This window comes from Oryctolagus cuniculus, chromosome 9 (assembly GCF_051225735.1).
Source record: "Oryctolagus cuniculus isolate XC-2025 breed Fujian yellow rabbit chromosome 9, ASM5122573v1, whole genome shotgun sequence".
Lineage (NCBI taxonomy): Eukaryota > Metazoa > Chordata > Mammalia > Lagomorpha > Leporidae > Oryctolagus > Oryctolagus cuniculus.
The window spans coordinates 17616327-17736558 of record NC_142875.1 but is presented as its reverse complement, the minus strand read 5'-3'; the positions used below and the strand labels follow the sequence as shown (position 1 = coordinate 17736558).

The following is a 120232-nucleotide window of genomic DNA, read 5'->3' as shown; positions in this document are numbered from 1 at the left end:
AATGAATTTATTGAATTTCTCTTTTACATGTGTATACAGCAGTGTGTTCATATGTATATATGTAGACACATGTATACGTACACCATACACAGATTTTAAAATATTTTTGCACCAACATAAAGTTACCTTTAATTCCTTTTTTTTTTTTTTTTTTGATGAACTTCTCAAAGTCCCCTTGAAAATACAGATAAGATAAAGGATGAGTATAGAGAGAGCTAGGCCTGTGTATTAATTCACATATTTTTGTATCTGAGTTTATCTTAGTGAACTACATGGTCATTGATCTTTCAAAGTTCAAGAATCACTCTCAGGACTGGTGCTGTGGCATAGCTGGTGAAGCCAGTGCCTGAGACACTGGCATCCCAGATGGGTGCTGGTTCATATTCCAGCTGCTGCACTTCCAATCCAGCTCCTGCTAATGGCCTGCAAAAATCTTGGGCACTTGCCATCCATGTGGAAGACCCAGAAGAAGCTCCTGGCTATCTAGAACCAGTGGATGGAGGAACTCTCTCTCTTCTCACATGTGCTCTCTCTCTCTCACTCTCTCTAACTCTGACTTTGCTATAAATAAATCTTTAATAAAAATCTTCATCAATTAGACAAGTTATTTAAATCTCCGTGTCTTCTTTGAAGAGAAAAGCGAGAAGAGCCCATTTAGGAAGGCATCATCTAACCCTAGACTGGCATTTAATTCCAACTTCCCCTGACCTGCTAAGTACAACTGATAATTGAGTTTCTTTTACTGATGAGGCATTGAATGTCCAAGCCTACTTTTTATATGATGACGCCATTGTAGGAGATGCTTAAAATGCAAGACTAGATAATCACTACTGATTTAGTATCGCATGTTTCCCGTGGACAAAACAGGTGGCATGTACAAACAGAGAATATATCTGACGATTTGAGTATGGGAAAGACGAAAAGTCATTTTTGGACTTCAGACCCCAAATTGGAAAATATTAATATTATCGACATAATATATCACCAGCATTGCTAGAAGAGAATTTGAATGTCCCAGTAATGTTTTGAACTAGTTAGAAGTAAAATATTGCAATTTAAATTTTTTCTTTAGGAAAAGAATATCTTTAAGATCATTTTCTTTGAGCAAGTTTAATTAAAATGGTAAGAACAACTGAAATATTACTGGTAATTAAAATGCATCGATGATCCATTATGAAATGTAGGTTTTTAAAATCTATTGATGCTTTGAGAACCATCATTCTCAATGCAGAAGTCTAATGTAAGATAGATGAGGTTAAATAAAAACACATAACTTTGACTTATATTAGAAGTTTCAACTTTGCAGTGGTTTGTCCTTAAATGTATGTGTTCCTAGCTCTGTCCACTGTGAAAACCAAGGAACAACCGTGTGCTCACACTAGTGAGCATCTCTAGCACCCACAATGGCAGTTCCACCTGTCAGTTCTCACTCAAAGGAGCTAGGACTCCTTGAAGAAATGGCTGATTACAGGTTTAGGGCAGAGAATATATAAAATGATGCTAGAGCATCTTGTCGGACAATAAAGAAGGCAGTCTAAGGTTACTACCATAGGTCTAATAGAGTTAGGAGCTAATTTGAACAGGTTCCAGTAGTGAAAGCAGCAGCAACTGGAGCACCTGTAAGAATAGTAACTGCAATGCATTGAAAGGCATCAAACACTGTTCTATACATTTCGTTCAGAATAATGTCCCCAAACCGATCACCTTTGAAAGAAATTAAATCATGATTTTGAAAATTAATAAAGGGACAAAGATCAAATATTTACTCTGCCTTTTCTGTATAAATTATACCAGTAAATGAAAGGTGATTTCTCTAGGCAACTATTCCAGTTAATTAAAGAAGACAGGATGGGATCACAGACTATCAGTGTTTTTGCAACTCTAAGTAACAGGTGAATCTAGGTACTGAGCACCAATGTCTACTAAAATTAAAAAAATAAAGAAAGAAAAATAACCAAGGATTGTTTGCCCCCTGATAGGACCACCTACAAAGTGTGCTTCTTGAAGAATTGAGGAATACAACCTGAATTTGATCACGCCTCTAGATCAATGAACAATTTACCAGAAAAACAGATAACAGAGGAACAAGATTAACTTACCCTGGAATACAATCAGTAAAAGGTAGGATTTGAGAAATTCTACAGTAGAAAATAAGCTAGTTTTGGCAGCAACAGTAAAAATATTGCAGAGGGAAGAAGAGATAGAAGAACATAGAAAACCAAAGTGAATCAACATCAGAGACTTAACAGATACAGCAACCAGGCAAAAAGAAATGGTCTTTGTTTGAATCCTGCTTTTTCAGTTTATAAAAACAACTTTTGAAATAAAGGAGGTTAATGGAAATTTGAATTCTTAATAAAATATAAAAGATTTATTTTGGCTTTTAAAATGTGCTTTTAAAATGACTTAAGAGTCATTTTTAGAGGTCTATATTGAAATATTTATAGATGATATTATTATAAATATCTTTATGTCAGTCATATCAATATCATAATGAATACCATTATGAAAAGGTAATCATGATGGATATTTGCTTCAACTTGATAAAAGAGGGTAAGGGCAGTAGATGGGAGTGTGGATGGTAGAGGTTAATCATTGGTAATGGTTGTTAAGGCTGAGCGATGGGTACCTGGGAGTTTACTGTACTATTCTATGCTGTATATTCAAAATTCTCCACAATCACCTTTTAAAAAATTTTAAATAGCCAGCGCCACGGCTCACTAGGCTAATCCTCTGCCTGCGGCACCGGCACACCGGGTTCTAGTTCCAGTCGGGGCGCCGGATTCTGTCCCGGTTGCCCCTCTTCCAGGCCAGCTCTCTGCTGTGGCCAGGGAGTGCAGTGGAGGATGGCCCAGGTGCTTGGGCCCTGCACCCCATGGGAGACCAGGATAAGTACCTGGCTCCTGCCATCGGATCAGCGCGGTGCGCTGGCCGCAGCGCGCCGGCCACAGCGGCCATTGGAGGGTGAACCAACGGCACAAGGAAGACCTTTCTCTCTGTCTCTCTCTCTCACTGTCCACTCTGCCTGTCAAAAAAAAAATTTAAATAGAGCTGATACTGTGGGACAACAGGTTAAGTTACCATCTGCAATGTCCACATCCCATATACGAGCAGTGACTTGAGTCCTGGCTGCTCCATTTCTGATCAAGTTCCCTGTTAATGTGCACCCTAGGAGGCAGCAGGTGATGGCCCCAGAGCCTCGGGCTCTTGGCACCCATGTGGGAGCCCAGGATGGAATTCAGCCTGGTCCAGCCCTGGTCACTGCAGCCATTTGGGGAATGAGCCAGCAGGTGAAAGATCTCTTTCTCTATCTACTATTCTGCCTTCCAAATAAATAAAATAAAACTTTAAAATATATATTAAATTAATAATAATTAATATTATTTAATATTAAATAAATTAAATAAATAAATTAAATATTATTTAATATTAAATAATATTAATTATTATTTAATATTAAATAATATTAATTATTATTTAATATTAAATAATATTAATTATTATTTAATATTAACCAACAGAAAGTAGTCTTTCAGAGACAATAATCCATAAACAGGTTTTTTTCAGGAGGAACAAAGAAATATGAGTTTATGTATATTTGTTTCATTTTCATCTTTTTGATTCCTGAAGTTATGACTAAAAGCACTTAAAACCTGTTATTAAATAATTTTATATATACTAAATAATGCCCCTACATGACATTGTTTGGTTTTCCATGGTTTTGAGCAAATGCTGCCATGTTGGATATGACTTTTTCCTGAATGGTTTTTTAACCCTGTCCAGCTATTGCTTATAAAGTCTGTGGCTCGTCACTGATGCACAGTATTTCCCTGTGTGGCTGTATTACAACACATTTAACCAGCTTCTGTCGATGGACGTCACATATTCTTAAGACACACAGTGAGGGGCAGGACAGCTGTGTCACAGACACACATGCCCGATTTCACAAATGGTCCCAAACTATTTTCTACAGTGGTCCAACCAAATTAGACTCCAACCAGCACTTTATAATGATTTCTGTTGCTTCACCATTATTGTTCATATTTTTCTAAAGCAGAAATAGAAATGGCATAAGACAAGGACCCTTTATATAAGTGGTTTTGCAGATGTGTTTTAAGTCATCTCTGATTTGCACAGATGAGTGCACCATTGTTCGTCAGGCAATGATATTTACATCTCTCCTCATTATTTCATTTTTCAAGTGTTCATTTTATCCTTCCCAACTACACTGGAAGATATTATCAGGGCCTGGAAGTAGGTATGATCTTTCTTACTTACCCAGTACCTGCTCTCCATTCTTTTGGTAATAGCGCCTCCAGTTCCCTCAAGGGCATTATCTCCTAGTGTTTTCTAAATTATGGCAGTATCAGTGGGGTTGGCTCCACTCATCTCCCTAGAGGTGCACAGGGCACAACCTTGGCCATTTGGGCACAGATTTGGAGGGGCACGTGACTCAGGTTCTGCCTTAATTTAACCCAATTTCAATGACTTCTACTGACTCAATTCAATGACTTCAATGACTCAATTTCATGACTTCTACTAAAAGCTTTTTTTTTTCTCTTTTCTTCTGGGGCATCTGAACTAATAGGATGTATGTTTAGAGGTTCAAGAGGTCATCACATGACCACATGAGTGAAATCTACCTGGGTGTGTGTGGGGAGCAACTGGGAGCAACTCGGACTAGACTGTTACTGGAATTAAGACTTATTCTATACATCTGCTCTCCCACAATATGGCGCTGGGAGAGGAGGAAACAGCTTCTACACAGCTGCCTCCAGTTCAACCAATAAACAGCAGGACCTGCTCCTGATTGGAGGAGAGCAGCGTACTCGGCGTGTGGGTAGCAGAGTTGGGATTGGTGGAAGAGGACTATAAAGGAGGAGAGAGACAACATGCACTGGGAACACCTGAGGAACATCTGAGCAGCCCCCGAGAGAGCCGGCCGGCGGTGTGCCGCTCCCCCGCGGAAGTGGGGAAAGTGGCAGGGGGAACCGCCCTTCCACGGAGGTGGAAGGGACGGTAGCCAACCCGGGAAGAACCAGCAGCAAACCCGGGGAGGGCCGAGCAGATGAAAGAACAACGCAGGGTCTTGTGTCGTTCCTCCACAAAGATGGGGAGTGACATAATGGTGCCGTGACTCGGATATGAAGCCTAGGCAGGGTTCAGTGTTGCTCCTCCACGAAGACGGGGAGCGACAGGTGTGAGTCCAACATGGAAGAAAGTAGAACCCAAATAGGGAAGAGTAACTTTCTTCTCTCCCACCCTAATCCCTACTTATATATAATTTTCAAGGAATATTTATACCCACCTATGTGAGGGTTAAAAACCCAGCTATGCCCATGCTATGTGAATACTTGGCTGTTTTGATTTTTATTCGAATGATCTTGATATAGGGAAATTATAGATTTAACCTCTAATCATTTTTAATATAGATACTAAGAAGTAAATGAATAATTTTCAAACTTCCTCAGAAGAAGTTGGTAAAAGTGTTTGGTAATTTACAAATATTAAATTAATGCTTTTATATTCTGTTACTCGGGATTCTTATAGAATATAGTGAGTGTAGATGTTCACACCTCGGTGAAATGATAAAGGAGAAAGGCTGGAGTAGGTTCTAATTTTGTAGGGCTTGAAGCTTATTCAATGTGGAGCATCCTCCTTAAGAAAACAAATGCAGCCGGCGCCGCGGCTCACTAGGCTAATCCTCCGCCTTGCAGCGCTGGCACACCGGGTTCTAGTGCCGGTCGGGGCGCTGGATTCTGTCCTGGTTGCCCCTCTTCCAGGCCAGCTCTCTGCTGTGGCCAGGGAGTGCGGTGGAGGATGGCCCAAGTCCTTGGGCCCTGCACCCCATGGGAGACCAGGAGAAGCACCTGGCTCCTGCCATTGGATCAGCAAGGTGCGCCAGCTGCGGCGGCCATTGGAGGGTGAACCAACGGCAAAGGAACACCTTTCTCTCTGTCTCTCTCTCTCACTGTCCACTCTGCCTGTCAAAAAAAAAAAAAAAAAGAAAAAGAAAAAAAGAAAAAGAAAAAAAGAAAGAAAGGATGCCATTATGTGACTGGCTCAAAAAAATAAATAAAAAAGAAAACAAATGCATAATCAAGTATACGGTCTTAGAAATGAGTGGTGCAAGCAAGGACTCTGAAACCTAAGATCCTGAGCTTCATGGTGAATCCGCCTCTGCAGGAGATGCACCTGTGTGTGTGAAAAAAGTTTTGGTTCAAGGAAGAGCATACAGGTTTAACCAACTTTGGAGAGAAATGAAAGCTGGCAAATAGAGGAAGGTGACAACTGCGTTACTAAATGGTTAATTGAAAGGCCAGTCCTTTTAGGAGCTAAAAGCTAAGAAGATTAAGCTTCATGACGATGTAGTTGGGAACTAAAGCAGATTTCTAAGAAGGAAAGTTGCATGGCTAGGTAAATATTTCTTGCCACTGGGTTTAAGATGACTTAACAGATAAATTTTTTAAAAAGGCGATGGGGCTTCTACAGATATTTCTAGCAAGAAATTATGATTTCGTGGACCAGAGTGGAGATTGCAGAAACTATAAGGAGAGAAATAAAGCCAAGTCCAAGTGATTTTAAAAGGAATAGCCTAAATGTTTGGGAAAAAATTGGACTTGAAAGTCTGCAAACTTTCAAGACTGGAGAGCAAAAGATTGGCAATGGATTCATGTTTATATGTTTCTTTCTTTATCATTGTAGTGCGTTGGAGTTTAGGGTTTTGGAATTACTTTGTGCGGTCTTTTCATTGATGCACATTTAGTAACTAGCTAACATTCTTCTTCTCTGTGTTGCAGGATTTTAAGAAATCTTGAGATTGTCCCCAGATGAACTATTAAGGGAGCAAAGCTGTGTGGTCTCCTCCATGATAAACATTAGATCCCATTTCTATAGACTTCAGAAGAGGGATGGGACTGGAAACACAGTCAAGGGAAACGAAGCCAGCTTCTAGGTGAACAGGAGCTCTCGTAGTTTCCATGTTCCCAAAAGGAAATAATGGGGTGGCTTCAGCTCCCTTACAGTCCTCTTGGTGGGGAGATTTGGCCCCAGAAGGAAGCAGAGGGAATTTTGGACAGTTCATCTCATCTACAAACCTGGATGGAAACAGGATTTCCCATCCTTTCTGAGCAGGTTTAAACACTGGAATGGCATCAATGACCAGGCATTTTCTCTTTTTTTGACAGGCAGAGTGGACAGTGAGAGAGAGAGACAGAGAGAGAAAGGTGTTCCTTTGCCGTTGGTTCACCCTCCAATGGCCGCCGCGGCCAGCGCGCTGCGGCCGGCACACCGCGCTGATCTGAAGGCAGGAGCCAGGTGCTTTTCCTGGTCTCCCATGGGGTGCAGGGCCCAAGCACCTGGGCCATCCTCCACTGTACTCCCTGGCCACAGCAGAGAGCTGGCCTGGAAGAGGGGCAACCAGGACAGAATCCGGCACCCCGACCGGGACTAGAACCCGGTGTGCCGGCGCCGCAAGGCGGAGGATTAGCCTAGTGAGCCTCTGCGCCGGCCCCAGGCATTTTCTTAGTAGTGACACTTGGAAAAGATGCAGAATTTTCCAATCATTTAAAAGTAATTCTATTCTAAAGGATTGAAGTAATCCAATTTTAGGGTCAAACTTTCCAGGGGAAAAAAAGGGCACAAACATTTTAAAATGTTATTTATTTATTTCTTTTTATCTGAAAGGTAGAGTCCAAGAGATAGAGGAGGACAGAGTGATCTCCCATCTGAGGGTTCAGGCTCAAAATGCCTGCAACAGCCATGCAGCCAGGAACCTGGAACTACATCTGGGTCTCCCACATGGTGGCAGGGCCCCGAGTGCTTGCGCTATCACCTACTGCCTCCCAGGTCCACATTAGAAGGAAAGTGGAACAAAAGTGGGAGAACTGAACTTAGACACTCTGCTAGGGGACGCGGGCGCTGTGAGCCTCAGCTCAGCTGCTGCACCCCAATGCCTGCCCCAGGCATAGAGATGTCTACGATCTACTCTTTTTCCATTCGGAAACCCAAACCAATGCTGGAAATATTGGCGAGATGGAGCATGTCACACCCCGCATCTACTCAAATGCCTTCAGTGGGGAGAGTGCCAACGCTAGAATCCTGAGTTCATTCGTCAGTTAAAGAAAACCCTGAGATATGAGCTGTTTCTATGGTAGGTTTTCGTCCCATCACTTCACGAGCAATAGCTGCTGACTAAGAGCAGGCAAGGAGGAATTCAGTGAAAGCCCAGCCCAATTCCTAATGGCCTGACTTTTGCTTTGCAACTAACCGAAAACAAACGAAGCAGGCAGCTTGGGAGAGGAGCGCTCATAAACCACAGTAACAGGAATCAGACCACTAGGGGGGATTGTTAAGCCATTTTGTGCAAAAAGAATGGCTCTTAACTTTTGAAAATGACTGCGGTTTCATTATTTTAAATTGCCATTAGTCAACTTGAAGTAGGCGCAGCGCAGCAGAACAGGAATTCAATCTTTGTAAGCAAACTCCTATCTCCACCTAAAGCGATCAAATGCCTGTAAACATCCCTTTCTTGTTTTAATTGCGAAAGGATTAATGCGGGCTTTGAAGTCGCGGCTGTTCCCACTACCTGCTTCCAGAAGCAGCTGTTCCCACAGCATCCCGGCAGGTGCAGCCCAGAAGCCCGGCCCTGCCCTTGTCGTGGAACGGGCGGTGTATTTGCAGAGTCCAGCGTGTGTTCAGTCTTGAATTAGTCAACTTGTTATCTAAGTGCTCCTAAACCCAAAGTCTAACAAGAAAATGGCAAAGAGGAATTCCCTTGCCATGATTAGAGAGGGGCCGTGAGAGGCCTCGCTAAATGAAGTCTTTTTTGCAGACAAAGAAATAAAACTCTAGATTAAAAAGAGAGAGAGAGAGAGACAGGGCTGAAATACACATGTGGGGGAATTGTGTGAGCACAACACCAGTATCCCTACAACTGCTTCTCCAGAGGACAAGACATCTTGCTTGTAGCATGTTAATGATCATTTTCAAATCAGTGACTAGAAACCGGCTCCCTGGGCAGCCCGGCCAAGGCTTGCTGTCAACGCGTCCCCATGTAGAAGGCAGAGGAAGAAGAGACTGTGTTTGGAAAAGGGGAGAGAAGGGTCCCCAGGGTGGGGTGGGAGTGGGGGGCTGGAGAGGGCCTGTCCAAGAGGCTCACGATTGTTTCAGTCATTAAACATTGATATTTAATTTAAGCTTTGTAATCCCAGGCACTATTATTTGGGCCCAAGCAAAAAGGAAAGGAAAAAAAAAAAAGAAAATTAAATAAGTGTAATAAAAGAGCGAGGAGGGGCCGGCTGCTTTGGGCAGGGAAAGGTAATAAAAGGAGTCTTGATAACTGGCGGGCGGTGGAAGAGGCTCCCCCCAACCCCTGCCAAGGAGAATGTCACATTCTGTCCCCCATTTTCTCCCTCTTAAAGCATACTAAAAGGAAAATTCTTCACAGAATCTTAAAGAACTTTTTTGACACAACAGCTGCAAAATCTATTTTCTAAACAAAGATTTATACATATTTATATGAGCTTAATCCAGATTTTTTTTAATAAATCATCCTCAGAACTGCAGAGGTAAACTATATGTAAATACCTCAAGTAATAGGCTTGTAGTGCAAATCACATCATTTTATCTTCAATTTTGCATTCGTTTTTCTGGCTTAAAGGTGCATCAGAGATATGCATTTTAGCATATTCAGAACACGGGGCGTGAAATTAAATGTTTGACAGAGTGAGAAAAATATACAGACTTTGGAGATGCCTTAAAAATAGTAATTTATGCAGATCTGGAGGAGTGAAATCATTTGCAATGGAGTGACCCTCTCTCCAGGAATTTTGTGCTCAGTGTTCTTCCCTAATCTGCTGCTGTATCTCCATTTTTCATTGAACTGGCCGGTTTTCTGCGAAGCCGTCTTGTAGATAAGGGGAGTGCTAAAGAAGAAGAAAGAGAGCGCTCGGTGGGTCCGTTTCCACTGCACTTTTACCCAAGGCAATGGGCAGAATTTAACGGATTCCTTCCAACATATGTTTTTGCCAGATAAGTAAACAGTGTGTGTCGGAAATGAAAAAGCATTTGCAATTTAATGACATTACAGCTCTTGGCTTAGGCTGGCGTGCTGCGAGGCGAAAAGCAGAAAAAGAGAGGAGAGTAGAAAGAGAAAAAGAACAAAGTTCATCTTCCCTTTTGTGCATTTTTATCAAGGAAAATATTACTTCTTTCCCCCTCTTGTTCTCTTTTTCTTTTTCGTCTTTTGGATTTTTTGTCTCACTCATTTACATTTTTTTTCTTTTCTGCCTTTCTGTCCTCTGTTCACTTTTGCCTTTTTCTTGCATTGCCACTGACTCATTTCTTTTTTCTCTCCATTGTGCCTCCTTATTCATCTATTTTGGCCATTCAGTTTCACCTTAGAAGAAGCTGTTTATCCCACAATGTATCTTTTTTTCTGTGTTGTACTCCTAGCGCTGTAGCTTCCAGACAACAGGATTGTCGGAGGGATTAGAATGTTTCATTTCAAAGCACTACAAATCTGCTCTCTTGCCTTCAGTTCCTGCTCCTGCGTCCTCTGATACTTGTCATTTTATTTCACGTGCATCCTGGTCTTTAGTTTCACCCCGGGCAGCATAGCACCTTGATGTCTAACCGCTGGTTCTAACTGTCATTGCAGAGAGAGCCTGTTGGTACTGTGAGTTCTGGAGACTTACCTTGAAGGACAGAACCAGTCTCTGACACCCTTAGTCAGGGCTGGACCAGTATGGACGGTGAACATAGTCCTGGGTCTGAATCGGGTCTCCCGCTGCCGGGAAGGGTGCCACCTAGGTGATGTTCATCACCAGCCACCTGCCGGTGGAGAGGAGCTCCATACACGGTTACCACGTTTGCTGCTCTTTGCCTGTTAAATAGCGTGAGAGGGTGGTTAGTGAACTGTGTGCGTCTTTGAGTTTTAGGAGTGTGGCCTTGAGTGTGTACGCATGTGTTTGTGTGTGTGTGGACTTGACTGTGATCAGTGGATATAGCTGTGTGGAGTTACTCAAAGCAGTGTTGGTGGGTGAACACAGACATGTGGAAAGAGATGACTATCTTCCAGCTTTGGTTCGTCCTGAAATTCCAGAAGTAAAAACTGACTGGAAGAAGCAATATTTTCTCCCCACTTGTGTCCATCTCAATTTTATTTCTAGAATCGGTGCCTGCCACTTTCACAGGCAGGAATATGCTTTTTCTCCAGGCTTTCCCAGTTGTTAGATAACTACCCTTGATCTTAGCCAAAAGGCCGAGAAGCCAGCCCAGTTAGCTAACTAACTGAGCCACCCCTCTTTGGAACAAGGAATGTCCCTGAGACCTTTTTATTTTTTCTGCCTTGAGTTGTCAATCTGTCAATCCAATCAGTGCCCAGAGAAACAACTTCCATCGTGAAGATTAGGAGTCACCATTGCCTTTTCATTCTGTTGTAAAACAAGTTAACGTATTTTCAACATTGGTATGATGAACATTTGATTATTAGCACTCTAGATTTTTAACATAAATTCTGTTCTAAGAGCACACTTGAAAGCCACTGGTTAGATCCTAGGGTTAACCTGCAGGTTGAGCATAATTGAAAGGACCTGCTATCAAATTGCAAGTCCTATCACAGCAGTGCTGTACAGACTTTAAAAAGATGCTTAAATAAAATGCTCTTGTCTAAAGACATGTGCATGTTTTTACCATAAAATTACATCTTCCACATCTTCCAGATCCGGCACTTGGTAAGTAAAAAGAAAATCTATTTGGACATAAGGATGTGAAGTAGCTGGAGGTGGTAATTTAATCAACCAAGGATATATTTCAATGTTTTTCTGGTCTTCTAGGCATTAGCACTTTAAATTCATTATGTCTGTTTGACAGATATATGCAGCCTTAAGGATCTAAAAATGAAATCCTAGAAGTATAGCCTGCTAGAGGATATATATTGAACTTAAGAGATTAAAATGGTATAACCATTGCAACAGAATGGAACATATCGTGCTTCTCATTTTTTCCCCACTAAGCATGAGTATTTTGCAGATGTAAAATACAGCCTTGTCTAATTATAAAACCCGGCTCAAGAGCCAGAGCTTTCTAACTTTTATTACTGATGAAGTGGATATTAGAAAGAAAACGTTGGCTTCATGTAGAGGCTGAAGATGAAGAAGTCTTCCATTTGGGATTTTCTATATCAATAATTTATGAAGGAAAATAGTGCAAGTAGCTACATGATGCCTGCTCTGAGAGGCAAGCATCGTGCGTGCTCTTCCTATTGAAGGCAAATAACAAAAGAGTCAAATTATAAAGCAGGTCTTAACGTAGCTGGGACGTTAAATCTACTGTATCATTATGCCAATTTAGGAACGTTAATGATCTGTAATATTAATTCATCATCCTGAAAAATGGAAAGAGTTGCCATAATTAACTATATTAAGGCACAATTAGAAAGTCATCCACGCCGTTGTAAAGATTCTGGTGATGATAAGGGTGTTTGTTGTATCACAAACCTCTCTGACCATGTACATTTTGTATGTAAGCCTTGGTTACAAACAACCCCTCACTCCGAATTCAGATATGTCAAAAGAGCAGCCACCCACGGAGGCGGTGGCACCGGCTAGACGCCTTATCAGCCATTTCCATCACCGACTGCGGTTTAACACTTTCTCACAGGGAGAATCGGCTTTGAAAGAGGTACAACCTTTTAGCATATCTACTTTAATTCCTCACAGGGAAGCAAAAACAGGCTGTCTGCTGAAATTCACTATCTACTCCCCTAAGATTAGGGTCATCTTTGGAAGTCACGTTTCAAACTGCACAAAATGAATGTTTTGATGTTGTAAAATGGAGATCCTGTAACGTGGCTGCCTAAGCCCGAGTTGCCATCACCAGATGTCTGATAAGCCCTTAATTCTCCTCCCAACCTATTTGAAGTCTCCATTGTGGATGGGAGCCTGTAGGTCACAGACAATGTCAGGAGAAAGATAAAGGGGACCCTCCAAGGGTTGAGGCACAGCCAAAAAAATAACAACCCATTTGACTTTCTAGCCCAAAGGACTCCCTTTGTCTTTGACTGCATAGACCATAAAGGGGCATGATAAACCCCAAATTTCTTTATATCCACTGTTATACCTGATCTGTTGGACACATTTTTCCCCCTGCAAAGCAACACCTAATGTACCAAGGTCTCTATGCATGAAACATCCCATGGTGCACCTGTAATCAGAGACTGTCTTTACTGTACAAAGCTGTATTGCTGAGATAGGTGGGGACTGGCATACACTTGGATCTGAAATGAGTCTATGAGGAGAGGGAAAAAAAAGCTCATCACCACCTTGTTCTGGAGATTGATATTTGTAGAGATTTCTAAAGGACTCCTCTGTATATTGATATGTTCCAGTTTGGGTCATTAATCTTAAAACCCCATTGCAAATCCAAAAGCACACACAACACAGCATTCCTGAGCACTTGATAAAAATTTTCAAGGAGGAAGAAACTGCAATGTGTACCCTCTGCAGCTCTTGTCCCCACACAATACTCTGGCATAGCCCTCTATAGCAATACATGTATGCTAAACACTTTGATTTCTGCAATGTGCCACATGCCAGAAAAGACATGGCATGATAGGAGACATTTGACAATATCAGTCCCTCTGATTTGAGCAATGACATGAGGTGGAACACTGCAACCTTCCTATTCAACTTGTCAACAAGCTGTCAATTCAACAAGCTGTCAACTTGTGCTCAGAGGAAAATCTTTGTTCATGTTTGGACCCAAGAGAGCAGAGAAGAACCACGTCCTCCCAGGGAATGCTGGAAGCTTAATGACCATTGTGGAAGAAGAAGCCCCTCCAAGGGTGGTGCTGGATAGAGAAATGGCAACAACCACCTCTCCGATGGGAGGGCCCCAAAGGACCTTTTCTTCCAATTGACTTTGCCAGAAGGAGAGAAGACCTTACACAACTTCTTGCATATGCAAATAAGTTGGCCAAACCCAACTCACCTTCTCTCCCACTCCTCTGGAGCAGTTATCATCAGAAGCCTGATGGACCCTTCCTCACGGTGGTGGAAAGACAGTTTTCTCAAGCAGTTTACAGCAACCCCAGCCCTGGCCTGCAAAGGACACCCTCTTGGCAAGTCTTCACCTGTAGGTGTCCAAGGGTCCAGCTGGATCCTGTCTATTTTGAGGTTACATCTAACGATTCAAAATGGAGACAGATGTGAGATACGTTTCTGATGTTCTTGAGACACTTTCCGTTCTCTATTTATTAGCTGGAATCTTTATGAAAACATGTTGAAGAAGTAGTTCGACTGCCCTTTATGTATTCACATTCACAAGAAAACACACATGTGGTGATCATTGTGGTAAAGTGGATTATGTCACAGCTTGGGATACCTGCATCCAACATGGTAGTGCTGGTTTGAGTCTCGGCTGCTTTACTACTAATGCTGCTGGGAAAGCAACAGAAGACAGCCCAAGTATTTGGGCTCCTGGCACCCACGTGGGAGATCAGGATGCAGTTCCAGGCTTCTGACTTGGGTCTGGCCCACCTCAGGCTGTTGCGGCCATTTGAGGAGTGAACCAGTGGATAGAAGATCTCTCTCCCTCTCTGTCACCCTGCCTTTCAAGCAAATAAATATTTTTTAAAAGCGACAACAAAAACATGTATGTTTTGTGAAACTCTTGGTAGGATCTTTGCTTTGAAAAGACAGAAGTAGGGGCTGGTATTGTGATGCAGTGGGTTAGGCTGTCATTTGCAAGGCTGGCATCCTATATGGAAGTACCAGCTAAGTCCTAGCTGCTCCACTTCAAATTCAACTCCCTATTAATGCACCTGGGAAAGCAGCAAAAAATGGCCCAAGTACTCAGTTCCCCGACACCTCGCAGAGGACTATGATGGAGTTCTTGCATCTGTCTTCAGCCTGGCTCAGACCTGGCTGTTGGAGGCATTTGAGGAGTGAAGCAGCAGATGGATGAGCTCTCTGTTTCTCGCCTCTTTGATGTTCCACCTTTCAAGTAAATAAATGAATCCTTTTTTTAAAAACAATACACAGCCAATTAATTAAAAAAAAAGAAAGAGAAGAAAAGACAAAAGTCAGTCTCTTAACCTAGCCATTCAGCATTTTGGAATTATCTTGGTAAAATTGGCTGGTGTACTCAAGCCTGGTGACTCTATTTGGAGCGGCTCTTCCTCTGTACTTAGGTGGATATTTCTCAATGCATTCAGCTATTGTGTAGTTCACATACGTCTTTGGTGAATCGTCTGATTGGCCAATGAATTCCTCAAAGGCAAAGGCCTTAGATCCTAATTCCCTTGTTGCACTGTGCACAGTGACTCCCTAGATTTTGAGTGAGTGGAGAGGAAGTTATTCAGAGAAAAGGGGTGTACAAGATGTGCTGCCTAGTCTGGACTGCTCTTACTTCTTCCGTTTCTTGTTGGTGTATTGATATCTCCACAACCTTACAGAATCACTGAGACAAAGTCATATTTCTTGGCTGGTACTTCGCACACACAGTGTGCAGGTGTGTGCATTTGGGCCTGAAGAACTTCCTGGGAATATTAGAAAGAGCTGTTTCTTCCCCTTTCTTGGGAATGCATGGGCATATCACAGCATGTCTTGCAATGTTCACTGGCAACTGACGCATAGGTCTGGGAAGGAATGTAGGGATCATTGTCCAACTCCCTCATGAGAATACCAAGACTAAGAAAAGCCAATTAATCCTCTCTCTCTGTCTCTACCTCTCTCTGTAAATCTGTATTTCAAGTAAATAAATCTTTTTTAAAAAATCCAATTATCTGAAAATGAATCTTGATGTGAATGGAAGGGGAGAGGGAGCGGGAAAGGGGAGGGTTGCGGGTGGGAGGGAAGTTATGGGGGGGGACCATTGTAATCCATAAGCTGTACTTTGGAAATTTATATTCATTAAATAAAAGTTAAAAAAAAAGATGAATATGGAAAAAAATCCAATTATCTACCCAAAGTCATCATCTATCTGGGAAAAACATGACTGGAAGCCACAGCCTGTGTCCTACAATCTCATGCCTTCTTTCACAGTTTGTCTTTATAAAGAATTTTGATTTGTCACAATCAGAGTTTACTAGTAGTTTTTGTTTCTTTCTTTGCAATATTGAAAGATACAGAGAGAGACTAAGAGTGAGACAGACATATAGACCTCCTATCTACTGGTTCTCTCTTCAAAGGCCCTCAGCAGTTCAGGCTGGGCCAAGCAAAACCAGGAACCAGGAACTCAATCTTCCATGTGGGTGGCAAGGACTCAAGTACTTGAAGCATCCTGTGCTGCATCCCATGGTGTGCATTAGTAGGAAGCCACAATCAGGAGAGGAGCCAGGACTGGAATCCAGACATTCTGACATTGGATATGGGTATCTCAAGTAGCATTTAACCACTGTGTTATGTGCTTGCTCTCTCTCCTTTATTTTTTGAGAGGTACACAAACACACGCACAGGAAGAGAGAGAGAGAGAGACCTACAGACAGACAGGAGCTCCCATCTGCTAGTTCACTCCTCAAATGCCTGCAATGGCCAGGACTGGGCTGGGAACTGGGAACTCAATCTAGGTCTTTTACCTGGGTGGCAGGAACTCAGCTACTTGAACCATTACCACTGTCTCCCAAGGTCTGCACTGAATTGTGGCCCCCAACAGATGTGGAAATCCTAACTCCTAGTACCCATGAATGTGATCTTGTTTGGAAATATGGTCATTGCAGATGATGGAGTCAATATGAAGTCATAAAAATGGGATCTGGTTCTCTATGACTGCACCCAAAAGAAAATGGGGGGAAGGGGACATTTGGTCCCCGAAGCATGCAAACAACCAAGAGTGTGCAAAGGGGCACAGGCAGAACCCCATGTGAAGGTGGAGATTGGAAGAGCAGAGACTCCCAGGAGAAGCTGGGCAAGAGTCATGAATGGATTCCTTCTCGCAGCACACAGAAGGCACAGCCTCTGCTGACTGCTGAATTTCAGACTCGCAGCCTCCCAAGCTACCTGATGACACGTTGCCATGATAAGCCACTCGGTGTGGTGTGTGGTGCTCTGCTTCCGAGTTTCTAGGAAAGGAACACACAGCTGCCCAACAGCATATGGAGTGTGCATTTTCTTCTGCGAGCTACTTTGTGTGCTTCTGTTGCTGTTTGGTTGGTGCTGGTTGAGAGTAGTTTTGAGATCACCAGCCTAAATGTACTTGGAGAGAGGCACTTGATGATCCTAAGCAGAAATGAAATTTGTTAGCCTTGGTTTGCAATGATTCCAAGTCCACTCTCCAGGAATTCTTTGAATTTTCAGTTTCATTTCATCTTTGTTCCTAAATGTAATTTAGTCAGTACCCCCTAGAATGTGTCCCTATACTGGACTTATAACTTACAGACTCTCTGTGTGTGAGTTACTCGGTACATCTGGTGATCTCTACATGGTTTTTTGTTTGAAAGCGCTAGAAAAGTCTTCGTGTGCACATAGTAGGAGCGTTGTAAATATTGAACGAATGGTTAATGCAGGATACATGCATGCAGACAACAAGTGAAGAGGCTTTGTGGCAGCTTTGAGCTCCTTCTATTCTGTTAGGGTGTAGCAGAAAATAGTTTCGTTTTTTTCCTGTTGTTTCCTAGATTGTTCTGGGATTAGAGTGAAAGTTATTATTTAACTGTGTTAAACAGAAAGCTTATCAGCTAAATATCATGAAAAAACGTTGACACTTACATGTGTTTTGGGAAGTAAAGGGTGAGATAGAAAGCGTATATAATTCTATACTTTCTAACACCAAGTAGAAAATTATCAAAGAGAAGCTACTATGTTTACTGGATTCAAAGATCTAAAAAGGCTAAATTACATGTGCTACTCAGAGAGGTTTACGTGAGACTGCCTGAGGCTGCTGGGGTGGACACCCTTCCAACAGGCGAGACTTGAGTCGGTGCCTGTGCAAGGTGGTTCGCCCTGCCAGAACAATTGCCTTCCAGGGACAGTGTCTGTCTCAGTCTATCAGGGCTTCAATAATGGAATATCACTGACTGTGAGGCTCAAACAGCACAAATGTGTTTCTCATGGCTCTGCAGGTGGAGAAGTCTGAGACCAAGGGGCTGGCCCTGTGATATGTGGGGATCTGGTGCCTGGGGAGTGCGTGTTTCCTGGGCCACAGGTGGCCATCTTGCAATAGCCTCACGTGGAGGGGAGAGAGACTGTCTGTCTTGGGTGTCTGCCTGCTGCAAATACAATAACCGTGAGGAATTATGTTTACCATATGAATTTTTGAGGGGACACAAAAATTCAATCCATAGCAGCATTTTTCGGGACTTCATATACTGTAACCCAGTATGACAATTCAACATCAACTAGCCAAGTGGAAAGACGAAACTGCATGTAGACATACAAATGTTGGAACCACTAACGCCTTACTTACTTGTCTTTCAAGAAAATTAGCACATCTTGCTGGAGTTTACAGTTCCTATACTTGCTTAGAACATTTCTCAGGGTTTTATTTAATTGAAAGGTATCCTATTAAATTGAAATTAGCCTCTGACCAGTGTGCTGCAAAACTTCGCTCTAGGCCAAATCCAAAAAGCATGAGCAAATGACACAGACAAGCCCTGCAGGAGTCTCGGGCTCCTGGCCTGCAAACTCCCCTCCCCACGTCCTTCATCTATCATGCACCCCTCCCACGTGCTGGGCTCCAGCCCACCTCAGGGCCTTCCCAGATGTTCTGGCGCAGGTGCCCACCTGGGATTGCCAGATAAAATACTGTATGTCCAGTTAAATTTGAATTTCAGAGAAACAACAAGTACCTTTTTTTTTTCAGCAGAAATGTGAGGATATTTCAAGAAGTTCATGGAAAATAGAATTGGGCCGGCGCTGTGGCTCAATAGGCTAATCCTCCACCTTGCGGCGCCGGCACACCGGGTTCTAGTCCCGGTCGGGGCGCCGGATTCTGTCCCGGTTGCCCCTCTTCCAGGCCAGCTCTCTGCTATGGCCCAGGAGTGCAGTGGAGGATGGCCCAGGTGCTTGGGCCCTGCACCCCATGGGAGACCAGGAAAAGCACCTGGATCCTGGCTCCTGCCATCGGATCAGCGCGGTGCGCCGGCTGCAGCGGCGGCCATTGGAGGGTGAACCAACGGCAAAGGAAGACCTTTCTCTCTGTCTCTCTCTCTCACTGTCCACTCTGCCTGTCAAAAAAAAAAAAAAAGAAAAAAAAAAGAAAATAGAATTGAAATGCAAGTTTATTTGGATGTAAAAAAGTTTAAAAACCCATACAGCGTTTTTTCATAATATACATTTTCTATGAATTTTTTGAAGACCACTTGTAAGTCCCAATATTGCAAACTTATATTAAAAAAATTCATTGTGTATCTACCCCCACCTCATTCATCCCCTAACTGCATCAGGTTCATTCTTTTTCTTTTTTTATTTTAACTAGTTTATTATTTTTATTTGGAAGGCAGAGAAATAGGATGAGAGAGAGAGAGAGAGAGAGAGAGAGAGAGAGAGATAACTGAAACAGAAGGAGATCTTCCATCCACTGATTCCCTGCCCAGTTGCCAGCAATAGCCAGGACTGAGCCTGGCTGAAACCAGGAACAAGGAACACATCCTGAGTTTCCAACAGGGTAGCAGAAAGCCAACCACCTGAGCCAATCCCACTGCCTCCTGGAGTGTGCGTTGGCAGGTAGCTGACGCTGGAAGTAGAGTCAGGACTGCAAAAGAGAATGCAGGCATCTAAACCTGAACTAAAAGCCAGCTCCTCAGGTTTACTGTCTACAAGGTTTAAATGTCACTTCCTCAAATAGGTCTCTCTGAAGGCCAACCTAAAATAGATTATTCTGTTACTCTTCAGGGCACCGTGTTGGTCTCTTCCTTCATCTCACCCATATCAAAGTGTAACCGTGTTTTCATTTTTGTGTTTGTTTAATTCAAGTCTGTCTTCCCTGAGAAAGCAAGCATCCTCTTTGGTTTGCTGTGCTAATACCTAGGGTCTAACACTTATTAGATACTCAATATGTATTTGTTCATTAAATGGAGGAAGGAAGGAAGGAAGGAAGGAAGGAAGGAAGGAAGGAAGGAAGGAAGGAAGGAAGGAAGGAAGGAAGAGAAAACCTTGTGAGAAAAGTTTCTTTTCTTATTTTATTTCTGGTTAATTTATTTGGAGAATACCTAATTAATTAAACAGACTTACAAAGAAAAATCCTCAGGAAGTTAATGGATTCCTCACAGAATATGTTGAGGGAGTGTTGAAGTTCCTAGGTTCATGCAGCCTGTGATCATGTGTCACAAAGTGGCTGTTCAAAGAATTAAATATTTTCCATAGCTTTGTCTAATTTAAATAATTTTGTCATAGATCTGATACTTGGTTCTAAAGTAGAATTCTAAAGTTTTATTAGCTACAATGCAGTTGTTAAAAATAGTCAAATTGAAGCAAACAGAATTCTTATCCATTAATTGGAGAATGAGCTGCAAATAATTCATTCATTTGGACTTATAAACCTATCTAGCACATGACAAAATGTCACAGCAGTATTAAAAAAGAAATGCTTGTAATATTGTATGGGCTTCTCTGCAATTGTTAAGAACTTAAAGTGGTTTATATTTTCAGAGAAAATAATAACTTCAGGTTTATACATAACAAAAACACAGAAGAGTTTTTTGAACTGCTTATAGCTCCAGCAATATGAACATTTTCTTTTATATTTTTAATTTTTTAAAATTAACAGCAAAGAGAGAGAGGAAGATTTGTCATTATGTTTTTTTTTAAATATCTATCTTTTTTTTTTTTTTTTTTTTGACAGGCAGAGTGGACAGTGAGAGAGAGAGACAGAGAGAAAGGTCTTCCTTTGCTGTTGGTTCACCCTCCAATGGCCGCCGCGGCCGGCGCACCGCGCTGATCCGATGGCAGGAGCCAGGAGCCAGGTGCTTTTCCTGGTCTCCCATGGGGTGCAGGGCCCAAGCACCTGGGCCATCCTCCACTGCACTCCCGGGCCACAGCAGAGAGCTGGCCTGGAAGAGGGGCAACCGGGACAGAATCCGGCACCCCGACCGGGACTAGAACCCGGTGTGCCGGCGCCGCAAGGCGGAGGATTAGCCTAGTGAGCCGCGGTGCCGGCCCTGTCATTATGTTTTTAAAAAAATTTATTTATTTGAAAGAGTTACAGAAAGAAAGAGAGGTCTTGCCTCCACTGGTTCACTCCCCAAATGACCACAGCAGCTGGAGATGAGCTGATGTGAAGCCAGGAGCCAGGAACTTCCTCCAGGTTGTCCATGTGGGTGCAGGGGCCCAAGCACTTGGGCCATCTTCTTGGGCCTGCTTTCCCAGAGAGCTGGATCAGAAGTGGAACAGCTGGGACTTGAACCAGCGCCTATATGGGATGCCAGCACTTCAGGCCATGGCTTTAACCTGCTGCGTCACAGCGCCGGCCCCTGTTTTGTTTTCCAAATGCCTGCAGCAACGAGGGCAGGGGCAGGTTGAAACCAGGAGCCAAAAATCAACCCCTGTGAGTGGTAAGAATCCAGCTACCTGAGCCATAACCAGCTGTATGCAGGTTATGCGGTAGCAGGAAACTACATATGAAGCAGATCTGGGACTTGAACCCAGGTACTCTGATATGGGAAGCAGGTGTTCCAAGCAATAGCTTAACTACTACACCAAAGCCCATCCTGCAATATGAATATTTCCCAACGGAGACCCCAGGATTCAATCCTGACTTATGTGTAGGTTTTTTTCCCCCTACTGAAGTGATCCATTACTAAATGTCAGATTCCTGTTATTCCTCCAAGAACTATTCCAGAATAGACCAGCTAGGATTGGATCAGCCCAAATGAGAGGAAGAGAATGGCTGGACAACAGCTTAGACAAGATATTGGCATGAGTTTAATGGCTCAGCTTTACTTCTTTTTAGCTTTGTAGCAATGTGACTAGAGTTATAAACCACTTATTCTTCAAATGTTGTAATTCTACACATCCCCCCCCTTTTAAAGATTAATTTTATTTAAAAGACAGAGTTACAGAGAGCGATAGAGGGGGAGAGAGAGATAGAGAGAGAGAGGGAGAGAGTCTTCCATCTGCTGGTTCACTCTCCAAATGGCTGGAACAGCTGGAGCTCAGCTGATCAAAGTTGGGAGCCAGGAGCTTCTTTTGGGTCTCCCACACATGTGCAGGGGCCCAAGGACTTGGGCCATCTTCCACTGCTTTCCCAGGCCGTAGCAGAGAGCTGGATCAGAAGTGGAGCAGCCAGGAATCCAACTGGTGCCCCTATGGGATACCGGCACTGCAGAACAAGGCTTTAACATGCTGTGCCACAGCACCAGCACTGCCCCCCCCTTTTTAAAATGCTAAAGCCAACTGTCACATAAACAATAATCCCCCACCTTGGTCCATTTTCACAGGAAAATTACCCTGTCATTAATTATACCTATTTTATAGTGTTTAAAATCACAAATCTACAATGAATGATGGAAATACTTATATCTAAAATCTCCGAACACCTTCACTCCAACTTTCTGACTTGGCTGTCAATGTAACACTTTGAGGGAATTTAAAAAGGAAAAATTGTAAAGGCGTGTCATATATTAATGGCTAAAGTTAGTTACACACTCTTTTTTCTATACTTATTTAATAGAAAACAGTACTTACAGGGCAGGAGACACAGCAACACAGGCTATTAAGGTTAGCTTGTGGGCTGGCGCCTAGACTCAATAGGCTAACCCTCCACCTGCGGCGCCGGCACACCGGGTTCGAGTCCCAGTCGGGGCGCCGGATTCTGTCCCAGTTGCCCCTCCTCCAGGCTAGCTCTCTGCTGTGGCCAGGGAGTGCAGTGGAGGATGGCCCAAGTGCTTGGGCCCTGCACCCCATGGGAGACCAGGAGAAGCACCTGGCTCCTGCCTGCAGATCAGCGCAGTGCGCTGGCCACAGCGTGCTGGCCGCGGCGGCCATTGGAGGGTGAACCAACAGCAAAGGAAGACCTTTCTCTCTGTCTCTCTCTCTCACTGTCCACTCTGCCTGTCAAAAAAAAAAAAATAAATAAATAAAAAAAAGGTTAGCTTGTGTTCAGAACACAGTCTGTAGTCCATATGTAAAATCCCAAACCTGTACTTTTATCTGCTATTCTTCTGTCTTAGATATGGCAGAATGTGAGATTTTTCCAAATATTCATCCAAAATGCACATCACAGTAAAAGGTGGTAGTGGTGCAGGTTTTATTCCCTGAATATCTGGTTCAAAATTCCAACAAATTGAAGTAATTGCATCCACTTCCTCAGCCAAAGCTATCTGGTTTGCTTGTGTATTGCCTTGTTTCCCCTTCCAGAAATGATTTTCAGAGTCTCCAGGGTTTTATAACTGATCATTTATGGTTTGTAGACCAAAAAAGAAACTCAACCATGAATAGAGGCAAAAAAACAATCTTTCTGACTATATTTTTCACAATTTAACCCCGTTTGGCCTTTTATAAAATAACTGCCTACTTTGTGAGGTGTTCTGGAAGGCTTATGCCTTCCACAGTGGCTCCAGACTCCTGAAAACACGGACTGGGGCCTGCTTCCCACTGGAATGCTGACACCGCCCAGCCTGCTGGTGTCTGGGTTCCTGTCTTTGTCATGACAACAAGCTGCTCTAGGCCCAAGTTTCCATGTGTTTTTTCTCTTTGCAGAAGACAAATGGAAGTTTTCTTTCAGATGGTAGCACCATGAAAGACACATCCTTGGAGCTTAGCTTTGTAACTTTTTATTTATCCAGCTTCCTGCTAACTGCACCTGGGAAAGCAGTGAATGATGGCCTAAGCACTTGGCTTCCTGCCACCCACATGGGAGACCTAGACAGAGTTCCCAGCTCTTGTCTTCTGTCTGGCCCAGCCCGGCTGTTGTGGGTGTTTGGGGGAGTGAATCAGCGGATGAAAGATCTCCCACTCTCTCTCTCTTCCTCCCTGCTCTGTGTCACTCTGCTTCTTGAATAAATAAATGAATAAATATTTTTAAATCAATTTTCTTTTTATTTCTTTTATTTCTGGGTTGGTTCACCGAAGGATCAAATTAGATGAAGACTTTGGTAGACTTAAATGTGATTTACAAAAAATCAGTAGCTGCGGTGCTTCCCATATAAGAAACTCAAGAAGGGCTGTGTGTGACAGTGGGGGTGGAGATGAGCTTTCTATCCATGAACTTTCTATCCATACCGGGCTGCATTTAGCAGACACAAACTTGCTTGGAGAAAAGCCTTTAATCTCTTGGGGAGGAGGCCTTGTTTTTCTTTGCAAATTAGCAAATGGATGTCATGTGACTGGTGGTATTATTATTATTTTTTTTTTTTTGCTGAAATTAAACGGTTGCTTGCAACATGAATATGTGCTAATGTCTGTGTTTTAAATTCATTTCATTAAAGGTACATTCATAGGGTTCAAAACAGACAGACAATGTATGGCATGCAATGCGAGGTCCCGTTCCTGCCCTCTCCCCTCTTTCCCCAAACTCTTGCCTATGTTTCTCCTATTTTATTCCAGATCTTTGAAGAATTTGTTTTATACTTGAAAAGTAATGTCAGCCCCTTTCAAAATACACACAGGTGAAAAGAAATCAGAACCAAACTGTAAGTAATAGAAACTGTTGGTCAGATCTTTGAGTTTCCTGATTCTCAGTTCCTTTGCCTAGCTCTAATATTTCAGACTCTGAAGTTGAAATTCTTCGTTAAAGTATTTAAAATTATCGGCACAGCTATGTGAACGTCGAGTCATTCATTTGCAAGGAGAAGTGAACCGAGTAAAGTTGACTTTTTGTTTGGAAAGGTTTGAAGTGGGCTTTCCTCACTAGGTGGTGCTCATGGGCCTCGAGGCCCAGGAGCCCGTTGCCCGACCATTGCCATCTGCAGGTGTGCAGTTCATCAGTTAGGATGCAGTTGCTATGGAAACCTCCAAGATCACACAGAGAGCGAGGCCTCCATATTATCTCTCCTTAAAAGGAGGATTGCTCTACTCGTGTGTGTGCTGCGCACTATATAGGACCTTCCAAGTGGAGTAGATGTTGTGATTTCCTCTTTAGCCTGGGAGGTGTGTTATGTAAGATTTGTGACCAGGCGAGATGGGTCATGGCAAATGTACTTTGACCTGGGGGAAAAAATCCTGGGAAAATTGATTAAAAAATATTTATTCATTTATTTATTCAAGAAGCAGAGTGACACAGAGGGGGGAGAAGGGAGAGAGAGAGAGAGAGAGAGAGAGATCTTTCATCCACTGATTCACTCCCCCAAATACCCACAACAGCCGGGCTGGGCCAGACAGAAGACAAGAGCTGGGAACTCCATGTGGGTGGCAGGGAGCCAAGTGCTTAGGCCACCATTCACTGCTTTCCCAGGTGCAGCTGGCAGGAAGCTGGATCAGAAGCAGAGCAGCCAGGACTGAAACCAACACTCTAGTGGAATGTGGGCATCCCGGGCAGTGGCTGAACCCACTGCACTGGGTTGTAGTGACTGCCCCTGGAAAACTGCTTTGTTTTATAAAAAAGTTACCTATGGCACATGAATGGTTTGGAAGATGCCCTTGCCCTCTCTTGTGGACCTTCATGTCATTCCAATACCAAAAAGCTTTTAAATATCTCCCCCAGGCATCAGCATGGGCTCTGTGCTGCAAAGGGGTCTACGTGCTTTATCCACGCTCATCCTTGGACCCTGCACGTGAGGAATAGATCATTACAGGCATGATGAGATTATGACCTAGACATTTCCAGTTCCCCACTCAACGCTATCAGAAAGTCAAGATGTCCAACAGGCAATAGGGGAGGACACAGTTCAAGCCAGGAAAGAGGAAATATGGCGGTTAATTTTTTGAGGTAGACTCGATCTTGAAAACCTTAATTGTTCATGCTCTAATTCACCAGGCAGTTATTGCTCTCCTACTATTCGCCTTGCACTGTGCTGGTTGCTGTGGATGCCAAGATGGATTGGACTAAGTCTATGTGTCAAACCTGATGGGAAAATGAACTTCCATCCAGAATCCTCATCTCAGTTCATCTCCCACCTCCTCACAGAAACTCCTGGAGCTCCACTCCGCGTGTCTCTATGCACCACCTTCCTTGATGTTCCTCATCTGTAGCAAACCCGTTCTCAAGGTTGCTACTTGGAGAGTAACTTCTTACTCAAGCGATTGTCTTGAGTCACCTCCTCCTTTGTATTTGTAACTTGTGATCAGGTTTACTGGGGACAACTTCAAGTCCATGTCCACTTGAGGTCACTTGATCAGAATGATTTCCAGCTCTTAAAAATGATGAGTCCTGGGCCTTTTTTTTTTTTTTTTTTTTGACAGGTAAAGTTATAGACAGAGACAGAGAAAAAGGTCTTCCTTCTGTTGGTTCACTCCCCAAATGGCTGCTACGGCCGGCGCTGCACCAATCCGAAGCCAGGAGCCAGGTGCTTCCTCCTGGTCTCCCATGCGGGTGCAGGGCCCAAGTACCTGGGCCATCCTCCACTGCACTCCCGGACCACAGCAGAGAGCTGGACTGGAAGAGGAGCAACCAGGACTAGAACCCGGTGCCCATATGGGATGCTGGTGCCACGGTGCCAGCCCTGAGTCCTGGGCCTCTTGCACACCCAGGGTGGCCTCAAGTTGCCTTGATGGAAAGACTGTTTTTACCTGGCAAAGCAAAGCTTGTCACAGAAGACCCTTTGGGAGTCGTGATGCAAGCAGATTGGGGGGGTGTACTCGCCAGCTTTTCGTTTCCATAACAAGAGAGCTGAGGCAGGCTACCTTGTTTAGAGTCTGGGGACATGGCACCTGCCTCTGCTCAGTCCTGGGGAAGACATTTTTGCAATTATGGTGGGTGGCAGTGGTAGGGGCATTTGTCGGGACAGAGGATTGCATCTCAAATCTGGGGTGAGAGAGGTTGGGTGGAGCCAACCCAGGCTTTTGTAACAACTCTCTCACAAGAACTACCAAGGAGTCTCGGAGATCTACCTGCCAAGGGCACACCCGCAGTGACCTAAGGGCTTCTTCTTAGGCGCCACCTGCCAGAGATTCTACCACCTCTCAACAGCACCACCCTGTGGACCAACGCTTCAATCACAGTGGATGCTTGGGAGACAAGCAAATCACTGGGGGAAGTGGGCGTTTAACCTAGTGGTTAGGCTCAGCTCTGGCTCCTGACTCCAGATTCCTGCCACTGCAGATGCTGGGAGGCAACGGTGATGGCTTAAGTACTTGGGTTGCTGTCAATCACTTGGGAGACCTGGATCGTGTGTCTGGCTCCTGGCTTTGGCTCCAGCCCAGCCCCAGCTGCTCTTGCTGTCCTACTCTCACAGATAAATAATCAAACAATTTAAAACCTACCCGAACCATAGCAGAGGGCATTGGCTAGTGCTCGGGGGCTCTCGGATGACAGGTATCCAGGGGGAAAATGCTAATAGGGGAAAGCCCCCAACTGTGCCCACTCATGGCCACTATAGAGGTGATGGCTTGCACCTCTGATTTCTAGAAATGATGCTGACACACACAGGGCTCAGAATACTGTTCGCTAGTGGAAAATAATTGTTTAAGAAAGAAAGAAAAAAGAAAGCCCAACATCTTCAACCTCCTGGTGTTGCCTTGCTTATGAAGTTTTGTGTCTTTTTTGGGTGTGTGTGTGTGTGTGTGTGTGTCTCCGTAGTTCTTCCCAGGCAAGTGGGAGGAGAGTGAGGAAAGGCAGGGAGGAAGCGTTCTCTGCTCAAATGGCTCCAAGCAAGATTCTCACCCATGTTCATGGTATGTGAGGTTACCTATGCCCGATCCTGAAACTCCACGGGCATAAGGAGAGCACTTACCTTCTGCAGGGCCTCTGAGCTGCAGGGACACAGAGGAGGGAAGACACTAGCAGCTTTGATATTGTATTTAAGCCAAGAAAGCCTCTTTAAGACTAGATACTCACATTCTGATGAGAACTAAAACACAAAAGGAAATCAGGAAAGTTCCCTGAAGCTTCTTCCCAAGCCTGGTGTATACCACACCCCACTCCAGTGTGGGTCAGCCTAAATACGAAGGGGGCAGGGCCACACAGTTCTAAACAGGCACATGGCAATGATAACTTAGGTAATAATGCACGTGTGCCCGCACTCGCTTCAGCTCCCTCTACTGCTCTACAGCTGGGTCCCCTAGCTGTGCTCCAGAGTCCTTGTGCGTGTTGAATAGAACACTCTCTCCCTTCACATGATTTTCCCCAGCATTTCTCCTTCTTTAATGATCCTTCTTTGGGATTTGCTCAGTTTGGGCACCCGTTCACACCAGGTAAATCCCCTTTATAATCTAGCACTCCGGTTACCCACATGGGTTATCGCAAGTAAAGTGGATCACATGGCTACCTTACAGCAGTTATTACCTTTGGTCACCAAACTCCAAATGGTATCATAATTAGTATTTATGGAGGCTGGCAAGTCAGGTGTAGTGGTGATAATTATAGTGACAGGGAGATGCAAGAGGGATCTGGAACAATTCCTGACCCTAGGGATCTGGAACAATTCCTGTACCCAGGAAGCGTACAACTACAGAGGGAGAAAACACCAGCATTTTAAGAACAGAAGCAGGAGCAGTCTCAGGCTGTGACAGAGGACACTGGAAGTCCCAGGAGCTCTGAGGAAGACACAGTCATCCAGGAAGATGCCAGCAAAGGCAGGAAGACTTGACCTGGGCATCAAAGACAGACACAAACCTCGGAAGGACTGGAGGAACCGCTCCAGGTGGATGAATGCTGTGGCTGGACTGGCTTTTCGTGGAGTCTGCTGCAACTGTGGGGAAGAATGGGTGATAAGCTGGAAATGTGAACCGAGGCCAGCGCGTGGAAGGAAACTAAGGCGCTTGGACTTTATCCTGGTGGTAATGAAGAGATAATGAAGATTTCTAATTAAGGGTTTGGCATGATTAGATGGTGTTTTGGAGAGATTACTGTGGCAGCAGTGAATTTGAGAGGAAGAAACAAGTAGGCGATTAGTTAGGATGCTGTTCTAATCAGCCAGGCTTGAAGCAGCAGCAGTCCAGCGCAATGAGCATAGAAAGGAAGAGTGGGGTGTGGGGGGTGGTGCAGGGGACGCTGCAGAGAGCCTCGTGGGACGTGGGCATGCGAGACAGAAGAGAAGTGACTGTTAGGACCACCAGCCGAGAGGGGCATCAGGAGCAGGTGCCTCTGGGTGGTAAAGGGGAGATTAGGGTATTGGGCTTTCTGGGCTTCCCAGTGACTCCAAAGCATCCAAGTGCAATGCCCATCAGGCAGATGGAGAGGCAAGACTGAGGTTTTGAAGGGCAGCAAGGCGAGGGTCTTAGACCTCCCTGTCTTTCACAAGCCAATCTGACTTGTTTCCAGTGAAAGAACTGAAACGCAGTGCCTAAGCAATTATGGTAGAATGTGTGTATTTTTGGATATGTCCCTACATATCAACAGGAAGGAAGAATCCAGGTCACTCTTTGAATATTTTAAACTTCTGGAAAAATGACTTATTAATAAATCACCTAAACATTTCAAATGAATATTTTTAAATCCGAATTTCCCAGATAACATTCCCAAATGTTTAAATTTCTTCCTTCAGGGAGGCTCAGCCTTAGTGTCTAATAGAGTTCAATTACAGAGTCATTTCCATGTAGAGTATGGCGAAGATTTTGCTATCTACACGAAGCTCTGTAACTCTGCAGGACTCCAGATGAATAGGACAAGAGCCCTCAAAATCCTTGTAGGCCCTTTGCCTAATTCTCTCATGCAAATTAGAGGGAAGAGAGGTTTCCAGATCTCATTTATCAGAAAAGTGCATCCTGCTAGCAAACGGAAGCAGCAAGAAGAGGGGTGCATGTCCTTTACAGCGTGCTGGACACTTGGTGGCACATGGCCACTTGCAGTTCCACCAGACTGAATGCCAACTGACACTTCGCTTCAAAGAGCGGAACTCTGTGCATCAGAATGGGGACAGGATAGCAGTAAAATAGCTGTGGACTTCATCATTGCACAGACTCAACTCTGCTACCAAAAACCTCCCCACGTGAGCCAGATCTGCGTGGACACTGAGGTTTGCAATAAAATTCGAAAAAACAAATGAGCTGGTCAAATGAGTTATCTGAAAATCAAGGGGCAAACCTTTTTTTCACCTGAAAACCATAAATTGGTAAAATATTTGCCTCGAGATCAAGAAGAAAGAGTCTTCTTAGTCATGTATAGTCCCTGGAATTTTGAACATGGAGGTCTGGAGGGCAGGAGCTGTGGCTGTCACGGGTATTATAGCTACCATGTCTGGTTGTCATTTGGCTTTAAGGATCTCACAGATCAATCCACGGTCATTGATTACGTTGGCAAAGCCACTTGCCTTCATCTAGAGGCAGGCAATGCTGGCAGCTCCAGGAGCCTGTGTCAGCACCTCAAACCGTTTCCAACGGTGGTGATGGGAGTTTCTCTCCTACAGAAGATCTACCTGAAGCCCAAGCCCAACCCTCCAGGAACCTGGAAGGGGAAACAGAATTCTTTGGTATCGCCAGCAGGATCTGCTCATTTTCTTGCTCCCAACCCCTCCTTACTCAATATTCAAATTTCTCAATTCTATCCCTTATATTGAAACCATTAACAAAGAATCCACTGACAAAAAAATCTGCTTTATTTGTGATCAGAACTTGTTAAACATGAAGAAGTTAACGAAACCAGCCAGCCAGACTGCCTCCGCTGGATCCACTGGGGAGCAGCTCCTTCCTCCTGTGCCCTCCAGAGATAATAGTTTATCAGTTTTGAATGCAAAATGGTGTGATTAGGTGACACTTAAGATTCCTCCTAGGCCGGCGCCACGGCTCACTAGGCTAATCCTCTGACTAGCGGCGCCCACACACCAGGTTCTAGTCCCGGTCAGGGCGCCGGATTCTGTCCCGGTTGCCCCTCTTCCAGGCCAGCTCTCTGCTGTGGCCCGGGAGTGCAGTGGAGAATGGCCCAGGTGCTTGGGCCCTGCACCCCATGGGAGACCAGGAAAAGCACCTGGCTCCTGGCTCCTGCCATCGGATCAGCGCGGTGCGCCGGCCGCAGCGCGCCAGCCGCGGCGGCCATTGGAGAGTGAACCAATGGCAAAGGAAGACCTTTCTCTCTGTCTCTTTCTCTCTCTCACTGTCCACTCTGCCTGTCAAAAAAAAAAAAAAAAAAAAGATTCCTCCTAACTCTGAGATCCTAAATGTCAATATACTCTTTTTTTTAAGATTTATTTATTTATTTGAAAGTCAGAGTTACATGCAGAGAGAAGGAAAGGCATAGAGAGAGAGAGAGAGAGGTCTTCCATCTGCTGGTTCACTCCCCAATTGGCCTCAATGGCCAGAGCTATACTGATCTGAAGCCAGGAGCCAGGAGCTTCTTCCAGGTCTCCCACATGAGTGCAGGGGCCCAAGGACTTGGGCCATCTTCTACTGCTTTCCCAGGCCATAGCAGAGAGTTGGATCAGAAATGGAGCAGCCAGGACTCGAACTGGCACCCATATGGGATGCTGGCACTGCAGGAGGTGGCTTTACCTGCTATGCCACAGCGTGGGCCCCTCAGTATATTCTTGCACTCAGCCTCATTCCACGGATCTGCCACTCAGCTGCCTCAGGCCCCAGGAACAACCTCAGTCCTTGATTTGGGGATGTCCCTTGTAGTAAAGGGCTGCTGGTTGCTTTAAGGCTTGAAAGAGAAGGAAACACATTTCATTAAATTTTTACTGAGTTAGCCCTACATTTTCTATTTTAAGTTATTTCCTTGAGAAGGATAGAGAGAGAGAGAGAGGGAGGGAGAGAGAGAGAGGGAGAGAGAGAGAGAGACAAAGAGAGAGTGCTCCATCTTCTGATTCCCTGTCCAAATGCTCACATTGGCTGGGGCTTGTCTGGCCTGAAGCTGGGAGCTGGGGACACAACCTAGGACTTTCTCTAATTCAATCATTTGATCCATTACCTGCTATCTCCTAGGGTCTGCATTAGCAGGAAGCTGGAGTCAGGAGTCGGAATCTGTAATGAACCAGATACTCCAAAAGGGACCCAGATGTCTTAACCAGCATGTTAGCTACCAGGCTAAACACCCTCCCTAATTCCACATTTTCTGGTGTACCTAAGTTTTAACTTTCTCCATATCTAAATAATAACTTTTTGATTTTGAAATCAAGGTTCTTGTGCCTGTATATGTTGTTGGTGGTTAATTCCTAATCAACATACAAGAAGATATTGTGTAAAGGCATCTTGTCTTAGCTAACTCACTGTTACCAAAGTTGAGAGTTTGGTCTGAGTTTCCGTTCATCCAAAAAAAAAAAAAAATACAAAGGTCAAAAAATAATCTTTTTTCAGCCATTCTCAGTTGCAAGTAAATTCAGAATTTCTCTTATTAATATGTTGCCCTTTATTATGTGTCAGAAATAGCAATGGTGGAGGGCCAGTATGTGATCTTGATGTATGGCTTTACTGCTCTTTCTACTAACTGCTGAATTATTATCATCTCACAAGAATTACACCTGAAAGGGAGGAATGCGTTTTTAAATCGCATGGTTCCCAATGAATAACCTTTGCTAAAGTGATTAGTAATTTCTGCAAGTGTCGAGCTTGAAAATGCTCAATTCCAAGGATCCATAACCTTTCATTCTGCCTCTGCCATCAACACACACTACACGGGAAACACAAGGAAAATGTCTCCAATGCATGGAAAGCTTCCCATTTTATCAGATTTCAGGGAAAAAGAAAAAAAATCCTGGGGGTGGGGGGAGAGGGGAACTGGGGGTGGAGTGGGAGGAGACACTGTTGAACACTGAAATTAACAAAACTTATTTCTCTAGTGGTGCCTTTATATGTTAACTGCATGATTGCCGCTCGGGCAAATTTAACTTCAGGAAGTGACTTAGGCTTTGGGAAGAATAGGCCACACTATTTCATCAAATGCAGCAAAAACAAATTACCTCAGACTCAGGAACCCTGAGACCACTTTTGTAAAGCGTGCTCTGCTTGAAGGGGAAGGAAATTACTTTCTCAGGAACCGTGATGGCAGAGAGGGGCGGGCAGCCTCTTCACCCCGGCTACGTGGCCCTTGTGTGGGGACCTTATCGGTGCCAGTTGGCAGTGCCTGGGCACACCCTACTTGTACCTGACTTCATCCTAGGGCTATGAAGTAGACGCTTTTTTGTCTTGTTTCTGGTGAAGACAAGGCTGGCTTTAACATCTGTTCTTATGTGCCCAGGAAGAACCAGGTTTTGTCAAAATCAGCTCTAGGCCTGAGTTGAAGATGGGTTCTGAGATGACACAGTGGATATCACTGGTTCTGGGAGTCCACTCTCATTCCACCTTCGAATGATTAGAATAGCCCACGCTGGGCTGTTTTGTCTCCCTGCTTTCCAGCTGGCACCTCCCTTGGCTCGGAGACACAGGAGCCGCCCTGCACCCTCCTGTCTCTTGCTCTTCTGGTCTTTAGTTGGAAACATGCCTGAGCCCAATGGGCAGGGCAAGGGCAGAATGCTATGACTGGCTCTCTGGATCCAAACCCCAGTTCCGACACCTATAGATGTGTCTAGGGACTTTATTCTCTGTGCCTAGGTTTTCCCATCTGTAAATGCGACTCAGTCATTCATTGCTACAAATGTGCATTGAGTCCTGTAGAAACAGAGGTGAACAAAACATAGACAATCTGCTATCTTGGAGTTTCCACCATAGTAGACAGAAAGGCAGTAGGGAGACAAATTTAGCATGTGTTAGACATAATGAGTGCAATGAAGAAAATTAAATAGAGCGACGAGAGGACAGCTTAGTGGGTGCACAGCGAAGGCCTCTCTGAGGAAGCAACAGGATGACCAGCAGCCACCACTGTCCATCTGAGAAGAGCGCTCCATGCAGAGGGAGCAGCATGTGTTCAAGTTTGAAGAGGCCAGCACAGTTGGAGCATCTGCATTCCCAGGCAAGCAGGAGAGTGGACACAGTCAGGCCAGGGAGGACTTGGTGGGCCAGGATATGTTGTTCTAAATATAATGGAGGTTCCTGAAATATTCTCAGTGAGGGAATGATGTGACCTGATGGACATCGACTATGCTTTGTGGAGAATGAATTGAGGCAGGGCAAGAATAAAAGGTAGGGGTGTGTGGAGGGGAAAGCATTTGGTCTTGCAGTTAAGATGCTTATGTCCTGTATTGAATGTCCAAGTTCAAGTCCCAGCTTCGGCTCCCAGGGCCACTTTCCTGCCAGTGCAGAACCTGGGAGGCAGCAGGAGAAAGCTCTAGCTGTTGGGCACCTGCCTGCCAACAATGTGGGCGCCTTAGACTGAGTTCCCAGATCCTGTCTTCAGCCCACCTGGCCACTGTGGGGAGAGAAAACCAGCAGGTAGAATCTCTCTCTCTCTCTCTCTCTCTCTCTCTCTCTCCTATGAATTTTTAAAACATGGGAGCAGAGGGACTCTGTCACAGGCTGACACTGTGACCCAGGTAAGAGGAGAGAGGAGCTGGGAGAAGTGGAGAGATGCTGGGTGTGTTTGGAGGGAACAGCCAAGGGTAATTGTTAATGGATTGGATTTGGGATGAAAAGAATGGATGACATCTAGCACTTGGACTTGAACAACCATATATGAGGGTGATAGCCTCATGGACAGAGATGAGAGGGACTGGAGAAAGAGCAGGTCCAAGTCAAGGTAGGGGCCAAAGTCTAGTTAACAGAATCGAAGGCTCTGTTTTGGCCACGAAGCTGGAGATGTGCACACCAAGAGAGATGGCAGGCAGAGCGTTAGATGAGGGAGATGAGTACTGGGGAAATGCCAGGGCTAGTGATTGGAACTACAGGGATATGTGTGGCATTTAGAGCCGTGAGACTACATGGGATCTGCTGGACAGGGACCACAGGAGGAGAAGATAAGAAAACGCAGTGCAGGTTCAAGGGAGGAGGAGAGGCAGCCACAGAGACTGAGAAGGGCAAATAGAGAGACAGGAAAAACACCAGAAGGGTGTGGTGCCCGAGAAGAGTCTCAAGGAGGGAGAGTGCAGTGTGCAAAGCATGGCAGAGGGCTGAAGAATCCCAGGGCTGGTGCGAGTCAGCTGGTAATCCTGAGAGGAGCCGCTGAGGAGTGGTGAGGACAAGGCTGGTCTGCAGCAGGCTCAAGCAGCGGCTGAGTCAGGTTTTGTGGGACCTGAAGTCTCTACAGCTAAATGACTCTCTTCAAGAAAACTACTGTGGGGGCAGGTGTTTAGCCAAGTGAGTAAGATACTGGCTAAGATGCCTGATTCCACATCGGAGTGCCTCGGTTCCATACCCAGTTCTGGCTCCTGGCTCCTGGCTCCAGCTTCCCGCTAATGCACATCCTGCTGGCTCAAGTGGTTGGGTCTTTGCTGCCCACAGGAACTGAATTCCTTGCTCCTGGCTTCAGCCTGGCCCAGCCCTTGCCATTGCTAGCATTTGGGGAGTGAACAGCAGTTGGGAACTCCCTGTGGGTCACTCTCTCTCTCCCTCTCTCTCTCTGCCTCTCAAATAAATCAATAAATGTTTAAAACAAAGGATGCAGAACTAATACAAAATTAAGTGTAATTTGAATATCTATATAGAATGAGAAAAGAAATGGCAAAATAAATAAAATTTTAAACTCTGGCACATGCACAACAAAATATAGAAAAGCAATATTTTTATTAACTAACTTCAGATGCAGCTTTACAATATTTTTCCTAATTTTTGTCTGTATACTTTTTGGTCAATTCTTGTTTTTAAGATTTGTTTTTTTTTGAAAGGCAGAGAGATAAAAAGTGAGAGATAGAAAGACACAGAGAGAAATCTTCCATCTGCTGGTTCACTCTGCAAATAGCCACAACAGCTGGGGTTGGGCCAGGCCAAAGCAAGGAGCCAAGAGCTTCTTCTGGGTCTCCCACGTGGGTACAGAGACCCAAGGACTTGGGCCATCTTCCTCTGTTTTCTTGGGCACATCAGCAGGGAGCTGGATCAGAAGTGGGGCAGCCAGGGCTCAAAGCAGAGCCCACATGGGATGTCAGTGTTGCAAGTGGCGACTTAACCCACTATGCCACAATGCCAGCACCAGTCAATTCTTTATATGACAATACTTTTACAATATTTTGAACAAAAAGAATAAAAATAATTTTGTCTTTCCTCTAGCACAGGTGTGAAAATATTGTGTTTTTCTTGTTGACAGTTCAGAAAAATTTGTTTTAGCTTTGGTAATGTCATGTAAATATGGAAGATGAATTTGGGAAACCCTCTGCCAAGTTTCTTTCACATAAGAGCTCTAAGAATGCAGGATATTTCAAATTTTCTTGAATAGTGACTAGCCTTAAATCCTCTTTGAATTGGTCACACTGATTAAGTAGTTATTAATGTTTTCATTGTAGCACTGTATTATAAGTTAGGATTGTATTATAAGTTAGAATGTATAAAACATGTGATTTCATGTATAGTAATATCTGCCATTTGCAGAACACATTAATGCCCCACAAATTCCGAAATTCTGATAAATTCCATTTTTATTCAGTTTCTATCAAAAACAATGGTACATTTAAAATCAGTATGTTATGTTATCAAGCCAAGAACTTATATTTCAGCAATGTGACAACAAGAACTGACTTTTATTCACTAACAACTTTATATCTAACATAAAATACAGCATGTCTGTCTAGCTTCTGGCTTTACATATATAGGCCTATTTCACACTATTGTGACAGGACCCCTATTTTTATATAATGACTCGTCAGTCAGAAATGTGATGATTCTTGTGATCCCTGTTAAACATAAGAGTGGGAATAAGAGAGGGAAGAGATGTATAATTTGGGGCATGCTCGGGCTGACTTGCCCCAATTGGTAGAGTTGGAAACATACCAGGGGATTCCAATTCAATCCCATCAAGGTGGCATGTGCCAATGCCATCTCACTATTCCAAGTGATCAATTTCAGTTCACAATTGATCATAATGAAAGGACTAAGAGTCAAAGGGAGCACATAAACAAGTCTAGTATCTGCTAACACCAACCGATAGAATAAATAAAGGGGAGAGTGATCCAACATGGGAAGTGAGATACTCAGCAGACTCATAGAATGGCAGATGTCCTAAATAGCACTCTGGCCTCAGAATCAGCCCTAAAGGCACTCGGATCTGGCTGAAAAGCCCATGAGAGTATTTCAGGCATGGAAAGCCAAGACACTCTGGCAAAAAGATCTCTGTGAGCGAGATCCCAGTGGAAAGAACAGGTCTTCAAAGAGGGAGGTGCCTTTCTCTGAAGGGAGGAGAGAACCTCCACTTTGACTATGACCGTGTCTAAACAAGATAAGAGTCGGAGAACTCAAGGGGCTTCCATAGCCTTGGAAACTCATGACTGGTGCATAGGGAGATTACTGATGCCATAGACAGGAGTGTCAATTGGTAAAGTCAACAACAGGAGTCACTGTGCACTTACTCCTCATGTAGGATCTCTGTCCTTAACGTGCTGTACACTGAGGCTTAATGCTATAACGAGTACTCAAACAGTATATTTCACTTTGTGTTTCTATGGGGGTGCAAACTGTTGAAATCTTTACTTAATGTACACTAAACTGATCTTCTGTAAAAAAAAAAAAAAAAAAAGTAATTATCAATTCCCAATTTGACTCTCACTGGGATTAAACATGACAATAGGTCTGATCTGATTTCATCATCATTTTAAAAAAATCATCTATTATTTTTCACTTTATGTTTCTGTGTGGGAGCAAACTGTTGAAATACTTACTTAAGGTATACTAAGCTGATCTTCTGTATATTAAGATAATCGAAAATGAATCTTGATGTGAATGGAAGGGGAGAGGGAGTGGGAAAGGGGAGGGTTGTGGGTGGGAGGGACGGTATGGGGGGGAAGCCATTGTAACACATGAGTCGTACTTTGGAAATTTATATTCATTAAATAAAAGATAAAAAAAAAAAAGAAATGTGATGATTCTTGGAAGCCATTATCATTCATATAGGTAGCATTAATTTTATACTCAAGTGACTCTAAACCATATAAATGCATTCCACTAAAAGCTGACAGAATATATCATCAAACTTTCTGTGGCCAGATCCCCAAAATGTCCTTAGTCACCTCAATGCCATATGATGCAATGAAGTATGACAGAAGGGAAGAGATAGTAGTCTTAACCAATTGTGGTTAAAATTTCTTACTTTTACCTGTTTTGTAAAAATATGAGTCTGTGAGCCCATTGCTAAGCCCCTATCCCTTCTCTGCTATGGCACTGGCAGAGTTCTGTGTTTGAGAGGAGCCCTAAAGTTCTTTGGCTCACATGAAATCTGTCTCTGTTTTTTTTTCTTTCATTTTTAAAAATTAATTAGTTAATTTTTTGTTTATATAAGGTGAACAAATTTCATATATACAGATTTAGGAGCACAGTGATACTTCTCATCCTGCCCTCCCTCCCAACCACACTCCCACCCATCCTACTCCTTCTTTTCTTATTCTCTCTTTTAATTTTTATTCTGACATACTTTCAGTTTATTTTATGATCATGATTTTAACCCTCCACTAACTAAAGAATTCAACAAATAGTAGGACGAAAAAAACACTGTTCCTCAACAGTAAAGACAAGAGCTACAAACAATAATCAATTCTCAAAATGTCAATTTCACTCATATACACTACATTTTTTGGTACTCTATTAGTTATCACAGATCACTTAAAATATATGGTATTTGTCTTTGGGGACTGGCTTATTTCACTAAGTATAAAGATTTTTAGTTGAATACATTTTGTTGCAAAAGACAGGATTTCATTCTTTTTATGGCTGAGTAAAATTCCATAGTTTATATATACCACATTTTCTTTATACAATCATCAATTGATGGACATCTGGGTTGATTTCCTATCTTAGATATTGTGAATTGAACTGCAATAAACATGGAGATACAGAAAACTCTTTCATATGTTGATTTCATTTCATTTGGGTAAATTCCTAGGAGTGGGATTGGTGGGTCATATGTAGATCTATTTTAAGCTTTGGCCATTTGAATTTCATTTTTTGAAAAATGTCTGTTCAAGTGCATTGCTCATTTTTTGACTGAATCATTTGTTTTGTTGTTGTTGAGTTTCTTGAGCTCTTTATATTAATCCTTTATCAGTTGCATAATTTGCAAACATTTTCTCCCATTCTGTTGGTTGCCTCTTCACTTGGTTGAGTGTTTCCTTTGCAGTACAGAAGCATACCAACTTGATGGAACCCCATTTGTCTATTTTTGCTTTGCTTGCCTCTGTTTCTGAGGTCTTTTCCAAGAAGTCTTTGCCTATGCCGGTGTCTTACAGAGTTTCTTCAATGTTCTCCTCTAGTAATTTGATGGTATCAGGTCATAAATTTAGATCCCTGACCTATTTTAAGTTGATTTTTGTATAAGGTGTAAGGTAGGAGTCTTGTTTCATACTCCTACATGTGGAGATCCAATTTTCCCAGCACCACTTGTTGAAAAGACTGTCCTTTCTCCAGGAATTGATTTTAGCTCCTTTGTCAAAAAAATTTATTGGTTGTACATGCGTGGATTGATTTCTGGGATTTCTATTCTGTTCCATTGGTCTACATGTCTTTTTTTGTGCCAGTACTGGGCTGTTTTGATAACTAACCTGTAGTATGTCTTGAAATCTGGTATTATGATGCCTTTGGCTTTGATTTTGTTGTTTAAAATGGCTTTAGCTATTCAGAGTCTCTTGTGATTCCATATGAATTTTAGCATCATTTTTCCTAGACCTAAGAAGAATGCAGTTAGTATGCCCCTGAGTTTAACAGAAAGTAGGAATTGAGAAAGTAAAGGTAACAAATGTAATTAACTCTTTAGAAGCACTCCAAGTTTGGTTGTATATGCCACAAACCGAATAGCTCCTGGAGGTACTATCTATAATATACATTACTGCCCAGTCACTTGTGGCAGCTGTGGCATTGGCAAGAGGATGGTTAAAGGCAAGTTTTTTACAGGAATGATATTAAAAATATTTGACAGCCTGGATCAATCTGAACACTCACTCAAAAGAATGGACACTGAGTGTTAGGCCACATTGATAAGTTCTGGTTGACTCCTAAACCTTGTTTCAGGGAAGTAAGAGAGTAGAGGTAGTGGTAATACATTTGGAAATGAAACAAGAATAAGAAATTGATGAAAATAGTCAGGAGGGGCTATTGTTGAGTCACACTCCTTGAAGACATGAAGAATGGGTGGCTGGCACTGTGGCATAGTGGGTAAGGCCACCGCCTGCAGTGCTGGCATCCCATATAGGCTCTGGTTTGAGTTCTGGCTGCTCCCCTTCTGATCCAGCTCTCTGCTATGGCCTGGGAAAGCAGTAGAAGATGGCTCAAGTGTTTGGGCCCTTGCACCTGTGTGGGAGACTGGAAGAAGCTACTGGCTCCTGGCTTTGGATTGGCACAGCTCCAGCCATTGCAGCCATTTGGGGAGTGAACCGGTGGGTGGAAGACCTCTCTCTCTCTCTGTAACTATGCCTTTCAAATAAATTTATAAATCTTTAAAAACTAAAAGAAGAAGAAGGAATGGAACTCAGAGGTAAGTGAAGGGGTATGCCTTGAATGATCTCAAGGTAATTCCCCCTTTGCTACAGAAACAAATGGGAGACAGGTGCATGGTGTGTCCAGGATAAGATCTGATTCACATGGGTAGCCCACCTGTGATTATTCTAAGAGGAAACCACTGGGGCTGTTATGTGTAGGCTCCTTGTCTTCATATCTGGTTATTTGATCAAACACTAGTACCTGTGTTGTGAAAGTGTTTGGTAGAGGTTGTAACTTTAAAGGCAATTCCCCCCCCCCCCCACCCATAATGTGGTTGGGCCTCATTCAAACATTTGCAAGTCTGAAGGGCCAACACTGAGATTTCCTAGAAAGGAAATTCTGCTCCAAGACCAAAGCATCAACTGCTGCGTGAACCTCCAGCCTGCCTGCTGATGCTACAAATTTTAGACTTGTCACCCCCACACCATGCAAGCCACTTCCTTTACATAAATTAATTACATAAATTGTGTGTGTACATATACATATATTTATTCATATGGAAATATTTGCATATATATATATATATATATATATATGCATGTTCCATATGGCTAGAGTTCATTGCCTTCACAGGTATAATCCAGCATACAACTTAATAGGAATGTAGAAACCTGCACTACTCCCCGCTACCACCAGGGGGCTTGACTAGCGAGTCAGAACCAATCTATTTCAACCAAAGCCTGTGAAACCGCTGACAAAGTTAGGAAAGTCGGCTTTGATATCCTGTGGGACCAGACACTTGTGGTCTTGTCACACACTTGAGTTTGGTTTCTCGTCATTTTTCATTGTGAACTGTCTTACACACTGCAACATGTTTAGCAACCTCCCTGTCCTCCAGCCATCACCAAATGTTCCCTGTGGGGCAGAACTGTCTGAGAACCACTGTGCTACATACACTATGTGCCTGCTGTCCTTGGGTTGTCTTTTGCCCACTGTGAATTGTGGTCCACGATGTTTTGCTCTTCTTCTTCTTCTTCTTCTTCTTCTTCTTCTTCTTCTTCTTCTTCTTCTTCTTCTTCTTCTTCTTCTTCTTCTTCTTCTTCTTTTGTTTTTGTTTTTTTTTGTTTTTTGTTTTTTTTTGGTTTTTCCTCTTTGAGGCTTGGCTTTTATCTCTGCTGGAAGTTATGCAACTGTACAGGAATCATGGTATCCCTCACCCTCTTTATAACCCAGTTCTGATGCAGGTCCTCGCCCTGCAGCCAGAGACCTCAGCACGTGCTAGAATACTCCACTCCTGGAGAATGGACCCTGAAAAGAGCTAGTGTGGAGGCTGGCACTGCGGCTCAGAGGGTTAATGCCCTGGCCTGAAGCACCGGTTTCCCATATGGGCACCGGTTCGAGACCTGGCTACTCCACTTCTGATCCAGCTCTCTGCTATGGCCTGGGAAAGCAGTAGAAGATGGCCCAAGTCCTTGGGCCCGTGCACCCATGTGGGAGACCTGAAAGAAGTTCCTGGCTCCTGGCTTCAGATCGGCACAGCTCCGGCTGTTGCAGCCAACTGGGGAGTGAGCCATTGGATGGAAGACCTCGCTCTCTCTCTCTCTGTGTGTGTGTGTGTGTGTGTCTCTGCCTCTCCTCTCTGTGTAACTCTGACTTTCAAATAAATAAAATAAATCTTAAAAAAAAGAGCCAGTGTGCCCACAGAACCCTAAGGAGTGAGGAGGAGTTAAGTGTAAAGCCCTCAACTAGTGGATTATTAGAACTAAAGAGTAAAAAGTTGTTGAAACTTGAAATCATGTCTTTAACTCAAATGATGAAAGCAAGTTTTTAAAGATATATTTGTGTATTGGAAGGCAGAGTAACAGAGAGTGAGAGAGAAAGAGAGGGAGAGGGAGGGAGATAGAGATCTCCAATCTCCATCCACCGATTCATTCCCTAAATGTCTGCAACAGCCAGGGCTTGACAAATTCAAAGCTAGGAGCCAGGAACAACTCCTGGTCTCTCACGTGGGTGGTAGGGACCCAAGCACTTGGGCCATCTTCCACAGCTTTCCCAGGTGCATTAGCAGGAAATGGAATGGAATCAGAGCAGCTATGACTTGGACCAGCCGATGTATATGGGATGCCTTTGTTACAAGCGGGGCTTAATTCACTTCACTGCTATACCAGCCTCTAAGCAGAGTGCATGTGTAATAAACTGATCACTCCCAGGAGTGGTGTAGCTTGAGAACAAAATTTAAGAAGCATGTAACAGAAGAATGGTTAAAATGAAGACAAAGAAGGATAGCAATGTCTGGGGGCAGCGTGTCGGAACCTCTAGAAGTATAAGAGGCCATCAGGTGCAAATCAAATAATAAAGTGAGATACCATCTCACACTCACCAGAACAGCCAAAGTAACATGTCGGTGAGCATGTGGAGAAGTTGAAGCCTTCACACACTGCTGGTGGAAATGTAACATGATGCAGCCACTGTGGAAAATGGTTCAGTCATTCTTCAGATGGTTAAACATGGCATTGCTTTATGACCCAGCAATGGCACTTCTAGGTATATACTCAAGACTATTGCAACTATATGTCCACACAAGAACTTGTACATACATATTCACGGAAATACTATTTACAGCTGTCACAGCATGGAGACAACCCCAGTATCCATCAACCAATGAATGGAAAAACAAAATGTGGTCTATGCGCACAAAGGAATATTGTTCGGCTGTTAAAAAGGAGTAGCATCTCCAGCATGGCTGAACCTAAAAGGCAGTAGGCTAATTGAAAGAAACCACCACAAAGGCCCCAGTTCCTATGATTCCATTTCTAGAAAATGTGCAGGCAAATCCATAGAAACAGACATAGAGCAGTTGCCAGGGACTGAGGGAGGAGGGGGTTGAAATTGATGGCTAAGAAGCATGGAATTTCATTTTGAGGTTTCAGAAATGTGGAATCAAAGGTGATTGTTGCACAACTTTGTCAATATTCTATAAACAAATTTTTTGTAGTTCACTTTAGTGAACTGTATGTACACTTTTAAATGATTTTCATGTTCTGTGAATTATATGTCAGCTTTGTAAAAAGAGAAGCAGCAACAGCACCGTAGAATTGGAAGTGTTCCTGGGAATCACGTGACCCAAACTTTAAGTTTTATAGTTGAGAAGCGTTAAGAGTATTTTCCAAGAAATTATAAACAAGTTTGCAGTGGATTTCTATTTTCTTAGAACTCAAAGAGTTTTGAGCAGGATAGCTGGCATGCAAAACAGTATGGTCCCCGGAACAGGGGGAGACAGACTGCATCTGTAGAGTCATCATTTGAATCAACAAGTGTTTGTTGAGGACCTACTATGTGCCAGGTCCTTTTGCAGGAGCTGAGGGTACACCAAGAACTACACAGACCCCAAAGAGCCCTGCCTCCATGAGTGCTTCCTAGACAGCAGCTTCGGAAAGCTGTGTTGTCGACCCGCTGCACATTTAGAAATCACCACCAGCTTTTATAAGGAATGCTTGAATGAACTGAGCATTTTCCCCTTTAGAAAGAGCAGATTGAGGGAGAACATGATAACTGCCTTCAAAGGCTGTTTGGAAGGGAGAGTTGTTTCATTCTTCACTGCTCCCAAGAGCAGAGCTCGCATTTAAGGGTAAACGTTACAGAGAGGTGGATTTGAGCTCCGTGAACGGACAGAAGAAAATTCGCACCCTTGCATACTGTCTCAGTAGCAGGCATTCTGCTGGGTATTTTCGCTGATCTTATCCCAGTCAATCCTCACAATATCCCTACGAGGTGCCATGATTAGCCCTATTTCTCCAGAAGAGGAAATGGAGGCTTAGCAAGGTGATGGAACTACCTCAAGTTCACGCAGCTGCACACCAGGCCATAGTGAACGTCCGAGCTTGCCCTGGCTGGCTCCAGGCTCCCGCTGCAGCGCTGAGCTGTCCTCTCTACCTTAACGTTTCCCACAGTGTGCTCTTTTGGAGAAGGGAAACTTGTATGGGATGTATAAGTGGGGCCAGCAAGCCAAACCATCTTTCTAGAAAGACACGATTTGACCTGACACACTGTAACACCTACTTGGGCTCTCCAGCAACTTTCTAAAGAGCATTAAAGAGGTAAAATGAAATTCATAATAATCTGCAAGGTATGCGACCCAGGTGAGCTGTGGGATGTACGGAATCCAGGACAGTCCCCTCGACTGTGCTGTCGACCAGGTGCACAGCCTGATGGTTTGATGGGTGCACAGCCTGGGGGTCTTCATGCAGCTTAAGACCCAATCCGTAACCCCTACCCCAAAACCCACATTTCCTCTATGCAAGGAAAGCTCTGCTCCCTCGTTTATACTGCACATTTTATGTGCTCAGTCATCCAACAGAAATGTATTGGGTTCCTTCTGTGTGCCAGGCAATGCTCTAGGCATTAGAGATAAAGCAGTGAACACGGTGAACAAAAATCCCTACTGTATGTGCTTGCTTTGCTGATTGCATTGAACAAATAGAGACAAAATATACGTTATTTTTGAAAGTGAGAAGAGCTTGGAGAAAAATAAAAGGGGACCACAGAATCCTGGGGAATCTGGAGGTTGCGATTTTCAATAGGTCATCACTGTGAAGGTGGTGTCTCAGCATCAATTTCGAGGAAGTGAGGTCACGAGTCCCACAGAGCTGGGGAAAGAGAAATTGAGTGAGAGAAGACAAGGACAAATGCCCAGAACGGGCAGTGTGCTTGGTGGGCGTTCAGTAGTGGGGAGACGAAGGCAGGAAGCTGCGGGACAATTCTGATTACATAGGGCTTGTGGAGCATTGTAAAGATGTGATTCTACTCTGAGTAATACGGGAAGTCATTTCAGGTCAGCCTCTGTGCTGTGATGAGAACAGGCAGAAAGGAGCAAGTGTACCTACAGGGAGGCCACCCTGGGAAGCTCTGATGGGCAGGATGGTGCCCCTAAGATGTCCACACTCTAATTCTGCAAATCTGTGCACAGGTGCGTGCCATGAGGGAAGAGGCTTATTGGGGAGTCGGCCCTTAGCCTAGCACTTCAGATGCCTGCGTCTCTTAAGGAATACCTGGTTTGGATTTCTGGCTCTGGCTCTGGCTCTGGCTCCTGACTGCAGCTTCCTGTTAATGCAGATCCTGATGGCTCAAGGAAGTGGGTTCCTCTATCATGTGGGAGACCTGGATTATGTTCTGGGTTCTTGGCTTCAGCCTCAGGTCAGTTCTAGGTGATGCAAGCCTTGGGGAGTAAACCAAAAAATGGAGCGCCTCTCTCTCTCTCTCTCTCTTTCTGTCTCTCTGTGTGTGTGTCTACCTCCTTCTATTTCCATCTCTCTGACTCTTAAATAAATAAATATGTGTTTACAAAAGAAAAAGAGGGTTTGAGGAGATACCAAATGTTGTGGACTTCAACCTGGGGACGTTGTCCTGAGTTGTCATTGAAAGCAGAGCGTTTTCTGTCACTGGAGTCAAAGGGAGACGGCAGAAGAAGTCCAGGAGCTGAAACGTGTAAGAGGGACTTGATTCTCTCATGTTTGCTGGAACTGGATTTTACCAGAAATCTGAGGAAAAGTGTAAGTGGACTCTCCCCCACACCCCTCCCCCCAGAGCCTGCAGAGAGTTGACAGCTTGATTTCCATTTGTGATACCCTATGCAGGTGTCCTAGTTAAATTCCCGTGACTGCTGACCTACAGAACTGTGAGATAATGCTAGGCTGTGATTATATTTGGCTCCCAAACTCTACAGGATTTTAACTCTCGAAGTCTAAAGTTAATGGTACTAAGGGGGTGAAAACTTAAGCCAATTATAGTGTCTAGCAAGTAGGTCCAGTGGGAAGTACTTTGGTCTGTAAAGGCATACCCCTAGAAGGCAGCTCTTACAAGGGGCTGGTTGTGAAAGCCTGAGTTGGACCCAGCTGTTATCTCTGCTTCCTGGTTCACCATGTGACCCTTCCTCCCCACACATTCTGCCCTTCCCATCCTCCAAACACCTCAGGCAACCAAGCACTAGGACTGCCTGATCTTGGACCTGAAGCTCAAGACTATGAGCCTAAATAAACCTCTTTTCTTTTTTTTTTTAACTTTTATTTAGTAAATATAAATTTCCAAAGTACAGTTTATGGATTACAATGGCTTCCCTCCCATCTCCCGCTTCATTTCCCATTCCATTCACATCAAGATTCATTTTCTATCTTTATATATAGAAGATCGATTTAGTATATATTAAGTAAAGCTTTCCTCAGTTTGCACCCACGCAGAACATAAAGTGTAAAATACTGTTTCAGTACTAGTTATAGCATTAATTCACATTGGACAACACATTAAGGACAGAGATCCTACATGAGGAGTAAGTACACAGTGACTCCTGTTGTTGACTTAACAATTTGACACTCTTCATGGTGTCAGTAATCTCCTTAGGCTCTAGTCATGAGTTGCCAATACTATGGAAGCCTTTTGAGTTCACTGACTTCAATCTTATTTAGACAAGGTCATAGTCAAAGTGGAAGTTCTCCCTCCCTTCAGAGAAAGGTACCTCCTTCTTTGATGGCCCATTCTTTCTACTGGGATTTCACTCCCAGAGATCTTTCATTTAGGTCCTTTTTTTTTTTTTTTTTGGCCAAAGTGTCTTGGCTTTCCATGCCTAAAATACTCTCATACTTCAGCCAGATCCAAATGCCTTAAGGGCTGATTCTGAGGCCAGAGTTCTGTTTAGGACATCTGCCATTCTATGAGTCTGCTGTGTATCCCACTTCCCATGATGGATCATTCTCTCCATTTTTTATTCTATCAGCTAGTATTCACAGACACTAGTCTTGTTTATGTGATCCCTTTGACTCTTAGACCTATCAATATGACCAATTGTGAACTGAAATTGATCACTTGGACTAGTGAGATGGCATTGGTACATGCCACCTTGATGGGATTGTATTGGAATCCCCTGGCACATTTCTAACTCCACCATTTGGGGCAAGTCCGATTGAGCATGTCCCAAATTGTACAACTCCTCCCTCTCTTATTCCCACTCTTATATTTAACAGGGATCCCTTTTCAGTTACAATTTAAACACCTAAAATTAATTGTGTGTTAATTACAGAGTTCAACCAATAGTATTAACTAGAACAAAAAAAATACTAAAAGGGATAAAGTATTAAATTGTACACTAACAGTTGGGACAAGGGCTGGTCAAGTCACGGTTTCTCATAGTGTCCCTTTCACTTCAACAGGTTTCCTTTTTTTTTTTTTTTTTTTTTTTTTGACAGGCAGAGTGGATAGTGAGAGAGAGAGACAAGAGACAGAGAGAAAGGTCTTCCTTTGCCATTGGTTCACCCTCCAATGGCCGTCGCGGCTGGCACACCATGCTGATCCAAAGGCAGGAGCCAGGTGCTTCTCCTGGTCTCCCACACGGGTGCAGGGCCCAAGGGCTTGGGCCATTCTCTACTGCACTCCCAGGCCTTAGCAGAGAACTGGCCTGGAAGAAGGGCAACTGGGACAGAATCCAGTGCCCCAACCGGGATTAGAACTTGGTGTGCGGGTGTGCTGGTGCTGTAAGCGGAGGATTAGCCTATTGAGCCACAGCGCTGGCCAGGTTTCCTTTTTTGTGCTTAGTTAGTTGTCGCTGATCAGGGAGAACATATGATATTTGTCCCTTTGGGACTGGCTTAGTTCACTCAGCATGATGTTTTCCAGATTCCTCCATTTTGTTGCAAATGACTGGGTTTCATTGTTTTTGACTGCTGTATAGTATTCTATAGAGTACATGTCCCATAATTTCTTTATCCAGTCTACTGTTGATGGGCATTTATGTTGATTCCAGGTCTTAGCTATTGTGAATTGAGCTGCAATAAACATTAAGGTGCAGACAGCTTTTTTGTTTGCCAATCTAATGTCCTTTGGGTAAATTCCAAGGAATGGGATGGCTGGGTTGTATGGTAGGGTTATATTCAGGTTTCTGAGGAATCTCTTTTCTTCATAAATAGCTTCTATTGATCTTCTCATTATAGTAACAAGAATGTAATACCAATAATAAAAAAGAGGTTGTTTTAATTTGTTCACAATATGTGCTGGTTTGTTAGGGCAGCAATAGAAAATAGAGAGGGGGCTGTGCTGTGGCACAGAGGGTTAAGCCATGGCCTGCAGTGCCAGCATCCCATATGGGCACTGGTTCAAGTCCTGGCTGCTCCACTTCTGATCCAGCTCCTTGCTAATGTGGCTGGGAAAGCAGAAGAAATTGGCCCAAGTGCTTGGGCTCTGAATCTATGTGGGAGTCCCAGAAAAAGCTCCTGGCTCCTGGTTTCAGCCTGGCCCAGCCTTGGATGCTGTGACCATTTGGGGAATGAATCAACAGATGGAAGATTTCTCTCCTCTCCTCTCCTCTCCTCTCCTCTCCTCTCCTCTCCTCTCCTCTCCTCTCCTCTCCTCTTCCTCTGTAACTACTTTTCAAATCAATCAATCAGTCTTTGAAAAAAAACTGAATAGAGAGGTTTAATAATTCAGGTAAAAGATGATAATGCCTTGGACTCTGGATATAATTTGAAATTAGATTCTAGGGGATTTCCTGGTGGGTAAAATGTGGGGTCTTAGGGAAAGAGATGTGTCAAAGATGACCTCAAATTTTTTTGCTCTAAAAAACTGGAAAGAGCAGAGTTGTCATTTACTGTGTTGAGAAAGCTCATGGGAGAAGTAAGTCTGGCTGGGAATATGGGGAGTTTAGCTGCCTATAATGCATCCAATAGAAATGTCTAAGAGGTGGTTTGATACATAAGTGTAGCTGTCAGAAAAGAGATGGAGACTACAGAAATCAACTTGAGAATACCACCATGTAGATGGTTGTGGTAAGCAGAATTCTAACCTTACTCCCAACAGTATTGGCCCTTTTCAAATTTCTTGCATAAAACCATGAGACCTACAGGCAAATATGATGATTTTACTCCTTTCACTATGGTACAGTGCATGGTAAAAGGCATTTTGCAGGTGTAATTAAGGCTATTATTTTAGTTAGCTTGGGTCAGTATAACAAAAATCACATAGACTGGGTGGCTTAAACAAGAGAAATTTATTTTCTCACACTTCTGAAAACTGGGTGTCTAAGTTCTGGGTTGCAATGTGGTCAGATTCTGCTAAGGGCTGTCTTCCTGGCATGCAAATGGTCACATTCTCAGTGTGTCCTCACATGGCAGAGAGAAAGGGAGAAAGAGATTGCACACCAACATCCTGGCTTCTCTTCTTGTAACATCCTTAACCCAACACAAAGATCCACATAACATTAATTTCTTCTCAAAGGTCCCATCTCCAAATACCATTATATTGTGACTTCAACACATGAAACATTCAGAACAAAGTTACTATCAGTTGGCTTTGAGTAAATCAAAGGAGGTAATTCAAGTGAACCTGACCTAATCCCACAAGTCCTTTAAATCTAGCTCTATGGGACAGAGACAAAGAAAAGAGAAATTTGAAGCAAAAGAATGCTCTCCATTGCTAGCACTGAAGTTGGAGGAGGGAGACCATAGCAGAGGCCTTGTAGCAAGGAATATGGGCAGCCTGTAGGAGCTGAGAGGCGCTCCCAGAGGCCAGCTAGCAGGAAAACAGAGATCTCGTTCCTATAACCACAAGGAGCTCCAACATTCCTATAACAGAGATTGACTGAAGACAGTGGTTCCAGGAGGAGCAAGTGACGTCTACGGCAAAGATGGCTGCTAGGTCAGGTCACACGCTAGCATCTACAAAAAAAAAACAAAACCTCCAAGAAGGCAAGTGATTTATCCAAGGCAACCTAAATGGAAATTTTCAAAACTGATCTTTTTGGTATCTGGTATTTTTTTAACAATTTATCAGACTCAAAATCAAGGTATTTTAGCTTTATTTATTTGTCAAGATAAACACATAAAAGTTGGTTACAGCATGAAAATACTACAATGATCTGACCAGACGCTACTTTCACAGGCCCAAATAATTGCTGTCAATCTGGGTGTGTCCCAGAGTCATCAAGAGAATATTCTGGAATACAGTTACCTTAGCACTGGTCTTAGGAGACTAAATCAGAAGGTAGTCAGAGAGGTGCGAGTGTCTTCAATTGTTAAGAAGCCATTGTGATCCTGATGTTTTTCAGGGCTGAAAAAATCATCCCCAAACCTTTCTTATCTTCTGGGTTCAGAGAGAGAATAGCAATTTTGGATAGGGGAGGCTCCCTACATAGTTCTTAGGCTTTTACGGAGAATGAATGAATCCTAGATTTCCTGGGAAACAAAGAGGAGTAGGAATTAATGCTGTTTTAGAGGAATTCTCTGTACCCCTTTGTGCCTCTCTGTTTACCAAAGTGCTGGAGAAGTGTCTTCATACTATCAAGCAAATAAGTGACTTCTTATACTTCAGGAAGAAATAGACTTGATGCTCACCAATCCTCTTTTCTTTCTCTTGGCACACAAGTAAATTATATTTCCTGGCATTCCTTGTAATTAAACTGGCATGTTGGCCGGAGGAACATAGGCTAAACTACAAAACCTACCATTTCCAGGCCTGGTCATAAAACACCCTGTCAGCAGCATGGGCTATCATCGCTGTCAATCAACTGAAAGGCGAGAATCCAGAAGGCCCCCGGTGATGGCCTAGCAGCAACATGGAAGAAGTCTAGATTCCGAGTCACTGCTTAGAGGGGAGTCACGCTTTGCCTTAGACTGTACATGCATGAGAAATAAATTCTAGTGTGTTGAGCCACTGAGATTTGGAGGTTGTTCATCATAGCAGTTCACATTAATTACCCCAACTAAAACAGGTTCCTCTTGTAGCATGTTTTCAATGACCTATTTCCTTCCCCTCCTTATATGCCCAACAGGATATGGACAAGAAAGACAAGATATGACTCCAGAGGATTTATGAGTTAATCAGGTATTTAAGAGCTAGGATTTAGGCTTCTTTGAAGTAGATCTTGCATTCAGATTAGAAGTGACGGAAAAATGTGTTGGGAGTGTGTAGTTAGATCAGAAGAGAAGAGAAAGCTTGGTGTGATTAAAGTTATAAGTATTTCCAGTTGTTAGTAGGCCCAAAAGGTGTCAGAGGACACTCCAAACGAGGATGGAGGAAATTATTATAGATAGTGATTGAGGGCCCAAGTCTGAGTTAGCGTTTGAGGAAAGAGAGGAGGCTGTACTGATGCACAGACAAATAAATCATCTTTGTCTCTCACACAATTTTGCTGTCATAGACAAATACAGAATGACTATTTTTTTCTGTTTTAAGAAAGTTTTTATTTCTTTATTTGAGAGGTAGACAGAACTTCCATCTGCTGGTTCACTCCTCAAATACCCACAATGGCTCTGGGCTGAGGGCTGAAACCAGGAGCTGGGAGCTCAATTCATTTCTCCCACTTGGGTGGCAGGAACCCAATCACTTGAGCCATGATCACTGCCTCCCAGGATCTGCATTAGCAGGCGGTTGGAATCCCAGGGTGTTAGGTCACATTGATGGGATTTTGTTGACTCTCAGACCTAGTTTTAGGGAAGTAAAAGAGTAAAGAGTAGAGGTAGTTATATTACACTTGGAAATGGAACAATAAAGAAGGAGAAATCAATGATGATAGTCAAGAGGGACTATTGTTGAGTTACACTCCTTGAAGACAAGAAGGAATGGGGGGCTGGCCCTGTGGCATAGTGGGTAAGGCCACTGCCTGCAGTGCCGGCATCCCATATGGGCACTGGTTCTAGTCCCTGCTGCTCCTCTTCCAGTCCAGCTCTCTGCTATGGCCTGGGAAAGTAGTAGAAGATGGCCCAAGCACTTGGGCCCCTGTACCCACATTGGGGACTTGGAGGAAGCTTCTGGATCCTGGCTTTGGATCAACCTAGCTCCAGCCATTGCAGTCATTTGGGGAGTGAACCAGCCGGTGGAAGACCTTTCTCTCTGTCTCTCATTCTCATTGTCTGTAACTTTACCTCTCAAAGAAATAAATAAAATCTTAAAAAAAAAAAAAGAGCCAGTGGATGCCTGTGATGTCTACTAAGGCTGACAGAGAAACATATGTCAAGCTGGAATCTCCATCAGCCTGGATGAACACAGTCCATGCTAACCCATGTTACAGTGATGTGTTGAGTTACAGGACCTTGGGCTCTTAGGTTTTCTTGCAGCTTCTGCTTGCTCATAATGTCTGCTAAATCTATATTGCCAGTTACAAAGACACATGATTGGCAGTAACATGGGTAATCTGAAACTTTACAGTAATATCGGGAGATAATTGCAGCGTGGTGGTTGAAATTGGAGAAGACTGAATGAACTCCTGTCTTTCTTGATCAAACTTGACAAGAGGTTGGAGAAAGAGGACCTAGGAAAGGCGAATGCAGAGGATCCAGTGAATCATGGAAAAACAGAGTGAGTGTGGTGCCCTGGCAAACAGGTCGTGTTTCCAGGAGGACAGAGTGCTCAGGCGTGGTCAGGGTAGATGGGAGTTACCATTGGACTTAGCGGTGGTCACTAGGAACTTGGCCTTGAGCAGGTTTGCTGGGGTGGTGCTGAGGAAGGAGGGTACATCCTCACGGGAGAGGGGTGAGGAGAGAAGCAAATGGAGAATTAGAGACAGAGAACACACACATCTTTTCTTTTTAAAGGTATTCGTTATGAAGGAGGTCTGAGCAGCAGAATCATACCTGCAGTAGGGGAAATGGAGTCAGAGAGCTATTTTTTCTCTGTTTCAAAGAGGGAACAGCATGTTGTGTTGAAAAGAACCATTCAGTAGTAGGGAGGGGCAACTGTAGGAGAAACGTGAGAAATTTTTCTGGAGCCATGTCCTTGAGTTTGTCACATGCAAGTATGTACATACAAGTCACCCTGAAGACTCCCAGCTTTGAACAACAAACACTGATGATGTCTTGGCTCTGTGGGCCTGGAGCCCAGGGCGCCTTGATATTAGCGCCTCCAAACTCAGGGTCTCCCCCACAGCTGCAGTCAAGGTGTCAGTGACCCACTTCCATGCCACTCACTCTGAGTTGGCGGCCTTGGGTCCTTGTTGGCTCCTGCCCAGACATAGCAGTTTGCTGCCACGTGGGCCTCTCCCTAGAGGGTCTCACAAAACAGCAGCTGGCTTCCATCAGAGCCCCGATCAAGACAAAGGGAGTGGGGAGGCAGAGGTCACTGTTTGCAAAACTTCACGTGGGAAATGACAGCACTTTGTCATATTCTGTCACAAATGGGCCGCTAGGTCTAGCCCACACCTATGGGAGGGATTTTTCAAAAAGGCATGAATAGCAGGAGTTGGGCTCATGGGAAGTCATCCCAGAGACGGCCAGAGAAGGGGTAGGGTCTAGGGCACAGCAGAGAAGCTGATGCTGGGAGCAGGGATTGCATCTCTGCCGTCACGGGAAAGAAGGCAGCATTGTGGGTACGGAGAGGACAGGAGGTGGATGGCTGTGTGAAAGTGGAGGTATTGGCCTATTAGCACCAAGTGCCTTGGAGAATGGCCAGATTCAATGCTAGGAACCAGGGCTCATTTTGCTTTGTTCCTCTATTGCAGCCTTCAAGATAGCCAGAAGGATCCTAAATTCAGCACAAGTCTTTAACCAGGAGGTGTCTGAGGCATCACACCAGGGTTAACTAACACTTTTACTGATCTGGGCTAGCAAAGGGGCCAGGAGGGGGAGATGCAGAGGGAAGGGAGGGGAGGCTGTCTTCATTAGCTGGGCTTTCATGCCTGGGGTCTCCCACTTTTCCAAAGTCAAACTAAGCCCGAAGACTTGGACTTTGAACATTGATGGCTGAAGGGAAAAGACGTTTCCATGGTTTGTTTTGTTCAAGCAGACAACTAAGACAAACTCTCCCCCGACCCCAGAGTGTCCCAGACTCATCTGGCTGCAGATGCATTGGATTGGATGGATTTTCAGCTCCTGGACACAGCCAGGCGTCGTAAAGCTCCCATTTGGATTTTCGAGGATGTCAGGGAAAATCTGATGGGTAAATTGCTCTCCATTGCTGGCATTGAAGTTGGAGGAGGGAGACTCCCCCCCCCCCCCCATTGCAAGTATTTGTCTGGAAGATGGAAAGCAAACCTGGGAAATGGCTTCCAGGAGGCGCCATTCACACAGAATACAGTGCGAGGATGCTTCCTGGTGCAAAATGAGAGTTCTGGCAGCTCAGTTTTTAGGAGCTCAACCCCATATGCAAGAGACTTGGGGTTCTCTGCCTCATAGCCAGGAAGTTTCTCCCCAGTTCTTCCCCTCCAACTCTGCCTCCCATCTTTTTAAAGATTTATTTATTTGAAAGACAGAGTTAGAGGGAGAGGTAGAGACAGAGAGAGGTCTTCCAACTACTGGTTCACTCCCCAGATGGCTGCAACAGCTGGAGCTGTGCTAATCCGAAGCCAGGAGCCAAGAGCTTCAAGTTCTCCCATGCAGGTGTAGGGGCCCAAGCACTTGGGCCATCTTCTACTGCTTTCCCAGGCCATAGCAGAGAGCTGGATCGGAAGTGGAGCAACTGGTACTCAAACCGATGTTCATACGGGATGCTGGCACTGAAGGTGGAGGCTTTACCTGCTACATCACAGCGCCGACCCCAGCCTCTCATTTTATACTGCAGGACCTCAGGTATCTTCTTGCCCATTCCTGGCCATCTCAAGAGGGCATTTCCCCAGCGCAGGGCTCACCTTTAGCCAACAGGACCACCCAGAATTCTCCAGACTTCCTCCCAGACTTGTCCTGGAGCTGCCAGCCCTGGTTCTTGGTGGTTCTTAATGGTTCTTAGTGCAGAGGGAAGAGTTCCCAGTCACAGACAGGAGGGGTCTTTATAGTCCAATAAGACTGGCCATTTGGCCCACAGGGCTTGAGTTTCCACTTGGGACGCCCACATCCCATGTCTGAATTCCTGCTTCAAGTCCTAGCGTTGCTTCCCCTACAGTTTCCTGCTAAAGCAAACCCTTGGCGTCAGCAGCTGATGGCTCAAGTGTTGAGTCCCTGCCGCCCATGTCGGTGACCTGCTTCTGGCTTTGGCCTGGCCCACCCCTGGCGGTTGCAGGCATTTGGGGTGTAAACCTGATGATGGAAGCACCAGAGCTCTCTCCCCTCCGTCTTCCATAAAAATGGAAATGTTTTAAAAATTATATTCTAAAAAGTAATTCTAAGTCATGGGGAAGGCCAGCCAAGACCTAGGCTAGGATCAGCGAGTAAACACCTTCAGGTTCCCAGGGAACACTTTTCGAGAAAAGTCTTGGGCCACGTGATCAGAAACGGAACTTGGGCTCAACGTTGCCCCCCAGATTGTAGCAGGAAGACAAACCCCTGCTCGTTATCCCCAGGGCAGCGTTTCAGTGGCCTTGGCCAAACACTAGGGGAAAGAAAAGAAAGCTCTCCAGGCTCTCGGTCTGGGCGCAGCTCTGTAGTCTGCGAAGCGCTTCCCGCATAGCCAGCGCGGCTCTGCGTCCCGCTGGGATATTGTCCCGGGAGCCCCGCACTCAAAGCGCTGGGGAGCTGACTTTACTGCAGCGCAGACTCGGGGGGACGGGGAGCGAAGGTCGCAACCGTGGGTAGGAGAGGGGCACTGGCATTTTCGCAGCAGCGAGGGTCCGAGGGCTGCAGAAGAGGCGTTAAGAACCCAGGAACTCTGGATTCGGGGTCGTCCCGGAGGCCCTGGGCCACAGGCACGCCATGCCTCCGCCTCCTGGCTGAGACTCCTGGCTGCGCTGGGGCTGTGAGCACCTGACACAGTCCTGGCCCAGGCCGATCCCCTGGTGCGTGTTCCAGAGGAGAGAGATGGACCCGGAGGCCATGCACGGGTAGGGCAGTTAGTTGATGCTGAGGGGCCTACAGAACGCTTAGCGTTGCCGCTTCCAAAAGACGCTGTGTTTGGGGGAAACAGCGGCGACTATTCCGAGCGCACGGCGAGGGCTTTGGAAGTGCAGTGGGAGGGTGATTATTCCCCTGCGGCCTGCCAGCGCGGTCTCCTCCCCGGCATCCGAGGCTTGATGTTCCTTTTCCCGCAGGTGGGTCACGACCTCCGCCGCTGCGCACGGAAGACACACCCAGGGGTGCTTAGTTTTGTGCAGCGACTGCGTCGGTGTCCCAGCCTTGGGGAGTGGAGAGAACACCCACGACCCCAGCCCGGGCTCCAGATTTCCAAAGTCTGCCTCTGCATCTCTCTCTAGAGAGAAGGGACTTGCCCAAAAACCCGGGGAAGTGACTGTGCGCGGACCTGTGCCACCCGCGGCGCGCTCCGGCACCCACGCAGGGTGCGTGCACCCGGCTGGGGGCGCACAGAGACAGCGAGGGAAGGGGCGGGGATCCTCAATCCCGCCAGTATCGCTCTGCAGCTCCAGTCCCCCGTGCTCCAGGAGAGGTTAAGGGCGCGGGCGGGCGCAGCAGCCTGCGGCTCATGTTTATTCACGCGGCTTTCCACCGCCGGGTTCCGACACATGCTAATCAGCTGCTCTAACTACCGACTCCAGTCTAGGCGTGTAGGAGAAAACCTAGTCTCCGAAAAGCAAGTACAGAAATTCTGGAGAGGGGAGAGCAAAGAAGCCTTGGTCTGGGGGCAAAGTAGTTGGCGTCTTTGTCCCTCCAGCTCTCTGCGCGGTTTTGTGCAGCCCGGGTGCTGCCCAGGAGGGCTGGGGGGCCCTTACGAAGAGGGTTGCTTTATGCCCCCAATCTCGCCACTGGAGCTGGGGCAAAGCTCCCTGGAGCTGTGCTAAGAATCTACCAGGGTGCATATTACCGTTCCCGGAAGGAAAGATTCTCTCGCTGGCTAGCACAGCTAGCAGGAAGATTTATCCAAACGGGGATTTATTTCCTAGATAGGCCCCCATTTATATCTATTCTTAAATAGATAAGTTTCGGCCTGCACAAAATTCGTTTTCCACTGTGGGCGTGCAAGGGTTAAATTCGTGGGGGAGAGCCTGGCCCGGATTTCTGAGACTCCTCGCTCTAACCTGGCTCAGCCCCAGAGGGGGTGGTCGCCGGGACTCGCCCAAGGTGGGGAGGCCCGCAGGACGCTCCCTGGCTTCCGGCTCCCTGCTTTCCACGAGGATCCCAAGCCCGAGTGCTCCAGAGCGTCTCTGGTTCCCTAGTCCCCACTCCCTTCGCGCCCCCGCCTTCCCAGCCGCGCCAGCCTCCCCTCCAGGGCTGAAGGGGGAGGGGTTCTGCCCAGAGGTCAGGGTTGGGCTGGGCATTGGGGCAGTCTGAACCGCCAGTGGCCCCGCTCGCCGGCGCCTTGGCCAGGTGAATGTGGAGCGTCGCTACGGCTGAGTTCCAGTCTCTTTCTCTTTCTCCGTGGGCGTCGTCCTCTTTCTCGATCCACTCCCGCCCCACGCTTCCTCCTGTTGGGCTCCGCACCCACTTTTCCTAGGCTACCCCGAAGCCGCCTCCTGTCCCAGGCTCCACGTGCGCACTCTCGCTGCTCCTCGCTCCGCAGTCTCTGCGGGCAGAGAGACGCCACCTGGGCGCCCACTCGGATCGTCCAACCAAAATTTCAGCTGCGTGGGAGGCGCGAGGGAGAGAGCTGGCGCTAGTGTGTGTGGTGTAGCAGTCCCAAGCGCACACCACTGCCCTGGCTCCTGATGAGAGCCCGCTTGGCGACGACTTCCAAATCCGGGTTTTACCGCACGAGCGATCAATAAACCGGGGTCCCCCCCTCCAAACCTGGTGCATGCGTGCGTGTGGTGCTGCGTGCGTCCGCGAGGGAGCCTCGGATACGAAATGCACGCGGGGCAAACGGAGAAGATGCTGGGAGGCGGCCCTGAACTCCGTGGCCGACCTGTGGGATGGGAGTGCGGGGTGGGGGCGGAACGGACTGGGGTAGCACGCGCACGGACGAGGGGGTGACACTGCACAAAGTCTGACCCTTGCCTCCCGAGTTCCAGAGAGCCGGAGTGAACAGCCTCTCCTCTGCAGAGGATTTCTTCTAGCTCCCGGACCTGACGCAGAGGTGACGCGGCCAAGTCCAGGCCAGCCGAGAGAAAAGCCTCGCCGGGTCTGAGTGATCCCCGGGGGTGCGGCTGCTTCCGGGACCTCACGCTTCCTGCGAACCACCAACCACCCAGGAGGCACCCCGGTAGGGTGTATGTCGGCACAATGGTAGGGGTAGTGTGGTGGAGCGAGGAGGACAGCGCTCGAGTGAAATTGACAAACCGCCGATCTCATTCCTTGAAGAGAGTGTGAAGACATCCCCGTAATTTCCCTTAAGAAATCTGGTTTTACTGGTCGATCTCAATAGAATTCTTTGCCTAGGGGCTCGAAATGAGTAATAGGCCGTGCGCCTCCAAGTCTTCGGCTAATATGATAATAAATACGTTCAAAGAGAGCAACGGGGTGTTTACAATTAGTACCTAAACTTCCTCTGTTCATCAAAAAGTCCCTAAATAACCCAGCCCCCAATCAAGCGAGGAGCCCAGAGGAGGTGGGAATCTGGTGGGGACGACTTCTAAATGTATCAAACAGCCAAAGCCGCTTTTATTTCCTGCAGTCGAGTGCAAAGGATGGGGCGCGCGCGGCGAGGCCCATGAAGTCCACCTGACTCCGCGTGCCTTGCGGGGCTGGGGGCGGGGGGCCGACCGCAGCGCAGGCAGCCGGGCTCGTAGCCTTGCGGGTGCCGCTTCCCGGCTCTGCTCCGAGGCGGTGGCCGAAGGCCCTGCGGCCGCCCTGACCCTGAAAACCCAACCCGAAGAGTCCCTGCGTCCCCACACACACTCATCGCCCTGACTCGCCGTGAGTTTTATCTCCTCCAGGAACCTCTGCGAGGCTGCACCCGCGTAGAGCTCTCCGCAAGTTTTCGAAATTTGTCCATTTCGAGGAATTTGCATTTTCCAAGTGCAGCCGAAACCGCGCAGGCTCGGATTACGCTTGAAAATATGCAGGGCTTCCTCGCGGCCATGGTCACTGCTGCTTTTAAAGGGGGAAGAAGGGGAGGGAGAGCGCGGCTCTGGCAGTCTGGGGGTCCCCCCTTGTGGTCACAGTCCAGAAGCCTGCTCTTCGCCAGCCGTCGGGGCTGTACTGGGCGGTTGCTGACCCGCGTTCCCCCGGAGCCTTTGCGCGTTCTCGGGGACGCGCCAGCTGGGCCGTCGATAATTCGTATTATTCCTTCGAGTCAGGGGCAGGCTGTCAACCCCTGGGAAGTTCGACGGCCGGGTGGCCCGGGCAGGCCTGGCGGTCAACCATGGAAAATAAAACAACAGATGTTGCTGGCGGCGAAGGCCCCTGTGGACGCCCTCAGAGCGGGGCAGGGCCGCCCCTGACGCGCGCTGGTTCGCGCCCTGCCTCTGCTTGCAGTTCAGCCCGGAGGTTCCCGCTCCCTCGGGGTTCAGTTCAGGATTTTCAGGAAGCGGCATGGGAGCTGGCGGGGGGTGGGGGGAGTAAAGGGCAGGCGTTCGAGGGGACACGCGGAGGGGTGACTGTGTTCTCAAGAACGGGATGTGTACGTCGTTTCGACGCAGCCGGTGGGGAGGGGGCTCCCTCCGTCTCTCCATCCTGGCCTTTGTAGTGGATTTAGCCGTGAGGAGCGGGATGGATTGGGGGGGGGGAGGCAAGCGGGGCGCCCCGAGTTGCTCGGGGCTTGTTGGGTCTACTCGTCTTTCCTAGCAGTTCAGGTAGGCTGAAGGCAAACCCCAAAGCAAGGTGGCTGCGAGCATCCGTCAGCACCTGCACCCCCAGATAAGGGAGGTGGGAACGAAAGGCGACAACTGCCTGGGGGCAGTCCCTGGGAGTCCCTCCTCCAAGCGGGAGGCGTGGGTTCCCCCATTACATTGCATTTATTCATTCATTCCACAACTACTGCTGGGCACCTACCATGTGCCAGACTTGGTATTAGACTCTCAAAAACGCAGGATACACGGAGCCTCAGGATTGGCTCCTTGGAAAGCTTCAAGGTCAGAGAGGAACAGCCAGACTGGGTGCTGCTCGAATGCCAGCGCTGGGCAAGTGGACACAGGGAGCGTAACTTCTGCATAACTTTGACTTCTCCTTGCCTTTTTTCCCCCTTTTTGCAAGCAGCAAAGGACTATTAATTAGAAGAATAATTACTGCTACCCCATATTATCCTGACCTGTTCAATTTCTATCTTCTGCAGACAATGCTAATAATGGCAATTATTGCTTCTATAAACACGCGAGGCAGCACTCTTCCCCTGCTAGTGTGTGTGTGTGTTTAAAGAATATATATAAAAAGTTCGCCCACTCATTTGCATAGCTTCATCTTTACCTTTTCCCATTCAGCCCTTGCAAAAAGCATATCTATTCAAAGCCCTTGCAAAAGCATATCTATTCAAAGGGCATTTAGTCCATTTCTTTCTTGGCCGGTAAACCTATTCATCAATTGTTCTGCCTTGTAGATCGCATTCTAATGCTAATCTAGCGTGTTAAATATCTTTTTGTTCCGCTTTCACCGTTTTGTCATTCAGTTTATCCAGTTTTGGTCACCCATTTTATTTATTTATGCGCCTGCTCCTATTCAGGGGCTCATGTATTTTTTATTATGTTGTTTCACTGTCACGCAGTGTCAACTTAGTCTATTCAATGCGGGCTACTTGAAGACCGGAGGGACAAAGCGTGTACACATTGCACCGCTATTCATTCCGGCCAGCTGGATGGGCTGAAAAAAAAACCTTGTGAAAAGAAACGCCTCACAACGGACACAGAAGAAGTGCACAATGCTAACAGTTTTCCAAATACCGCTGATTGGTTTCCTCACAATGAGGAGAAAGCCGCCGCTTTTTCTTAGCTGCACTTCAACAAACAACACTCTCACAAAACCTCCCAACCCTGCGTTTTGTTCGCGGACAAAACCTCCTCGACTGTCTAAACGCTCCCACTGAAGGACAAAAAAGAGAGAGAGAGAGAGAGAATAAAAAAAGCTCTTTTCACTACCCCCCTCCTTTCCCCCCCCTTTTTTTTTCCTGCAAGAGAGAAAAAAAGAAGAGAGGAGGGGGATTGTCAGTGAATTAATAATATCAGTCTTTTAAAAGAAGAGGGCTGACCTTTGAGATGCACTGGGCTGAGGGAGAAAGGACGGGGGAGAGATTAATAAAGTTTGGCCGGCGCGCTCTGTGGCTGCGCCGGACCGTGGGCGCGGACACTCCGGGCGGGCCACTCGCGGGCCACTGCGCTCCCCGCGCCGAGCTGCGTTCTGATTGGCTGGCGCGCCGGGCCTCGCTCGGCCGGGGGAGCCCGGGAGCTCCCCGTGCGCCCTAGCTCTGCGCCCTGTGCGCCGACAGCCGCGAGCTTGGGGGTGGGAGGGGGCGTCCCGCCGAGCTGTCCCAGTTTCTCAGGGGGTTAGGGGGGCGGGGGCGGGGGTGGGGGGAGACTGAGCAAATCGTCCCCAACGAGGCGGCGGCCGGCTCTCCCGCTGCCCCCTCGCGCGGCGGCATCGCGCGCCTCCCTTGCCCGACCAACTTCCACCTGTTTGCGCGCAGCCTCGCTCCTGGCCCGGGAGGCTTTTAGGCAATCGCTACTACCCCAGCACTGAGTGGCTTTTTGTAAACCTTAGAACACAGAAAAGACAATGGAAGACAAAAATGAGGAAGGGAAAGGAGGAAGGAGAGAGAGAGAGGGAGAGAGGGAGGCGAGGGGGAGAGACGGCCGGCCGGCCAGCAGCGGCTCTTTGCTTGTTCCCAGCGCTGCAGTTTGTGGGTCACTTGCGCACTTATCCCCGGCCCCTTCCCCACGCCCTCTCGCCCCGACCCCAGGCCAGACTGCTGCACAAGCCCAACTTGGCGGGAGACCCTCTCCGGGTGCAAAGCCCACCTACTCGTGCGCAAGGCCGCGGGCATCCCCCGGCCGCACAGCCTGCGGGCGACGTGACCCCGGCGCCCACCGCCTCCCGGGCCCATCTTTCCAGTCCTCGGCCCCTTCCTCCACCCTCCGCCGCGCCTCTCGCGAAGAACGCGGGTCTTTGGTGGGGGGGAGGTGGGGGCGGCGAACGGGGGCGGGGACCAGAGAGGCTAGAAGGCCCAAGGAGGGAAGTGCAGATTTAGGGCTGGGGTGATTTGCAGCGAGCCGCAGGAAGTTCCGTGTAGAGAAGTGATGGGCGGCTACAAAAGGAAAGACAAGCCCTGAAAGGATTTAATTAACCGTGTCAGGGATAATTACCCCTGGACAGTCCAAATTAGTTTTGCATAATCGCTCAGAACCATATGAATTAACTTATAATATTGCAAAGAGCTCGGGGAATAACAGGAGAGGGATCGTTTTAATTAGTGAATCAGGGTCAAGCCAGCAGAGCCTATTTCTCACATTTCCAAAACTTTTCATGGTTTTTAAAATATGATTCCGTAGGGGGAAAACAATCAGTTTAAAGACTCGGGTAGCTCCTAAAGACGCGCAGCTCTGAGATCGCCTCTGCCTCCGAGGAAAGCAGTGTTAAGATGGGCACTTTTATCTTCAGCGTTTCCATCTCATTGGTGGGGGCCAGGCAATCTCCCTACAGCGTGTGTGTGTGTATTTTTTTTTTTTTTTCTGATTTCTTCCTCGGTGCCCTGTTGTTTCTTGTCTAGCACTAAAATCTTTTATGATGTGCAACTCTCCTCTTTGGAAACTTGTCTGGCCCCGGAAATGCAACCGTCTATAACAAGAGTGCGTTACACTGTATTTTCCTGTTATTAGCATGAAGAAGAAAGCCTTGGAGAGGTCAGAAGTTGTACATGGCTGGTAGCAGTGATCGCCTTCCCCCAATAAAACCATAAGGTGCAAACAAGGAATACCCCGAAGATACCTGAACAAATTACACCAATTTAAGTGGCCAGGCTCTCCTGCTAACAAGATAAAGTGGTCAGGCAACTTTCTCCTCCGAAAATGTTACTGGAAACTGGTCAAATGCTTTGAACCGTCTGGATGTTTTCAATGGGCTCTGTTCTGGTTCATGAATGCCTTTTTTTTTTTTTTTTTAAAGATAATACAAGTACTTGGGTTTTTTTTTTTTTTTATCTTCTTTCCTATTCACGATTAAAAATGTGATAAATCAGCCTTTTGGCTCTGAATAACAATGGCTTGATTTAGATTTCCTAGTAAATCTATTCAAAAGTGAAACAAAGGCTGTCTTTGGAGGATACCTTACACTTCACCTGGACCAGGCACATAAGGGCAATTCAGATAAAAATCTTGTTAGGAACTCAACAAGAAATAGAGGATTTTTTCTCTTTTCCCTGGTTCAGGCTTTATTTAAACTCTTTGTTCAAAAAAAATGAACGGAGTGATAGTCGGATTCTAATTTACAGATGGAGTTCAGACGTCTACTATTAAATTAGAAGATCACACAAGAAAAGCATTTATACATAAAGGTTAAAACCAATATTTAAACTTTTTAAAACTTTATATTACATGAAGCCAAAATGAAACTAAATACATGTTAGCCAACTTCATTCACAAACATTAGTCAAAATATATACATTTAAAAAGAAACGAAAAGCTATAATTGAGGAAGTTTTTTTTCCCTAAAGATGCGTTTTTATCATAATTTGCAAATGAATTGCAGGTGAGCTAAAAAAAAAATCAGGGAGGGAACTCCAAAACACATTAAAACAGTTCAAGTGGGGGAAGAAATGCTAGCTGAAAATGAGAGATCTGTCAAAAACAATCCAGTTTTGCTAAATAATAAATATATAATTACCACTCAGACAAAAAAGTCTGATTTAATCTTAGATAAAATTGCGACTCCGAAATCGTTCCGCAATCTTTAAAAGTTAACTCTTAACATCTGCTCAAAATGCTTTTGAGTCTAAAACCGACTCAAATCTAGGGCAACGAAAATAACACATTTGCCAAGACTCAATGGTTTCACCGACATATACACATTTACAACCCGAAGGTGGACTCAGCCGAAAGGGCGGAAAAAGGAGTGGAGCCTTTTCCCCTGTTGGTAAATCCGAGCCCGTGGACTCTGGGCGAATTTTCTATTAGTTTTTTCTTTAAAGGGAGAAAATCCAATGGACAACTTTGATCTCACTTGGTATCTGGTCGGCGTTTCTCGCTCGCGGGGAAGAGCGTTCGCTCCGATTTGCATACGGCCTGATAAACAAAAGCACCCGCGGTCCGCTCCCGTACCAAAGGCCAGACTGGAGCGGGCCACCGGTCACGGACGGACCCGGTCTGGGGGCCCTGCTCCAGGGAGCAGAGCTCTGCAAAGTTCACGCGGCGCAACGAGGGAGCGAGTGCTCCGAGGCATCCCTGGCGCGCACGCCAGCCATTTCCGACTCCGCGCTCGGGAGCGAGGGCAGGACACACACCGCGGGCCGGGGAGCCAGAGTGAGAAACACGCACGAAATCGACCAGGCAACTCCCAGCACACCAAACGGGCAAGCCCAGCATGTCAGAGAAGTCACTCCTGCACCCCCGTGGGTCCAAAACGCAACAGGTTCCGAAGTGCAAAGCCAACACCAGCTGCAGCCAGGCCCAACAGCCCTGTCTCCGGGGGGCTGCGGGAAGCGCGGGTCTGCCACGATCCCGGTACCCACACGCGCCCTCGCCCGCGCACTCGCGCGCCGACCGGCCCTCGGCCTCCGCCTGGCACCTGTCCACCCACACCCGCCCCGCCGCCCGGGGCGCGGGGCCGCCGGCTCGTACCTATACATATGTACACGCGGGCACAGCGGTCCTGCGAGGCGGCCCGCGGGGTCATAGAGCGGCGGCGTAGGCCGCGGGGTAAGGGTCCAGCTGGGGCTTGCCCATGCCCGGCAGCAGGATGTAGGCGAGCGGCGGCTGCAGCCCGGGGCTGGGCCACGCGCTGCAGTTGCACGGGATCATGTAGCCCGGGTTGCCCGGGCTGGGGTGCGAGTGCGTGTGCCCCCCGGCGGCCGCGGCCGCCGCTGCAGCAGCCGCCGCCGCCCCGTGGAAGGCTCCGGCGCCCGCGGTCGGGTAGCCCAGCGACGACGCGTACGGGAGGCCGGACGACGACGACGAGATCTCTGCCATCTTGGAGCCCAGGTCGAGCAGCGAGTAGGGGCTGCCCGCGGCGGCGGCGGCGGCGGCAGCGGCGGCCGCGGCGGCCGACTGCGGGAAGAAGACGCGCGCGGCAGCGGCGGCGGCGGCGGCGGCCGCCTTCTCGGGGTTGGCGAGCAGCGACTCCGGCACCAGGCCGCCGCCCGCGCCCGCGTGCAGCCCGGCGCCCGCCTTGAGCGCCGGGTGCTCGGCGTCGGCCACGCCGCCCAGGCCGTAGGGCACAGGGAAGGCGAACTTGTCCTTTTTGAGCAGCGTCTTGGGCTTGCGCCGCGGCCGGTACTTGTAGTCGGGGTGCTCTTTCATGTGCATGGCGCGCAGGCGCTTGGCCTCGTCGATGAACGGCCGCTTCTCCGCCTCGGTGAGCAGCTTCCACTCGGCGCCCAGCCGCTTGCTGATCTCCGAGTTGTGCATCTTGGGGTTCTCCTGGGCCATCTTGCGCCGCTGGGCCCGCGACCACACCATGAAAGCGTTCATGGGCCGCTTGACGTGGTCCACCGGCTTGGACATGCTCTCGCCGTGCCGCGGCTGCACCGCGCCGCCGCCGCCCGGGCCCTCGCCCCCGGCCCGCAGGAAATCAATGTTGGCCGCGCGCGGGACGCCGCTCCCGCCCGGGAGGAGGGGGCCGGGGCCCCGGCCTGGGGCCGCGTCGCGCAGCCGGCTTCCCTGAGGTCTCCGGCCGGGACACTGTTGTAAGTTCTCCGGGGCGCCCCCGGCCCGCGGGGGCAGTTGGCCTCTTGCTCCCTTTCCGTCCTTCCTCTCCGGCGACGTCGGCTCGCGAGGTGCCCGCAGGGAGCCGCTGCCTCCCCTCTCTCAAGTGCAAAGCGGCCGCGAAAGTTGCGTCGAAGGGACTGCACCCAGTGGAGCCGAGGAGCCCGCCGCCGCGTGCAGCCAAGTGCCAAAGGGGGCTCTCGGCGGCTGGAGTGTTTGGGTTCTCCTCGGTGACTTTCTCATTTGACAGAAGCTGATGGGGGTGGGGGGAGGAGGGGAGGTGGCCCCAGAGGAGGAAGAGGAGGGGGAGGCGGAGGAGGGTCCGGGCGCGCCACGGGAACGCACAGCGCAGCAATGGATATAAATACAAATACAGCCGCACGAGCGGGTCTTCTCCGACCCGGGCATGCAGGGCGCGCTGATGGGAATCGCCCCCCACCCCGAGCAGCTGGGGTTTTGGGAGTGGGGGGTTGCAGAGGAGTTGTCCCTCCTCCCCGCCAGCGCCTGCCTCGCGAGTCTTCCTCTCCGGCCACTGGACAGGAGAGGTGAGGAAAGGAGGCTGGATGAGGCCGGAGCTAGCCCAGGGTCACCCGGCCTCAGAGGAAACTCTCCCGGCTCTCCGAGGCGCCGCGTCTTCCCGTCCGCGGGGCCATGCTGGCTCCGCGCGCTGCAGGCCGACTCGGGCTCCGGGATGAGGCCGGCGTGGAAGGCGGCGCGCCGGGCCCGGCCTGGGCCGCGTCCCCTCCTCCCTTGCTCTCGGTCGCCGCCGGGCACTTGCAACTAAGTTCGCTCAAGTTTCCTGCGCCGGCGCCGCCGCGCCCCTCTGTCGGCGCGCTCGTCTCGGAGCGTGCGCCCGCCGGTGCGCCGCGCCCGGGGCCCCTCTCTCTCTCTTCGTTCTCCGGCCGCAGCCCAGCAGGCCGAGGTGCTGGAGGAGAGGATTTAAGCAAAACGCGCCATCACCTCAGTTCGCAGGTCTGTGCTGAGGCTGCTCCCGCCTTCCCCACTCCGGCAGCGCAAGTGGGGCCGTTCCCGGCCCGGGCCGCCGCGCTGGCGCTCTGCGGGCGGCTGGAGCTCTCTGCTCCGGCTCAGGTGAGTGTCGCTACCTGCGTGTGTGCCCGCCCGCAGCCGGCGCTGGGTGTGCATGTCCAGCCGCGGCTGAGTGTGTGTATATCTGGGGGCATGCGGAGGAGGTGGAGCCGGGGCCTGCAGGAGGGAGGAGGGACCAGCAGAGCCTCCTCCCGCTCCCACACCCCCAGGACCTCGGATTAACAGGATCCCCTCCGCCCCCGCCCCCCTCCCAGTACTCCTCCTCCCACCCCTTTTCGCTGGCGAGCAGGTTGAGGCGAGTGGAGAGTCCGGAGCGCGCCGCGGAGTCTGCGCACTGTTTGGCGTTGGCTACCCCTGGTGTCCTCCCTGGCTACCCTGGCCGGCGCGCGCTGCTGCACCGGTCGCGGTTCTGGGATGGAGGAGGAGGCTCGCCGGCTACGGAGGAAGAGGGTTAAGCCCGGGGAAGGGGGGACGCACCCCTGACAGGCTTTGAAAATTGTTCCCAACAGCCATGGGCTCGCCTTCTTTGGAGGACCGGGTGGTGACTGGCAACAGATGCTTCCCGCATTTTCTCGCGCTGGCGCTGGTGTCCAGTCCGAGGGAGTGGAGTGGAAATGGCCCAGGAGGGACTGAGTATCCTCTTGGCAACCCTCGGGAGAGGAGCTAGCCCAGGCTGGGTGTGTGCGCCCTTGACAGGCTACCCAGCCCTTTCTAAACAATCTGTTTTGTGTGTGTGTGTGTGTGTGTGTGTTTTGTTTTGTTTCACTCCTGGTCGCCAGAGTCATCTCTATGCTGATGTCTTTAAGGTACAGTTTGCTTACAATATCTCACTTAAATGCAGAGGTACCGTGCAAGTGTTTAACATCAGTGAGTTATAAATTGTTTCTCTGAAAGAAGGAAGCAACATATATCACTCACTCTAAACTGGAATTTTTTTATGCTGTTAAGCACCATTTTCTTAGTAGTTAGAGCACTTTTTTTTCTTTATAGGATTGACACGGTGCAAAAATCAAGCAGAGTGATTTTGTTTGCCTATTTTTTTCTCTTGGTCTGCTGAACACTTAGGCAAGGTGGCCTGCTCTTGGTGGTGGTGGTGGGGGGAGCGCTTGCTTGCCTTTTTTTCTTTGGCAGCTTGGATCTGACCTCACCGTGTGGTGTGTACAAGTAGGAACTCGTACCACCCTTAAATCCTTAAGTCTTCGTGCGATTTGTGGTGGATTCGCACGCATACATGGACACAAGGCATTGATTGTAATTAGAGACTTCGGAACTGTTTTAAGGCCTTCAGATTTATTGACTTAGGCTTTTTTTTCTCATTTTAATCAAAAATAGTGATTGCTCTTTTAAATTTTAGTTGTGCGAAGTCACAGAAATGTTAGTCAACAGTGGCATATGGAAGCTTATGTTTTTCTTAAGATGTCGCACTTACACATGCTTGTTTTGTATCAGTTATGTTCTAGTGTCGCTAAAACAATTGGAGTGATTTCTCTAGAACCATACTCCTTAACAGGCTGTGTAAAGACACTCTTGTCATTCACAGACTCTGGGTGGAGCAATGTTAAAACACTAGCAGGTGTAATTACATAGACTAGCATGTTAAATATACTGTTTTGTGATGATAAACTACAAAATTATCATCCCCGAGCTTTTAACCTACTAACTTGTATAATAGGTTTGAGACAAACATGTTATACACCATCGCCCAAAGAACATATGCATAGGTATGCAGGATATGAAAACTGTTATTCACTAAACATTGAGAATAAAGTTGAGTCTAATTGTGAAAATTATCTTGATCTAGCAAGAAGGATAAAGATTAAGAAAGTTTGTTTTAGATTGGTGAGTGACATTATCTTATGTTCTTTTCAAATTTGTTTCAAAATCTGCAATCCATGATAACACAGGAAAGAAACGTTTGTATGTTTGATTGAAAAGCATGTTCATATAGAGGTGCAATGTCGTATGAAAACCAGGTATGTGAAGTTCTTCGGGTATAGTTTCTCCAGTGCCAGGCGTGCAACATTGCCTGTTTAGAGATTGTAAATGGACTTGAATCTTCTCAAGCCTGAGAATGTTGAGCTGTGAAAAACAAAAGTGTCAGATGGAAAATGTCTGTCTGTGTGCTGTATGTTCCTCAAATAAAATTTCATCCATTTCAACATAGGAGAGATTTGGTTTTCAGTTTTGGTTTTTGGGGAATCAATATTCTAAACCCTTCACAACCAAGGAGAGCACTCAGGATAAGTGGTTCGTTGAAGGAAGACAGGGTGGCATCTCTGTACCTAACCAACCTTCACGTCCCTGGCCTGAATGTGGCTGGGCATTTAACACAGTCCATTTTCCCAGCCATTTTCATTCGTATGTACCAAAGTGTAAATTCACTTTTTAAATTTTCTCCTGGAAGGCATCCTCAAAAAGTTGATGGAAAGTATCTGTTCTGAAGAAAATATGCAGGGATTTCAAAAATTCTTTGCACTGAAATTAACTTATCTCTTAATTCCATTTCCCATGAAGTTTTTGAAGTACTCCTGTAAGTAGTGTTTGAATTACTTGAGTGTTAGCTTTTTGCTCTTGTGTGGTTTTGCCCTAAAGATGAAAAATACCAGGCTATAGGAAATGGTCTGTGTAGGTCAGAAGTGAAGGAAAAACAAATCGAAAGAGAATTCCAAGTTTGATGGGTTCTATCTTGTCCACTTTTGATGGTAAACCCCAGAGAACAGTCTGATTTGATCGGTAGAATCTGTCTGTTTCTGTTTTCCCTGTGGCCATGGTAACAGGTGATATGACAAAAGCATCCAGTCAGAAACTCAGAAGCTCTCAGAAAAAGTTCGTGGAAATTCACTTTCTTCCTGTCCTCCTTAAATCACCGCCAGTAGATGGTCTCCTTTCAATTCTCAAACTTTCACTAGGAGGCAGCAGTGAGGTGGCTGGGAATTAAAGTTCCTTGGCAACACCAGACCGACTGGCTGGCTTCTCTTTCTTTCTTTCCCTGCCATGAAAGGAGAGAGAATTTGGGTCTCAAAGTGAACGCGATCATTTTCTTCCAACTTTTAAGCCTCTGTCTTGTGGAATTTTCACCCAAATGGCTCACTGGTGGAATTTTCTGGAAGCATGGAGGCGAAGGCAAACCACTGGGGTCTTGAGGTGACCAGATGGCAGTGATGGGCAGTGAACGTGATGCCCTCCAGGTGCAGAAGCCAAAAAATCACACCCGGGACACTGAGAGCCAGCGACCGTGGTGAAAGGACGTTGGGGTTCTGGAGGTTCTTAATGAAGTGCAGTGAAAGAATTCGTAAGCCGCCGTACCTGCATAGAAAAGCAACACAGCCTGTTTGTCCTGTTAAGAAGGAAATGAGCAAATGTGGCAACAGTCAGTCTTGGGCTTTTGTCAGCTCTCTAGTCCTATTCCTGTCGGTCCTCTAGGGAGGAGAGATCCCAGACAGACAGGGGGGTCTACATAGAGCCCTTGAGACAAGAGGAGGCGTGGCAGGAGCCAACAGCTGCCAAAGCAGCCCTTCACTGCTACATTTTCCTCCAGTGAGATTCTCGGCCCTTTATCCTCACAGCTTCTGCATACTTGCAAACTGAGAGTATAGACATCAACTATGGAGAACCCCTCTTGCCTCTTTAGTGGTGCTCAAGCAGGCCAGCATTTTCATTCTTTATTTTCTTTTTAATTTATTTTAATCTACTTAGAGAGAGAGAGTGAGTCTTCCATCTGCTGGTTCACTCCTCAAATGCCTGCAACAGCCAGGGCTGAGTCAGGCCAAATCCAGGAGCCAGGAACTCCCTCTGTGGCTCCTAATTGGTGGCAGGCACTGCCTCATAGTGTGTCTTAGCAGAAAGCTAGATCAGAAGCTGAGAAGCCAGGACTCAAACTGGCACTTAGAATATGGGATAAAGGCATCCCAAGCAACGGCTCCTTCCACTGTACCATGACACCTGCCCCCAGGCTGGTGTTTTGAAGAAGAGCTTTACCTAGATGGCAGAGCAAGAAAAACAAAACAAAAAGCCCCCCTCTCACCTTTCACCACTACCCCACCACCACCACCAAACAAAACAAACACCTAGGGGAAAAAGGACAATACAGATAATCCAAGATGGACAACACTACACAGGACCCTCTTCAGATCCCAAGAGTCCTATAGAAGCAATGGAGAGCTTTAATTCTTCTAGGGTAATTGCTTTGTTTAAAAAATTGTTGAAAGTGGGAATGAGTTTGCCTTGAAGAAAACCAGAAATGAATGGGGAGGGTTGCAGCATGAGCGTATCATGTACTTGGGTGATGAAAAACCCATCAACCTTATGCAGTTTTCAAACAAGGTGCCTGGGTTCTGTTAGGGTGAGGTTTCTTGTGAGTTTAATCTCCCCAGGTGCTCTGTTTTTGTTTGTTTATTTTATGTATTTATTTTTTTGGAGAAAGAACAATCCTGGGACAGGGACGCCTTTTAATATCACAGCAGGGCAGTGGATAAGCCATGCTTAGGTTTTTTAAAAAGAATTATCAATTTATTTTGAAGTTACAGAGGGAGGGCAAGAGACAGCGAGTGATCTTCCATCCACTAGTTCACTCCCCAGATAGCTGGGCCAGGCCAAACCCAGGAGCCAGGAGCTTCATCTGGGTCTCCCACATGGGTGGCAGGGGCACAGGCAATTGAACCGTCCTCTGCTGCTTTTTTTCCAAGCCGTGGGCAGGGAGCTGGATTGGAAGTGGAGTAGCCTGTCTTCCCCTCCCGCGTCTACATTGCTGAGCCCTGTTTCTGTCCAGGGCTGGTCTGCTGGCCAGCTCCTTTGCTGAGAGTTTGGCTTCTTTGCTATCAGTTACTGAATGCTTAAAGATGCCACATGTTTTATATCCATTGCCCTAATTAGCTTTTAGAAAAATCCTAGGAACTAAGAGTTGCTATCTCCAATTTACAGACTGGGGAATGGAGAGAGCAGATGAGAAAGGAACCTGCCCCGGGTCCCCCCACCCCCCACCCACCCTACGCGGGAGAGTGGGAATTTGAAGCAAGCCCAGGTAGTAGAAGGCTCAGCAGGTTCCGGGGCAGGTTCTCAAGTCCGCCTCCTTCCTCAAGCTTTCTGTGACTCACCGAGGGTGTGTGCAGTGGCAATCTCCTTAAGGCGTTCCAAAGCCACAGCAGCAGTAGCCCGGCGTGAAGGGGCAGCCTCTCCACGGTCCTCCTGGGCTGCTCTGCTGCCGGGTGTCCCCCGGCTCTGTGGTCAGCACAGGTTTGTCTCCACTGCTGTCCGCTATCCCTCACTCCCTCAGCCTGGGGTAAGCCACTCACTGCCTTTCCCTGATAGCCAAGGGCTGCTAGAGGACTCTCCTAACGTTGTTACGTCATCTCAGACTTTCCGGCCATCAGTTGTCCACCCTTCTTCTCTCCTTCCCCCAATTTCTGCCTTTCTTTTGTGAACCCCAAGCCCACAGATGTTTTCATCACAGTGCCTGGGTCATGATAGACTTATACTTGGCTCATCAGTGACCCACTTTTATTTAGTTATATTTAATAACGTACATCTAGGAATATAGCACTCAGATAAAAGGTGCTGGTAAAACTCTGTCTAACTAAATGATCTTCCCAAAAGATTATTTAGCTGTCCCCTCTAATCCAATGAAACCATTTTTGTTCCATTTTTTTATATAGGTTTTCATTTAGAGAGATCCTCTTAAAAGTATGTTTTTATTTCACTTTTTTTTTTTAAAGATTTATTTGTTTATTTGAAAGAGTTACAGAGAGGGAGAGAGGGAAAGAGATCAATTGATCTTCTATCTGCTGGTTCATTCCCCAAATGGCTGCAATCACCGGGGCTGGGCCAGGCTGAAGCCAGGAGCCAGGGGCTCCATCTGGGTCTCGCACATGGGTGACAGGGCCCAAGCACTTGGGTCATCTTCTATTGCTATCCGAGGTGCACTAGCAGGGAGCTGGATTGGAAGTGGAGCAGCCAAGGCTAGAACAGGCATCCATATGGGATGCCAGTGTTGTAGGCGGCAGCTCAACCCTCCACCTCAATGTCGGCTTTCCATCCCTTCTTTAAGTGAAAACCTTTATACACAGTCTTGATGTGAACTTGTCTCATTTAATTTTATGGTTTGGATTCAACAATATTACTGCACATCACTGTCGTTTATTTATTCGTCTTATCTGCTATCTAATATTCCACTTTGTAAACATACCGCAGTTTATTGCTTACTCGCCTGTTGGTAAGCAAGTGGGTCGTTTCTAGTTTTCAACCATTGCAAACTGGCTGCTATGGACAATTCCTGTTCTTATCTATTGCTGTCTGTGCCCACAAGTAGAAAACTCACTTCATGCTGTACTCTTTCCAAGCGGGTCCACCTATATTTCAGTTCACTTTTGATCTTTTTTGCAGGCATTTAGAGAGCTTTTCTTAAATTATGTTTTGTCCTGAGATCCTTATCTAAGAAAGAGTTGATCATATAGGTACTTATTTATCCACTACCAGAATCCATCGGAAAGTTTTGTAGATAGTTTAAGGCTTGGTTTAGTTCCATTTGAGATCCATATATTGAAAACGTTGCCTATCTATGCTGCACACGGGTGCCAACTTCGCCCTAAGTAAAATTCATGTGACTTGGTTTCTGAACTGTTTTGCTTCATATTTTTCAGTTTTTGCACCAATATTGCTCTATCTCAGTTCAGGTATGTTAGCTCTTATTCAAAACTGGGCTATTGTTGGCCTTTGCATTTCCATGTAACTTTTAGAACAGATTTTAAGATTCTAAAAATTCTTTAAAAGCCCTTTGTAAATCCTTTTAATTAAGATTGCTATAGCTCTCTAGAACAATTTAGGGAGAATTGACATCTTTACAGTTTTTGTACTTTTTAAAACAGATTTCTTTATTTGAAAGGCAGAATACAGAGAGAGAGGGAGAGGGAGAGAGAGGGAGAGAGAGGGAGAGAGAGGGAGAGAGAGAGAGGGAGAGAGAGGGAGAGAGAGAGAGGGAGAGAGAGGGAGTGAAAAAGAGAATCTTCCATCTACTGGTTCACTCCCCAATGGCTGCAATAGCTAAGGCTTGGCCAGGCTGAAGTCAGGGGCCTGGAATTCCATCCTGGTCTCCCACAAGATTTGCAAGGACCCAAGTACTCAGGCCATCTTCTGCTGCCTTCCTAGGCACATTAATGGAACAGCCAGGAGTTGCTTAACCCACTGCGCCGCAATGCAGCCCCATTGTTAACACTTCTAACTCGTGAACCTAATGTCCCTCCATTAATTTTGCTGGCTAATTTCAGTAATATCTCAGTTTTCTACATGTTTATTATTACAGTTCCTACATTCTTCTTACAGTTCCTACCGTCTTCCCTTGTACCGCCTCTGGAAAGGGTAACTGTGTGCCGTGACCTCAGTGCCCCGTGTGTTGAGGACAGGCCAAGCCCTCTGTCATTCGTGAGGTCCATACTCAAATGAGAATGTTTGTAGTGCTCCCTTTCTTTGGAGGCAGGGCAAAATAGCACATGAGCAAATGCCGCAATTCCTTCTGGTTGTTGTTACTGGAATGTAATAAGAGGACACGAGGCAGGAGTTCTGCAGTATTAAAGAATGGTGATCAGTCAGATAGCGATCTGCCTGTAATCAGTCCAGCTGCCTGCAAAGTTGACTCACGACCTCAGTGGACTTATCACCCCGGGTATTTGCAGAGCCACATTGTATTTCCATGTTGTGCGTGTGCACTGAAGTGTTTCTGTATACTAACTTCCTAGTTGACATGTCCTTTTGTTCATTATCAGCCTCCAATTTCACATTCCAGTCAGTTGTCAGGAGTGGCCAGACGACCATCATATGCATGCCTGCGGCTCTGCTGTTCAATGCACTTTTAAAACAATGTCTGCCGTTCCTGCGTGGACATCGTCTGCTGGCAGGTACACCTATCGCTGTCAAACAAAGCCCCCTGTTGACAAAATTTGTCTGCGTTTATTTACTTGACATGAAAGGGGGCTTTCCTTGCATCACAGGGCTTGCTTTTTAAGGAAATTCTGCCTTTACCTTTGGGACACACAGGAGTTAAAGAGGCTGGCTACAGCCTGATGACAAGATACTGTCTGAGGGATTTATTAATAAGAGTTTGCAGTTGCTTTTGCTATAAACCTTTTCTGTCACATTCCAAGAAGCTGGGTTGACTCCGTCCTGCTTTGTGCCTCCCCATACCTGGATCAGCTATCTTAGTGCGGGCTGTTGGCTACAGCTGTTAACCCCCATGTGTTTCCTCACTTAACTATAAACATGCCACAGGCAGGGACCATATCGTGTTGATCGATATATCTCAGCACCTAGCGAGGCTCCTGGCATCAAGTGAGTACTTGATAAATTGTTGCTGAATGAATGAATCAGTCACGTGCTCTGAGCCTGAGCATGCACAGTCAAGGAGAAAGAAGGGGTTGAGGCTTTAACCTCATGATTCAGATACAGGATTATCAAGGTAATCTTAATTAATTAATTAATTAGTCTTAATGAAGCCTAGCGTAGTGCTGGAGACAGATGTCTTAAATAATGTTTTTGATACCCCAAGTACAACTCCCACATTCCTACCTTCCATCATCAGAATGTTTCAATTAGGATCTATCCCACATTCTCCCCTTGAACAATTTGGCCCCTTATTTAATTCCTTGTTTTTAAATTGCAATTGAGAACATGTCTGTAACAAAGACAACAGCAGATTTTAAGTTGCAAGTGTAGAAGTTGTTTAGCCTCTGTTTTTTAAGTTTCTTCTCTGTAAAGTGCAATTTATAATTGAATTAAAACATGATATATACTTTTATAAAATGAATGGAATACTTAAAGACTAGTTATTTGGTCTGGAGTTGTGGCACAGTGGGTTAAGCCGCTGCCTGCAATTCTGGCATCCCATGTAGGCACCGGTTCCAGTCCCAGCTGCTCCACTTCCAGTCCAGCTCCCTGCCAATGCACCTGGGAAGGCATCAGAAGCTGGTCCAAGTGTTTGGGGCCCTGCCACCCACCTGGGAGCCTGGATGGATGCATTCTAAAAAGGTCACATTCTTTTTCTGTCAATGTTCTTACTGTGAATGATGTAACAACTTTTACTCTAAGAATTCCCTGGATCTGGAACAGTGAATCTTCAGAAGGTGTATCAATTAGTCCCTTCCCAAAAGCTTCATTTGATCACAAAACAGGGTTTTGAGACATGGGCAGCTGAATGGTGACTTAAATATTGTGTTAAACTTCTGCTATGGACTGAATCACGTCTACCCCCAAATTCATATGCTGAAGCCTTAGCTACCAGTATGGCTGCATTTGGAGACGGGACATTTAAGGAAACAACTGAGATGAAGTGGGATCATATGGTGGGGCCCTGATCCAATGAGTGTTCTTAAAGAGACAGAGAGAGAGAGAGAGAGAGAGAGAGAGATGCACACACACAAAACTAACAGACACCAGACAGCATGTCTCTCTGTTCACACTCTGAAGAAAGGCCACGTGCACACGCACAGAGCAGCCCTCACCAGAAATCAAGCCCTGTGACACCTTGATCTTGGGCTGTCCAACCTCCAGAACTATGAGAAAATAAATCTCTGCTGTTTAAACCACCTGGTCTGTGGTATTTTGTTAATAACAACTTGGGTTAACTAATTTAATTTCTAACTGTTTGATATTTTACACTGACTATTTTTTCATTACTTTTATCACACAAAAAGCTAATAATTGTAACTCCCACCCATTGATAACTGCTCCTAATCACTCCAAATATAAAGGTTTTCATTCTGGAGCAGATACTTCCTTTGTCATCCTCAATTAATGCTGGTTCCTTTTAGAAGTACAGAGGAACTTATTGGCAAAAAATGTGAGCTTTAGTCCTTTTTCTTTTACCAGCTTTTTCCAGCTGCTGAAGTGGATTGAACTGAGGAGCGTAATCTGGGAGCCATAGGCAGGGAGCTTTGAGGAAGACCGACTGATGCTTAACCATTTGAGTCAGATTGTGTGTCACCATAGGCTTTTCATTGGCTGCTCCATGGCTGTGCTCCATGGCTGCAGACTTTGTGGTAGATTAAAGACTGAGGCAGTTTTTGTTTCTCCCTCATTGATAACTGAGGTCTAGTAATTCAACCCTTGAATCTGGGTTGGCCTTAGTGACTTGCATGACCAATCTCATACATAAGGGTCACTCTGAGACTAGGGCATAAGAAGCTTTGCAGCTTCTTCCCTGGGTCTCTTGGTCTCTGGGAGGCTTGAACTGCTGTGGCAGAACGGCAATGACTCTGAGAGTACTTATTTTAGAGAAACACTGTGAAATGTAGTGCAATGGATTCAAGCCTCCTGGCCATCCCTGCCAAGATGCGAGGCATGAGCACAATGCATCTTGGCTCCTCCAAAGTGGCTCATCTGCCAGCAGCACATCACCCAGCACCCTCTGCTGTAACACATGGGACAGAAGAATCACCCTGCTGAGCCCTGCCCAACTCATGACATAAATTTCTTGTATTAAACCACTGAATTTTAGGATAGTTTTTATACAGCTCTAGATAACTAGAGATCTTTCATCTGGATATCAGGATCCAGAGCTATTATAATTAACCAAACAAGCCAATCTATTCGCAAGTTTACTATGTTAAAGATTCCTTAGTTCCTTTTAACCCTGAAGAGTCAGATGTCTATATCAAATACAAGTGGAAAAGTTTGTGGGAAGAGATTTCTCTCAGTACAAAGAAAATGGCCTGCTGGATGCAGGGATTCTGTAGTTTGGGGGTCATCTGTTTCTGAAATTTGACAATTTGTTGGGGGAAAAAGGAGAAGAGATAGCCAGGAGCCCTCTGCATGGCTAGGACCATGCTATGGTAATCCTTTGTGGTTCCCAGTAATGACCCTTAATTTTCAACCCTGAAAAATAATTAGCTGCTTTTAGTCACTGCCTAGAAAAAGTGTTCTGTTTTCTAGATTTCCTAGGTGTAGCCAGTCAAGCTCAAGCTTTTGTTTTCCACAAGAAAAGTGACAAACTTTCCATGCATGTATGTCAGTTTTCATCTGTGTGATTATAGCTTAAGGGAAATTCTTGAAAAGCTAAATCATCCAAATTTATGGTATATTATCTCAATGAAAAAGAAAAACACACCTAAATATAATATATTGTATTCCTTGGTAATATTGGGTAATTGTTGGTAGGATTCAGGAGTCATTCAACTTACTCTTGCTTTTGAAGCTATGTTGAGGATTGCATTTTTAAGTTTTTGAACTCTTAATTTTAGTTTTTAAATTTTTGAAGTACATGTGGATTGAGTTTCTTCACTTGACTCAGAAAATAATCTGTTATTTGACTTCGGGCCAATTGTGCATCGAATGATACTGTGAAAGAAAAGTGAAGAACAGAAGCAGAAGACATGGTTAGAGGATCCAACACTTGACCAGAATCTCACGTGTAACAGTGTGCTTCCCTGACGTTTGTTTGATGGGGTTCCATCCTCTGTGCTTTAGCCATGGGCTTTTTGCTTTCATCTCCTTTTGAGAATATGTTGCTTAAGGAAACTATTAGTAATGTCTGCAGAGATGGATTAATAAATTCCATTGCTGACTGGACTCTACTCAATCTGATGAATCAGTGGTTTTGTGGTTTCTGAAATCAACAGAGCCCATCAATTAAAATACATGCTGCAATTAATGTTTTAATTATGCACACTCTGAAGAGGACACTACCACAGAGAATAAGCAGCATGTGTTTAAAAAGGCAGGTAGGAACAGCACATATAAGGAACACTGAACTGGGAATCGGTTGCGCTATCTCCACATTCCATATTTGCTTCATAACCGTTGCCAGCGTAACCTGTGGAGCCTCAGTCTGCACATGTGGGAAATGTGATAATAATAATACCTCTCCTAACGAATGCCTAAGGTTGTGAAGATCAGAATGAAATGAGGCAATGCAAATAGATGGTAAAATGTTACTTTTCAGATAAAACATCTGTTAGCTCGCCAAAACCAGAATAGAGACAGAGGTGAACCTGGTAGTCCTGGGGCCGGGGGGCAGATGGCTGGACCTGAGGACTGGGTGTGAGGGTTCTCTTGGATGGAACTGGCCAGAACTGTTACTGCTATCTTTTTCCCTCAGGATATTTGTTTCTAGTTTAGGTCACATTGTCGGGATTGTATACTCTGCCTCCTCCACATTCACTTTCATTCTCAACACCCTTCCCTTTCGCTGGTTCCAGGGTATTGATTGTCAGCTGTTAGAGTGAATGGTCCTGTCATGGGAGTAAGCGTTACTGCCTCTTTATTAACATATAATTTCATCGCATGCAATTCACCCTCTTAAGGCGTATAATTCAATTGTTTTGGCATATCCACCAAACTGGATAATTTTCACTGTGATCAAGTTTGGAACTTTTTTATTCCTACACAAAAGAAGCCCATACCTTTTGGCAGCTACTCCCCAGTATCCTCCAGCTGTGCCCCCTCCACTCAGCCCCGGGCAACCACTAATCTGCTTCTGTTTCTGTGGATTTGCCTGTCCTGGAGATTTCACACAAACGCAACTCAGCTACGCAATGTGTGGTCTTTGGCAAGAGGCTTCTTTCACTCAGCACAGTGCTTTCAGGGTTCATCCGTGTTGTAGCCTGCACCAATGGTTTGTTCAGTTTGATTGGTGAATAATATTCCATTGTGTGAAATGCATATTTTATTTGTCCAATCATGAAGTGATGGCCATTTGTAATGCTTCCACAATTTGGCTGTGATGAATGATGTGGTAATGACCATTCATGAAGAAATTTATTTTGATTTTGATTTTCTCAGGTATATGCCTAGGAGTACAATTGCTTTGTGATAGGGTAACTCTGTGTTGAACATTTAGATGAACTCTTTATTTGTAAAATGACAAGGATAATAGCTGTCTTGGCTAACCAATGAACTATTTTCTAAAGCAATTGTGTCTATGTAAATGGCTATCAGCAGTGTTTGCAGATTCCAATTTTTCCACATTCCCACTGGATTGCAGTTCTACACATACATGCTCATATAAACTTATTATAAAGCTTGGCTTACATGATGATGAAGGTCAAGAAGTCCCCCTGTTTGTCATCTGCAAGCTAGAGAACCAGGAAAGTCAATGTTGTTCAGTCTGAGTGCAAAGACCTGAGAACCAAAGAGTCAATGGGTGAATCCCAGTTCGCGTCTGAAGACCTGAGAATGAGGAGCAGCCACATCTTAGGGCTGCCGAAGGTCCCAGCTGAGAGAGGGGGGATTTGCCTTTCCGTCACCGCCCTTGTGCTTTATTTGGGCCCTCAACAGATTGGATGATGCCCACCCACATTGCTGAGGACAATCTTCTGTACTCAGGGTGCTGATTCAGTGCCAGTCTCTTCTGGACGTAGTCTCACAGACTCATCTAGAAATTCTGTGTCACTGGCTCTCTAGCTGTCCCTTAGCCCGGTCATGTTGATTGATAAAATTAGCCGCAGCATTCAGTAACACTTGCTATTACATATTTTTTTTAATCCTAACCATCCTACTTTGTGAGAAGTATCTCATTGTGGTTTTGATTTGTGTTTACATGGTACGGAATGCTGTTGAGCTTTTTCTTGTGCTGTGGGATCTGTGTACCTTCTTCAGAGGAATGTCTTTTAGATTCTTTGTTCATTGTAATTGAGTTATTTATCTTCACTCTTGAGTTGTAAGAGTTCTTTTTGGAATAGAATTTCCATGTTAACTTTAGGATCAGGCTGTCAATATTTATTAAAAGCCAGCTGGGGTTTTCATACCTATCTCGTTTTCATATGTTAAATCAATTCAAAAAATATTGCCATCCTAGAAATATTGTGTTATTTGAAACATGAAAATAGGATATATTTTCATTTATTTAGGTCTTCTTTCATTCTTCCAATCGTGTTTTATAGTTTCAGTGTATAAGTTCTGTATTTATCTTGTTAAGTTTATTCTTAAGTATCTTATTTGGTATTTTTGTAAATGTGATTTTTTAAATTTCATTTTTGTGTTATTAATGTATAGAAATATGATAGACTTTTTACATTGATCCTACAACCTTGCTGAATTTTAAATTAAAATTAAAATTGAATTACAAATAAATTTAAAAATTACAATAATTTTTAAACACTCATGGTTTTAGTGGGTTCCTTAGGATTTCCTGTATCCAAGTTCATGTCATCTTTTAAAGCACAGAGGTTGTGATAGAGAAGTAGCGAGCTCCCATCTGCTAGTTCACGCCCCAAATGCCTATAATGTCCTCCAGCTGGGGCTGAAGCTGGGCGCTAGGAGCTCCATCCAGGTCTCCAGTAGGAATCCAACCACTTGAGCCAACACTGCTGCCTCCTAGGGTCCACATAAGCAGGAAGCTGGAATCAAGAGTCAGATATAGGAATCAAGCCTAGGCACTCCAATATAGGACATGAACATCTGGATTGGTGGCTTAACCAGTAGGCCAAAGAGGAAAAAAAAAAAAGCACTTAACTTTATTACTAGTTACTTATGTTGAGATTCACAGAGATTTCTTTGACTAGAATTAAAGATTAGCCTTAGGAGCCTATTTATCCTCTAATAAAATAAAATAAAGGAAAGGATTTGGGGTTGTTAGAGAATGTTTTGGGGAGGCCATCATTTGTACTAACCAAACCAGAATGGAGTTAATCAAACAAAATACAAAATGATCCAGTTTTCTCATACACAGAAGATTCATGGTAATCAATCAAAAGGGTCATCTACCTAAGTCAGCATAAGGAAATAACCATGTGTTAGCCCTGTATGACAATTAACTTTGAAATGACTCTAGGAAAAGTCAGTTAGATCTTTAAACTGATTTTTTGTCATTTTTGTTCTTAAAATATTTTTGGAATTATTTAGTTTCATTTTATTTGAAAGTGGAGAGAGAGAGAGAGAGAATCAGAATCTTCCATCCACTGATTCACTCTTATGTTATCATAAAACCCAAGAGTCTGGAATTCAATCAGTGTCTCCTACGTGGGTGGCAGGAACTCAAGTATTTGAGCCAGTATTTGCTACCTACAAGGTGCGTTAGCAGGAGGGTAGATTGGAAGCTGAAGTAGCCAGAACTTGAACCAGATATTCCAATATGGCATGCAGGCATTCCAAGCTGGGACCACAATGCCCACCCTCTTTTGTTTGTTTGTTTGTTTTTCACAGACTTGAAGTTACTGGTAGGTAAAGAGATATGGGTCAAGTAATGGAAGATAATGGCTACTTAATGAAGGTTGATTTATGCATGCCCTTCTTGTTGATTGTCAATCTGCATTGAGGACTGTAGCTCTTGTCTGTCTGGCAAAAGAGGCACCTTCTTCAAAGGACAATGCACACCTTCCCTCTAGGCTGAAAGAGAACTCCTCATCCATCTGCTGAGTCTTAATAGTCTGTATTTGGAGGTTATTTTGGGTGGGATATTCTGATCCCTTTCAGAGAAAGTTCAGAGAGGTTAGAGAAACAATGAACCCTAAGCAAATGGTGAACCCGTTTCTAACATTACGCAAGTTTGATGAATATTGCAGGTACATTCAGTGGAAATTAATGGTCTGTATCAGCAGTGACATCACATCAATGTTGCTTTGCTCAGAGTGTGTCAACATTAAGCAGATAAATTTTACTCCTTTCTTTCTAATATTGATGACTTTTACTTGTTTTTCCTAATTGCTCTGGCTAAAACCTTCAGTATGTAATGTTGAACAAAAGTTTTCAGTGGTTCACTGTTAGGTATGATATTACCTCTGTGTATTTCATAGATGCCCTTTGTCAGGTTGAGAAAGTTATCTTCTACATCTAGTTTATTTGTATTTTTTTTCAAAATGGTGATGAAATGTTGAATTTTGTCATTATTTTCTGCTTCTATTGAGATAATCATGTGGCTTTTCTCTTTTATTCTGTTGACATGATGTATTAAATCGATTGCAGAGCCAACCTTGCATTCCTGGACAAATCTCAAATGGTCATCCTTTTTGTGTGTGACGAGATTCAATTTTTCCAATGTTTTGTGGAAGGCTTTTGTGTGTCAAGTCATAAAAAAAATAGGTCTACAGTCTTCTCTTCTTGTGATGTCTTTGGTTTGGTGTCAGGGTAATACTGGCCTCATTACAACAAGTTGGAATGTAGGTTCTCCTCTTCTGTTTTTTTTGAAGATTGAAAAATTGGTGTTAATTCTTTGTTACATTTTTGGTGGAATTCAATGGTGAGAAAATTTTCACCTAGGTTTTTCTTTGTAGGAAATTTTAAAATCATGGTGTTATTAAATTTTATGTATTCCCTTGGTGTTATTGAGTGAGATTAATAGTTAAATTGGTGAACCTTGAGTAAAGCAAGTTGCCCTCCACAAGGTGGATGGGCTTCATGAAATCACCTGAAGGCCTGAGTAGAACCAAAAGATTAGCTTCTTGAGCAAGAGGAACATTTTCTCGCAGCGTCTTCAGAGTCTTCCTGCTCTATTGCTCTCTTGGGTTGCCAGTGTGCTGGACTACACTGCAGACTTGGGGTTTGCCAACCTCCATAGTCCTTATGATAAGTCTTCTCTCTATACATACACACATCCTCCTGTTTTGACAGTTTATATCTTTCTGAGACTTTCTCCAATTCATCTATGTTGTCTAATTTGCTGACAACAATTTTCATGATTTTCCTTTAAATTATTTTACATTTTATAATCTATTACTAACATTAAGTTGACAGTAATTATCTTTTTAAGATATATGTATTTATTTATTTGAAAGAAACAGATTAAGGGAGAGAGAGATCAACCATTTGGATTCACTCCCCTAATGGTCCTATTAGTTAGGGTTATGCCAGGATGAAGCCAGGAGACTGGAACTCATCCAGGTCTCCCGTATGGGTGGCAGGGGCCCAAGCACTTGGGCCTTCCTCTGTTGCTTTCGCAGGCAAATTAACAGGAAGCTGGATCAGAAGTGGAGCACTCTGATTCAGGATGCCAGCATCACAAGCAACCACTTAACCCTTGCGCCACACTGCTGCCCCACCAGGAGTAATTTTTTCTTTTTTTCTTTATTTTTGTAGTTTTAGCCTTCTATTTTTTCTCCTTAATCAGTTTTGTTGATCTTGGAAACTGACTTTTGGCTATGTTGATAGTATCTGTTATTTCGTAGCCTCTATTTCAATAATTTACCTTTTTAATTGGATTTCCTCTCTTGAGATTATGTTTCTTACCTTTTCTGGTGTCTTAAGGTAGAAAGTTGGGTTATTGGTTTGACACCTTCTTAATATGGGATTTTAAAGCTGTACATCTCTCTAAGCGTAATTTTAACTGTAGGTAATGTTTTTGTATATCCTGTTTTCATTTTTCTGTATTGTAGAGTATATTCTAATCTCTTCTGCAAGCTCTTATTTAGGAGCATGTTGCTTAACTTCCACTTTTTTGTGTGTGTGAATTTCCAAAATTTCCTTTGGTTACTGATTCCCAATTTTGCTTCCTGTGGGCTGAGAGCAAACTTTATATGGTTTTAATCCTGTACATTTTATTGTGGTTTGGTTTTATGACCTAATATATGTTTTATCCTGGAGAATGTTTCAAGTGCACCTGAGATTAACATGTTCTCTGCTGTTATAAGTGTAATGTTCTATAGATGTCTATTATATGAGAGAGAGAGAGAGTGAGAGAAGAAGGAAGAGGAGGGGGTGGGATGGGGAGAGGGAGAAGGAGGAGGAGGAAAGAGTGCAAGAGAGCTCCCATCTGCAAGTTCACTCCCCAAATGCCCCCAAACAGCCAGAGCTGGGCCAGACTGAAGCTGGGAACTCAATCTAGGTCCTCTATATGGGTTACATGGAGACGCAACTACTTGAGCCGTCATCGGCTGCCTCTCAAGGTGCACAACAGGAAGAAGCTGGAATCAGCACATGGAACCAGAACTTGAACGTAGGCACTTTGATATGGGATGTGGGTACCCAAGCCAGCAGCTTAACTGCTAGGTTAGATGCTCTCCCTGAACATATTTGTAATAGCTGCTTTGACGTCTCTGTTTGCCGAATCTGAATCGAGAGCCTTTCACGGGGAATTTCTGTTGCCTGCTTCCCCCTCCTCCCAGCCGTACGTATGAATATGCTTTTCTGCTTCTTTGTATGCCTTATAAATTTATTGTTGAAAATTGAACACTTCGGATAATGTGTTGTAGCAACGCTGGCTGCTGATTCTTCACCTCTTCTTTGGGAACTGTTGTTGCTTCTTTGTTTATGACTTGGCAGGACTACGTTTGTGAAATTTATTTTACCTGCAGCGTGAAGTTTCTGATACCACTCCTCTGAGAACACAACTTTGGCAGGCACACAGTCAGCCTGGGATGCACTGATTTCAGCCCTGTCTCTTTCCCTGATCCTCTGCTAAGCTGTTTCCTTCTGTTGGTATCACATCCAGATGCTAAAGTCTACTGTTTGCTGGCTGATAGCTCAATTGTTTTTGACAAACCTGGAGGCTGTGTGCTAACTGGGAGGAAGGAAAGGGAAGGGTAGTGCAGTTGTAGTTGTGCACATCTACCTCCACGGCTGAGTAAATCATTCAGACATTTCCAATTAATGGGGAGAGAGATTAGAAAAATAAGAAGTAAAAGAGAGGACAGTTCCCATGGCATGGAAAAATGCAGAGAGGAAACACCGATCTTATTATATGGGACAGGGAATTCTGCTTGCAGATTAAAAATAATATGAATGCATGTATTGAGAATTAACTCAAGAAGGAATATTTGCCTGTGAAAAGTTGACATATAATTTATAAATGCTACAATAACCTAAATTATTAGTTAGTGCAATTATTTTCTTGGAGCTTATGTAATTTATCAGTGTCCTTGGAATTATAAGGAATCCACAAGGATACTATTCCAAAATTAGAGCTAGATTTTAAATCTACCTCTGCTCATTTGTTCATTGTGCTTAAAGCATATTGTAAACATCAAGGAACTATGTGATTTAAAACATTATTGAGCTTCTTCACTTAAAAAAGAGAAAGATAGATTTAATTTGGTAATCTGTAATCATATTTTTCAAACCTGAAAATCCTACTATACTAAATGATACAGTTGAGGTAATAATTCTTTCATTAATTCAGCAAATGTTTATTGACTGTCTACTGTCTGAAGTTCTGTGTTAGGGACAGTGACTATTCTAGACGTAATTTCTGCCCCCATGGAAGAGACAGATGTTTAGATACATGGGGTGCTATGGAAATGTAGGTCAAGATTTGCTAACCAACCTTGATTGAATGAAGAAAATTGAAAATCAAGGAAGATTTTTCTGAAGAAATGAAACTGATGCTTGTTTTAGTTTGCTCCTGTTGCTATAATCAAATTCCACAGACTGGGCAACTTAGAAATAAGAGAAATTTATTTCTTAGAGTTCTGAAGGCTGGGAAGTGCAAATTCATGGTGCTGCAAGATCTGGCATCTGGTGAGGGCTCACTCTCTGCTGTTAAGATGGTGCCCTATTGCTGTGCTCATGCGAGGCAGGGGGGTGAAAGGGCCAAAGGGACAAGCTTGCTCCCTCCAGCCCTTCTATGAAGGCAGGAACCCCATCAAGAATGATGGAGCCCACTTTCCAAAGGCCCACCTCTGAATACCAATACCTAGGGGTTTAGTTTCCAATATGAGAATTTTGGAGGGGTACCTCCATTCAAAACATAGCAATGCTGAAACCTGAAGGATTAACTGGAAAGAGAGTCGAATAGGGAGTAGTGTGGGAAGAAAGTTCTAGAAAGTGAAAACACATTCAAAGCCCTTAGGGACAAGATGTTTGAGAAAGTCATAGATATGTAGTACAGAAAGAATTCAGGGTAGAAAAATGAATAGAAGTGAGGTTGGAAGGGAAGGAAAAGAGATCATAGAGTTGCCTATGTCAGCTGCTCCTGAGACTGGTACTTCACGTAAGGACAATAGCCAGTTCTCCAAGTTTAATCAGATTTGCCTTTAAAAAGATGCCTCTGGTGACAACGGAGGTCCCGCAAGTATCCAGATGGGTGTGGAAGGATGATAAGAAAAGGATGTTGGAAAGATTTATAGAAAAATTGCCAATAATTTGGATGGAGGAAGTTAATTAAATAGTGAATTAATTAAGATTATGTGCTTAAAATGATTTAATACAACTTATGAAAGTGCTTACAGCTTAACTGGACACAATGTATTTACATGCTTTCTAAAACAAAAACAAAGCAAAATAATAATTTTAAACCTAGCAGTCAGGAGTAAGAATAGTTCTTGAAATGAAATCCCCAAATTCCTGTTCTTTTGGGAAGGGATGGCAAATTTGCAAAATTAAGGCATATTTATGATTATCACAAGAACAAAGGAGCAAGAAAACCATTTGCAGAGATTTTTTTTTCAGAATAATATAGTTTTTTTAGATCTCAACTTACATTCTAAGGTATGTAAGAAACACAACTCTCCTTTGTTTTCTGTGAATGAACTTAATCTTGTCTCTGATCCAGCCAGGTTGGCAGATTATTTACCATCAGGTGTTCTGAGGGTCTTTTAAAATCTGGAGGATCGTCTAGGGCACTGTTCAACCATTTCAAGCCTCTTTGGTTTTCATGCTGTGTCTACACTTAGGAGTTCCGTGAAGGATGGAAGCTGGGTACCTGTCCTTTCAGGAAATCAGAAACCACACTAGGTTTTTCACATAGAAGGGACTTGGTACAGAATTTGTTGCACAGGTGATGAAGGAGTCAGAGTTAACAAGGTCAAGAAGTAAAGAGTGATACTAAATACAGGGAGCCAGTACCAGCCCTAGTACTAGAAAAACCAGTGATAGGTGGAGTGAGGGACTGGGATGCATTGAAGCAGGGTGTCCTGGGGCTCAGACCTGGAAGCAACCTAAAGATGAGATCAGAGTCAAAGAAGGCTGACAAGCTTGGATATATGAAAGCAAGACCTGACCTCAGGAGGAGAAGCCACAAAAAGGAGAACGAGTTTTGAGTTCCAAGGATGGCTTAAAGAGCAGGTTGGGTGTAGCAGTAAGGAATTGGCCAAATAACTCAGGACTAAGCCAGGAACAGGGAGAAGGTACTCAGCTTAGCCAAAGGGCCCTGGAAAAGATCAGGGAGAAATAGGGAAACTTGGATTTTTTTCCTCTTTGCTTGGCCTTCGTGTCACCTAAAATTATAAATTTAATTAGAGGAGGGGGGATGCACTGTCTACAAACCATGTGTAGCTTAATGAGCGTTTGGGAATTAGAAAGCATTTTTAAAAAATTGTATTGTGTACATCCAGAGGAAAGCGCCGTGTCGCAGGGCTTGGGGGCGTGCAGCAGGATTCCCATGGCATGAGGTACAGGGGGTGTCTGATGTGCAGAATGTTCACAGCCTCCCCCATGGAGAGAGCTTTGTGTTGTGCTTGATTAGAGAATGCGACGGCACATCTGGCTGTCGATGAGAATGGCTTGGAAGCTTTTGGCTTCTCTGCAAAGTATTGTGAGAAATCCTGCTGCCATATGTAATAAGTTTTGTTATGATAATTGTGACATCTGAACCAATTATCTTTCTTGTAGTTTTCTACATGGGTACATGTTTGCTTCTTTGCATGTTAAATACCTAAAAGTTTAGGACCAAAAAAACCAGATGTGTCTACTCAAACCATTGTTCACTTTTTCTAGCATCTAGAAGGGTCCACTTAGCCTCATCTCTTTCCAGTCCTTTAACTTGAAGCTTAGGCAACTTACTTTTGCCAGGAGGTTAGCTCAGTTCCAGAATCTATGACCAATCCCTTTCTCAGGATGGCAGATATTAAAAGCTATTTTATTTTTGCTTGTGATTCTACACTGATTTTGATTTTCAGTGACAATTATAGCATAATAATAAAATAACCATCTATTATTAACAGTAAGTTTGTGGGGCCAGTGCCATGGTGCAGTAGGTTAATCCTCTGCCTGAGGTGCCAGCATCCCATATGGGTGCCAGTTCAAGACCCGGCTGCTCCACTTTGGATCCAGCTCTCTTCTGTGGCCTGGGAAAGCAGTAGAAGATGGCCCAAGTGCTTGGGCCCCTGCACCCACGTGGGAGACCAGGAAGGAGCACCTGGCTCCTGGCTTCAGATTGACACAGCTCCGGCCATTGTGGCCATTTGGGGAGTGAACCAATGGAAGAAAGACCTTTCTCTCTGTCTCTCCCTTTCACTGTCTGCAACTCTAACTCTCAAATAAAATAAATTTAAAAATCTTAAAAAAATCAGTAAGTTTGTTTCCCATGCCCCCAACAACTCCACACGTTGAAACCCTAATCTCTAATGTGATGATATTTGGAGATAGGGCTTTTGGGAGATAATTAGATCTGGATGAAGTCACGAGGGTGGGATTAGTGCCTGTATAAAAAGAGACCAGTTTGATTGCTCTCTGCCCTGTAATCATACAGCAAGAAGGTGTCCATCTATAAGCGGGAAGAAAACACTAACTCCGGGCACAGACTCCGGCAGCACCTAGGTCTTGGATTTCTCAGCCTCCAGACCTGTAAAGAATTGATGTGTGCTGTTTAGGCCCCCTGATCTATAATATTTTGTTAAAGCAGCCCGAGCTAAGACACTGCCACATGCTGATCAGAAGTATAACTCATCATGGATTCCACTGAAGGAAAGCACACCAAGATGTTTTCCTTTATTGCATTGCAGAGTAATGAAGGGTGAGAAGAGAAAAGATTTTTAAAATGTATTAGACAGGCTTTGTAAAGTGAACTTCCCCAAAATAACTTCCTTTGACAGTCCCATGAGTTCTAGTAATGGCTATCTGCAGATCTTTGTTATTCCCAAGAACTTTCTCTATGAATCGAAACCCAGCTTCTCCCCTAAAGCCAGGCCTGCTATTTTGAGTAAGGTAAGGTGTGTTTCTTTTTCTTCTTTAGCAAGAAGAGAATAGGTCAGTGTTGTGGCACGGTGGATTAAGCCACTGCTTATGATGCCAGCATCCCATGTCTGAGTGCTGGTTTGAGTCCCAGCTACTTGACTCTTGATCCAGCTTCCTGCTAATATTCCTGGGAAGGCAATGAAATATGGCCTAAATGCTTTAGCCCCTGCCACCCATGTTGGAGAACAGGATGGAGTTCCTGGCTCCTGGCTTCCGCCTGGTCCAGATCTGGCTATTACAGACATTTAGGGGATGAACCAGTGGATGGAAGATTTCTCCCTTTCTCTCTCTCTCTCTCTTTCTCTCTCCCCCCCATTCTTCCTCTCAAATAAATAAATGTTTTTAAGAGAAAATGATAATTCACTTATTAATGACAAAGTAGCAGTTGTAATTTATTTCTACTTATTTTAGGGCATGTATATTAGCATTATTATATGTAATTGAGAGAAAGTTGTGAGATCTGTGCTGAAAGTGGAATTTGAATTAGCTTGTTTAATTCTCATAACTGCTCTAGTGAGTATATACCCTTTTTTAAATATTTATTTCATATATTTGAAAGAAAAAGTAAAAGACATACACACGTACACACACCAAGAGAGTGGGGTGGGGGCGGGGGAGAGAGAGAGAAAGAGAGAGAGATCTTCTATCCACTGGTTTACTCCCCAAATGGTTGCAGTGGTCTGGGTCAGGCCAAAGCCAGGAGCCTGGAACTTTATCCAAGTCTGCCACAAGGGTGGCCAAAGTCCAAGTACTTGGGCTGTCTTCCATTGCCTTCCCAGGCACATTAGCAGGGAGACAGATTGGAAGTGGAGCAGCTGGACTCCACTGGCGCTCATATGGTATGCCAATGTTGCAGACAATGGCTTAAGCCACTGTACCACAATGCTGGCTCCAGGAGTACATACTCTTTCTTGTTTATCCATTTGCTTCTTTATTATTTCCTTTTTCATTTTAAGCATAAAGAGATACAGATTTGAGAGCTTTCAAAAATTTTAAGAGATAGGAAGATATTCATGGTTCATATACATATGAACCATACATATGATATATGTTTATATATCCTAGCTCTAATTTCACCAGAGTCTTGGCAATGAGATAATGAGCTACAATACTTATTCTTTTTTTAATGAAAAGATTACTTTTTTAATGTACAAAAGATGTATTTACAAGTTATTCCTGTTTTAAGTCCTTTGACAGAACAGTTGGTCAGGGTTCAGACATACAGACAGACTCTTAGGGTACAAGCAAACAACGAATGGGGAGATGCTCCTTTTTCCTGGCACATACTTCTCTATGTAGGTGACATCAGGCCTTAGATAGGGAACCTGATGACCCTTTCTTCCTAGTGAGTGCACACAGGATCTCAGAAACAGAAGGTATAGTTGTCCACATCGCCATGCCTTAGCTTTGAATGTCACCCAAAGGCCTATGTGTTAAAGGCTTGGTGCCCAGGGTGGTAGAACCTCTCTTTGGAAGGTAGGTCTAGTCGGAGATCCTTGGGTCACAGGGTAGTTCCCATGAGCTCTCTTGGGTTCTCACCAGAGGGTTTGGGTTCACCTACTCTGCTTCCTGGCTTACCACGTGGTCCTTCACGTGTATGTCTTCTGCCATCTGCTGTGGGCCCATGTCTATATCACGCTGCTTGGACTTTGAAACTATAAATGTGTGAGCTAAAAAGATTTTTTCTAATTTTTTTTTACTTTATTAAAATACTGAGTTTATTTCACATGTATATTTGTCTCCCCACCGTTTCCATGTCCGACCACTGCTACTACTGTGTCCTAGCAGAACATTCCACATATACTTAAAACCAAGCAAAAGGCGAAGTTCCATCTATAAAAACAAAACAGGCACTTTAGACAACACATTCTTGGCAATGGACCCTGGACAACGTTTATCAAACATGGTAGGAAAAGTTCTCACTCTGCATTATAAAAAGGACAGCCAGGTATCAGCTGTTACAGAAATGAAATAAGATGGAAAACTTTAACAAACTGTTTAAACTACTTTTGTTTTTACTTACTTACTTATTTTTTTTATTTGACAGGTAGAGTTATAGACAGAGAGAGAGAGACAGAGAGAAAGGTCTTCCTTCTGTTGGTTCACCCCAAAAATGGCTGCCACGGCCGGTGCTGCGCCGATCCAAAGCCAGGAGCCGGGTGCTTCTTCCTGGTCTCCCATGCGGGTGCAGGGCCCAAGCACTTGGGTCGTCCTCCACTACCTTCCCGAGCCACAGCAGAGAGCTGGACCGGAGAAGGAGTAACCAGGACTAGAACCCAGCGCCCACATGGGATGGCGGCGCTGCAGACAGAGGATTAACCAAGTGAGCCACGGCTCCAATCCATAAACTGCTTTCTTAAAGAGACTTCATTCACTGCCACAGATCTTCAATAGCCTCCTGGTCCGTCATCTGGGAGAATTCTTCACATAATGGATGAAATTGACTTCCACTTTGGGAAGAGAACCACCTTTTTCTATCCTTGCTTGCATTTTTGCTTTAATGTCTTCTACAGAACTAAGTCTTTTTGGCATTTGAGGAGTATTTTTTCCTGTTTTTTTTTTTTTTTTTTTTTAAGTATTCTCGATCTTTTGATCTTGGCGTTGATGGTTTTGAGTCTTTCCCATTCTGGTTTGATTCTTGTGCATTTTTGGCTGAGGTATCTCATATGGATTTCTTCACTGGAGCTTTTTCTTCAGTTTCCTCCTCATCAAAATCGTCTTTACAAATTTGCTGCCTTGGGTATTTCAAAAACTAATTCACATATTTAGCATCACATGGTAAACATCACAACTTTCTTTAATGTACTCTATGGCTACCACCCTGAGGTCTTAAAAAACATTAACACAGACCTAATGCTGCTATGCCATAAGGGATGATGTTTATAGCCACACCATGCACATGGGCTGTTGTGTGGAGGGTTACCTGGAAGGCTAGAATGAGAATTAGTAGGCCAGGGACAGAGCCATCTCACATTCTATCCACGAAGGTTCAGGGTGATTCTTTAGAAACTGTATAGGTGTATGTGGGCAAGCCACAGGTAGGAACACCTAGTGAAGGGGTTAAACTTTAACCTTGTAGCTAATATGTGTTCTCCTTGTTCATTCAGCTCTTGAGTTCATTGCCAACAAGTTGTCTGGGGAGAAGCGTGGTTGTTCAGAAGCTAGTTGGCACAGTTGCAAAGCTGGAGGCATGCCAGAAACCCATTCTATGGTGATGCTGAGGGGAGACTCTGAGCGTGGTTGGAGAAGCGGCCGCCACATTTGCCCTTGTGCTTCTGTCCCCCTAATGATGACCCCAAAATGGTCACCTGCCCCACACTTCCTGCCAGCACTATTGGGTTCTGTGTCTATCTTGAAAGATTCTCAAAAGCATTGATTAGGGGGCTGGCATTGTGGTGCCGTGAGTTAAGCTGCACCTGTGACACTGGCATCCTATGTGGGCACTGGTTTTGGTCCTGGCTGCTCCACTTCCTATCTAGCTCCTTGCTAATGGCGTGGGAAGAGCAGAGGAGGGTAGCCTAGGTGTTTGGGCCCCTGCCACCCTTGTGGGAGACCCAGATGAAGCTCCTGGTTCCTGTCTTCCACCTGGGCCAGCCCTGGCCATTGAGGCCATTTGGGAGTGAACCAACTGATGGAAGATCTCTCTCTTTCTGTCTTCTCTTTCTCTAACTCTGCCTTTCAAGTAGATAAATAAATACTTTTTTTTTTTAACAAAAAAGAGCATTGATTGGGGCTGCTGCTGTGGCATAGTGGGTAAAGCAGCCACCTGCGGTGCCGGCATCCCATATGGGCGCCGGTTCGAGTCCCGGCTGCTCTACCTCCAATCCAGCTCTCTGCTATGGCCTGGGGAAGCAATAGAATATGGCCCAAGTCCTTGGGCCCCTGTACCCACGTGGGAGACCTGGAAGAAACTCCTGACTCCTGGCTTCGGATTGGCACAGCTCCAGCTGTTGCCGCCAATTGGGGAGTGAACCAGCGGATGGAAGACCTATCTGTCTCTGCCCCCCCCCCCCCGTGTGTGTGTAACTCTGACTTTCAAATAAATAGAAAAAGAGCATTGATTATTGTTTTAGCTTTCATTCTTGTTATGAAAATCTTTAAATTTAAACAAAAACAGAGATAATAGTATGATGAACCCATCACCCAGCTTCAGTAATTATCAACATTCTATCATCTTTCTTTTTTTTTAGAAAAAAAAAATCTTACTTTTTTTCTATTCTACCTTAAAACAAGCCCAAGAGAGCATGTAATTTCACTAGTCATACTTCAGGATGTATCTCCAATGGACATAGGCTTGTTTTCCCCCCAGATGATCTGCATATTTGGGCACATCCAACAAGATTAATAATTATTATTCAGTATAATCTGATTTCAAGTCTATATACACTTTTTTCCTCAAAAGATATTTTTCTTAAACTTCTCAAACCAGAATCCAAACAAGCCCCACTCATTTTCTATAATTGCTATGTCTCTTGACCTAAACAGCTTCTTCCTTGCTTTTAATTGCTTCTTTATTTTAACGTTGCTTATTTCTGAGTGGGTTGTTTAGAGAGAATTGGGGCTGGAGATGCAAATCCAGTAGATTGATGAAATAAATGAGTTCTTTTCTTATTATGTATTTTGTATCATTAAATATATATGAAATAAAATTATTTTTCCTTGTTATTGTGCCCTTGGACAACATGAGAATTCCCACTTCAAGTAGACTTCAATTACTATTGCTGTATTAATTTTTGTTTGCTTTTTGCACCCTTGAGTGGGCATGAACCATGCTCTATTAATTTTGAAACCCAACAATAGCTACTTGTAAGATTTTTTTTTTTTTTTTTGCTTTCTACAAACAAGTTCTGGTATGGTGGATTAGATACATTTTCAAGTTTATAACCTTTTTCTCAATTTCCATGTAGGTCTGTTTTTAAAAAAATCATAAGCTGACGCTGTGGCATAGTAGGTCAAGCCTCTGCCTGTAACACCAGCATCCCGTATGGGCACCGGTTTGAGTTCCAGCTGCTCCTCTTCCAATCCTGCTCTCTGCTAATGGCCTGGGAAGGCAGTGGAAGATGGCTGAAGTGCTTGGGCCTCTACACCCATGTGGGATACCTAGAAGAAGCTCCTAGCTTCTTGCCCCTAGTTCCTGGCTTCAGATCAGTTCAGCTCTGGCTGTTGTGGCCATTTGGGTAGTGAACCAGTGAATGGAAGACCTTTCTTTCCATCTCTCCCACTCTCTGTCTGTTACCCTGCCTCTCAAATAAATAAATCTTTTAAAAATTATATACAGTTTAATCTTGTTATATATTACATTTTGCTATATTAGCTCTGACTTTTATGTTTTCCTAATTTTATGACACTGAATTCTCTCTTTAGATTTTCAGCAAATGAGAATGCAAAGCAAAGGTCTCTTAAACACCACACGTATAAATATATCAAATGGAACTCCCACTGAACTAATAATGTATTTGGGTTTGATATGAAGAAATGAAGTTCTTTAGGAGTCATTTGTATATGGTTATAGAACATGCCTATCATCTGCAGAGCCCAAAATCTGGGGCCAGCATTGTGATGAAATGTGTTAAAGCACTACCTGCAATGCTGGCATCCCATATGGGTGCCAGTTCAAGTCCTAGCTGCTCCATTTCTGATCCAATGTTGCAGTGGATTCGTTCTGAGATGGGGAGTGTGGTGAGGGCAAGAGGTGCGGAGTCACCACACAGACCCCGGGAGCCGGGTGAAAGCAGGCCAGAGGTGAGCAGCCTGCAGACTCATTTATTTCGGTTAGTACAGCAGCTTAAATAGCCAAGGCAGTCAATCCGGTCAAGGTGTGGTCTATGCCCTAACCAATCACAGCCTGTTGCCAGGCAGATTCTGAAGCCATTCAATCACAGCCTGTTGCCAGGCAGTTTCCTTTGCCAGCAGCCATCTTGGTATGGCCTTCTCATTCCACCACAATCCAACTCCCTGCTAATGCAACTGGGAAAGCAGTGGAAGATGGCCCAAGTCCTTGGGCCCCTGCACCCACGTGGGAGACCAGGAAGAAGCTCCTGGCTCCTGCCATTCAACCAGGCCCAGTCCTGGACATTTTGGCCATTTGGGGAGTGAACCAGTGGATGGAGGATCTCTCTATCTCTCTCTCCCTCTCTCTCTCTGAAACTCTGCCTTTCAAATAAATAATTCTTTTTTAAAAAAATCCTCTCTTGCCAACTCTTCACCACTGTCAAGCAAGCATGACTGTTTTTATTCCAGTGCCTATTATGTATGTGTACCCTCACTTTCATAGCCAGGATCTATCTCTAATGCAGTTAGTATTTATTTTATTTCATCTGAGAAGTTTTCAGGCCACAGACTTTCCCTTCTATGATAAGCAGTGACATTATCCAGCAAAGTAATGAACACAACACAACAGCTGGGATGTTGGACTTCCGCACAGTTGGCCTTCATTAGGTCAAACTGAATCGAACAAGCGACACTAGTGTGTATCCTGTGTATTTGCTGCGAGGAAAGCACATGTCAAGCATGTCTGAACTTTGCTGTGTACAGGGAATAAAGCAGGGAGAGGGAAGTGCGATTGAGAAGCATCTCTCTCTGGAGTTCTCTTCTCTACCTGTTCTCCACACGTTTCTGGTCTGTTTGGGCAAAGGGATTTAACCTGCATCCAAGCAAGGGCAGTGCTATTGAAAACTGACGAAATGCTGTTTGTGACAAATGCATTCATCCTGTGGGAGAGGGCCAAGGGGAGGACGTGAATAAGGGAGGGCTGAGAAGCAAAACAGAGAAGGCCCAAGAGAGACTACATGGGAATAACGAGAAATCCAGTGAAGGGCAAGAAATCCATTGGAGACAAGGAACGTGGGGGACAGCGGGGCCCAAGCACTGTGTTGCTGAGTTTTAGGAGGAGTGACTTAAACACCCCTTGACAAAGTTGAGAAATTGCAAATGTTAGGTTTGAATAAAAGGCGATTTTTGCTAAAATCAGAGCAGGCATTCCTCTATCTTGTTCTATTTTAAAGGTCACTGTGTTAGCACACCTTTTCACTATTCTACTTTAAAGAATGTCCGCTAGCATTTTCATTGGTTACAAGGGCATTTAGTTTCACAGATATTTATAAATGTAGACTTGACCAGCTTTTATAATTACCATTCAGACCAAATAATTTACAGAAACTTAAAAGTTAAAAAGTTAAAGTGAAATAAAACAAAATACTACAAGTGCCTTTTCACTGTTTCACGTTATACTCATGCATCTCTGCCTTTTGTTAGACACACACACGCGCACGCATGTACCCTAGTGTACAGGTGAATCATTTTCATACTTGCTAATGTTATCTTACAGTCTTGGAATTGTGTCCATGAACTGTATTGAACCTGTTAAAAACTAGTTGAAAATGGCCAGCGCCATGGCTCACTAGGCTAATCCTCCGCCTTGCTGCACTGGCATACCGGGTTCTAGTCCCGGTCGGGACGCCGGATTCTGTCCTGGTTGCCCCTCTTCCAGGCCAGCTCTCTGCTGTGGTCCGGGAGTGCAGTGGAGGATGGCCCAAGTGCTTGGTCCTTGCACCCCATGGGAGACCAGGAGAAGCACCTGGCTCCTGCCATCGGATCAGCGCAGTGCACCAGCCGCAGCGCACCAGCCACGGTGGCCATTGGAGGGTGAACCAACGGCAAAGGAAGACCTTTCTCTCTGTCTCTCTCTCTCACTGTCCACTCTGCCTGTCAAAAACAAAAACAAAAACAAAAACAAAAACAAACAAACAAAAAAAACTGGTTGAAAATGAAAAAAATGAAAAATAAAAAGCTTCATTTTGCACTGTTTTAAAGAATGTAGGTTATTATTTAGAAATCTTCTCTTCTTTAGGTATAATCCATGGTTTCTTCTTTATGTAAAAGCTACATAATAATTTATATAAATTACAAGTTAGATTTGAACATTTTAAACTTAACCAAGGCTATACAGTTCAGTTATGCATTCTTGAGCTATTCATAAGCCAGTTTCCAATACTCTTGTGTTATAGAAGGATTAAATTAAAGCTTTGCAGTAGATTAGGTTTCATTGTGTTATTGTATTTACACATCGGGTTGGTCTATCATGCATTTCCTTCATACTATCTTATAAACTGATTAGGACATAACTCCTTCTCTATTGTGTTCGTTAAGAGCCCACCAAGTATGGATTTAAGAAGCAAAATTAAATACCCAATATCCCTGGCTTAGAAAATCATTGGTTCTCAATTGCTGCATTGTAATTCTGTCTATAGATCTACCCACCTACATTGAGCTTTAAAAAGAAAATGCAATTAAATACACAGATTGCCATGAACAAGGAATTGTATTTGACCAATGGTAATGAGTAAACTTCCCCCAATCCTGACCCTAGATAGACCCATCTTTGAGCTTTACTGTGGAAAGACTTGGATGATATGCTTATGTCTTAATGCAATACGTAATATATAAGAATATTCACAGATCAGTTGACGTTTATTTCGGCTTTAAGAAGCTGAGCCTTTGTGTCCTAAAATTATAGGCACATAATCCTTGAATCTGCTGTGTGGCAAAAAAAAAAAAAAAAAAAAAAAAAAAGAGGTTGAGCATGCTCTTTTTGTTTGCTGAAGACTCAATATGCAATATGAGAGCTAAATGTTTAGTTTTTTATTAAGCAATAAATGTCATTCACATGATAATAGCCTTTACCAGTTAGCAGCCTCTGGCTTTCCTGTTTAAGAAATACAGACTAGATGAACTGGTTAAATCCAGCAACAGGTAAGGGGCTTTGACAGCTCCTCCTGCCCTGTTGAGGACTTGTCTGTATCTACCAGACCGAGCTCACACACCAGCTGAGAGCTGCCTGTGCACAGAAATGGGCACCGGTGAAGGTTTGGGTGTGTAGGAAAATACGCGTGTGAATTGGCTGGATTTTTACCAGTCCTGGGTGTTTTCATTTGCAAGCAATGAGAAGGGAGAGTTCAAGTGGTGGGTGTCTGGCCTCCCTCCTTGGGGCTTCTAGCCCCTTGGATAATTTCCCTCATGACCTCTCCTCTGTTACTTGGTGAACTACTGCAAATGGGCAAGGGCCCCTTTTCTGTGACCCAGTGACAGACACTTCTAGGTGCTCATGAAATGTTTATTAAAGAAATGAGGGAGTGAATAAATGAGATGGGTCTGGCCTAAAATATTCTTTGATCCTCAGCTGTGAACTGCACAGGCCAAGCCTGGCAGAGGTCAGGCTCGTGATAAGTGCTTATAAACTATACTTGTGCCTGATTGACTGATGGGCATATCCAGAAACGATCAGACGATGCTTGAAGTCTCCTCATTTGTAGATTGGAAAATAGACTTGGATTTAACTTGCTTTTGTCCTCTATGACTTCAACCATCCAAATATAATTGTTGCAAGGATGTTTCAGGCTCTGTCTCCTGTTTGAAGAGTCTTCGGAAAGTTCATGTAAAATGAATATTATGGCAAAGCTATGCATGGATTTCCAATATTTTGGTACCAAAATAAGCTTATCTTTTAATGTCATTTTCCGTGAACTTTTTGAATAGCCTCATACACTTAACATTCTTAGAAAAGAAATATTGGAGTGAAAATATGGTCCATATTAATGTTTAATGCTGGGAAATATGATGTGTGTTGAAAGATGTAGAAGGAGGGTTGCAGACTTAGTAATAAATGACCCACCATGTTTTATTTCTTCTCAGTCTTTTTGGTTTCTTCTCTCTCCCTCATTTCCTTTCCCTCCTATCTCTTGTCAGCTATGGGACTCCTCTACCTATGAAAATGTGCCCTGGACCATGGCTTCTACCATCCCTGTAATTGTTCCACATGAAAAGCCTCTGTAAGTATTATAAACAAGTAGCATTTCCATTCACCACTAGACCCAAAGCTTCTTGAGTAGCAAGGATGTAAATTTATTTTAACCTTAAACCTAAAGTATAATTTTTGTGTGTGGGAAACCAGCAGTAGGAGACTGGTGTGATTAGGAGATACATTTCAATTAATTCTTCTACCAACACCGTATCTCTTTTGCATCAGAACCTTTTATACTGTTAAAATTAACAATTATGCAGCTGATGGCTGGCTAAATCCACCAGGGGATGCAGAGAGAGCCACAGATAACACGACACGTATAAATCATTCAGGAGAACAATTCATGAAAGAAAAGTTATCTGTGTTTGGGATGACATTGGAAGAGCTAAATAGAAGTCAATTTGAAGAAGGGACATTTAGTCCCATTGTCCAGCTTGTCTTTTTCTTTTTTTTTTTTAATTGTGTCATAATATACATTTTTAAAACTAATTATCCATTAGCGGCAAGATAAATGTCTCTGCTTGTGCTATGGCAAGAGTGGCCGCAGTGGTGAAAGATGATTGCACGGGGCAGCGCTTGTCGAGAGAGCTGTTCCCAGATAAGGTGGAACTGTTCTTCAGCGGGATGCAGTGAAGGGTGACAGGCAAGGCTGTGCTGACCAAGCAGAACTGCAGACCTGCCGATTTCGGTCTGCAGATGGGGTACAGAGGCAAAGGGGTTCAGGTCATTGTCCAGGAGTGATGTGTCACCAAACCACTTAGCTAGCAAAGTACCTCCAAATCGAGAAACCCATAAAACTGGATCCTAGCCAACATCAAACACTATTTTCAGGGTCCTCCCACACCAAACTGTTCTGGAAGCATCTCTCCAAGTGGTTTCATCAATCAATCTTCAGTCACCATAAAAGATGTCTATACCAGGGTGTTTTATAAATGTATTGTTACTGATGCAAAGAAAATATCTATTCATACTTGCATTCTGCAATACATTGGAACTTACTTGGACCAATTGCCACACACTACAGTCTTACAAGTGCTGTTTCATTGAAATTGTTATTTAAATTTCTTGAAAAATAATGTAACAAAAAGTCCTTTTCTCTTGCTCCCTTTAGAATGTTTTGGAAGTATCTATTATAACCCAAGTCAATAAAATGCCTTGACTTTACTCATAAAAGTTTTCAAGTTTTCTACTTGAAAAGAAATTAGGAAGAAGAAAATAAAACAATCCTGCCACCTCATATAAACTACTGTTGATAGTCTTTATGAACTCCTAGTCTCTTTTTGTGCACATATGCATTTTTTACTTCAATAAAAATTAGTGTGGCGTATTAGGTTAAGCCTCCGCCTGTAGTGCCGCCATCCCATATGGGTGCTCATTCGAGCCCCGCCTGCTCCTCCTCTGATTCAGTTCCCTGCTAATGGCCTGGAGAAACAGTGGAAGATGGCCCAAGTATTCATGCCCTTGCACCCACATGGGAGACCTGGAAGAAGTTCCTGGCTCCTGGCTTCAGATTGGTCCATCTCCAGCCATTGTGGCCATTTGGGGAGTGAACCAGAGGCTGGAAAACCTCTCTATGTCTCTCCCTTTCTGTGTCTAACTCTGCTTCTCATATAAGTTAATAAATCTTCTAAAAATTTTTTAAAAAATTATTGAATGTCTCATATGTCCAAGGAGGAAATCAGTGGTAGATAAGAACAAATCTTAGGATCACACTGTAATGAGATTTGTATCTTTCCCCCAAGTAAACACTAAGGTAACTATACTTTGCCCTATTTTGCAATGTATTTTTTAAAGATTTTTTTTATTTATTTGAAAGAGTTACAGAGAGAAGGAGAGACAGAGAGAGAAGGAGAGACAGAGAGACAGAGACAGAGAGGTCTTCCATCCACTGGTTCACTCCCCAATGGGCTGCAATGGCTGGAGCTGTGCCAATTCGAAGCCAGAAGCCAGGAGCTTCCTCCAGTCTCCCACATGGGTGCAGGGGCCCAAGGACTTGGGCCATCTTCCACTGCTTTCCCAGGCCATAGCAGAGAGCTGGACCGGAAGTGGAGCAGCTGGGACTAGAACTGGCACCCATATGGGAGGCACTGCAGGTGGTGGCTTTACCGGCTGTGCCACAGCGCTGGCCCCACAATATATTTTTAAAATATGATCCTTAAACCTGCATATGAATGGGCTGTACTTTCCAGATTGCAATGTATTTATGTTGTGTATTTATGTCTGTTGAATATTCTGCTGGGAGTGGGCATTCATTCTGGTGGTTAGGTCGCCTGCATCTCACAGACGAGCACATGAATTTAATTCCCTCCTCTGGTTACTGACTCCAGCTTCTTGCTAATGCGGACCCTGGCAGCATCAGCAGTGGCTCAAGTACTTGTGCTTTTGCCAACCCCGTGGGAGACCTGGATTGATTCCTGGCTCCTAACCTTGGCCCTGACCTAGCCCTAGCTGTTGTGAGCATTTGGGGTGGGAACCGGTGCATGGGAGCTCTGTCTGTTTGTATGTATTTATGTCTCTTCGTCTCACAAATAAACTTAATAAAATAAAAACAACGCTGTATCAAAAATATATTGAATAAATGTTTACACAATATTTTGAAAGCATTTATAATTAAATTCTTAGAAAAAATTTCTGAACTACTAAATCAAATCATATCTTTAAGAATACTTATACATATTGCTAAATGATTTAAAAATTGTCAACTTATACCAACTTTCATTGTATTCATTTTCTTGTTTCTTCAAAAACACTGCTTTGTAATTTTAAATTCATTTGGATAACTGTGTGAGCAAATATGCAATATTTAATTATTGGCAAAGTTAATGATTTTTAAAGATTATTTATTTATTTGAAAGTCAGAGTTACACAGAGAGAGAAGGAGAGGCAGAGAGAGAGAGAGGTTTTCCATCCACTGGTTCACTCCCCAGATGGCCACAATGGCTGGAGCTGCACCGATCCGAAGCCAGGAGCCAGGAGCTTCTTCTTGGTCTCCTACACAAGGGCAGGGGCCCAAGGACTTCTACTGCTTTCCCAGGCCATAGCAGAGAGCTGGGTCGGAAGTAGAGCAGCTGGGACTTGATCCAGAAGCCATCTGGGATGCCGGCACTGCAGATGGCAGCTTTGCCCACTACGCCACAGCAGCGGCCCAAAGTTCATGTTTTAATATGCTTATTGGCCATTTGTATTATGTATGATTGGAGTATTCTTGTCTTTGCCCAATTTTTATGCTGTGGGGTTCAACTTTCATTGATGAACTGACAGGTTTTTCACAGTAATGCTTTCTCTTGTTTTGATTCTATTTTATGTCTCCATTCCCTTGTTCTAACCATAAGTAGAATTTTTATTTGATTTCAATCTTTAATTGAAATTGTTACGTATAACTTTTTATTGCTGAATTGCGCACCTAAGATGGTTCAGTGGTCACTTTAATATCATAAGATTTTTACTACAATCTTTTATTGAGGCCACAGTGCTTCCCATATCTATAATTTTGCTGTTGAAAAGAATAAATGGTATTCTGAATCTTTAGGTATGTCTTCCAAAAGCAGTCATCCTTTTCTCTGAATATCAAGTCCAAAGTAAAGGTTTGTGTTTTTCCCTGATAATATGAATCACCCAGTAAATTCTGCTTCCCAGGATTTGGACAGAAAAACTTCTCATATAAAGAAGAAGCTCAATAAATGTTGTTGGATGAATGGGTAATCCTTAATTTATCTCATGCCATTGTAATAATAATTAATATCTTTCACTGCACCACTACCACACAGCTAATATTTACTGCCACTTGCCATGTGCCAGAGACTCACCCTTTGGAGGCTTTGTCCAATCCCAGGAGCTCTGTGATGGAACATGGTTGTCCTTGGAACAGCTTCGCAAGATCCAATTCTGCCAGGGTTATAGATGCTTTCTCTCAGACACATCATGGGTGTTCCTTTTTCTGCAATTGTTTATAAGTTTCAGGGTTGTGACAGACCCTATAATTAATCAGTTTAATTTCCCTCCAACTTTCTTGTTCACAGAATCCTGATATTAGACGGAACACAATGTGCTAACCTCAGTATTTCCTTTCTTTACCTCCTTTGCAGGTGGTGCCGTCAATTCTGGCCGGTGAGGATATCAGCTGGAAATCTCTAGGCAGCTTTTGGTTCCAGATGGCTCGATGCTGGCGGCTCCCTTCCTCTTCCTACTCCTTTCTTCCTTCCTTCTTTGATCTTAGATGTGATGTCTTCGTGAGGACAGCAGTCTCATGGCCATGCAGAAAGGGTCCTGAGTTGCGAATACTCATTGAGTTGTAGAGCCAGTTTTGTATTTATCAATTTTTTGGACTTTATGGAGAAAGACACATGCCTGTTTTTAAACTCACTAGTCTTTCTTTATTTTTTTTTAAAAAAAGGATTTATTTTGTTTTATTTGTGAGGCAGAATGACAGAGAAAGAGAGAGACAGAGAGAGAGACAGAGAGAGAGAGAGAGTCAGAGAGAGAGAGACAGAGAGACAGATATCTTCCATCCCCTTGTTCACTCCCCAAAAATAGCTGCAACAGCTGGGGTTAGCCAGACTGAGGCTTTATTTTTTTAAAATTAGCTTTTGGTTAATTATATGTGTGTGTGTGAGAGAGAGAGAGAGAGAGGAAGTGAGCAAGTGAGAGACAGCACTCTCATTACTGGGTCGCTCCACAAATGCTTGCAACAACCAAGATTGAAAGGGGCAAAGCCAGGACGTGGAAATGCAATCCAGATCTCCCACATGGGTGTCAGCAACCCGACTACTTGAGCCATCACGTGTGGCTCTCAGGGTCTGCATTAGCCGAAGTCAGGGGCTAAGGCAGGGTATCGAATCCAGACATTCTGACGTGGGATGCGGGTATCCCAACAGCCTTTTTTTTTTTTTTTTTAAGATTTTATCTATTTATTTGAGAAGTAGAGTTACAGACAGTGAGAGGGAGAGACAGAAAGGTCTTCCACCTGCTGGCTCACTCCCCAAATGCCCGCAATGGCCAGAGCTGGGCTGATCCGAAGCCAGGAGCCAGGAGCATCTTCCAGGTCTCCCATGTGGGTGCAGGGGCGCAAGCACTTGGGCCATCTTCTACTGCTTTCCCAGGCCATTGCAGAGAGCCGGACTGGAAGAGGAGCAGCCAGGACTAGAACTGGCACCATAGGCGGGGGATTAACAGACTGCATCACAGCGCCTGCTCCCCAACAGCCTCTTAACCACTAGGCCAAACACTCCTCCCATCATTCTAGAGAGCAGTTTTATTTATTACTGTGGAAGGAAAACCAATCCTGGATTTTCCCCAGGGTGGGAGGAGAAGGTGGCGTGTGATGGTGTTGGGGAACCAGGCTTATTCCCTGGTGATTATGGGAATTCCTTACTTTGACACAGTGGCACAAAGGCCATACAACCCTCTTCCTCATAATGTCATAGGAGATCTTGGCTGTCAACATTCCCTATTGCCCTAGGAGGGCATTTAGCTGGTGCCGTCCAGGTTCAAAGAGGAAAGTGGGTATGGCGTCCCTTTGTTTCTCACAACAAGGAAGTTGATGAATGGCTGCTTAGTGGCAGGGTTATAATTTGGGCCCAGTCTTATATTCTAGACAGGTATGTTCTTTACAGAGCTGCATAGACAGTTTTCCTGTATATTCTTACATTTTGAAATTATACAATCCCCTGTGTGGCAAAGTGCTTAGTCGGGCTCTCAGACCGGTCATTCAGTTGCTTTGATCATAGCAATCCTGAGAAATGCTTGTTTTCAGTTTGTTCTCTGTGATAACAAAGCAGAAACCTGGGCTTTGAGCAGGTTTTGTGCCTCTGAATGCTTTCACATTTGAAAAAAACCTTCAAAACAAGAAGTTTACTAGAACGATGGATAAGCTGGAAACTATCCTGCTACCTTTATTTTAGGGGTTGTTAGCCAAAGGTGGGCAGTTTTCTAACATTCAAACGTGCTCTCAGAATGAAACACCCAATGTAGGGCCAAGGGGCTGGCTGTTTTTTTTGGAGAGTTATTACGACTGTAATTCTATCTGTTTCAACACTTATTGACCATGACCATGCCTGGAAAGTTATGAAAACCTTTCTTTGAAGATTTTGTGTTTTTTTTTTTTTTAAACAAAGGTAATAGATAATGTGGGGAGCAATCCGGACTGGACTAAGTTACTGGAATTAAGACTTATTCTATGCATCTGCTCTCCCACAATATGGCGCTGGGAGAGAAGTAAACAGCTTCCGCACAGCTGCCTCCAGTTCAACCAATTAACTGTAGGACTTGCTCCTGATTGGAGAGCAGCATACTCAGCCGAGTTGGGATTGGTGGAGGAGGACTATAAAGGAGGAGAGAGACGGCACGCACCAGAAACATCTATGGGGAACATCTAAGGGAACCCGTGCAGCCCCCCAGAGAGCCGGCCGGCGGTGTGCCGCTCCCCTGCGGAAGTGGGGAATGCGGCCAGGGGGAACTGCCCTTCCACGGAGGTGGAAGGGATAGTAGCCAACCCGGGAAGAACCAGCAGCAAACCCGGGGAGGGCCGAGCAGACGAAAGAACAGCGCAGGGTCCTGTGTCGTTCCTCCACGAAGAGGGGGAGCGACATAATGGTGTCGTGACTCGGATAGGAAACCTAGCACGGATAGGAAACTTAGGACGGATAGCAAACTTAGGAGGGAAGAAACGGGAAGAAACGGGAAGAATTGGGAAAATACCGGAGAGAGAGACTAGCAAACAGCCTAGGGAAAAGCCGGACGAAAAAGGAGCCGGAAGAAGCTATTGAAAGCCTAGGCATAGACTCAGATACGGACTACGGGGGGAAGCTGGGAGAAATCTCTAAGGTCGAAAGCGAAAGTTAAAGCTAGAACAAACAGACTCGGACGCGGACTGTGGGGAGAGGCCAGGAGAAATGAGGGAGGAGTATTGTTGGAGGAAAGTTTGGGGAAACATACCGGGTAGAGAAAAATGTTAGGGAAAATGAAGCCGCGAGTGCAGGCCGAGGCGGAAACGAAAGCCACTTTGGGATTCTCAAGTTAGCCCGGGAATAGGGGGCGAAAAGTTAAAACCAGAAGCTGAGACGCAAGCCAGATTGGGATCCGTCTGATTAGCCCGGGGAGCAAAGGACGGAAAGCCAAACCGTGGGGCGGAGACGTACGCTGGGTTGAATTCGCCAGGCTAGCCCGGGGAACTTGGATTGAATGCTAGTGGTGGAGACGCAAGCTACGCTGTGTTACTCGCGGAAGCCGCCGCGTGCAGAGAGAGCACGGGGCGTGAATAGATAGGGAACGCTGGCGTAGGCCGTGGTTCAGACGCGAAAGGGTTAAGCGTGGAGACCGCGGACCGCGCAAAGCCGGGAAGCCGCGCAGAGAGGCGCGCGGGCTGAAGCGGCGCAGAGCCGGGAACCCGCCGGCGGGGCGAGGTGCCGGAAAGCCGCAGGGATAAGAGAAACAGAAGTTTGGAAGTGAAGTAAAAGAGAAATGGGAATGCTGGAAGATAGAAGTGAAATGGGAGAGGTAGGAATGCCCGGAGATAGAGAAATAGAGAAAAATAAGGCCTCCCCTCAACATGCCAATTAGGAGGCTTGGATTCGGTCTGCCTGATTTAAGGCGGTAAGCGCCAGCAAAGCTCGACCAGAGTATGAGCTGCAGGTCACCGAAGATAGGCACAAACCAACACTAATAAGTCTCCCCCACAATACGGCAATGAGAAGGCTTGGATTCGGTTTGCCTGATAGGTTTTGTAAACACCTGCAGGCAGTTCTAGCAGAGCAGAGCATGCGCTGCAGGGCACCGAACACAGGCACGCATCAGCGCCTAAAAACCTCCTCACAACATGGCGAAGAGAGGACCCGGATTCGGTTTGCCTGATAGGACTTGTAAGAGCCTGTGGCAACTCTAGCAAGTAGAGCAGAGTGTGTCCGCGGGACACCGAAGACAGGCGCGTATCAACGCCAAAAAATAAAAAGAAAGGGGGATCTGTGGGGAGCAATCCGGACTGGACTAAGTTACTGGAATTAAGACTTATTCTATGCATCTGCTCTCCCACAATATGGCGCTGGGAGAGAAGTAAACAGCTTCCGCACAGCTGCCTCCAGTTCAACCAATTAACTGTAGGACTTGCTCCTGATTGGAGAGCAGCATACTCAGCCGAGTTGGGATTGGTGGAGGAGGACTATAAAGGAGGAGAGAGACGGCACGCACCAGAAACATCTATGGGGAACATCTAAGGGAACCCGTGCAGCCCCCCAGAGAGCCGGCCGGCAGTGTGCCGCTCCCCTGCGGAAGTGGGGAATGCGGCCAGGGGGAACTGCCCTTCCACGGAGGTGGAAGGGATAGTAGCCAACCCGGGAAGAACCAGCAGCAAACCCGGGGAGGGCCGAGCAGACGAAAGAACAGCGCAGGGTCCTGTGTCGTTCCTCCACGAAGAGGGGGAGCGACAGATAAAACTGCCTAAGTTTTCTGAGACGTTCGACCTGAAATATTCTCAAATTATTGAATTATTCTCACGCATCGTCAGTTCTACCAAAGGATTTGGTCCGAATGTCATTTGCCACTTCGTTCTCTCCTGAGAGTGAAAGCCTTGGGGAAAAAAACCATGAAGGGCTAAAGTTAGGCTGGAAAATGCGCCTTGAGTTATATTGTGGTCATAAACATAGACTGTCAGGAGACAATGTTTATTACTGCTCCTCCTTTTTTGGTTCTGCAAGATCTCCTGAGTAGGCAGGGCAAGAGAACCTAGCTCCTACGAGAAAGTTCTTATGAGAAATTGATAAAATGCAAAAACTAAAACACAAGGAAGATGGCTTGAAATTCAAAATAACTACTAAGATATGTTTAAGAGACAAAAAGATGATACGGAAGATGTTTGAAGTGAAAAATAAATTGATACTTGCATACAGTGCGTGCAAAAGGAAAATAAAAAAAGATGCCCACAAAAGAGGTCTTAAAGAAATGTGAAAAGCCCTGGAGATGAAATGTCATATAAATATTGCTAGTCAGTTATAATCAACCATGGCAAAGCCATATGTTCTGTGCCTGAAAGAACTGACAGAGGCAAAACGACCGACTCAGCATCGGATAAAGGGAAGTGGGGAAAAGAGCATTTATTAATTGTGGAAAAAACTGAAGGAGGGGCTAGTATTTAGGACAGCTGAGGGAACGTGCCAGGGAATCGTGGCTGGCATGAAAATGTTGAGAAAGTAGAGTAAACGTTAGGTCGAAAAGCCTGGAACACAGATTTCCTCCTTGGAGTTAGGCTGACATTAAATAAAAAAAGAATTCTATGGAACAGTGATAATCAAAGTCAGTAAGACGGAGAAAAAAAAAAAGCACCCAGCTTATGCACCTCAAGAATAGCACCTGGGACAGGTAAAGGAACACCGATGAAATTGTTGATAGCATCCCTAGAGGCTCAGTCTGCTGTCATCCCCTGCCTGCTGCATAAACCCATCCCCCCTTGTCTGTCCCACTGTGTCCGTCCTGTCTTCTCCCAAGCAGGCAGAGCCATGGAGCCCATCCCTGCTCAGGGCTCTGTGTCAAGCTCTGTCCCTCCATCCTGAATACACATCTCCTCTTCAGTTCATCTTCTACGTCTCATCTACTCAAACGTCTCAGATCACGCTCTTCACTATCACCGTGTTTAACGGTATTTACACGCTGGGAACTATGCACCTTGCAGGCACAGCAACGAAACAGCACCCAGGAATCCTTGCCCTCTGGGAGCTCTTGTTAGTGAGGGGAGGGGAGGGCGACATCCACTGAATAAATACATCAACTAATAATTGTGGACCGTTGCTAATCTCTCCTGTAATTTTTTAAAATTTTTATTTATTTGACAGGTAGAGTTATAGACAGTGAGAGAGAGAGAGACAGAGAGATCTTCCATCCGTTGGTTCACCCCCCAAATGGCTGCTACAACCGGAGCTGTGCCGATCCGAAGCCAGGATCCAAGAGCTTCCTCCTGGTCTCCCATGGGGTGCAGGGCCCAAGCACTTGGGCCATCCTCCACTGCCCTCCCGGGCCTCAGCAGAGAGCTGGACTGGAAGAGGAGCAACCGGGAAAGAATACGGCACCCTGACCAGGACTAGACCCCGGTGTGCCGGTGCCGCAGGTGGAGGATTAGCCAAGTGAGCCACGGTGCCAGCCCCTTTCTCCTGTATTAACTCTCTGTGGCTTCCGAAAAACAAGTTCCTGTAAACGGGGCCACTTGACAATAGAAATGTTTTCTCTCCCAGTTCTGGGGGTCAAGACGTCTGGATCCAGGAGCCACAGGGCCCCAGATCTTTTGAGATTCTTGTGGAGACTCTTTCTCCACCTCTCTTTGGAAGTGGAGTAGCCGGGACTCAAACTGGTGTCCATATGGGATATCAGCACTGCAGGAGGCGGCTTCACCCACTACGCCACAGCGCCAGCCCCATCTGCTTCTCTCTTAGAGGGACACTTGTCATGGGACTTAGAGTCCAACCAGATAATCCAGAATGATCTCATTTCAAGCTCTTTAACTTTATTTCAAAGAACCCTTTTCCTATAATACTTTATCCATGTTAGTATTTTTTTTTTGTTTTAGTACTATTGGTTGAACTCTGTAATTAACACACAATTATTCTTAGGTGTTTAAATTTTAACTGAAAAGTGATCCCTGTTAAATATAAGAGTGGGAATAAGAGAGGGAGGAGATGTACAATTTGGGACATGCTCAATTGGACTTGCCCCAAATGGTGGAGTTAGAAACGTGCCAGGGGATTCCAATACAATCTTATCAAGGTGGCATGTACCAATGCCATCTCACTAGTCCAAGTATTCAATTTCAGTTCACAATTGATCACACTGATAGGTCTAAGAGTCAAAGGGATCACACAAACAAGACTAGTGTCTGCTAATACTAACTGATAGAATCAAAAAGGGAGAGAACAATCCATCATGGGAAGCAGGATGCACAGCAGACTCATAGAATGGCAGATGTCCTAAACAGCACTCTGGCCTCAGAATCAGCCCTTAAGGCATGCGGATCTGGCTGAAGAGCCCATGAGAGTATTTTAGGCATGGAAAGCCAAGACACTCTGGAAAAAAAAAAAGACCTAAATGAAAGATCTCCGTGAGTGAGATCCCAGTGGAAAGAACAAGGCCATCAAAGAAGGAGGTACCTTTCTTTGAAGGGAGGAGAGAACTTCCACTTTGACTATGACCCTGTCAGAATAAGATCGAAGTCAGAGAACTCAAAAGGCTTCCATAGCTTTGGCAACTCATGACTAGAGCCTAGGGAGATTACTGACACCATAAACAAGAGTGTCAAATTGTTAAGTCAACAACAGGAGTCACTGTGTACTTACTTCTCATGTGAGATCTGTCCTTAATGTGTTGTCCAGTGTGAAGTAATGCTATAACTAGTACTGAAACAGTATTTTACACTTTGTGTTTCTGTGTGAGTGCAAACTGATGAAATCTTTACGTAATATATACTAAATCGATCTTCTGTATATAAAGATAATTGAAAGTGAATTTTGATGTGAGTGAAATGGGAGAGAGAGCGGGAGATGGGAGGGATGCGAGTGGGAGGGAAGTTATGGGGGGGGGGAAGCCATTGTAATCCATAAACTGTATTTGGAAATTTATATTTACTAAATAAAAAAAAAAAAAAAACCTTTTCCAAAAAGGTCACCTTCCCAGATCCCAGGGATTTAAAGTAGATGTCTTGGGAGGAGGGTTGAATTTTTTGACCTTCCATATCCATTTCCAATTTTTTAAGTATGTATTTCTTTGAGAGGCAGAGAAACAGAAAAATTATGGGTAGGGGAGAGAGAGCTCCCATCCTCTGGATCATTCCCCAAATACCTGCAATAACTTGGGCTAGGCCAGGCCAAGGCCAGCAGCCAAAAATTCAATCCAGATTTTCCACGTGAGTGGCAGGAACCCAGTTACTTGAGACTGCACCATTGCATCCCATGGCCTGCATTAGCAGGAAGCCGGAGTCAGGAGAAGTGCCAGGACTCGAACTCAGGTAATCTGCTGTAGGATCTTAAGTGCTGGGCCAAAGGCCCACCCCCATCATTACTTTTTTACAGCACAAAATCCGTATCTCTCTGTTGCTCCTCTATGGACCTGGCACCTCACAGCAGCAGGTTGGAAGCCCCAGAAGCACCCAGGAGCCTCAGCTGATGCCACCTGCTCACATAACCCCTCACGCACGACCCCAGAAAATATGCAAGGGGTCATGATCAAAATGATTATGTATTTGTGGCTCACAGGTTTGCCTTCTGTCTGCTCGTTCCTCGTGGGAATGTCAGTGCCACCAGAACACTTACTTATTTATTATTACTTACTTAGAAAACAGTTAAGATGGACGTCAGGAGTGTAAGACTTAAACTCCGCAGGTGGCTCCCAGGTTCTGAACCCAAGTGGCCCCACACTCCTCATGGTCTATATCTACGTATGGTTCAGTGAAAGACTCACTTCAGGAGTGTAGCCCCAGAGCGCGACAACAGCTCATTCTACTGAAATGTCTTCAGTGAGGCTTAGCAGGCGCCATCTCCTTAGCCGGGAAGGGGATTAACGCCCTGCAGGAAACATTTCCACAGAATCAAAGAAAGAAGTTCTGAGCGGCCCCAACTCCACCCACAATTAATTCATCATTTTATCTGACTCTTCAGTTTAGTTTTACTCTCTGTCAGTAGCTCCTGAAATGTGGTCCCAAATCAGAGCCATTGACAGCACCTGGGAACTCTTAGAAAGTTAGAAATGCAGACGCCAGGGACCAGTCCCAGACCTGCTGCATCCAGGGAGCAGGAGGAAGCCGGGTGTCACGTTGAACAAGCCCTCTGGGTGTTTCTTATTTCTGATGAGTGTGAAAGCCACTGCTCCAGGTGACTTTTACGGCCCCAACCACTGGTCCTCATGTTTGGCTTTGGGTCCATCTGTTCTTGGGGTGCTAGGGAGCCTCTTCCTGTGGCAGGCCCTCTTTCTTTCTCCAATAGAGACTTGGAAACATTTTTTCATAGTTGTATATGAATATATATAACATATTTATGCAAAATAAAGAAGAAAACACTGGGTACATTATAAAATGCCATCCATGATAACTCAATTTAGACGATCTGTATTCTTTTCTATACATTTAGAAAAATTTAATAAGTACTATTTTTAAAGATTCATTTATTTGAAAGGCAGAGTTAGAGAGAGAGAGAGAGGTCTTCCATTGACTGGTTCACTCCCCAAATGACTGCAATGGCCAGAGCTGTGTCAATCCTAAACCAGAGGCCTGGAGCTTCTTCCAGGTCTCCCACGCAGGTTCAGGGGCCCAAGCACTTGGATCATCTTCTATTGCTTTCTTTTTTTTTTTTTTTTTTTTTTTTTTTTGACAGGCAGAGTGGACAGTGAGAGAGAGACAGAGAGAAAGGTCTTCCTTTTTTGCCGTTGGTTCACCCTCCAATGGCCGCCGCTGCAGCCGGCGCACCGCGCTGATCCTGGCAGGAGCCAGGAGCCAGGTGCTTTTCCTGGTCTCCCATGGGGTGCAGGGCCCAAGCACCTGGGCCATCCTCCACTGCACTCCCTGGCCATAGCAGAGAGCTGGCCTGGAAGAGGGGCAACCGGGACAGAATCCGGCGCCCCAACCGGGACTCGAACCCGGTGTGCCGGCACCGCAAGGTGGAGGATTAGCCTATTGAGCCACGGCGCCGGCTCTCTTCTATTGCTTTCTTAGGCCAGCAGCAGAGAGCTGGATCAGAAGTAGAGCAGCCAGGACTTGAACTGGCACCAATACAGGATGCCGGCACTGCAGGCGGTGGCTTTACCCACTGTGCCACAGCACCAGCCCCAATAAATACTATTTTTAAAATAAAGGTATTTCTCTCTGCACCACAATGTAATTGATCTGAAGGTGCTCCTTTCTCGAGCTTCCATAGAACATTCCTAGCATTCAAGAAGCCTACATTGGACTCTCATATTTCACAGTGTAGACCATGGAAAACTCCCCAGCTCTAACTGCAAAAACTGACATAGAAACGCTAGAAGAAAAGGTTTTTACCATGTCATTAAAATGCTTCATTGGGTGGGCAATTAGCCTAGCAGTTAGGATGCTGGTTAGGACACCTTTGTCCCACAGCAGAGTACCCACCTGGGTTTGACCCCTCGCTCTGGCTCCTGTCTCTAGCTTCCTGTTAATCCAGACCCTCGGAGGCAGTGGTAATGGTTTCAGGTAGTTGGGTTCCTGCCACTTCCCTGGGAGACCTGGATTGAGTTCTTGCTAAATCCCATCGTTGCCTCATTAACAGGGAACACCATGGCACAACCACGTAGGAAGGTTTGTTCAGGAGATGCATTCAAGAAACATGTGCATTAGAAACAGTGCCCATGACTGTTGCATTGCTGACTCACAGCCCAGACACAGTACTAAGAAGTGGGAAGAACGATGCCAGGCTCTAGCTATGACTGGCAAAGAAGCAGCCATCACTCATATTACCCAGAAGATGGGATGCTTGGATATTTGGGGGATTTGGACAATATTCTCGTTTTGTCTTGATTTGTCACAATCAAGGGATGGCCTTGACTGACCCTGATAGTCTGTGAAATGGTGATGTACGCGGTGGCCTGGCTATGAGTGGTAGGCCAGCTCACAGCAACGCTGGAGACTAACAGTACCAGGCCTACTTCCTACTAACAGGGGCTGCTTTTCACTGTTTTAAGAGGAGCTCATCCAAAATGCTACCAGTTCCCTGTTTCTCAGTAATTAGCAATGTGTCTGTTTATTCATCCAACAGATATTTATTGAGGACTTCTTACATGCTGAAGTTGTAATAGGAATCAAAATGACAAGGACCTTCATGAAAGAGACAGCGTGGGTAGGAAGAGGAAAACACATTAATTTTTAAAAACCCGTATATTTAATTAAAAGCTGGGATAGCTATTATGAAGGGAAAAAGCAGAGTTCTCAGAAGGTGTAACCACAGAGCTAATGTAATCTAAAGAGCTAATGATGTTTAAATGGAAATGAAAAGGCTAGGGGACAGTTAACTGGGTGAGGAATGTAGGGGTGGAAGTTGGTAAAGGCATCAGGGTATGTGGTCCCCTGCAAGGGTGCTGAGGCAGAGAGATTTGGAGAAACCAAATGAGGCCGGTACGGCTGATTCCCTGCTCATCTCAAACCTATTTCCAAGTCCCCTCTTGCACAGAACAACATTTAACAGTCAGCCTTCTAAACAGGAACTGTAAGAACCCAGTGGGGTGTTTAAAAGCCAATTGACTTTTGCTGAACAAAGCTGTATAATGGTTTGTAAGCAATAACACAGCTTCCGGAGGGGACTGTCAGGGAGTTCTTCGAAAACTGAGTGCTCCAATTTCAACCTAGAACTCGAGGCTTTCACCCTGAGCCCTTGGCCCATTCCTTCTTCTAGACTCTCGGTTCTTTATTCCTTCTTGTATTCAGTTCCTCTTCACGTTCTCTCCTGTTCCCTTTACCATCTTGGCACTTAGTAGGTTTCATTGGCTTAGCCAACATCTACGGAGCGTTATGCCCAGTGGTCCTGCATGCAAGCAAACTCTAAGAAGGTTCGCCTCTGCCCTTGGGACTGCTAGACTTGTTGCCAGAATCTGACCCAGTATCCTAAAAAACAAATGCAACCAAACTCTGTGACCTCTATCTCAAATGACTCACCATAAATTTCTGTATTGCTTCTTCCATGACCAAATCATCTTTGTTTTATGTTTCAGAGTCTAAGAAACTACTTTAAATGGTATTTTGATTTTTTATAATAAAGTTTGAAGATTACAAGATGGTATTACTGTTGTTAAAATCAAATGGCTTAATTGTAATCCCATTTATAATTGGTGTTTTCACCTAGGGGTATTCGAAAATGAGGTGCCTTTCCTTTTATCTTTCCAATGGCGGCCCCTTGTAATGCTGGTGTGAGCACAAGACCAGGAATTAGGAACTCTTCACTCGGCCCCTGACTCACCAGGTTACCCAACTTAACCTCGCCATTTCTTCATCTGTGAAATGGGGATAATAATACTTACCTCCCTCTCCGGGGTGTCATGAGTATTAATTAGTGTTTGTCAAGTACTTTGAGATCTTCAGATGAAAGGCCCCGTGGAAGCCCAGTGTACAGTATCATTATGTAAAGCTGCCACACCTCCCACTTTCTCCTGAACACTGATCACCAATTACAGCCAGCCCTAAATGGGGGGAATGCTGTATTCAGGCACGACAAGGCAAGTTTTATTGGTCCATTAGGACATGCCTATTTGAGGGAATTAGTTTTGTGAAAATGGTTATTATGCCAAGGACTTTTATTTTAGGCAGTTGCTGCTCTTAATAGTTAATGGTTAAATATGAAGCCATTTGGAGGGCCCGGTTTCACATTCCGATTGGGAAGACAGGCCTTCCCGGCCATGCCGTTGACTTCTAAAGAAGCTGAGGCATGTGGTGTGGGAGCACTTACTACCCACAACATGAAATTATATTTATATGGAAGGCTGATTCTGGTTTCTGAGAAACCAGCTGGAGAGTGAAGACAATGCTACTCACCTCATTAAGAAAGGAAGAAGCGACTCCCACAGAGAGGTTTTCTGGATTCCAATTTCAAAGGATTTGTAACTTGCAAAGACAGTACTTCTCTCATTGGAGCCACATTTCATACATGGAAGCAAACTATACCGATGTCTGCCACCTCTTTCTGAGAACTCTTTCATGGGTCATTGTTGATGACCCTGGGTTTGAGAATTTGTGGACAATTGTCCAACTTCAGAAAGTGGCAGAACTTGCCAGCTGTGCTATTTCAGGGATAAAGCAGCCTTAACTTATACTGTTCCAGGTTTGGTTTTTAACCTACTGTCAGATTTCACATTTTTCTGGCTCAAAAATTATTGCTTATTTCCTCTTTAGGAAGCAAGATACGAGCTATGTGAGTATATTTCAAACTTAATCTTCGTTGTTAACATGCTAAAGATTTTATCTGAAAGTCAGGCGATGAATTCATATTTTCATGACTACAATTTTTTTGAAGATTTATTTATTTTAAAGGCAGTGTTATAGACAGAGGAAAGACAGAGAGCGAGTGAGAGAGATCTCCTATCCGCTGGTTCACTTCCCACATGACCACAATGGCCAGGGCTGGGCCAGTCTGAAGCCAGGAACCAGGAGCTTTATCCAAGGCTCCCATGTGGCTACAGGGGCCCAAGCACTTGGGCCACCTTCCACTGCTTTCCCAGGCCATAGTAGGGAGTTGGATCGGAAGTGGAGCAACTGGGATGTGAACTGGCACCCATTTGGGTCGCTGGCATCACAGGCAGTGGATTAACCTGCTGGGCCACAAATGCTGGCTCGCACAGATCACAAATTCCTTTTTAAAAATCCAAAATATATCTATAAAGAATCAATTTCTTGAACCATTGCAGAATTCTGTTTTTAAAAATTTGTCTGAAAGGCAAGACAGAAAAAGATGGAGTGAGAGTATTTTATCAAGTTTTTTATACAGTTCACAAACTATTTTCATGGAGATTGCAATGAACTCATATCATGTTTACAAATATTTTATGACCTTGTTTAGATTCATGCCTACTGTGATAATTTGAGTGTGAAAGAAGTTAAACCACCATTGTTTTACCCATGAAAGCAGATCCAAAAGCAAATTTGTTGTGCGTACAATGGAAACACTTTCTCTACCCAAGTGAAGTCTAACGTTGTCCAGGGCCTGAGAAACCAGTTCGTGGTATTGTTGGCATCCAAAGAACATGGCAATTACACATGATTTTTATCTATTAACATATTTAGCAGTTGCTCTTTAACACTTAGACTCCATTATCCTGACCATAATTTTGTTCTGTTTGCTTATTAAAACACACACATATCTTTTTGAAAAATCACAGATTTAAATGATCTAATGAGCTCTCTTGTGTTTACTTTGTTACTTTAAAAATATTTTCATTAACACTGAAATCATGTATTCAATCAACAAACACCACTGCATGAAGAATGCCATTGTCTCTGACAATGGGTGGGAGTGGAGAAAGACCACGACAAGGAATTGTTGTGTAGTATGACATAGGCAAAAATCTTATTCATTCTGTTCAATTCTGGGGTGAGCAGATGTTAGAACTGTCGGTGCTCTATAGCAATTTCCTGGGAAGATAGTGTTAAGGTGTAAAAAGAAAGAGGTGGGGTACAGCAGGCCGGAGGAGGGTGCGAAGAAATGGAGAGGCAGACGCAGTGCCAGGTGGGGAGGTGCAGAGTGGGAGGAGGGCGTGACTCTGATCCAAAATGGCCTCAGAGTGCATGCTGAGTAAGTCCCACTTCATCCCACACATGGCCGGCCAGGCATCACTGGGGGATTTTGGTGGTAGTCTGTAGCCAGATCTAGGTGTAGGGAGGTCAACCAGGGAGCCGTTCTCCTTCAGAACCACCAAAAACCACAAACAAGAGCTAAAACCCTTTATTTATTTGCAAAGAGTTGAACCCAAAGGCAAACTAGTCCTGATTTCCTGCACACCCCAACTAACATTAAAAAAATTCTCTTAAAAAAAGTTCCCTTCCAGTGTTTATCCAAATCAGAGCAAACACCAATACGAATTCTTAGGTATTTTCCTCCTTTCATCCACCCAAAGCAACCCATTATAGTCACGGCTCCACATCTTGCTTCTTTTTTGAGATTTCTGTTTAGAAAGGGGGTGCTGGGGGTCTTGGTTTGTGCACGGCCCCTTGTTGATGCTGAGGGGCAAATGGAGGCAGATGGAAGGCACTGGCCCAGGGGGTGGATGGAAGCCTGGAAGCAGAAGCGCAGTTCAGAAGTAACAGAAGGGCAGAGGAAGACCTCCTTTCCATCAGGGAAAGTCACAGTATAATTGGGATGATACTTCCAAAATATTCAACCCCTGTGTTTTCTCTTCCTGGTAGGTCAAGTTTCACCGTTGCAGCCTCCAGAGTAGGAGGGGGTAGGTATAGCCAAGGAGAGGAGGCGGAGGTGGGCTAGGGCAAAGTTGGCTGGGGCCAGGGAGAGTAAGGGGGAGAAGTATAGACACAAAGTGACTTCTGCCCGACTCCTCCCAGGGTGACAGAGGCAGGCCTGGGCTCGGTTCCTGGAGTGTCCCTTAGTCAACTACTCTATAGGGAGAGGAAAGCACCCCAAATTCTCTAGGGGGTCTATGGAGAGGTGCACAGGGTGGATGATGGAGTGGGCAAGGTTCCTAGAAGGTCATAGGAAGGGGTGTGACAGGCTCCTGACCTTGACATCTCCTGGGTGAACTTTCTAAAACAAAGGGCAGTGGGGGGCTGGGCTGTGTCTCAGCACTACCACGGCATCCCCAAGGCAGAGGTGGGCTTGCAACCTCCAACAGGTAGGACCACTAGGCCTAGGCAGGGCCAACTGAGATTCCAGAGCCAACAGTGGACCAGGGTCAGGACGAGGCCCCTCACTGATAGACCCTGTCACCTTGCTGAACCTCAGGCAGGAGCAGAGAGGGACAGGAAATCTCACAAACTGTTCCCTTACCCAAAGAGACCAAGTTATCTTAAACATATGCCTAAATTAGTGGGTTAGGCTGGGTTGATTATTTTGCTGACAATGAGGAGCACACAATCACAGTGGTGAGGAAGAAAGAGAGTTTTTTTGTATATCCAGCTGGTATATTCACACCTCCATTATGCTATTATTTACTTTTTTGTAGTATATCAGATATCAGATTTCACACTTTTCTCAAGGCTAGTGCATTTGAAAACAGCTAAGAGAAGTTGAGCCACAACTCAGAAAAATACTGTAATGACACGCAGGTCTGAGCAGAACTGTTTTACAGAACTGATTACAGTATGTTTATTAGCCCCATTTTTCTGAAGGTGGGGATTGGGAAGACTTATCAGTGACAGAGCCAGTGGCGGGACTAGTTCTGGAACCACCGCTCAGGAGGGCCAGCCTTCTCCTTTGAGGACCATTCTCTCCCACTTATCACTTGTGGTGGCTTTGATCTACTTGTCTATCTCTGTGAAAGCACAGAGCAACTCATTTCATTAATAGGGCTTTGTTGAGCAGGTGTTTGCTCAGAATCTAAGTTGGCCCACCGACACCTGCTGCATCCCATATCAGAGTCCCTAGGCCTGAGGATCGGCCTTGCCTGCAACCTGCTGATGTTCGCCCTGGGAGCTGGCCGGTGATGGCTCAAGTGCTTGAGTCCCTGCCACCCAAGTGGAAGACCCAGAGGGAGTTCCAGGCTCCTGCCTTCTGTCTGGCCCACGCCTGGCTGTTGTGGGCATTTGGGGAGTGAGCCAGCAGATGGAAGAGCTCTGTCTCAGCATTTCAAGTCCAATAAGCTTGTAAATAGTGGTAACTCTAGATCCCTGAGTACGCGAGCCCAGAGCACTGAGGAGCATAAACATCTGTAACCATGCTGGAGACACTGAGGCACAGCAGATGACAGATGGCTGATTAATTTCTTTTCCAAAATGTGAGCTGTTTGCTCAGGTTTACATACCAGAGAAATCACAGTCCTTTTAAGGTTGGAAGAATCCCCACTCTCAAAGTTGATTCCCTCGTAGAAAACAACAAATGGATCCCTACGGCAGGCGCTGTGGCACAGCGGGTTAGGCTATGGCCCGAGACACCTGAATACCACGTGAGTGCCTGGGATGGAGTCTTGTTTCCACGTTGGATGCAATTTCCTGCTAATGCA

The 120232-nt window shown here is 45.1% G+C and overlaps 2 protein-coding genes across 9 annotated transcripts; one reads left to right on the top strand and one right to left on the bottom strand.

The window, feature by feature from the left end:
- Positions 1–62508: 62508 nt before the first annotated feature.
- Positions 62509–65904, bottom strand: SOX21 (SRY-box transcription factor 21). The gene has a single exon (XM_070048384.2). The coding sequence runs from the start codon at positions 65752–65754 to the stop codon at positions 64924–64926; it is 831 nt and encodes a 276-aa protein (XP_069904485.1). The 5' UTR covers positions 65755–65904; the 3' UTR covers positions 62509–64923.
- Positions 65905–65936: 32 nt separating this feature from the next.
- On the top strand, positions 65937–115345 carry LOC103349133 (uncharacterized). Of its 8 annotated transcripts, none has more exons than XR_016212747.1 (4): positions 65937–67808; positions 99550–99632; positions 103690–103711; positions 109423–115345. XR_016212747.1 is itself a non-coding variant. In XM_070048385.2 (4 exons), the coding sequence occupies exons 1-4, from the start codon at positions 66607–66609 to the stop codon at positions 109432–109434; spliced, it is 555 nt and encodes a 184-aa protein (XP_069904486.1). In that variant the 5' UTR covers positions 65937–66606; the 3' UTR covers positions 109435–115345. The 8 variants fall into 8 exon arrangements, 3 of the variants coding, with proteins under 3 accessions (XP_069904486.1, XP_069904487.1, XP_051705950.2); XR_016212748.1 differs by having other exon boundaries at positions 103690–109229; XM_070048385.2 differs by having other exon boundaries at positions 65937–67044.
- The last annotated feature ends 4887 nt before the right edge of the window (positions 115346–120232 follow it).

Excerpts from the sequence above, each read along its gene's own strand:
- SOX21 (XM_070048384.2), bottom strand. The coding sequence starts at position 65,754 with ATGTCCAAGCCGGTGGACCACGTCAAGCGGCCCATGAACGCTTTCATG.
- LOC103349133 (XM_051849990.3), top strand. The coding sequence starts at position 66,607 with ATGCTGGCTCCGCGCGCTGCAGGCCGACTCGGGCTCCGGGATGAGGCC. Across the intron at positions 67,045-99,549 it reads AGCTCTCTGCTCCGGCTCAG|CTATGGGACTCCTCTACCTA; the intron begins GTGAGTGTCGCT and ends ATCTCTTGTCAG. Across the intron at positions 99,633-103,689 it reads GTTCCACATGAAAAGCCTCT|GTGGTGCCGTCAATTCTGGC; the intron begins GTAAGTATTATA and ends CCTCCTTTGCAG.